This window comes from Neopsephotus bourkii, unplaced genomic scaffold (assembly GCF_033783945.1).
Source record: "Neopsephotus bourkii isolate Nb327-2 ecotype Australia unplaced genomic scaffold, CSIRO-AGI_Nbou_v1 NB_1765, whole genome shotgun sequence".
In the NCBI taxonomy this organism is placed as follows: Eukaryota; Metazoa; Chordata; class Aves; order Psittaciformes; family Psittacidae; genus Neopsephotus; species Neopsephotus bourkii.
The window spans coordinates 6922129-7066307 of record NW_026902239.1 but is presented as its reverse complement, the minus strand read 5'-3'; the positions used below and the strand labels follow the sequence as shown (position 1 = coordinate 7066307).

The window sequence follows — 144179 nt, the reverse complement described above, 5'->3', positions numbered from 1 at the left end:
TACATATATAGACATAATATGCATACACACACACACAACTGGGAGGTTGTCAAAACTGAAGAGAGAACCTGGATCTGCTGAAGTTATGGACTATGTTCTGCTCAGAACTGCTCTTGAATAAATCCAAATTTACTCCACCTAACTAAATGGGACTATTTTGGATTCCGATGAACCTAATTCAAAATCCAAACAGCTGAAATTACTTTATCCATATTAACGTTCCAGGGGAGAGCATGGTCTGAACAGCAGATTATTTGTAGCTCTAGTAAGAAAGTACTGGCAAGCACCCTTGTGAATATAATTCCCTAAATCTTGGTTTGACAGTAAAATGTTCTGCAAAATGTAAAAAATATGCTTCTGTATCAGTAAAAATACTACTTGAAAGTCTAACAGTTTCTCCAGTTAAACTATTAAGGTGCGTTTAAATACCACATATACTACAAGAAAATAATTTCATACCATGCTCGGACAGAGTAAAACTATTATTATTAATGTGGAAAGAATGCCTGAACTGGTTCATGGTAACAGAAAGTTGACAGAAACCTTGAAAGTACCTTAAAAGCCTGGCTAATCACCCTTTAGAGTCTATTTGGTTCAGAAATTAGATTGGTCTGCTATATGGTCTAATTTACCGGTAAATAACACTTTATCTCACATTCTATTATTTTTCAATTTTTCTTTTTTTCCCACAACTTTAAAAAAATTATATAGGCATCCTTGACCTCAGTTATGATGCAATTTGCATTAATGTATTAAGCCTAATGCATAGGCTTGGCACAGGAACCTACTTTTAAATGTGATGCGTGAATATTGCTTTTGTTTTGAAGTTCTTGAGTACAACATGTTTGCCGCAAGAGAAATTCTAAGATCAAGAAGTATCTTTTCACTGTTTTAATCAAGCTGTGAAAGAACCAGAATTATAGTAATTGAAGATTATTATAGTGGACACAAAGGGACTAATTAAAATTCCATGGACATCTTCACTCCTGCACACTGGATTTTGTAACTTTTACACTTTACATGTTGGTTATATATTCATGTGGGGCACCTAAATGTTATTCCCAACTTTGAAAAATCATCTGAATCATGGAGCTGCAATCAAACATCCAAGTGGCCACTGTATGGTCAGGTTACCACACACAGAACTCTTTCTGTTACTGGAGCTAATGAGAAGTCTAATGACAAGAAACATTTAGCCTGAGGGATATTAAGCCAGGTCATGGCTCAAATAGCTGCGACTGAGAATATCAGGTTTCATTCCAGCTGTGTAAGAGGGCAGCTCAAGTGTACAGAGGTTCTTCTACTCCATCCTCGGAAGTCCAGCTCTTGCTGCCTGGCTCTCTCCAGACCTCTTGAAGATTTTTATTCTCTCCATATTCTATTCCATTTCAGACTGACATCTATGGCCAAAATCATTTCATGTTTGTGACGGTTAAGCAAGTGAAAACAGGGGCTGTGCAATGGCAAGGGATGTTAGCACTGAAGAGTAGCATCAGCCTGTTAAAACTTATCATGGAAACAGATTACAAATACCTGCACTGAATTTCTAAGCATATCCAGTATAAAATTAATCTTCCCAGAAGGCAGAGACAAATCAGAATGAACAAAGCCTCTGTGCTGCTAATGAAAGTGCTGTGTCTTCTGGCAAACCCAACCTCACTACTTATTAATCATTACACATGATTTATTGTATCTATTATCATAAACATACAATTTTAAATGTTTTTATAACACATTTACAAACAAGCACTTCAGTCATTTGAGAGATTATGGGGACTGGAGTTCTTTGCCAGCAGTTTTTAGGCACACAGTCCATGCAAAAACATGTCCTTTCTGATTGTTTTAATTCTAGTGCACATGGAAGTAACTAAAATTGGGTTTTTTTCAGTGCAAGTGGGAGTGAAAAAGAGGAACCAGAGTGACTTTCACCAAAACCAGCCAGATCAAATCATATTGGGATTTGCAAGTTAATTTGTTCATTTCATGTTATCTTTCATTTTTGTCCGTCTTAGTGCTTGCTTCTAACTGGAATTTAAAATACAGAAACATATTGAAAAGAAAGTTCTTTTGAAACATCTATTTTGCAGGCTCAGAAGAGTCAGAGTTTGAGTTAGGTTGAGATAAGCATTCAGAAGAATTAATGCTTATCTGAACTAAACTTTTCAAGGTTTTTCATGTTATACACAAGCATCTTGGCTGCAATCAGGGATGTAAGAGAACAGGGCTGGTCCTGGGACTAAGTGCTCCATCCACCATGCTTCTATTTCTGACCTTATCAAAGTCCATCTATCTGACCTTTGGCCAGTCTTAGCCTCCCTCCACCAGTCCACTGCATGTAAAATGGAGATAGCAATACTTCGTTTTTCTTCAAATACTGGTCTCTGCTGTCTGTTCTTAATGCAGCCAGAATGGGAACAGCAGTTAACAGCTCAATACAGAGGATTCCTTAACTGCGTTGGAGCCCAAGGCATTGTTGTTAACATTAAAAACATCATTAGTTACTAACATAGGATACTGCAAACTCATTCCCTTCCTTGGGAATTTCCCTCATTTTCTTTCCAAGTTTGTTTACAAAATTCTTTAAAGTGACAAACCATATTTAATAAAGTCATTCAGTGACTTTAAAAGATGTATTTAATTAGAAAGCTTTGGTGGAAATAAATGGTTGGAAATTTTACCCACCAACGTTTTCAAAAGGAAAATATAAATTATGCAACAGGAAAGTGGTACTAGATTGTATAATATCTTTTCAGTTCATCTGATCATTTCATATGGGCCAGCTTATGTCTCAACTCAGGTTGCAAAACATTAGACAAGTCCAGAGATTGGCCTGAAAGCCTGACCTGTGAGAGCACCAATTAGAAGAGATGTGAGCTGAATTTCCTTCTCTCAGTGAATTCCTACCAAGGTTTACTGAAATTTTTCTCTTCTAGATATTTTAAGTGCTTTGGAAGCCAACACAAAGGAAGTAGCAGTTTAAGCTAAATGGAGCTTAACAGCAAGTTTTCACACTGCCTCTTAATTTGACAGATATTACAATACTCATTACAGGGGAGACTGACATTAAGTCCTTTAAGACTGATGCGACAGTGATGGGAGTAGCTGCTGGTCCAATACATGTACTCAAGAGTCTGGTACAAGGATCCCACAAGGTAAGGAATTTCAGCTCCTAACACCTTTATCCAGGTCAGTAAGCTGAGACCGGATATCCATTCAAAAATGCTTACCTAGAAAAACTAAGTCAATGCAGATCTTCAAAGGGGTGTTTATTTTAAAGCCAAGACCTTAAAGAAGCAAAATAATCAGGTAAAAAAAATTCCAAACCCACCACCAACAACAAAAGGCAGCTCTTTTTCCCAATTACGTGCATCAATAGGAATTTCTCTATTAACTGTGGTGCATTTTCCACTTTGAGGCAGTAAAGTAGGTTGATGCCACTGGGATAGAACAGAAAAACACAGTTTCAGAGAAGCATAATTTAATTTACTGCCAGCTTCTTTACACAGCAATAGACAGCTCTGCTGGTGGCTGAAAGCAATGTGCACATCATGTGGGAGCTGGCAAAATTACCCAAATGAAAACAATAAAACAAGAATTTAAATAGAAGTTCTATTTAATGTCAAATTTCCTTTAATTCTCAGGTTTTCATTCCCAAAGCATTTTAAAGAGATGTTTTGTTTCCACTGACTGGGCAGTTTCAATGAGGAGACAGTGAGGGAGGTCTCTCTTCCTTCCTACGTTACAGAGCTGTAGTTGGTGAATTTTCATGGGACAAGTACAATGAGGAATTAACCCTTCTCCTTCCAGGGAGGGGGGAAAACCTATCTTGTCACTATATTTCATCCAGAAAACTTTGGACCTTCTGGGGAAAACTAAGTCTATAACACAGAAAGCTACCGTAAACTTTGGAGCTCGCTTTGCATGGTGCTTCTGCCATATGCTATGTGTACATACACACACACACACACACATATATATATATAAAGTTACTTCTTTACTCTTCCAAGGTATGCTGTATTCTGTCCCACCTCACTGACCTGTTTTTCTGAACAATACCAAGAGACTGATATGAACATGGTGCCAGTTTGAAACACATATCCATGGAGCTTCAAGTTAATATGCGTTTACATCTGGAAGGTAACCCAGGAAGTAGCACCCTATAAATTGCCTTAGTAACTACATTCAGATTATTTCTTATAACTTCCCTTACTGTGATGACTAACAGAAGTCATGTTTACTATGCTAAGTAAGTCTGTTACTTATTACACTGACCAATGTAGTCCTTTGTCTCTTTGTTGGTTGTCTTGTTGTCTACAGTGTCTAAGGTGGGCTCTTTATTTAGCTCTGTTTAAAGCTTCCAGAACAATGTATGTATGCTCCATGCTGGACAGTAAATTAATGCCATACAGTAAAATGTTTTCAACTACCATTGCATGCTGTGCTATAGGTGTTGGTGTAAAAAAAGCAGCATGACCCACCTATGAAGTTTTTTAAAAGTAAAGCTTTGCTATGTTTTGATACTGCTTCTCTTTCCAATACTAGAGAGCGGAACTAAAACATTCCAATTGCCAATGCAGGTATTTCAAGAAGAAATGAAAATAAGACTTAAGAAGGGAATCACTCCATGCACAGAAAACAACCCAATAAAAAATTTCAAAAATAAAAAGTGACTACGTTATTACTCACAATTTTACAGATGTTGGATGTCATGACCATGATAAGCTCACAATTGTCTCATATTTGGTTTTTAGTAGAAGACAACCATCTATCTATATGGAATTACTTAACTGATATTTTTTTATTTACAAGGGAAGGCAGGTTTCCATTCCAAGATTAAAATTCACTGAACTTTGCAAGCTACACCATGTAGTTCCGTTACTATACTTTCAGGTTCCATTTTTCATGCCTACGGTATTAGGAAAAAAAACCTGCCAACATTCTGATGATACAATTAAATGAATAAAGGGATCCATGGGGAATAGCTGGAGGCCTAAAAACTAGAGCACACTCTATGCTTTTGTGAATACTTACATTTAATTAAAGAGCACCATATGCCATCAAGAGTATTGTTGGCTGGGTAACGTCCCTTCTAACAGATGTGATTACAGACAAAGGGTAAATATTATGCAGAAAGAAATAATAATAGCACAGCCCATTGGGATAGAAGAAACCTAGTAGTGCAAAAGCTACTCTGAGCAGCAATGTGCTATTTGGCAGGAATAGAGGCTTGCTCTGGAACATACCTACCTTTCAGACTCACATCGAAAAATTCATGAGCTATCCAAACTTATCCTCAGACTTATCTTGAAAATACACATTGTTCCAAAAGCACACAAAAATGATGACAGCTTTGTATTTTACCTCGAAATCAAGTTGGGTAGAAATACAATTGTCTTTTAGTGCAAAATGACCTGCATCAGGTACTTCCAGTCCAGTCACTCACCCCTGCAGTGCGGACCCCTGTCTAGATGTCTCCCACGGCCATCAGCAATTAGAAAGCCCCTGCTAGGAGCCAGGCTCTGCACCAAGCACAGGGAGACAAAGTTGCACCAGACAGTCATTGGCTTCTTCAGAGCTGTCCACACCCCAGCAGCACACAGAAGAGCATTTGGGCTCTTCTATGCTCTTCAGAGTGTAGTATGAAACCTGCTACCTTACTGTCTGGCAAGCCATTCTTCCAGTCCTGGTATGTCCTTTCTTCCACTGTGCCAGACTGGGAATGGACCACAGTCAAACTATTTAACTCAAACACAGGAGAATGAGAAAATAGTAGAAGGGAAGTGAAACAAAAACAAACCTAAAACCAACCAAACAAAAAAAAAGGTCAATGCAAAAGAACTGAAAAAGGAAATATACTGCAAAATTATTTAGAATTTGCCTGACTTATAGTGTTACATCTTGCCACGCACACCGGACAGCAAGTGCATGCTGTGTGTATGTGCTAATGGAAAACAGGAAAAGCATCTAAAGATGCTTTAATTCCTTGCATACTTGTTTTTACTGCCAGAATACCTGCATTATCAAAAAAAAAAAAAAAAAAGTCTTATTTGTATTATCTATGCAGGTTAATATCAAGGACAAAATAGCCTTATAGCTACCTGTAAGACAAAATAACTGTGAACTGAATTAATATAGGCTAAAATAGACCTGAGCTACAGGGTTCAGAGATTGTCAGCTGCAACTGCCAGGATGCAGTATTTGCTGAGCATAATTATTCTTTCCTGCTGGCATGAAAACATGCTTTCAGCTGCTTTTGGCTGCAGTCAGCTAGGGTTCTGACCAATTAAGGCAATAGAAAATTCCCCATTAATGTCAACGGTCCCACTAACATATTCAGAAAATGGTTGTAGTTCATCTGGTATGCATGTTTGACAAGATACTAAGCTGAAAGATGATGTCAAAACCTCTTCTGTCCAAAATTATGAGTGTAAAAACCTACTAATTTTTTATCAAGAAAGCTGATGCTCCATCATTTTGACTGATGTCATTGCAGACTTTCCAACCCTGAAAGCAGGTCCTTCCTCAGGAGCACTGTATTTGTCAGGATTAAGCTGTAAGAAATCTTTTCACCTCTTTCTCTGAAAAGATAACTAGTCTCATGTAGGGGAAGAAACTACTGATGCAGCACATCTTAATGTTAGCAAGCCTTTGATATAGTCCCATTTCTGTTCTCAGAAAAGAGCTTGAAAGAAAGCCTATAGGTAAATCCGCATTAGTATGTTAGCCTTCCTGCTTCAAATGAAAAGGTCATTCAAGTTAGGTCACACAGCCTGTCCCAAGACTAACCTGCTTCATATCTTTTTCAATGACTTGAGTGATGGGTTAGCATGCAGGTCATGCCAAGACGAGATGATTAGCATATAAGCTGAATTTGAGAAATTGGAGGAATAGTCTGAAAATGATAAAATTCAATGTACAAAGGACCATACTGGAACCAAAACTGAAAGTCATACGTACAAAATGGGTGATAGTCAAGATATGTTTCATCATTGTTTTGTTTTTTTTTGTGGATCAAAAATTGAAAGTGATCTTGCTGCTGCTGTTGCAAAAAAAAAAAAAAGATCTACTGAAATTCACCACCATCTTTGTTTCCCCCAGTCAGTGACAATGTGCTTGGCTCTTCTTCTGTGCTTTTCCACCTCTTATTTCCTCTGCAACCCATCCTTTAGTTACAACTCTATGAGCTTCCCCCCAGGAAACAGTTCTTCAATTTTTGCTCTGCATTAGAGGAGCTCCTTCTTCAAGGATTGTAGGAAAACCCAGAGCTACTAATCCCAGCAAGACTCCTCCCAGGAATTCATACAAGTCTGTCTTTTTTGTAAGACTCCCACCACTTTATTAGGCTTTCTCCTATTTGACCTCTTCTTGAAGATGCTTGTCTTTCCATTTTGTAGAGGATGATCCCAGTTACTGAGACATTTCCCCTTTGTGTGCCTTCAAGATCAATTTGTTTGAAGACAGAGACACCATTTTTTGTTGTGCCGTGACTTGGTTCCCAGAAAGTTTAAGGCTCTCTAGCAGTTCCTTAGTATTCAGGCCACTTCCCATTTCTAGGGTTCCTCTTGATCTCCCCCTTGGCCAGTTTTTTACTATCAGGCTTGTTCTTTTTGGTGTCCAACAATTACTAGACATGGCAGGAGCACCTAAGTGAACAGTTCTGGCCAGACTAAGGCCTTTATGAGCAAAAAATATTGCAGGACATTTGCAATAGAAATACTTATGATACAGACAGAGACATTTTCACTATCTAAGATAGAGAAAATTATACTCTGGAAAGTACTTGAGACCTCCAGTTGGAGTTTAAGCAGCTCATTTTCAAAAGAGTATAGAAAGGCTAGGCATAATTCAGAGAAGAATAGCCATAAAGTTTTCAAAAAATGAGGTATACAAATAGACAATAAAACCCCACAAGGCTTTCTCTATAACTGGAATGGAAAGATGCATAAAGCAGACTGCAAAGTTATGTACTGCATCAAAAAAGGATGCAGTAAGAGACATTCAGGCTAGACAGTATGGAGGTCTCAGCATCTATATATCACATGATAAACCAGTGAGGCAATACCTCAGGAGATTGGTCTTAGAGGGTTTTAATGACATTTAAGAATAGGTTACTTTGACATGTTCAAGAAACACAGATACTCCTGTCCCTGTCTCAGAGGAGAGGTATTAGTTAGATAGCTTCCCAAAAGCTTTTCCAGTATTGTTTCTTTGATTTTTAACATAACTCTCAAACACCAGCAGTAAATACCGTCAGCAAACATCAGTGAGAATTAGAGCTGCCCAGAGATTGCACCTAAGTGACATAGGGCATAAGGTCTTGGGTGGAGGAAGCTAAAGGAAGAAATATTTTTAGACAGAAAAAAGCTCACCAAGCTCAAGTAGACCTTAAAATGTTTGCCAGAGAAACTGAATGTTCATCTCAGCCTCCCTTCAGCAGTTACCTGCAGAAAATGGTCAATGCAATAGGGGAAGGAGTTCTTCCATTTCATTTGAGCACAAAGAATTTATAAACAGAGAGGAGTATTTCATATTATAGACTCATAGAATCATAGAACAGTTAGGGTTGGAAAGGACCTTAAGATCATCCAGTTCCACCCCCCCTGCCATGGGCAGGGACACCTTACACTAAACCATATCACCCAAGGCTCTGTCCATATTCACTCCGACAAGCCAGCAAGAAGGTCATAGCATCACCTTATAAGACTTTTAAAAATAAGCCTAACTTTTATGATTAAAATTTTCCTATAAGGTACACTTCTACCCTGGAGACTTCTCAATACACTGTGAAATTTTATACAGGTACAGTAAATTACTTCAATTAAGTCATTTTTTAGCCTGATGATGCTAACTCAGATTTCATTAAGTACAATCAACTGTGACAGAAGACTTGGCATTTAGGTAAATACCCCTAAATTGTACTGAAATACTGCTAACACCTGAGATAGAGTAGTCCCCCTGCATTATTTTTAATGTTACTTCTCCCAGTAACGTCAAATATGTCTAGAGCGGCAAGCTGGCCACTTAAGATTTGCTTTAACAATTAACTCTTTGTAATTTTGGCTACTAGTGCTTAAGCTTTGTTTTCTTCCTCCCAGCAAGTAGAAAGTTAGTTTAATGGAAGCAGCACATACGCTCCTCATTCTCTTACTTTAGGTTATAGAAATTGTTCTTTTACTCCCTTTCCATCAGCTGATAGTGAACATATCCAATTACATTATTACTTAGAGATTGGAAATAGGGAGAGGAATGTTTATTGACTTCTGAGAAACATGACTGTTTAAAAAAACAGGACTTCTATTTATTTTTCCAACTTCTCAGTAACCAACAATGCCATTAATACAATTGCTCTTAGGCCTGAGCCACCAAGACTACTTCTACTCCATCTCCTTAGACTTCTGTCTTTTGCCTTTTCTTCTCCCTTACTCAAGAGACAGGCCCATTAAACTACAGCCATTGCTTTCTCTTACATTCAGAGCCCAGAGAAAGCCCGTTAACTTCTGTCAATGTGCCATCCCGCCTTTTCCTCACCAGTTACTGACGTGGGAAACGTTTCTTAGTTCTTTGATTAGGACCAATAAAGATACGCTTAGTCACATTGCCAATCTGATTCAATGAGATTCATCTCTGCTTCCAAACAGCTCCAGGGAAGTCTGCCAGCTACAGGTGCCCTGTGTGTCCTCCATCAAGCGAGTCTCAGGGAATGCCTAGAAGATAAGCAGTTTTCTTACTATAAATTTGTTAAGACAAGGTAAAATCCTAGTTTTGTTTTGTTTGCTTACAACACCAAGCTCTGTGGCTCAGCTGATAAGTCTGGAGGTAAGGGATGCCTCCCAGAGGGACCTTGACACACTTTGAAGATGGGCCAATGCCAACCTCATGAAGTTCAACCAAGCCAAGTGCAAGGTCCTGCACTCTGAGGTCTGCTCTCGTGACACCTCACTTGGAGTACTGTGTGCAGTTCTGGTGTCCTCAACATAAAAAGGACATGGAACTGTTGGAACAAGTCCAGAGGAGGGCCACAAAATGAACAGGAGACAGGAGCACCTCCTGTATGAAGACAGGCTGAGAAAGTTGGGGCTGTTCAGCCTGGAGAATAGAAGGCTGCATGGAAACCTCGTAACAGCCTTCCAGTATCTGAAGGGGGCCTAAAAGGATGCTGGAGAGGGACTCTTCATTAGGGACTGTAGCAGTAGGACAAGGATTAATGGTCTGAAACTTAAACAGGGGAAGTTCAGGTTAGATATAAGGAAGAAGTTCTTCACTGTGAGGTTGGTGAGGCACTGGAACAGGCTGCCCAGAGAAGCGGTAAATGCTGCATCCCTGGCAGTGTTCAAGGCCAGGTTGGACAGAGTCTTGGGCAACATGGTCTAAGGTGAGGGATCCCTGCCCATAGCAGGGGGGGTGCAATTACATGATCTTAAGGTCCTTTCCAACCCTAACTATTCTATGATTCTACAAAAACAGGAATCACTAACCCCAGCATTCCCAGGAGGTGCCGAATTCCCCATCACATCTAAGAAAGCAAATCTATCAGTGCTTTGCACAGCTCTTGGGCACCCTTAGATAGAAACTTCAAATGCTGGTATTATGACTGTCTGCCAAATGCACAAATAAACACTACAGAAAGACAGGAGAACATATTTCTGTAATGTCATTGATTGTAACTCACCGTCTGACTATCCCTGAGTGCACTGTGCTTCTGCAATCCACTGATTGAAGAAGAGTGCTAGATAATAAAAGGTGTTGGAAGCCATGGAAAAATCAGCAGGTTGCTATCACATGACTAACTATAAGTGAAAACAGATAATGCTACCAAGATAAAAACAGCATGAATAGAAGAAACAGTGAGTGGGAGAGAATCTGTACAGGTGATGAGGGAAGAAAATTAATCAGAAAGCTTAAAAATGTGTATTTTTGCTAATTTCTTTCAATCCTTTCAATCTACCAGAGAAAACACATGCTGAAATGATAATTATAGATGACTGTAGCTCTGCAGATGCCATGTTGCTTCTGTTTCTGTAAACAATAAAACTGCCCAGACACTCATGACTGATAAATCCTAGTCTTCAGATGCATGCATACACACATACACAAACAGATGTCACCAGGTAGAGTAAGCTATGAATCCATAGCAAGTCTCTGATGACTACCCAGGCATTTGCTCACCAGAAGAGTGGTAAGCCACCACATGTTGAGAGGATAGGTAAAAATTTGCCTAGGGGTACATACTGAATAGCCTCAGTGCTACTCTGCATTCGCATCCTTTTCAATCCATATGAACTAAAGTTTGCTTGACAGCACACTGTGAGTTAGAGTCCTCGGTGCACTTAGTACATTAAACATACCTGCAGCGCTTCCTGCCTATCCATTTTGCTTGATCTTCTTGACATTTGTGACTTCTATTCCTCTGAGGAGTCAAAGTACTTAAGGTACTTTCAAAATAAAGATCAGAGACCACTAAGAGGGCAGCCCCTGGCCAAACCACTACAGGGAAGATAAATGAACTCCTTTTGCAAGTATCCACTTTGGAAGAAACTGGGGAGAGCCATGCTGTAACTCCTTGGTAGAGAATAAAGGGGCAGCACACATCTGAAATTTTAGGTGGATGCAGAAGAAGTTACTGAACAAGCTGTGAAAATGAACGCTAACACACCCCCATTGTTCCCTGAGAGGTTCTAAGAGAAATCTAGGATCAAATAGGTGAGGAAGTTGTGAAAGCTCCATCTCTGGCAGTGCTCAAGGCCAGGCTGGACAGAACCTTGGGTGACATGGTTTAGTGTGAGGTGTCCCTGCCCATGGCAGGGGGGTTGGAACTTGATGATCTTAAGGTCCTTTCCAACCCTAACTCTTCTATGATTCTATGATAGGTACCAGCAGTGGTGGGTTAAAAATGCCTTGGTATCTTAGCATTAGGTGATGCAAAAGAGACACTAAATTGTAAGAGAGACCTTGGGAACTCTAGGGTAAAAGAACTGGTAAAGTTAATGTCTGTACTAGGCAAATTAGTAGAATCACTAATAAAGGAATAAAAGGACAGGATTACTCAATTCCTACAAACTTCTGAAGTGAGCTGCAAGTCAGTGTTTCTGAGCATCTGGCTTAGCAACAGGAATATGTCATGAAAGGAATGAAGAAGCACTGAAATAGGGGTGGACCACAAGTTTTTACTCAAAATACTATTTCATGGAAAACGTTTATTTGCCGAAGCCAATTGCAATTCAATAGAAGGTTTTTACAATAAGTTCTGAAGCCCGATATGTTGAGTTTCTGGTCAAACCAAAATGCCTCATCATTTTATCACAAATTAATACTTTTATCACCATTAGGTTATCGCTTAGTTCTAATCTGAAATTATCATTACAGAGGGGAAAAGAGCATTTATGAGCTTCAGATTTTACAAGATAAAAACACTGTCCTCACCATGCCCTAATCCTGAGTCATTTAGCATTTTATTGCAGTTTAATGCAAAAGTGATCTCATTTCCCCTCACTCTCATCCTTCAGGATCAACTATTCAATCAGTGTCTTGAAGTACCTGTAAGAATCAGGTAAATAGTCTTTCCCCCCGCCCATTACAGATTTGCTACCATATCAGTCAGGTCTTACAGAGGCTATCAGCTTTTTCCATACAAACTGGGTCCACAATCTGAAGAGTCAGCAGCCTGGGGCAATAGACGCTGTACTTTTCTCAAACAAAGCAGCTGTACGTTTTCTCAAACAGGGAGTATTTGTCTCAATTATTTCCCGTTTTTTTCCGTTTTATCTGTTTGCAGCTCCTTTATCCTGCTGCCACTGCTCTGTGTCGTGTAACATTCATGCTAGAGAAGATGCTGCCTACGGGGCAGTTGTCTGATGAGGATGGAGTATATTTACACTTTCACTCTAATGAGTAAAAGAGTGCATTCCTCATTCAGGGAAAAAATGCAGATGTTGCTCTCTTAAAACACTACATAAAGCTCCCCAGGACAAAACATTCACAGTAACTATTTTAAATCATCGAACAAGGTAGGGTTAAAAACTCTTCCCTTGGTCTTACACAGTTGCATGCATAAATTAGCATTTGTTGATGCCAGTGTCAGGGTTAAGCATAAGGTTTCCTGGATATGTTACAGTATAAGGAAAAAACATGAAGGGCTGTCTGCCTTTCTCCTTTCTGTGGAGAGAAAAAAGAAAAGGGGAAAAAAAAAGATCATTTCATGCCAGCAGATGGCTACAACTCATTACTGTGCAAATGTACAGCCTGGGAAGTGCAATGAGAAATTAATTAGCATTCACCAGGAATCTATAACAGAGACTGATACATGCTCATGCCATTTTATTCCATGTCATGTTAATCAAGTACTAGATAACTGACAAAACACATTAAACTAACCATAGCTTTTGCAAGCAGTAGCAGTTTTCTCTCACACAGAGATTTTTATTTCCTTACAGACACTGTGGCAGAGGAGGTAGCTGTGCACACACATGCACCTCTCACCATTACTTACTTACTTACCTTTCTATTCATTCCATTGTGGGTTATTCTCACCAATGGTCACATTAGTCCTTAGCCCACCAAGTGTCTGATGGAACCATAGCTCAGCCCTGTTTAGCCAGCTGCCTGTCTCCCTGGCCTTTGGCTGCACAGAGAAGCCCTCTTCCTCTAAGGAGGCAGTCCCTGCTACAGGAGGGGTCAGGGTTCACCTTGCTATGAGGAAATCTCACTGGGAAAACCAACATAAAATGTCTGCCAGACCTTTAATGAGTAACTTTAGGATATTGGCAACAGTGACACAGACACTTTTAATGTGGAGTTTTCTACAGCTCTGTGAAAACCTAGGCCTTTTTTCAAGTATGTCTGATATAGACTTGGAGATACTGCAAAATCCTCAGCCATCCTAAAAGGCAGCTGAGGCATCAAGGCTCAAGTCACTTTTATGGCACATAAGCAAGCACAAATAAGCTAACACATTGTAAAAAGCACTCTGATTTGGAAGATGCCTCAATGTAATGCAGCTACACAACTGCACACATTTAGCCACCGAACAGAATGCAGCTGAGGCATTAGTGCCTCCCAGTGTATAGCCTGTTCACAGGGGCTAAAAACTACCCGTGGTGCTGGGCAGCCTTCCTTGCTATCTGTGCCGTGGCTGCCCCAGCCAGCTGTTATTGTCACTGCAGCATCTCAGCCCCATGCAGGATTAGCCAGGGATGGGATCAGGCTGGCCAAGGCGGGGCACAGGAGACCCACAGGCATATCCAGTTGAGCCTCCTGAACTAGCAGGCCACAGCTGTAAACCTTGCCCCTGTGGCCTGCTCTCTGCCCTCTTTTGCTGCTGGAAAGTGAGAAAAGATACATTGCCCCACAGTTATATGGTGACTCAGAACTGTCTGACGCATGGTAGGCTAGCGACACTCAGATAGCAGTGATGTTGCAAAGTAGTATCAAGAAATATTAGCAAGCAAAGAGGCAATAAATGGCATAATTCATTTGAAATCAGGTCAGCTAAAAGAATCAGCATACTTTTCACAATCTGATCACTTTTACGGACATTTACATGGCGGCTTCAGGGTCAGCTGCAAATTGGGACACCAGATGAACATTGAATCTGTTCTGTTTTCTAAAAGCACATCTTGTTGTTTTGATTGTTGCTAGGTGAAAAATGACTTTAAGTGAGCAAACGTTAGTACAGCGAACTGCCATCATATCTGGGGCCATGGGTTACAGGTAAGACAGACAGCATTGTGCTACACAACTATTCCCAGTGCCTTTTTGGGATGTTGAAGCACCAAGTTTTTCCACCACTCACTTATCTACAATGTCTATATATTACATTGATTTCCTCTTTACTAATAGAGGAGAAGAGCACTCTGGGAGGCAGCTGAGGCATCCAAGAGATGAGATGGAAAGAGAATGGGTTTGTTTTGCAGCATTTATTTAAAGAGAAAAAGGTACCCTTTTGTTTAACACACTGCTCTTGAAATCTCATGCAGAGAACATTCATCATATGGATTCTAAATATCTATGATATTCTGACAAAAATTGGATTCAGTCGTGGGGAGGAACCATGAAGGACTGGGTTATGCCATGTACAGGTGAAATAATCCTGGTGCTGGGGCTGGTGAAGGGCAGCTGTTTTCAGAGCAGTCATTGGGAAACTATTTGTGTTAGGAAACCATTTATATTAGGGATAGGCTGGAGAGTATGGAACTCTGTCTGGGGACAGGTGAGCAGTTAACAGAGAGTTTGTGGGTCAGGGTTAAACGGAGAACAGTGATGGGAGACATTACTGTGGGGATCTGTTACAGACCGCCTGATCAAGAGGAATCTGTGGATGAAGCACTCCATAGACATATACCAACAGCCTCACACTTGCAGGCCCTTGTCCTCATGGGGGACTTCAACCACCCTGACATCTGTTGGAATGATGGTACAGCCCGGCACAAGCAAACCAGGAGGTTCCTCGATTGTGTGGAAGACAATTTCCTTCTGCAAGTAATAGAGGAACCGACAAGGAGAGGTGCCATGCTTGACCTCGTGCTCACCAGCAGGGAAGGGCTCGTTGGAAATGTGGCGCTCCAGAGCAGCCTTGGATACAGCGACCACAAGATGGTTGAATTTGAGATCCTCAGGACAGTGAGAAGAGCATGCAGCAAGATCACTGCCCTAGACTTCAAGAGAGCAGACTTTGGCCTCTTCAGGAACCTGCTTAGTAAGGTTCCATGGGATATAGCCCTAGAGGGCAGGGGGGCCCAAGACTCTTGGTTGATCTTCAAGGATCACCTGCTACAAGCTCAGGAGTGTTGCATCCCAACCAGAAGGAAGTGCAGCAGGAGGGCCAGGAGACCTCCTTGGATGGATAAGGAGCTGCTGAGGAAAATTAAAAAAAAAAAAAAAAGAGTCTTATAAAAGGTGGAAGCAAGGACAGGCGGCCTGGGAAGAGTACAGGGATGTTGTCCGGGAAGCTAGGGACCAGGTTAGGAAAGCTAAGGCCCAGTTAGAATTAAACTTGGCTAGGGATGTTAAGGATAACAGGAAGGGATTCTACAGGTACATAGCAAATAAAAAACAGACTAGGGAGAATGTAGCCCCCCTCCGGAAGCTATCGGGTGAACTAGCTACACAGGATTTGGAGAAGGCTGAGGTTCTGAATGACTTCTTTGCCTCGGTCTTCACTGGCAAAGGCTCTGACCGCACCACCCAAGCCTTGGAAGGCAGATGCAGGGATTGTGAGAATGAAGACCCTAGACCCACTGTAGGAGAGGAATTGGTTTGAGACCATTTTAAGAACCTGAACATGCACAAGTCCATGGGTCCTGATGAAATCCATCCTTGGGTCCTGAAGGAGCTGGCAAATGAAGTTGCTAAGCCACTGGCCATCATATTTGTAAAATCATGGCAGTCAGGTGAAGTTCCCGATGACTGGAAGGGAAATATAACCCCCATTTTCAAGAAGGGGAAAATGGATGACCCGGGGAATTACAGACCAGTCAGTCTCACCTCTGTGCCTGGCAAAATCTTGGAGCAGATTCTCCTGGAAGGCATGCTAAGGCACATGAAAATCAACAAGGTGCTTGGTGACAGCCAGCATGGCTTCACTAAGGGGAAATCCTGCCTGACCAATTTGGTGGCCTTCTATGATGGGGCTACAGAACTGATGGACAGGGGTAGAGCAGTTGATGTCATCTACCTGGATTGTGCAAAGCGTTCGACACTGTCCCACATGACATCCTTGTCTCTAAATTGGAGAGACATCAATTTGATGAATGGACCACTCGGTGGATAAAGAACTGGCTGGATGGCCACACACAAAGAGTTGTGGTCAATGGCTCAATGTCCAGCTGGAGACCAGTAACGAGTGGTGTCCCTCAGGGATCGGTGTTGGGACCGGTCTTGTTCAACATCTTTGTCGCTGACATGGACAGTGGGATTGAGTGCGCCCTCAGCAAGTTTGCCGATGACACCAAGCTGTGTGGTTCGGTTGATACGCTGGAGGGAAGGAATGCCATCCAGAGGGACCTTGACACAGCTTGTGTGGGCTGATGCCAACCTCATGAAGTTTAACCATGCCAAGTGCAAGGTCCTACACCTGGGTCGGAGCAATCCCAGGCACAGCTACAGGCTGGGCAGAGAAGAGATTCAGAGCAGCCCTGCGGAGAAGGACTTGGAGCTGCTGGTTGATGAGAAAATAAACATGATCCAGCTTCAGTGTGCGCTTACAGCCCAGAAAGCCAACCGTATCCTGGGCTGCATCAAAAGGAACGTGGCCAGCAGGTCGAAAGAGGTGATCCTGCCCCTTTATTCTGCTCTCGTGAGACCTCACTTGCAGTACTGTGTGCAGTTCTGGTTTCCTCAACATAAAAAGGACATGGATCTGTTGGAACAAGTCCAGAGGAGGGCCATGAGAATGATCAGGGGACTGGAGCACCTCCCATATGAAGATTGGTTGAGAAATTTGGGGCTGTTCAGCCTGAAGAAGGCTGCATGGAGACCTCATAGCAGCCTTCCAGTATCTGAAGGGGCCCATAGGGATGCTGGGGAAGGACTCTTCATGGGGGACTGTAGTGATAGGACAAGGGGTAATGGGTTGAAACTTAAACAGGGGAAGTTTAGGTTGGATATAAGGAGGAAATTCTTTCCTGTTAGGGTGGTGAGGCACTGGAATGGGTTGCCTAGGAAAGCTGTGAATGCTCCATCCCTGACAGTGTTCAAGGCCAGGTTGGACAGAGCCTTGGGTGATATGGTTTAGTGTGAGATGTCCCTGCTCATGGCAGGGGGGTGGAACTACATGATCTTAAGGTCTTTTCCTAACTATTCTATGATTCGATGATTTTAAAACTAGTCTGATTAGGTAGAGGTGAACTGTGAGCAACTCAACAAGAAACTATGCATGCACACTAAAATGAGTATTAGAAATAAACCTACTTCCAGAATTTTTAGCAGAGTTGCTTAATGGAAAAGAAAAATATTTACTAACTTAATAAAACATCCAACATACTTAACAAATTTGCATTTAAGAGAAATAAAAGTAAGACCTCTTAAAGAAACATTTACTGACTCTCTGTAGCATCATATCTTTCAGCCAAGAAGAAAAATCAGTTTGAATAAAATTCCCTATTGGTTACATAAGAAAGGCAGCATCTAGAAATAATCTTTTCCCACAAGCAAAGTAGTAGCAAAGCCTCGTTTTCTCTGAGTTTGCACCCTTTGCTACTATACACCTTGTCACTGCAATAACTATATTGTTGGACCCATAATCCTGTGATACTGTTATGCGGTGACAGGGTTTTATTTCACATATGATATTTTTTCATAAATCTTAAGCAGAATATTAAGGAGGGAGACTAGAAACCTGGTTTTTTGTGCCAAGGCTCAAATGGTCTGGCCTAGTTATAGGTAAGAAAAATAAACCGAAGGCAGGAAGAATGGAAAGATTGTTCAAAAAGAGAATTGGAATACAAATAAGCTACTTAGCATGGTTTATGCAAAATAGCTGTTACTTTGTTAATGAGATTACAAGTTTGTTTGATAAAGGCAACAACAGCTTCAATACACTTAGATGTCCTAAGGCATTTGAATTAGTAGCATGCAATGTGCTCATTAAAAAGTAATCACTCTTCTCTGTCAATAAAGCACACAAGTAACAAATTAGGAATTGCTGCAGGGATCTTAAAAGCCACATCCACAGGGGAGTACCTGCAGTGCTTCTGGTGTGGTGATACTTTGCCATTTGCAACAGAGCCATTTCCCTTTGCTGCCTCGCCTTGGGGAAGGGGCTCTTTCCTAAACAGCTGCTCATCGTCACCTCTGTACAACTTACATGCTGTGCCAGCATCTCCCTGTGGGTGCTCACACAATAAACTCAACCAGAAAACATATCCAGTTTAAAAGTAATCTAGCGATACCTTACCCTGAAAGCCCAGACACAGTTTATGAGGCTTTTCAATCAAGGCCATGTTGGATGGGGCTTTGATCAGCCTGGTCTAGTAGAAGGTGTCCCTGCCCATGACAGAAAGGTCACAACTGGATAATCCTTAAGGGCCCTTCCAACCCAAATCATTCTATAATTCTATGTCAGTAACTTGAACCACTTTGCCATGTGAATACACAAGAGCTTGAACTAAAGAAGTAACAAGTAGAAAAAAAGCAAAGGAGGAGATGGGGAAAAAAAAAACAAACAACTAAACAAAACCAAAAAAAACCCACCAAAAAAACCTCAGTGTAGAAATTGATATAAAATCAGCATTCCTAAAAAGTGCAGGTGATCAAAGGCTTTATGCTAATTACTAAGGATTGAACATATCATTTAGGCTGTGTGATCTGCATCATTTGTGCGAGGCCGGGTTTATTGCAAGAAAAAGCATTCCAACATTTCCATAGCAAGGTTTGCATCTAGAAACAAGATTAAGAGGCCATCCCTAGGGACTGCCCTGGGAAACCACAAGCCTAAAGAGGACTGAGACCCAGAGCAGGTGTGCAATGCAGCAAGTGCCTCTGAATGATCCAGCAATCATGGCTAATCAGCCCTTCTGATGAGTGAACAGCAGAGCAGAAAGTGGGAATAAAGAGAGACATGGTTTTACTTTTAGGAGTGTCACAGGTGACACTGTTACGAGATTGCAACCTTTGGTATGCCCATGTTTCAAAAGATATCCTTTAAAAATTAGAGAACACACAGAAAACCTTCAAGGACATTTTAAAGATGGGTGAAAAATGAAATCTTACTATAAGGAATTAAAAGGCTGGTGTGTTAGTTTAACAGCAAAGAGATTCAGAAACATCAGTACTTTCATAGGGGAAAAAAATACCAGGTCCCCAAAGTCTCCTTGACCCCCTGAGGAGGGAAAGGACATGGAGAACAAGTGGCTAGAAGCAGAAACATGACAAGCTGTAAATCAGACACAAGTTGGTTCACATAATGAACAGCCATAGAAAGGGACAGGTGATTCTCCATCTCCTTATGTATTCAAACCAGGGTTAAATGCTTTTGGGGAAAACAAGACTTAAACAATCAATATATTGGATTCTACAAAGGACAAGGAAGGAAATTAAATTGCTTGTAATAATAAAGATACCAAACTACCTAATCTAATAACCTTTATCAAATTGAGGTTGAACAGGAGAATAAACGATGTTGGTGTTCTATCAGAACATCCAGAAGAGAGATGAGATCTAAATGCTCATTTAGCATTTAAATTTAATAACATTAAAACACTTTTTGGGAAGCTTTTTAGCCTGATAGCACAGGAAACTAAAGCCCTTTTTCCATTCAAAATGTACCTCCTGAGCAGTGGGTCCAGCTTGCTGCCACCCCTCCAGGGCCAGAGAACACTTGTGGGAATATCCAGCCCTATAGGGCCAGTTTCAACCCTGGCTCAGAGAAAAACAGGAGCCTGTGCCCAATCCACTGTCTGTGATGGAAAGCTCTGTCCAGACCAACTGCCTCCCCTTTCCACCATACTTACATAAATACTGAGTTTTTAATAACCATTTCAGTCTCACAGCAACCTTTTTAGTGTTTTCCCTGAGAAAGAGCAACCTCGGCACTGCCAGTTCAGCTGCCATGCACATTGGCAATTTGCCTTTACGTGCATCTTGGTTATTGGCCAAAAGGCTTTTAAATATCTGCAAAAATGAGGGCTCTTTTGTTTATGGTGGCTGAGTCTTTGCAGGCAGATCTTACTCCTTCCCCTCAGCTCCAGTATTTCTTTGGCTTTTTTTTATCCTCTACTAAAGTAATCTAGAAATTTTAAGAGAAAGTTTTCATTTGGAAACTGTGATTGAATCAAAACATTCAACAAGAATGTGTTGCTTAACACACACACACACACACACACACACACACACACACAAAGCTGAGCAGTTACAGTAATTCCTTCCAACAAGGTAGGCGTGATGTGCACCATTTCTAATGTTAGCTGGCAGGTTTTGGAAACAGAACTCATTTAAAATTTGAATGAATTCCTGTGTGTTCATATTTTATGTAAATAATCAAAATGATACAGCTGAAATAAGAGTTTTAGTGGCTCTAAAATTAATGTCCCTTAGATTCCATTTCACAGGAAATGAAGTTTCTGATTCAAGCCAAAAAGAAAACTTTGAAATGGCCGGATTTCCCGTGAGCCTGAAAGTGAGCTTTTGGCAGGTCTGCCCTTTACTGAAGCAATGAGCAATCATGACATTCTCACAGAGCTCGTGAATCCATCTATTTTCCCCAATACACCCAAGGTTCACACATCATCCAAGAAAACGTATGTTCCTATGTTACTAATCCATGCCTGGCCCACATTTCCCAGTTTTCCTTTGACTGTGGTAGATGTGTCCACACCACATGACCAGGTCTTGCTGGAATGCAGAAGCCCAGCTCTGCCCAAGTCTGCTCCCCATGTGGCAGCAGAGCTCCTGTCAGCCTCACACACACACTGGCTGCCATCCCAACCAACTCAGGTAGCAAATGAACTGCCTTCATGGTAAAAATATGTTTAACTTTCTTCACCCTGCTTTGATACAGAAACTTGCTTTGCATGTCTGTCCTGCTGAACAGCCATGAGGTTTGCCCCTCGCTGTGATCGGAGCTGACACCTGCCGTTTCACAAGGAGGTTGTACAAACGCGGAGGGTTGGGAATTTTCTTATTCTTCCCAGGCAGAATCTAACCACTTCCGAGCTGCCTGCTCTGTGTCCACCAGCTGTCTGCCCCCATGACAGTCAGTTGTGACAAGCAAGGCAGATATGCACTTCATTGTCTCCCCTGACTCACATTTGACAGAAAGAACTAATATCTCAGGTGCACAAGGAAAACCAATTAAAAAATCCAAGTGACTGGTTTGCCTTTGTTTGCAGGTATTTAGCTGCCATTAATATCACCATGAGCCATGCACATGTACCAAAGAGAAATACCGCCCCCCATCCTCATTTCTTAATGCTACAACACTTGGAATTCAGTCACAACCTTCACTCTTAGACTGAGCTCTCTGATGGCTCAAGATATCTTTTTAAGAACATCAGTTAGGAAGGAATTTTAACAGGGATCCTGAAGAGGGTTCATCAAAATATTGCAACAGTTCTGCAGACCGGAATACTGACATTCATGATAGCCTAAAGAAAAATCGACTTTTCATGTGCAAAAAAAAAAAGAAGTTAAAGGAATTTATTGATCACAGCTGACAGGTATCTATGCAAGGAAGGAATTATCTGGCAACAGATGGGCCTATAATAATAATACCCTGACAACTTGCCTTTTAGTCCATGCTTTTCATGAGTAAATCATAAAGCACTTTATGAATGAGGTCAAACACCTAGGCAGAAAACGCAGAATAAGATGTAATGGTTAGAAGCCAAAGCCAAAGAAATATAAAGCAAGAAGTAAGTCACACTCCATTTGTTCTTTTATCAGTCATAACAGTGGATGATTAACAAATCCAGGAATTTGCCTGCAAACACAATATTCTACATCATTTGTAGTGCTAAAGGAAGGATCTCAAATATGTTAGCAGTCAAAAAGAATATTATAAAATTAAGAAAATTATTAGCTGAGGTTGTTTACCTCAGGTGAAGGAAATGAGGTAAACACAGAAATAACTTTTCCCCCTGAAAAATCTACAAATCTACTGCATTTCCCATTGGCTCCAGCATGCCTACCTACCCACTTGTCCATGTTCTAACACGGTGGTGAAGCCACAAATCCCGCAATGTTTAATGTTACCTGGTGCCTTTATTAGGCATCAGATTTGATAAGCCAGAGACTGAATGTCCAGGTAGACTAACCCGATGTCCAAAAACCTGAAGCACATCTCTGCTGGAATTCAACCACACAGGCAGGTCAAACAGTGAGATTCTTCATTGCTTCCAAGTGAAGTCAATGCAACCTGGGCACAATAGCACTTCCAAGATGTCAGGTCTACATCTTTTTACAAACCTGAAGGGCTATAAAATGACTAATCATCTCTTTAAATCAACCAGTGTATCCTAGACCCACTTCTGCCATAGGCTGGTGACCAGATGGGAAAAACTGAATATACTGCACATCTCAAATCCAGTTACTTCAGTGTTTAAAAGTTTCCTGAACTCTTTGGCACACCTCAAACACACACACACACACAATCACATATTTTCCACTTTGCTAAGAAAGAAACCTTCCTGAGTTTCACTTTTCTGCAGCTGCTCTTCAGAAAAATGTTGTTGGTACAGCATCCACTCCATCATTTGATGCTGGCCTCAGTGGTCAGGTCTGAAAACCCTCCAGAGCAGAGAAGCCTGTGTGGTGTTCATAACAAGGTCTTCACCATGAGTGAGCATTTGAGATCTATTGTAAAATTAATACTTTTAGAAATAGAGGGCTTATTGTTCAGTATGGCCTGTGCAAAGTTAGCAGATGACAGAACCTGTATTGCTCAAAAGGCAGCAGCCTTGCATATTGAGCCCTTCCCAGACAAATCCCAAAGGTTTCAAAGACCCACATTACCACAACATGCACTTTTAAATGTTGTGGTTGAGTAATTTTGCAAGTGAACTCCGGTCCCACTGGGAATCACCGGCTTATACAAACAAGCCAAAGTCCAAAAAGAGATAATGGATTGAGCAAAGGGCAGAATGTGGATGCAGGGAGGAAAGGAAGAAAGCAGGATAAATAAGCTCCACACTTGAAGATCTGAAGGATCTTGCTCACTTCATCTGTTGCAGAGGAAAATGCACACGAGTTACTTACTTTCGGTGTTTGTGAAGGAGCTGCCTGGCTATATTCTCTTTGCTGGGGTCTTTATGCCCATGGCTTTACTCCTGCTGCTAATTGCCTTCTTCAGGCTCAAACTAACAGAAGGTGAGTCAGGACTTGGGGGCACTGAATGGGTAGGCAGAGAGAACTTCTCAATTCAACAGGCTTTTAGGCTTGTACCATTAACTAAACTGAAGTATGATATTTTACGAAGTTGTACTGCATTTTAGATCATTTCCTCTTTGAAAAATGTTACGGGAATTTGCTCACAACTTGGACTGGAATCTCACTCAAAACTCTGTAGATTTAGGTACCATACTGTAGATTTTACTACACTACACTATAGAAAGGACAACCAAAATGGAGAAAAATAATGAGGTAGTTAAAGTACAGATAATTTTCCTCTGTGCTTTCACGATGCAAGTGTTCAGTGAGGCAGGTTAGAGAAGCTACATCCTGTAAGTAGCTGGTTATTGAGTGCACATCTTTGTTCTTTGAAAGGTACATATTTGCTTTTACTTTGTGCCTGAATCCATGTTTGCCATGTTGCCTCTTCTATTTTAAAATCAGCTTATACTCACTTCAAACTTCTATCTTCAGAGAAAAAACAAGAAACATCCCCACGCAAGTAAATGCAGCATGAGTGTAACACACCCGGGTACTGCAAACCAAGGCTGCTCGCAAAAAAAGACACCGAGCTACCACCACAGCAGGAGGGGAGTTTTAGATGGAAACCCCTGTACATCAGATCATACAGTTTTAATGGGATGACCCTCATACCTTCAGCCTTGGGTCCCAGCTGCAGCAGCAGATTCACACATGCTCTGCTTTTGTTTTAGGCTTCCAGCTGCTAAGGTCAGGCCCAGGGCACGTTCAGATCAGAGTCCTCATCCTTTCTTTCCTTCAGCCCTGCCAAAACATGTTGTTGCAGGCACTTGGCTAAGCTTGTTCCTCAAACTGGCTGCCTTTTGAACCTTTTCTCCATAGGGAGCACTAGGGAAGCTAAGATGACATCCTAGTTTTCCTCTCTGAAATTCATATGCTTCCTGGTACAGCTTAGTGAGAACCCTGCTCACGACAATGGTCCACAATGCACGCACTGTAGGTTTCAGCTCTAGCAGCTCATCTGTGATCTCAAAAGCAGCCTTGTCTAGAGCAGGCAGGACAATCCTGGCCACAGAGCTCTGCAGATAAACCCTGAGCTGGCCCAAGATGCATCGGCCCCACAGGAGAAGGCTAAGTGTACCCATCAGCACAAGGCTAGGGAAGGACCCTTATCTAGATGCCAGATCAAGTACTGCGATTGCACATTAATTGTTTGCTCTATCCTGCAGCTTCTGAAATCCTAAAAATTGGGCAATTTAACACAGTACTAAAAGTAAAAAGGTCACACCTTGAAACACAGAATGAATTAACTTTAGATCCTACCCTTTACAGAGAGGGAAAGGTGTTTGTTTGCATACAGGCATACACCACAAGTTACCTTCAGGCTGCTAAAACTCAGACATTTCCTGTTCAAGATGTGCTTTCAGATGCTGAATTGATCAACTAGGGAAGCCTGTGCTGTATACCTAACCCAGCTCTGACTTCAGTTATGTATTATCCTTACAGCAAGGTGCTGACAGTTTTTCCCACACTAATAAACAACCACCAAAAAGTAGTTTGGTGCCAAGAACATCAAGCAATTCAGTACCTGAGGGAATAGGAAGGCTAAATGTTGAGAGCTCTTTCATTAAAATGGTTGAAATGGAAACTAATTCAACTATTGCATTAGACTTTGGATACAAGCGCGGATTTTCCCTTGTAGCAATTAAACACCTGTGTCCGTCTGCTATGGACATTACTTATTACAAAATAATACTGAGACACTCATTTGTCCCTGGTGATGCTCTTGCTTTTCTGTTCCAGCTGGGATCAAGCAAGACAGGAAAAGCAGGTGGGTTACAGATCTCATCAGTCCAGGTACTTTGCTGAGGCTCAGACTATACTTTCATTAAGCCAAAAGAGCCCATCTGAAAAGACACATACAAACATTCACATTCATGCTGAGCAAACAACTACTGAAACAAACTGGCCTGTCTCCTTTTCACAGAGTCCACATCCTCCGTAGCTGCACTTTCTGCAGGTCTGTAAATAATCAGCAGAACCCAGTGTCAAATCCTGCTTTCTTCAAGCACAGAATTTTTAGCTTTGCACTTGCAGCGAGTTAAAGTAAGCAAGAATTTCCTAAACTTTCTTAAAGCAATCAAGGCTTTAAGAGAGAAAGGTGAATAAAGTAATTGACAGACTAATTTGCCAAAGGAATATTGCTTCTGTGCTTCTCACATGTCTGAATGCTTGCAGGGAATTACATCTGGCTGTTCAGTACCTCAGGGAAGGAGATTCTCAGCTTGCAGATCTCAGGTGTTATGGGTGGGATTCTCAAAAGGATGCAGGATGAATTCATGTCTATTTAATAGTTTGAGTACCACAGTCCCAAGTCTACCTCCAAGCCCTTCTTTTGCTTAATCTGAGATAGGCAGAGTCTAACCTACCATGTAGGCCTCCAGCTAATTCACACAGCCAATCCCAAGCAGCATTCCCTATACAGGCAAAAGAGCCAGCTTCACCTTATCAGGTGAGCAAAATGCCTAATCACAGAGAAACCTGAGAACAGAGTCCTGTAAATACCAACGCTTCCTCTCTTTGACAAAACCTCAGAAATTCAGCAGGCTTAGGTGCCTATTTCCTTAGATCTCAAAAACAAAGAAAAAAAATCAAATTTGCATTATTAAAAGCAAGGTTCATTTTCCTCTGTGCATCAAGAGAGAGGCTTCACGTAAATAAACTCCACCTTAGCATCAAAACAGCACACAATTCTCCAAGCTAATGCACCCTGAAAAAGTGTTTTATGCTAACTGGATTTTTCTTATTATTTTCTTCATTTTGTTTTTTCGCCATCCCACTCCAAATACTCCCCAAGCTCTCATGACAGTCTCTGATGACACAGTCCTTTTGTGAAGATTCCAGGTTACAGGGGCAGAGTTCATTTTTCTGTTCTGTATGTACCATGGGCAGCATCAGGACCAGGCCAATTTGAGGCTCTCATGGCACTGCCACAGTAAAGCAGAATGCGAATTGCCAGTACAAGCTAACTGCTCACCTTGCTGTTACTTAGAGATTTTATTCTGATTGGAAGCAAATGAGAATAGTGTATTTCTGTTGATGTCAATCTTCACTGGTCATAGAAGCACAGTCCCATTCTCAAAACTCGGACGACTTCCTTCTAGGAGAATGGGCAAACTGTACAAACATGCTACTTAGGTACCTTCCATCTCATAACATTAGCTTCTACTAATATACACCAGCTCCTTTTCTTTATAAAAATTCACCACAGCAAATTAGCCCATCTTCATGGAATTTTGTGTTGTTGGTTTATTTTTCAGTGGATGAGGAACCAGCCATGGCAGAAGACCTCATAAATGTCCTCCTAAATTACCAGGGCCAGCGGCAGAAATCCAGGAGATCTGGACAAAACCAGAACAAATACAAGAACCAAAGGAAATTTCAGGGAGTCTCACATCTCAGGAAGCAAGCTTAAATCCAGTATGCAGCTCTGAAGGTTTAAAAATAACTAGCTGGAGATAAATACCATGGAGGAAAACAAATCAGCAAGGAAGAAAAAAATAATCAGTGCTGTGCTGTACAAATGAAAGAGCTGCTGCTGTACAGGTTTTGTAACAGGTTTTGCTTTCTCACATGAGGCCAAGCAAAGTACTTTATGGAACTCATCAGGCACCAGAGACCTCCTACAACATTCTGTGTCAGTTAGGATCTGGGGAGAGGGAAAGCACCTTGCTTGCTAGCCCCTGCCTAGTCTACTAAGAAAGCTGTATAACAAGCTCCTGAGAGAGCTGAGCTGGCGCATACAAGGAAGGCAGTCTTATTAAACTGAAGATGCAGAAATAGCAAGTTCATTACAAGAACTGATGTCTAAGGAATTGAGAAGGGTAATGAAGGGGAACTGACTTTTTCATTAGTTTGAACACTTTGGGGAAGATCGTAAGTTTTTGTTAAGTATGCAAAATATAATAGTGACGGGAAACAAAAGGACTTCTCTCTGCTGAATGACCATGCCAGTTTTTGAAACCATGAAAAGATGCAGTCAGTATTCTGTAAACCAGCTAATTATTATTCTAGTTTAAAGACAAATGGATGATTTTTAAAATAAACACCCTCATTGAGTTTTCTTTCTTTGCATTTCATACCTCAGACAAAAAAAATCTGCCTCTCCCCCCTTTGCTGTAGATGTATAATTTTTAGTACACCCTAGATTAGCTGTGGCAGATGGCCCACAAAAACATAACCCGGACTGTTTGAAAGCACTATTGCCTTTTAGTTTCTGTTTCTTAAGTTTAACCCAAGCTGATAAAGAATGAGAAGTGACTCTTCTGTCCATGACACTCAATATCCCTATCTGCTAGCAACTGTTGTCTGCAATTACCTTCCATTACAGCTGTTTGTCATTACCCACCCTGCAAAAACAAGGGGATAATGCCTTGTCTGAGATTATGTGTGGTTTTGCACAATTTTGGTTCTCATAGACTCAAGAACTCCTCTGAATTATTTGATTAAAAAGATTAATGAGACCATGACCACAGATTTAAGAAACACTGCAATTTATCAAAGTCTGCAAGAAAACAGGAGTTAAACAGCATGTACATTTACTATATGTACCTGTCCCCTATCACATTCTATCTTATTTTTTTAAATATTTAAGTCATCACACTGGTTTACATCTGTGCAAGTAATACATTTCATCGAACAGGCGAAGATCCAACTGTTACTTCAAAAAAGGTACCTGTACATTTGTATAATAAAGATAAAAGTTAGGATGCTTAAATGCAAGTACCTCTAATTAAATCTAGTAGTCTCTTTTTAGGTTCCCAAAAGAATTACCTGTTTGAAAGTGCGAAGTGCTTTGTGGTTCCATTTGAAATCAACAGAAGGTGCTGGGTGGAAAAAGCCTTTATTCAGAAGTCACAGCATTGACTTGAACATCAAAAGTTATAAACACAAGATAGATGTATGGAATTTGACTTCAAACGAAGCGACCCTGTAAGACAACCACAGCCAAACCCAGAAGAGTAAAAACAGAAAAAACAAGTTTATCTCAGTCAGCTGGCATAGGAATCTCCAGTTCAGCCGCAGCGCTCCTCACCTCCAGCTGGCAATTCACTTGGATGCACATTAAGAGGTTCTCCATGTGTTTCAGGATGCCCCACCTGTGATTATGCCAGAAGTCTTTACCCAATATTTTGCAATCAAAAGAATAAAGACACTGTTCTCATTTTACTTTTCATATATACTTGTTCTTCCCACTAAGAGAAAAGCACGCAGTCCTTTGGTTCTTAAACTTCACACCAATAATTTCACTTGACTAGCAACAAACATGATCTGTTTCAGACAGCAAAAGGAAAAAGGCATTCCAAAGGCAGCTCTCAAATAGAAAAATCACAGTAGCTCCCTATCACCCAGCTGTTGAGTGGATATTACATGCATAGCTACTCAGGACATCTGGGAGCACCTCCTTCCTGAGCTCCTCTCTTACCTGGACTTTTACATTGCCTGGCAGGCCTAATACACCACAGCTCAAAGCAGCACACACTTTCTTTACAACTAGTACATCCAGACACGAATGTAAAGGTAGAGGTCTGTTCTCCTGTTTCCAGTTTCTTCAGCATCGATTTTCCTTCCTGTTCAGCTGTGATTTTGAAGATCAAACAGACCACAGATAGTAGAGAGCCAAAAGCTAAAACTAGGTATAACATGGTGTCTAAGGAGAGAGACCTGAGACAGTGATTCTAATGATCCACCTCTGCTTACAGCTGTCTCAGCTAGAAAACCCATGGTACAGAATCGATGAGTCTGACCTGCTGGCCTCCTGCCATGTCTGTGTTCTGTACCTCTCAAGAGGTATGTTATTTCATCATTTGCTATTTAAGAGTCCAACATATTCCTCAGAAGGAATATGTTCTTAGAAGGAATATGTCCCTAGAAGGAATTCCTAGAAGGAATATTCCCTACAACGAATATGTTCCTCAGCTAGTATAGGTCCTTGCAACACAGTCATACTGTCAAATGATTTAATATCCTGTGCTGTGGAACAGTTCATGTTTTCCTACATAATCCTTAGATAACAAATTTTTGCTTTAAGTAAACCCACAGCTTTTAAAAGGAGCAAATTCTTCAGCCACAGCAGAGAAACTACTGCTTACCTGAGTACATAAACTTCAATGATATTGGTATCTTTAAATAAAAGCTTTCAAAATGCTGTAATATATCATTTCCTCTGGTTTTATTAATTACAGTCTACACAGTCCTTTGCAGGTAATTTGAGATAGCTACTGCAAAGAACTGACATTTTACATTTAAGAAAGACGCTGCCAACAGAGAAATCGGTCAGCTTGGACACTGAATATGAAAGGAAATGTTAAAGGAAATGTAACACCCCCACCCATCCCACCCTCCTATCCCACACACCCATTTGCCAAGCAAATACTGACCTGGACCACATGTAAAGATACAGAATTGAAGTTTAGCAAGCCTCACCACAATATAAAATTGATTTTGTTGATCAAAATGACTGCTAATAGAGAAATTTAACATGTTGAAAAGTGATACTACTCTTCAATAGCACTTTACTGTAAAATAGTGGTATGGATACTGATTACTGTAAAATAGTGGTATGGATACTGATTACTGTATAGATACAATGGATGCCTTTGATACAACTGCTTCCAGAGCAGTAATCGCTAACATGTAGAAGGATCTAACATTCAAGACTCAGTAACCTGTCATGAAAGCCCTCAGGCCTTGCTGTTTTCAGTTCCATTACTTCAGTAAAGAAATATCTCAATTCTTTACGCTACTGGCATAAAACTCATCATAGTACCTTACATAATTTCTTCAAAAAGGAAAAATATATTTAATTAACACCACAGAACGAAGTCTTTGTCTAAATAAATTATAAAAGCATTCTCTAAATCTATATGAAAACAGTGATTGTAAGAAAATAATTTGCCTTCAATTTTTGTTATCACTGAGAAGACCTCTGTCTTCTTGTCACTAGCAATAATGTAAAAATCTGATTCCACTCAACCTACAACATGTAAGCATGTTTAAAACCTTATTGTCTATCTGTGATTGCTTCCTCTCCAGTTCCCAGAACAGAATATAAAGTCTCCATATTCAAGTAGGAAATGTACAGAGGAAGGTGCTAAGAACAATAAAGAATTGTGGAATAGCTTCTGGCTGGGGAATGCCTGAAGAGTGCTAGGTGTGTTTTCTAGCACCTGCAGTGGTGAAGTGAAGCCACCAGGTGCAGGTTTAAGAGAAATGAAAGGTGGTTGGTTTTTCTTTCTTAAGGCATACGGTATGGTGAAAATGCCTGACAGAGGAATTTTTTTAAAAGCAATTACACAAAAATCCAGAGAGGCAGGTAAGTATGAAAGACTGACAGACCAGTTAGTCTTTGACAATTGCTGAACGCTGGAAGAATATTTGGGAAAGCAGTACTTGTTAGTACAGTACTTAATTTTTACACATACCCCTAGGCAACTACCAATAGGAATTCCTCTCTCTACCCTCAGAGATAGGAATCTGGGAGTGATAAGTCATTTAGCCTAGCCCAGTACAGCCATTCCTATAAACTCTGTCTCCAAAACCTCTTGTATTATTTGCTACATGCCAAACAGAGTAGCTTTAAGCTACAAGTATGAGCATAATTTGTAATGCTTATAATTTGTACTAATATCACTAATCAAGTATCTTTTTTCAAGTGTAGTATACAAACCCCAAACAACTAAGCAGCCTAAAAAAAATCAAAATGGTTTCCAGAGGTGTAGTCAGGTCAACAGCACAGGATAGCAGCTGTTCCAAACAGTCTACTTCCAGGTCAAATGTGCCTAAAAGCTGAGAAGCTCCCACTGCATCCCGGCCAAAAGTAGTTAGTTGTCATTCTGATCACTATCACATCTCAAACTCTGACCTGTGTCAAAGTATTTCATTTATTTTATTCCACCTAGTCAATTTAAAATAAAGATTGCCATTCAGCTTGAGTTGTCAAATAAAAGAACACTTTGAGACACTTTGTATTGCAGTTGCTCAGTGCTTTGAACAATAAAGCTTTTTTTTTCCTAGCAGTCTGTCACCAAAGTTGCTTACTTGTTCTTTATGAAATCTTAATCTAGAAAACAATCTGTAGAGCAATTCCAACATTTATCATGAACCCTTAGGTCATCATGATTAAAAAGAAGATTTATTAGGTATCTGTGTAGGACCTACATGACTCATTATTCTAAATAAAATCCAGAATTACTGGAGTATCTTCTCATTAAATTGGCCTGTAACTATATTTGAAATTACCTATGTATTAAAAAGTCAGCTTGTAAAATGCCTTGAAAACAATTTCAGTTGTTGCCTATTGCAGTTTTTGCTATAGATAGATAAAAAAGTAATGATGAAAACTCAGAATAGCACAATATTCCACAACAACTGAATAATTACATACAACCAGAATCTATAAAACTTGACTATTTTTAGGTTAGATCACACTTGGGGCTTATGTCTTTCTGTGTGACAATGGTTGCTTAATTAGTGCATGTTTAATCAATGGAAGCAATAGCTATGCACAAGATATGCTGACCTGAAAGCCCTATTAATTTTTCTCTGACAAAAAAGGTTCTGACTACTTTTTGAAGAAATGAAGCTCTTAGTGAAATATTGCTTTCAAGAATATAGTATTTGCACTTTTAAGAATTAAATACAATTGCAATAAACCCCAATACTGATCTAGTGTCTAACAACCCAGAAAGATTCAAATCAATAATTTTAAGTGACAAGCTTTCCTACCATTCAACCGAGTTCTGCAACTAACATAATGATGTATCAAAAATACCTGAAAATAGAGCTTTTTCTTGCATACTTTTGTATGAAAAATCCATTAAGACATCCCCTTAAATCCATGTATTTCCATTTTGACCTCCACTTACATATCCCAAACTTACAACTTCCTTGGCAACCAACCTGCTCATGTTCAGTGTATGAGTTCTTGTTTTCACAGGTGTCAGTATTCTTATGTCATTAGGCTGGGGGGAGTTCTCTTCCCCTTGTTGAAGGAAGAATGTTTCTGACGAAAGGCAAGTAAGATTGTTATTTGCTATTTTTCTGGGTAGTGTGTGATGTAACTGAGAACACCTATATGAATACAGAAATCAATATCTTGGTTACTGCTGTTTTTTGTTATCCAAATTATACAAAGCCAAAACTAATAGGAATTTCTGTTAAGCAAGCATACTGGCACATGGCAGCAATCTAAACTGAAAATGGCACCAAAAAAATGCATTGCTCAAAAGTGAAAAAGAACATAGTGAGAAGTATTATGATTTATTTTGTTACCTGAAGCTCACAGTACATCCTAATTCAATGAACTCGGTAGAACCATCTGCAGACTAAGAGGCATTTGAACTTGCACTGTGCTGTCCAAACCTCGTCTGTTTTGGCATGTGAGTATTTTCTCTCTGAACCACAGAAACCAGGGTGCTTTTTGGAAGATGTTTAAACAACACTGATACTTCAGTATCAGTATGAGGAGCCAGATAATAGTGCCACTCATCTAGAAACCCTGGAGACTACTCGTACTAATCCTTGCTTTTCAAGGTTTTGTGACCTCTAGAATTCCAGTTCTTGTAATTGACTTGCTCACTTTAAGTAGGTTCGAAGTTTATGTCTGAGTGCCAAATGTCATACAGAGAATAAACAACTTTATTTTATAACAGAATTACAGAAAGCAAAATATCACTTAATACAACTTCAAGCTGCTATAAATCTAATTTGGCATTTTAACTATACACAGAGTGGACAGAAAAAAAAAACAACAAAAAAACCCCACCAAAACAAAACCAAACCAAATAACCCCCCTGCAAGAACAACATAAAAATAAAATCCAAAATAATTAACAGGTTTTCTCAATGGCAGTCTCAAATGATGGTACTGTCTTACTGCTTTATGGATGGAGCCCATTGTACGCCTTTACTCAGTATCCTAAAAACCTTCATTAACCATTAGATGAAGCATCTGAAATGTATACCTTCTCTATAGCAGAAATGTCAGTTCTAATATGGAGACAGTGAGGTTTAATAGAAAGCGAGCATTCTACACATGTATTCAAATAATGGAAATGCTGAAGTTGGGACAGTAAGGAAAAAGCACTAAGGTTTTAAGCTGCCTAGATCATCTCTTGTTGGAAAAAGAAAAAGATTTTGTCTTCCTTCTTTCCTTATCTGGAATGCTGCAGACAACAAAATGGCTGCAAAAAGTTTGAGCATTGGCACCAAAGTGCAAAAAGAACACAGTGCTCAGTCAGAAGCAATGTGTCTGCAACTCTTTCTCCTCTACAGATTGCCACACCATCTCTGCTCCACACAGAGAACCTTAGAACAGAAAGAGTTACAGAGATATCAGTGTAACATTTATCCAAAGAAATATATTTTTTCAAATTTTAGGAAATGTTGTATTTTTATAAAAATCTTTGTTATTTGATACCATATATTTACCTGAATAATCTGAAAGAAAAAAAAAATCTGTAAATTACTCCAGTAAAGACTTCACTTGAAGTATTTGGAAAAAACTATCTCTAAATTAGTAGTTCCCTCTTCCTGCACAATTACCACCTACTCCAGTGAACAATGCTTGCCGGACTTTTTTGTTCACTTTCATATAATTAAGAATCAGCTTCAAAAATACAAGTATTTGTGCAAAAGAAGATCATACCCTATAAAATTTCATAAAAAAAATAATCTAAGATTGTTAAGAAGTGGTTATAAAAATAAACACGAAAGATTTTAAGGGAATATAGACCAAAGATGTTAAAATGGAGTTTGGTATGGTATTGGCATTTAAGTCTTGAGCATCTGGTCATCATTGCTAGGCTTGTTGAATTCAGTAGAGTAGTGGTGACTTGGAATGGTTACAGTTCTTCATGGTCATGATCATGGTCAGTATCATTTTTACTTCTGGAAGAAAAAGGAGGGGGTTGATTACATAAGCATTTGTAACAGATACGATGTGAGTGTCACATTATCTGAATCAAAAAGTCATTGTTTCCACATAGGTTATTTGGGAAGAAGGTTATTTCATGAAAAAAAAAAAAAAAAAAATTGGTGGTGGGGGGGCTCCAGTTAATGCCACATGAGACAAACAGCAATTCAGTTTCAGTGCATTTCTTGCTTTACTGTATTTTTTCCCCTCACCAGAATTGTTACGGTATTTTAATAGTTGCCTATTGCACAATTTACACAAAATTCTAATCCACAATCTAGTGTATAAATAAAAAAATAAGATATTTGTTCAACTAATAATCCCTCAGAATCAGGGGCAGTTTCTTTCACTTTTATTAGAGAAAACAGGTCTACAAAAACAATACTGCTGTAGTCATGGGGGCAGAGCTTAGAAACAACTAATCAAAGTTCATGGTATGGCTCCATTGACTAAACACAATTGTCCAGAGCTGTTTCTACAATCCCACCTGCCTACAGTTGCTGCTACAGGAGGGCAATATGGGTCTTGCTGGTCCAAGACACAGAACATTCAAAGCACTTCAGTTGCCTGTGTTTAGACAGATTTTTTTTTTTTCCTTAGTAAGTGAAAGCCATCATCAGTCTAACAAGTCACCAGGTCTCAAATATAAGAGCAGCATGGAGAAATGTCTTCACTAGGCCTCTTATACTCTCTCACAAGCATTTCAGACCAAGAGCTGTAAGGCAACTGGCAAACTCAGACATGAGCATCTGACACTCTCAGATACACCGCAAACACCATTCTACAATACATATATTTCTTAAAAAAAAACAACACACCACCACAACCAAACCTCCCAAAACACCCTCAGCAGATGGAAGGAATTCTTTTAATTCTTTTTCACCCCAAATACAAAGTAGTTAAACATTTGATGAAGGCACGGAATCAACTTTGCAGCTGGTCGCTAATGTAAAAATGTGGGGCAAACCTGCCAAAATGGTTTCTTCCTCCCATGATTCAGTCCCTTCAAGAAAGGCATTGTTATAGGATATATATGGGATAGATTATGTTGGACACCTATTTGAAAGACATTTTTCTGGACTAAGGTAGCATGAAGAAACTGGCACATTCTGCATAAATAAAAAAGAAGAGGCAATCCCTACTCCCAAGACCTTTAAATTCACACCGATTAATTATAAATTAAGAATGTCATGATAGCACATACTACAACTGCAAATGCTTGCAAATCCAAATTATCACTTCTGGTGTTTTAGTGTATCTTTCTACCTTAGACTGTGCTATGTAAATGCTGAAACTGTGAGATGGATGGTTTAAGTGTGAACGTTTTAATGTTACTGTGTATCAAGGGACCAGTGAAACAACCCAAACCCCGGGCAAAAAAAAACAGATCTCCCCAGTACCACACAACATACAAGTCTCTAACTGGTCATATACATGTCAACAGTTGGCAATGTGTATTAGCTCTCCTTTCCTCAGCCACATAGACCCTCCATTCATATCCGGCTGCTAAAAAAACCACAAAACACTTGTGGGTAGATGAAATAAATCTAGGCTTTAGCCTGTGTCTTTCAGCGGAAAAAAAAACCCATCTATGATCAATAACCAGAGTTCAAGAAGAATCAGATTCCTTTTAATGATCACGTTTCACAGAGTAGGATTCACGAAGTGTGCTTTATATCCTCTCAACCTGATGCTTGCCTCTTTTCTCCTCTGGATTGCAGAACTGATACTCAACAGTGAAATCATCAGCCCTTTGGAAACCTGGGCACAGGAATAAAACTGATCTTCTCAACATGAGAAATTACCAGGATAATGAATACATCCTCCTCTCTTTATAGTAGCTTACATAAAACTTGGAATCGAGTTAGTGTCTCTTTTTTCATATATTTGTGGCTGTTCATGAATAGCACTAATAATATCTAGAAGTCTCCTGAAGCTGCAGGTTGAAGTTTATGACAGGTAAAACCCCTGCCCTTTTTAGCTAAATATACAGACTCATCGGTAAAAACCATCTCCCAGTGAAAACTTAGAACACTGCTTTTTAAACGTTATTTATTTTTAAATCTCTCCCATTCTCATGTAATCCTTTCAAACGAACCCTTCTCCTTGAATCCAAGTCTACAATTAAAAAACACCAAGTCTGAAAAATCTGAAGCTGCAGCTTCTTAACATCAACCACTGCAAAAAGCAAAGGAAATCTGATGCTCTATATTTTTTTCAGGCCTTTTATCACAGAACACAACAGAAAACTGATGCTGCATTTTAATATGCTCATTACATACATAAGCTTACCTGAAGTATTTGCTTTACTCTTCATCTTCCTCAGCGAGTTCAGTTTCTTTGTGCACCACTACTCTTGTGACAGACATGTCAGGGTGCTGTTCTTTGGCTTCTTTGATTGCCTGTGCCAGGGCCTGCAAATGTATTTGAAATATGTAACGGCAGCAGCAAAAGGTCATTCATGTGGGAACAGAGAATGGGAGAGTAGCATAAGAAATTCTGGTTATAATGGTTGTAATTGTTGAGAATTCTAAAGTCCTAACTTCAGAGGTCTCAGGGATAAAAAAAAGAAACAAACCAAAACCAAAAAACCCAACAAAAACCAAACAAGCGAAAAACAAAACCACAAAAAAACCCAAACCAACCCCCAAAACACGAAATCCAACCAAAAATGCCAAAATACTATGCTAAAAATTCACCAGAATTTCAAGGCAGTAACAAATAACTGTATCCTGTAACTTTTCTTGCTTATCTATCATCTTAAAGAGATGTACCAATATACAGAACTGGCAGTTGGATTAGATGATTGTTGTAGGTCCCTTTGAACTGATCTATGCTATGCTATATAAAGTTTTACAGCCAACCACATAAGAGCACCCCCGGAAGCAGAACAGGCAAAAGAGCACTTGGGACCTCCTATTCTTTCCCCTGATCTAAAACCTATTTCAGTGAGCTGTATTACTGCTGGAACACAACACGAAACAAAAAAGAAGAAACTGGAAGGCATTCCAGAGCAACAGTAAGCTCACTCTTCACCTTAGTATCGACCACAACTGGAAGAAAACCTGAATATACTAAAAGCAGCAAGAAAAAGATAATGTAACAAAAAGGTTTATCTTGAAGGTTTATCTTGATTTTTAAAAGTGACAATTTCCTGAGCCACAGGTGGTAAGAGGGAGAAGAAATTCCTAACTCTGAAAAGAGATTGGAAACACCAGAATTAGCCACCTTAACTATTATATGATAATGAATCTGAAGTCCTATTAAGGAAATATGTACAGAAGAACAGTGTCCATTTGGAACAATACTGATGTTTGCTGATGTATTCATCCTAACAGTTTTTTATTAGTTCACCTATGTCAAGTGTAATCCCTGTAGTACAAATGAAGACTGAAAAGAAAGCGAGTATTGAGACTTAAGAATCAGTGTCTATAATCAAACAATAAACAGTGAAAAAGCCTTAAATCTCTAATTGTTAAATTACAATAATGCAAGCATTCATATTCAGAAACTTCAAATTAAAATATTATTTTTCTATTGAAAATTGCTTTAATGATGTAGAGAAGTAAAAGACAAAAGAATAAACATCCAGCATGTAATTTGTGCATTTAAAGAATTCCATATGCACTGAAGAAAAAGTGATATATTTCTTAAATCTGTTAAAAGTTACAGCTGCTTTCAACTTCAGTGACTGTACTTTATACTTCTTTTCTCATTATTTTTTTACTTCATTACCCACTTAAAACAAAGAGGGGCTTAGAGAATTGTCTGGTATATTAAAGATATTGTGTGACCTTTCTGGACGTCTGAAGAGCATGTGCAAGGCAAACAAGAGCCATGCCCAAGGCCTGTCATATAATTATGAGCTTCAAGAAAAGATTCAGCTTGTCAAGAGCCACTTTCTGGAGGCAAATCAAAATGTGAAATTAAATTCCCCAAGAGCTCTCAGTATATTACAATCAAGAAGTTAAATTAAATCCTATTATGTTGATTTGTGTAGCTTTCATGAAGTTAGATTTTGTGTAGCTTTCATGAAGTTAGAATTGAATTCACTGCAACTTTAGGTAGAAGGTATTCACAAAACATTATCATTTCGACAACTTTGCCACAATTAACAGCCTCAGGGTCTTTATATGCCCTCTTATTCAGCTTCTGTACCTTGCCCAATTTTCAGGTTCTGAAATACTGTGTAGATCTCACTGGACTACACAAAGCACACTGTAAGTGTTAACAGCTTACATACTTACCTCATCATGGTCAATATCTGCATCTCCAGTAATGACAATGCGCTTCTCAATTCTTGTTTCTGACACCCCACCTTTTACCATCTACAGATGGCACACACACACACACACAAAAAAAAAAGGAAGAAACCATCCGTGTAATTATTCCATATTGCCACAAAGCACTCATTTATACTGCACTGAAGCAAATATATTTCTGTCACTGAGTTACAATTAGTAGTATTATTGGTGCTAAAATATCTTTTCTTTTTTCGGTTACACAGTAAGTCACATTCCAGCTACTGCTACACTTGTCAATGAAAAAGCAATAGAGAATTCCTTCTGTTACAGGAGCCCAAGTCTGAACAGATGTAGATACGCAGACAATCTGGAATTCCAGATTCTTCCACCATATAAATCTAGCAACCAGGAAATTCCACTAGTCTTTCATTTGATTTCAACAATGGTCCATTTCTCAGCCTCTGAAGAAACCTATGCCATTAAATACAAAGATGATCTCATTTTCAGGTCTGCCACTCATGGACCTTAGTGAGATATTTTCAACATATTTCACACTGATGGAAATAATATTATGCTATGTTTCTTACACCAAGGATCAAATTTTAGCTTACAGAAAAAAATCTCACAGAAATAGCATTATATGCTGTTGTTTTTTCATTAATAAGCCTGTATTAGAGAAAAGAACTAGTACTTAAGATACACTGACCATATTAGAAAAGGTCTAAGATGACTTTAAGAACATCATTATAATATTAAAACTATTTTGGCAGGTCCCTTTATCAATAGTGAACAGTTTGGATGTAAAATACAAAGTTAGAGGAGAAAATTCAGTCTGTTGAATTGGTGATAAGCAGTCAGTAAGAAAAGATAAGTATCTGCTGCATTATGGCAATCCCAGTCATTTTTTAGTAGAAGACTAAACCAGAACCATTTTCTTTAATAGTTCCTTCCAAAAAGCAGCATTATTTGACATCTGAGCTTGACAAGCAAATGTACACTTCCCCAAAAGGGAAGCAAGAGACTGAAAAGGACCTGTTGTCTCATCTGTATAAAAACCCATACATTTTGAATTCTGAGCTTACTTTATTTCATGTGATTTTATCTGATAACTTTCCAACATCCCCTTTCCGCTGTCATTCTGTGAGTACAATTTTCAATCTTAAAAATATTTAAAATTGAATACATATCAAGTAAGCAGTGAATTACTGTTCCACTTTCTGATGAAGTGAAAATTCTTGTCTTGAGGGGGGAAAAAAAAGCCCACCTTAGATTTCCTTCTTCCCTTTTGCTTTACCCTAACAATGCTTTCTGTAATTTTCTTCGAAAGCTATGTTAAGAATTCAAAGACAAGAATTCAAAACTGTGTTGTTGTTGGGGCACACCTAAAATGTGATAAATATTTGCATAAATAATTACAATAACCATCATCATCACTATCACACTTTGTTAACATACTCTGGCATAAACACTACACAAGACTGTTCTATTAAGATCAAGTTTTTCTTTCCTTTTCAAGCATGGAATGCAGAGCATATAATTCAGCACCAAAATATGTTTGCAGCTTAACCTAGTGGTGTGATCTGTTTTTAAATATGCTCTAAACCTAGCAGGACAAGGATCAACACAAAGGCTGAGAAAACATTGTTTCAGTTCATTCTAATAACTGATGCCATTAGCAGAACCGCTGTGGACCGCAGGCAAATCAGTTACATTAACAAACATTCTGTAAGATATCAGTTACTGATGACAGGACTGGAACCATAAAAATTTAGGTACATACTCATCTGTCAAACACACAAATAAGACCTATATTAAATACTAAAAAACCTAATCGCATCTTTCTCCCTTTCCCTGCCCTGTTCCCAGACACCCCTGCTTGTGTATTAGGGCTCTTCTGTTAATAATCTTTGCACAGGAAGATTAACTCAACACATGCCTGGAATGACTCCAATCCGTTTCAATTCAACTTTCTTCAATAAATTAGCAGAGTGTGCTTGTTTTGGCTTACTTCATGTAAGACTCTATTTTGAGGGTTTGTTGTTTGGGTTTATTTTAGTTCAGAAAGACATTATTGTATTTTACCTTTGTGATGTGTGTGGTTGTTGTAGTAGAAATTGACTCTGATGTAATTGTCTGTGCACTCAGCAGCACACCAGCATTGCCACCAGCACTGCCATCAAACTGTAAAGAGGAAAGAAAAAAAGAAAAAACTGGTTTACTTATGAAACACATTCTTCAGTTCCGTCAGAACTGAAATCTAAATAGAAGCCATCCAAGTTTACCAAGTCATAGGTTACCGTTCATTCTTGCCAAAAATTTAGGAGCAAAGTTACAGGTTCCTTTCAGGAGCAAGAAGGTATTTTAACAAAGTTTCCATAAATTATACATTTCCAAATTTATACATTTATAATTTCCAAAATGACATATTTACAGGCAGCAATAAAATCCTTTTATTAAAAAAAATTGCCAAACCCAACAAAACAACCACTTAGAACTTCAGAAGTAATACTGCGTCTACAAACATTTCACTTACCTAAATCATAGTCAAAGTACAATTTTAGCTGTTAGAAAAAAAGTAGAGGCTTTTGAAAAGCTTTTTTTGGACAATATCTATTCTGATCTATAAGTAACTGGAATTAAAACCAGCCTGCAAGCGATGCAATAACCCAGCCACCATACCTGTGGAGATTCATATGTGATAGTTTTAGTTTCTGTCTGAACAATTGGAACTTCTTTAGTGGAGATTTCAGTTCTCTGTGCAGCATCTGAAATGGTTACCATCTCTGTTTTCACTACTGGAGGCTGTGGTGTGAGAAATAGCCAGTCAATTCAAGAGACAGAAGAAGGTTTGTAAAGTGGACCAGGAAAACACAACCATAAATTCAAAGAAATTATAACAGTAAGATAAATATTTGACTGTCTTCAGAATGAAAAAAGCATGCAATAAGTAAGCAAAGTGAAATGAAGACTAATAAACCAGCCCTGTTACTTCTACACAACATGATAGTAAATTCTAATGTCCTAGTAACCTTGGCAATGTTCTGTTTTAGCCAATAGTACATATCACAGAAGGCAACTGCTAAAAGCAAGCTGCAACACAGGCACGGGAAAATGTTTAAAAGTGTATGACTAGCAAAAAAAAATTAAAAACCTCAGTTTGCATAAAGAAGCTGATAGCTAGCTCAGATGGATAACTTTCATACTACACCTCATCTGAAAAAAAAATCTATCATTACTCCTTCACCGTAGATAAGGACTAGGAATTCCAAGTTTAACTTTTAAACATGTACTACTTCTGACAACTGGATTTTAAGCAGTCTCTATTCAACGTAATAATTCTGGAAATCAAATGCTTCTATTTACAACAATCCTAAAAAGCCATTTTAACCACTGGTGTTCTCTGCAGTATCACAAAGAGAGCATTAACCTGGGGCCTACAAGCCAGTGAGCTTGTGACTTATTGGAGCAGATTTTCAATATATTTAAGAACTTTTAAAAAATCTAGTAAAGCCTTCTGCTATTTTTCTAGATGCATGGGTTGCTATCTCCCATTGATTTGGGATGCACAGGGGAGAAATCCCAGGGAAAAAAAGTATCCCTTTTGTTCCCTCACACATATATGCACACACAGCAGCCCTTTCCCTTTTTTCTTTAAGCTAGCTATGGTTTTGGGAAGCACGAATGCCTGCAACTTCACGAGGTCTTATAAACCAATTCTTTCTCATCATTGATCAGAACACTTGTATGTGCTTAAGACTACAAAAGAAACAAGGTAAGCAGTTTGGAAATTAAGTGTAAAGAAAAAAAATACTTGCCACCATTACAACAACAAGCAAGTCAATAACCATGAAAAAACCCACCCAGCTGTTGAAGAACTCAGCAGAGTATCATGCCAACTTTAGAAAGAAATCATCTCCATGCTTCATTTTCTTCCCCTTCTGCTTCTTTATACAATTTTCTCAGTAACAAACCCTTGTTTGGCTTAAAACAACTGATTTTGAGACTGGAACCCATGCATGCTTCCCTAAGTATCTACTGCACCAGAACACTTCATCATAAGATTGTGATATATGCCTTATCGCTTTACAAAGTGGTGGTCTCACCTATGCAGTTTCTAACTGTACTTACTCTAGTCTATAAATCTGTGACATATTTTAAAAGGGAAAAAAAAAAGGGGGTGGGGGGAGGGGCGTGCAAGAAGAGCGTTGAGTAATGAGGGGGAAAAAGGAATAAAAATTTTTGTCAGGTGCTTTCTAATTTCAATTGCTTTCCAATCACAATTACATGTCACGGACGTGTCAAAACCAACTGACAAATAGACAAGACGAGACGTAAAACATTGGAAACACGTAAGTAATACAGTATGTTTGTGCGTATAAAATAAGGGGGGGAGGCATAAAAAAGGAGATATCAGTCTTCAGAAGGTTTGCCTTACTGGTGGTTCTCACTCAGTTCTAGCAAAAAGTCAGAAACCATAACAAAAGGAGACAGAATTTCACTGCCCATCAATGGTTTCCCCTTCCAAATGATCTAAATCTTGTTGGATGCCTGAAGAGCTGGAGGAATAGGAGAAGAAGAAAGGCAGGTATATTTTCACCCCAAGAAATATCTCTGCTTAATCTAGTTGTCAAACTGTTCTACCATTTACCTCAGAACAACAAATTATTTGTGGTGCAACATCAATGTCAACATGAGACACATCTCCATTGAGTTTGAGCTGTTCTTCCTCTTTTTCTTCACCTAAATCTTGCTTAATTTCCTCTGACAAAATCTTCTCTGTAGCTACGGCAACTGCATTTTCCTGGACCAAATCTTCAGCTGTAACTTGTGAATGCTCAACTGGTACACGTAGATTACTGCTTTCTGGTGTGGCCTCCACATGCTGTATTTTTTCTTCACCTTCTTTCCTCTTCATGTCTTCCTCTTCTTCCTGTTCTTCCCTGATGACTTCCTCAATTGCCCTGTGATGTGGCTGGTATTCTCCCACCTCTTCATCCTCACTCTCACTACTACTGCTGCTGCTGCTACTATCTGATGGCAATGAGGAAGAGTCCTTTTTTGACAGATGATCCACCTTACATGTTTCCCCAGCATCAGTGGCAACTTGTATTTTCCCATTGTCGGTTTCATCTATGAGTATTACTTCTTCTATCCCAACCTCTGCCTGCTTCTTCTCCTCCACTATGTCAAGAGTCTCATGTGAACTCTGCACAAAAAACATGGATGAGGAAAAACAAAAGTAGGGTATATGAATAAATTAAAATGGTGGAAAAAAAATTAGCTGATGGCTGTTTCGTGTCATGTAGAAGACAAAAGATGGTTGTGATGGTTAACTGAAAAAGGAAGGAAAGAAAGAATGAAGATGGATTGGAAGAATTAGAGCCAAACTTAACCGTGGAAAAAAAAAAATCAGTAGAACCTTATCAGCATCGCTGATTCCAGTACACGGCCCTTCTGCTCTGGAAGCATGCCTCTGTGAAACAAAAAAGCAATCAGAGGAGAAAAATCAATGCATAACCCCTTTCAACAGTGCAATAGCCTCCAAGCAAGCTTTTAAGAATGTATATACGTGATACTAGACAGATAATGCATATTCACTGCAAGTTTCACATAGAACTATGCTCATTTCCTTCTTTGTTGAAACATTCCACTCAAAAGTACAAATTACAGATATTACTAACTTGCATAAGAATTTAATTATGAAAAATTGAAAATAAAAGCATGAATGCACTGGCCAGTGATGCTACTGAGGCAGTTATTTCTATCAGTTAAAAGAATAATTAAGAATAAAGAATAAGTAAAAAAACCCAAACAACCAAACAAATCATCAACCCAAGCATATTTAGTGTTCTACTATCTATTTATCATCACACAAAATACAAAAATACTTTATTTAAGATTTTATTAGTTGTTCATCTTTGGTCTGTTACTTTATGAAAGCTAATAGATAGCAAGGAGGGAACTATTTAGGCTTGTATGCTATCAGAATAGCCGTAGCTAATTACTGAGCTGATCTCATTAGGATTCAGTTTGGAACCAAAATGATGAGATTAAAGCAGTTATATTAGTATGTGCTCTGTAATAGAATGCTATGTGGTGGTTACTCCAGAAAGCCCATGATAAACTATGCATTAGGTAGTATTTTTGATGCAAGGTATGTTTAGTGAACAGTTTGCAGCAAAAGTTGAATTCAAATGAAAAATCGACACCATCTGTGACTTAATCCTAGTGAAGCACCTACCAAGTGTAAGGCAGCACTGCTGGTGATGCTTAACCAAGCATCAAGTGGTACTTCCTGAGTGCTGCAGATACAGAATTAAGATCTCTAGCCGGATCTCTCTCCCCTCTAACACCAGCCCAGTGTCTTGACAGACAAGTGAGCTGCGGGCACCCTTTCCGGCATTTTAATGCTTTGGGTCTGAGAGGAGGACGGGGGGATGCACCTGGGGCGGCGGCGCGGCCGAGGCGGTAGTCTCTTCCCCCGCAGCGCCCTCTGCTGGCCCAACGCTGGCGGCGGCGAAGGGCCCTCTGGTGCCAGCGCAAAAGCCCTCCTTACTAAATAAAATGGACGTAATCTCCTCTTCTAGGCTCTAGATGAGTCAGAGAAGGGAAAGGAAAGAATTAAACAGTGACAGACGGAGCGGCAGCGACCTACAAATGAAAGGTTTCGCAAGACAGACACGTAACAGAGCAAAGGATTCGGCTGGGAGAACACTGAAGGAGCACTGCAGGGCACAGAGTCCCAGGCGGTCGAAGAACAGACAGGACAGGAACAGTTACCACCAACCACAGCACACAACTGTACTCTAATGCTGCATCTCTCCACCATGCAACTCATACCATAAGCATTAAAAATATTAACCCTTCCATGGACTTCCCAAACGGAACACTTAGCCAGCAATTCCATATTTACTAGTGGCATTTTGCTTTTTTTAAAATTCATTTTTAACAACCTTCTGATGCCCAGCTGGCTCAGAGCTTTAGGATATTCAGCTATATATACTCTGAATAATACACACCCACAACACTGAAACGAGGTTTCCTTTATATGTTATATATATGAGGTTTTTTTTCAAATGCTTACATCACATAAGCAAATTTGTTTCTGTTAAAGAATCTGGTTTCAAAAAGCCTTCCCCATTCTACTGGGAAAAAGTGTTTAATCAAACACATGAAAAGGGTATGTTGCTCTAAAGCACAAATTATTTTCATTGTCTGGTCTATTTTCTGTAGTGTTACAAATCCATGTAACAAAGCAAACTTTTAAAATTCATGTGGGTACAAGCCTGTGAAAAGGCTAAAATTATTCATTCCAGTTTTTCTTCCACAAGGTCTTCTATTAAGTTAGAAGTAAAACCAGTTAAAATTAAAAGCCAGTAATGTAAAATAATAGCCAACATGGTCATAACATACATCTTGACAACATTCAAGAAGATAGATTTTTGTCTTAAAAAATGGTACTACAGAGAATCACAGCAGAAGCACATGCCAGAAGAAAGCCAAGGTGCCATGCAAACAACTGTGGTCCATGTGGACTCAGTGTGTGAGTAGCAATGTAGAATCTGAACTGACATAAGCTGCAACGTGCTACTGTGCGTATCCTATAACACATATGGCATGCAGAAGAATAGAGAGGGAAAAGAAAAAGAATCCCTATATTTTTTTCCCTACAATAAAGCTTAAAGTGTATTTCAAAGGTGGCTAAGAAGAGTTAACTGGAATGCAATTTACTGAACTCTGCCCTCCTGCTGCATTCAAAATCCATCCGTGCAATGTGTTCCTCAGCCCCACTTTCTTTGCCTAGTTTAATGTGTCCAATGTTCATTTATTAAGAGATTACACCAAAAGACAAAAATGTTCATGATACTCCTACTGTACTCCAGTACCTCAGGTTTTCTAACCACTCAAAACAATGAAAAAAAGGGGTGGTGTGGGGGGAAATTATCAAAGTGGTATGTGGTCAGACTGCATGCATTTATTTGTCTCTCCACACATATAAATACATATATAATTAAGAGAAGCACATACCGCCCATTGTTTTTGCATTTTACCACATTCATATTTTTAGGTCTTATAATCTTTTAAAAGGAAAACCCCAATCATGCAATTTGTTTGATAACGTAACTCCCATTCCCTAAGAGGGCATATACTAAAAATTATTAAAATGTATAGATAGAATTGGCACTTTTCCTCAAATTACTGTAGCTGCAATACTGTATCAGTCTGTGAAGATGTTTAAATTCCTGGCAAATTCCTTCTGGTACATAGTCATAAACACTAACATGAAATACTGTTTACAAGCAGTGGGCAGAAGAGGATATATTACAAGAAAGTAAAATATCGTGGGCACCTATAACATAACATTTCACACATTTGTGACATACATATCAATGGGTCACAAGTTCTCTTCTAATTAAGTCACAGATGTTGTGCATTTGTGGGAGTACAGCAATACAGAAGTATAGTGGCACTAACAAGATGTACCCAAAATAACATTTCTCATATGCAAAAATATACTTATTTGCAAGCATTTTCACTGGAGCAAAAGACGGAAAAACAGAAAGAATATTAGCAGTGGTATGTATCCCTGCTTTATTCTGGTATATTGTCTAGCTATCCTAAAAGACAGGAAACACAGTCCAGCAATAGGACTGAGCAATGTAGTTTTGTCTACTAATGCCAGCAAGTTTATAAACCAGGAATAACAAAAGCACTTGAACACAACCTTCTCTATAGCCATCAAAAATATTTCAGGCTAGAAATACTGTGTTTCACAAACCTCTTATCTATATATGTTACTGGAACAGCTTCACATTAACATACTTTTGTCCCAGTTCATAAGTGATAGAAAACAGTCCAAAGGTGATTTAAAAAAGTAACATCACAATTGCCACCCATCATCACTATACACTGGTAGTAGCCCCCCATTGGTTATCTAGTGTTTTTCACCACATAGATGTTAAACCAGCTTATGTGGAGGAAACCTCCCTCTTTTCCCAAATGAGGAGAGAGGTACAGAAGTGTGGAGATACTCACAACCAGGTTGCCTTTGAAATTAAGCTGCTTCTACAGCATTATTCATTTGAATAATGATTACATAGTGTACAAGTAAAACAAAATCTCTTGTGTGAAGCTGTCAAATAACTCCAATTATTTCCATATAGAATGGAAATAACATGTTTTGTTGTCATCCTAGCCCCATCAAATACAGTAATTTTCCAGCAAAAAATCGGTTTTCTTTTCAATAGTATCCATTCAGAACTTCATGGTGTTTAAGCAAAATGTTGCTGGCTTTCATGTATGTGTGTATACACAGAGATCCTGCTTTACAACTCAACCTTCGCTTTCAGTACTAGCTTAAAAAAAAAGTTGTCTCCATCAGGCAGAAAAGAAAAAGAAAGAAGTGCCCAAGCTAGCCCAGAGCAGATACAGCAAAAAGCCAGTAGGTTTCAGGGCAGCCACCTTATCAGTTTCCTCTGGTTTTGCTCCAGCAATCCATGGCATTGCACTCCATTGCATCTCCTTCCCAGGCAGCGTTTTCACTTGGAAAATGTGGTCTCCTTTTTTCTATTTGGTTTCCAGTTCATAAAACCAGTGTAAATCAACAAGCAATGAGACAGACATACACTGTACATAAGCATAAAACCAAACCATCTGAAACTGACAGAACATACTAGATAAACAAAAATACTGAGATAAAGTAACTTGGAGGGGCTCCAACTTCAATACAAAGAAATCAACACAGGAAATACATACAACCATATAATAAAAATTAAGTTATGTTTTTACATAAATGGCTATAAAGATTTTTTTGTTAAATAGACAATAAATGAATCAATGTATTGTAGCCAATTGAAAATTAGACCAACTTTTGTACCTATGTATATACCACTATATGAAGAACTATTTGGGAGCTATTCAGAAATTTGAGGGGTAATTTCCTGGCAGTAACCATAAATAAACAAAATACTCATTAAAGAAGTGATCCATACAGTTATCTGTAGGCACATATTCACAGTTCAGATTCCTTAAATCTCTTATTGAAATAATGTCTTATTAACAAAAATAATTTGGTAACAGCAAGCAAGCTTAACTGAGGCAAAAGTTCACCTCTCTAGGAACTGAAGAGAATACACCTAAGAATTTAATGGGATAGGTCAACATTACATTTAGGAGGGAAGGGTAAGAACAGTGGTGAAAATAAAGGGTAACAACAGAAGATAAAGTGATTATTTTTGAAGACTGATTCGCTCTTTTACTTTATGAAAGAAGCAACAAATAACTCCACATAAACCTAGAAGTTTCACAACAGCAAGAGAAATTTGGGTAATTTTCTTGCCACAGGCATTCCGGGTGATAGCTGTTAAGAAAACTGTTTTTCAAACTGATGTTTTAAGGTTCAGGAAGGAAGGAGGTATACAGAAAAGTAGATAAATTCATTTTACAGACTTTTGGAGATTGAGTAGATTTTTAACAAGTACATTAAATACATCTCAAAGAAGTCATCAGTGTAAATTAACTGATCGTATAAGGTCCTTCTGAAACAACACACAGGCTGTGTGTTTGTTTATGCATATGCTGTGTATGAAGAGTCAAAGAGTAGGAAAGTTCTACTGTCACTGAAATATTATCTCCATGAATGTGTGTAAGGAAGAGTAAAATTTCAGCTGTCCTTAACACACAAAAAAATACTGCCATTGCCTCAATTTTTTTTCCAGTGATGCGAATTAAGTTGCTCTTGTAGAACAATAAAATCCCACACATTATTTAAAGTCAGGCTCAATGGTAAGTAAGTGCTAAAAAGTTAACGTATACTTAGTATATACAAATATCACATTAGCCAAACAAAGTGTTAATCCAAAGGACAAACTGCATTACTGTATTACATACAGGGTTGTATGAAACGCATGTGGACAAGTGTCAGCAGTGACATACCCCTTGTGTCTGTAGGGACAGAGGTGTGATACGCCGCTTTTCCCACTCATTTGGGCGTGGTTCAGGTGTGGATTCCATGAAATTGCGCTTGAGCTCACTAATGCTAGCCTGGTGTTTCAATAAGTCGTCCTGGGTCTTATCCAGGTCCTAGCAACCCGCAACGTAAAACAAGGTAGGACAAAACGTAACGACAAAAGCAAACTTAACTGGGAAAAAAAAAAAAAAGGGGAAAAAGAAACCAAACCAAGGAAAGTGCCTTGTGTCTGAAGAGTTTCACTTCTCTGGAGTGCCTTGAAATAAAAAAGTTTAAGGCTATGAGGGAGCCAAGATTTATTTGGGTTTGTTTTTGTAATGAAGGGCCACTCACACACTGTTTCTTCCGTATTTTAGGGCAAAGGAAAAATAATGCTGTGCATGGTTATTTAACAGAGGGCTATTTTCACATAAAACGTGAAACTACCAAGCCTCTGACTCAACCATAACTTCCAGTAGTTACTGGTTTTCACCTAAAATTTGTAAGTCCAGAAGCAAACACTTTGGGATATTGTACCACAAACATTACTGAAGGTAGCTGTAAGAAACAACAGTCTAACCCAAGAAGCATTATAAAAACGCATCTTTCTTGATATTACAAACTCCATGAAAAATACTACTGCAAAGGCAATGCTACAGGGCCAAACACGTAAGTAACTAACATTTGCTCAGCTTCAGAAGGACTACTCATTGTACCTGTCATATATGCTTAAACTTACTGGAAGGATGAGATTTAGAGACTTAAAGCCTGGTATCTACCAATTTGAGAACCTGACAGCAGACACACCATTCAAGTAGGGACAGTTTTTGTGCACACTGATATCAAAGGGGTGTTCTCTCTAAATTGCACCTACATAGGCAAGTGCCAAAGGGGACACCACAGCATGAATACTGAATTATATTTTGCAATGATTGAGGCCAAGCTGCAGCACCTTGGATCAAATAACTACAAGCTAGTCTTTCACTTTGTACCAGATACAGGAGCAGACACAAGGATCAGGAGCTGTGCAGGAACATAACTGTTCTGGTAGGCACTTTTAACCTAGGACTAACGAACGAGACAATAGATATGTGCCCCTAAAGTATGTACTTTCTGAGTGAAGTAAATCCTTATGCCAAAGGCATTATATTACAAAACTGAAGCTCGTAACAATCATGTCATTATTTTAAGACCTGACACAAGGCACATTTCTTGGATTTGATTAAAGCACAATTATGCAACACACACTCAGTGCTTTAGTAAGTTACATACAAGCAAAGTTTCAATAGCAATCAGAAGCTGCATAAAGCCAGAAAACATATTAGTTGGGTTATTGCAATCCATACATCTCCTTATTACAGAACAAACCCAATGATTTTTTTAAAAACCTAATTTTTGTGACAAAGGGAATTACTTATAGCCCATCTGCATGAATAAAATAAATGAATGACGTTTAGACAAAGGATTTTCCGAAATTTCTTCCGTTTCTATCTTATGTTAATAACCACAAGTTAAATGATAATGATTATAAGTACAGTCTTTGATAAAATAATCCAGACTAACAAACTATATGGAAATCCAGTGACAAAGCAGTATGCATTAACATACTGTCCAAAGCTCTTTTGTTGTTGCTCATCTTCAATGAAAACCAACCTTTAGGAAGATTACTTCCATTTGAAAAGTGAAAAAAATATTTCAGAAGCATATCTAAACATTCTCTTTAAAAATCTGATGCTCACATACATTTCTGAAAACTCCTACAATCAATCAACATCAGGACCACAGTTAGTTTTTCCATACTTCTACCACTGCTTGTGTCTCGCTAACTCCGTTTATTCACATAATGTATATGATAAAGGTTGATTAAACTGGCAAAAACTAGATACCCCGTTTACCAGAAGATGCCCACATTGAGAAGCAATGTACAAAAAAAAACATTTAGGATTATGAGCTGGACCCAAGTGTTTGCTTTATCTAAACAGGGCTAGTATTCCCAGTTGCCACCTTGAAAGCACCTATCAAAAATACTAAAAATGTACACTGAACTTTCAAGCTGAAGTTTTTTTTGTTTGTTTGGATATTTTTGGTGGTTTTGTTTGTTTTGAATATAAACTCAGAAACTAGAAAAGTGACATGCAACATTTCCAAGCTGTTTTTCCCCCATGCACTTCATGCACTGTGTCTGTACAGCCTGCAAGTGACCTCCCATCCCGTGCAGCCTGGCAGCCCGTGAGAAGGAAAAGTGTTGCTTAAATTATATACAAACCTCCAACATTAAATTGCTATGTCTGACATAAATATTTTCCCCGTCTACTCTCAAGGAACTGCTCTGTAAAATTAAGCCACAAAAAAAAAAAAAAAAAAAAAGATAACATAAAATGTACCAGCAAATAAATAAAGAAGACCCTTAGAATTACAGTTAAATAAAGGAAAAAAAAAAAAAAGGCAAGGTGAAAAGGCACTATTCAGACTAAAACCACAGAAAGCTCAGGGTGCTATCAAAGCAGGCAGCTACAGCCAGATTTAACTGTAAAAAAACACAACCATGCACCTTCTGCTGTGCTTCCTCCTCTTCATATTCCACCTGTGTGTGCACATGGCAAAATCAGCAAGAAAAGGAACTGTTAACACATGCTTCCAGCCCAACACAGAGGTTTCATCTCTTTATAAATGCTGCAAAGCGTGCTGTATTTACAGACCTTTACTGTTTCGGCCCCAGATGTTGAAATTATTAAGCGGCTTTGGTCTTCCTTCACCTACATGTAGTAGAATGGCTGAAGCAATATTTGGCATAAGTGGCATGAAAAATGGAAGTTTCACACTGTGTCCCTTTCTTGCTGTACTTTACAGTGTTTTCCCAGATGGAAAGTTAAGAATGAGTAAAGAAAAAAGAATAATGATATGCGTAATTTCTGTGGGAAGCGCTTTCAACTCCGCAACAAGTTGATGTGAAAATGGAACCTAATGGAAGAGTTTGGTAAGAGAGTCTAGGATTCAAGTCAAACACCTATATATCTAGATGTATATACAGAAAGTATTTACAAAGTGCCTTAATTATTTTAAGGATATTGCAGTCTTGGGATACTTATTTGCACACTCCCCATTTTTAGGTGAATATATTCTTCCTCAAACTGCAATGCACTCATCAGAAATGATAGATGATCTTATCTGACCTACAAGTATTCTGAAATGCCTGATGGAACACAACTGTTTAAAAAGCAAACAGCTTCACAGTTTTTCCACAGGTATCACTATCAACTGCTAGTCTTAGGAAAACAAGTATTTAGAATTCAAAACTGTTCAAGTTCATAAATTTGAAGAGGGGTTCACTTACTGCATATCACATTTTAATTTATTTCTTGCTTATCTGGGGTTCTATTTTCTGCAACTTTATGTTACAAATGATGCAAAGCCTTTAAAGTAATTTTCCATTATTTTAAACTTAGACCAGTGGTTTTAATGGCATGTTGTGTTTAATACGGTTTTAATGTGTATATTGTATTGATTTCATCAGTTTAACAAACTCTGTTAAATGTAACATTGAGCACACTCTCCCCCTTTTTGTTTCTGTAATATTTGGATTCATATTTCCTTTGAAGATCAAAATAAACCACTTTTTTTCTAGTGGTATTGCTGTAACATGCACAGTAGACATAAAGGAGGCTTTTTTTTCAACCCCTCCAGATGATCAGAGCAACGTATTGGTGTGGCTGAGGCTTCTGTACAGCAATATTAACAGAGTATTTCAAAGAATGTTCAGACTCCAGTGACTAAAATCTGACAAAATCTGCAATCCCAGCTCATGAACGACATCAGTCTCCACCTAACTGCTCCTAGAGATTAATCAAAGCACTTAAAAACAATAAAGTGCCCTGAACAGACTCAAATTTACACACACCCTCATAGACGAGAAATATCTGAAATCTAGATTAATAAAAGCATTTAAAGTGTTCAGAGCTTTCTGAATTTAGCTTTTAGGAATTTCACTTTTTGGTTCTAACTAGAATTTTGGAGATGTGCGTTCTGGTCAATGCACACAGAAGACATGTTTTAAACACAAGCTGATAATGCAAGCAGCACAACTTGCAAATAGCATCAAGTAATAATGTATTTATTATTGCACAGCACTTTCGGTATTCAGATTTATGTGCCTGTAAACATTTTGAACTACAAAGCAACTCTTTTTGTGCCTGCAGCTCAGTATCTGTAGAATTATGCATGCTGCAGGATTTCAGGCAGGAAGAAAAACCCCCACCAGCTATCTATTCACTAAATACCACAATGGCAATTTTTCACAAATGGGAAAAGTTAGAAAGATACAGATACACACGTATGTGTGTGCATATTTATGTGTGTGTGCGTATTTTTATATATATATATAAATATATATATATATGTACAGACATCTACATAGACATATCCCTATACTTGGAAGTGTGCAAAACCGAGCAAGCTTCTGGGAGAATAAAGCTATGTGGAAGTGTCAACATTCAAGGAACAAAATTACACACCTCCTCTTCCTCTGCTTTGTCATTGAGGTCATTGTCATTAGAGCCACTAAAGGAAGTTGCCTTAGGCTCCAGGTAGCAGAGGGACAGAGCGAGAGGAAAGGAAAATGTGAGTGAAAAATAAATAGACTGGAAAGCAGACAGAAGCAGCAGGAAGACAAGGAGAAAAGAGGGGATGAAAGAAGGAGAGGTAATAGGAATGTAGTGCTGAAGCCCGGGTGGGAGGAAAGAGACGCAAACATCAGGAAGGCTAGGAAAAGTAATATAACCATTCTCATCAAGCAGCGAATGGAAACTAAAAGAAAAGCATCTCATAAAGTTTAATGAGACACACAAGTCAGTGGGTTTGTAATCCTTTGTATAGATTTTTCCCTCAACAGCTGGGGAGCCTTGACTAGCTACAGGTGCCATAGATTCAAAGGTATTATTCAGCAAAGCTATTTTATTTTTATTATGATCTGGTGTTTCTTTCATGGAATTGCACTCTGAGTCATCTGGGATGGTCAGGAGGGGCTCCCCAAAGGGATCTTCCTCAGAAATATCTGAAAGCATGTCCATCTCAGGGACAGGTGACAGGTTTCTGGATGACACAGAATGGATGGGTAGTGATGATGGGTGTACATGAGTGAGCTGAGGAAAAAAATTCTGTGCACAGTGGAAAATGAAAACACAACAAAATATGAATTTGAAGGCATAAGAAAAGGGGGAAAAAAGAAATTATTAGTTAGTGAAAATTTTCACTTGGAAGCAGGGATAGCTCTACTAACACAATAGAAATGCCAAATAAAAATAGAACTCCCCTTGCATTTTAGAAGAAGCCAACTTGTTTACTTCCGTGGATTATAAAAGGAACCCATTATGAATGCTTTGTTCTCAGGCTATAGAGAACTGTGTACTTTTGAACTGTAATAGTCACTTACAACAGATGGAAGCAGACAGACATCCAAAGGCAGAAAGGTCAGGGGACAGTGCAGTACACAAAAGACAAGCTAGCACTTTGATTCTTGGGTTTATAGCAATTTCCTTTAAGACTTAAAGAGAGCCAGAAACTTAAGGAAGTATCTGCATTAGAAGGAAAAGAAAGCTGTTCACAGAACTGGCACGTGTAACAAAAAACCTTACTGAACAGCTTCCTGAAACAGCTTCCCAAAATACTGCTTTTTTCTCTTCTACTTTTGGCTATAATATTGAAAGATACCGCCGCTTCGAAAACAAGGGGGTACCATTATTTTACCAAGCCCACAGTCAAAATATAGCAAATTATTTTACCATTTTTCTCCCATAAAGAAACTCTGTGGTAATTCAAAATTATTTCAAATTAGCAGCAAACAACCAAACAAAAACAACCAAAACCAAAACAAAACAAAAACATGAAACATGAAACACCACAAAAAACAAAGCAAAACACCACAAAAACCAACCAACAACAACAAAAAAAAAAAGTGTGAAACCAAAACTACTTTAAAATACGACAAAGTTCTGGATAACTGGCTGAAAAAGAAAGGCTCTCCAGGAGATAGGAGCAGCAGATTTTAGCAGAAGGAAATTTTTACATCAAATCATACAAGATCTAAATTTAATTTTTTTACCTATTCCCCCAGTAGCTCAAACAAACAAGACAAGTAAATGGTTGTTTGTAACAGGCACAGACCAAAGTACTCAGCTTCTCACAGCAATCTACTCTTCAGTCAACATACAAGGTCTTGAAGGATGAAATAATTTTGCAATGGCTACTAAAACAGTACTGTTACCTACAGTAATTAAACAGTTATAAACCCAACTTTGTAGAATGTTCACAACTGTGGATATACTAACTTTAAAGTCTAATGAACGAAGGAAATTAATAAAACATTATCTAACCTTTGAAACATTTTTTCAAGAACTCATGCAAGCTTATTGAGAAATCAAATTAAATTTCTACCAATAAAAGAAACACTAAGCCAATGCAATTCAGAAATCTATATTCTCTTTTGCCTACATACATTTACATTAAGTTAAATCTATAGAAAGCACTTGACAATTTTCCTTTAATATTTTAATATGGTGTTCTGTACAATGCCCAGAAGTGACAGGCCACAGACACATACCACATGAACAAATGAGTTTGGTGTGAAAGTCAGCCATACCTTTCCATCCTGAGTCAGCTCTAACTGTGGAGTTTTGAGTGGGCTTCCATCTTCTCCGCCATCTTCATTTAATTTGGCCAGACCAGCACCTTCACTCTCAATTCCTTTACCTCCAGCAGTCTGCACTCCAGTAGCATGGAAGTCTCTCAGCAGAGTTAGGTCTGAAATACCCATGGGAGCTATTAGAGAGCAAAATAATTTTGGTTAATTTAGGTAAGATGGAACATTTTGGTTTTAGGACTTCTTAACAATAACCATTTTATGGTGATGTTAGGAATGAGCAATACAGGCTACTTACTGAATAATACACTTTCCAGCTTCTTGCCTTTGCAGGAAGTCTATGGTTCTCATCATAAACAGCAACGCACCCTTGTAATATAATGTGCACTTACTATGCAAGGGAGAAAAATCTCACAGTATTGGGTAGGTATTTGATAATCAACTTTGATTAGTCTTGGAAGACAAACTGAAAGTACTGTTCTTGTGACAATGTAAATCAGCATAACAAAAGAAAGAAATAGGCCACAGAGTTTTGTGGAAATTCACTATTTTGAGAGGACTGGTTTAATGCAATACAGAAATAGCATACCTCTATGCATATAACTGTCACAGTATTTTTATTCTTAGCAAAACTCCAGAAACAACAGCTCAGTGAATGTTAAGACTTTTCCTGCTGACATGCTTGCAAAAAAGTTGGGAAATACTGCATATGTATACTTGAATAGAGTCAAAGCATAAGAGAGTGAAAAGCCTTAAATTATTTTTCTCTGGTTTGATTTGATATACTGTAATATACATATGAGTAGTGAACACAGATGCTATATGTCCGATATAGAATTCTCCATATATTCACAGCAGTGCCATAAAATTTAGGCAATGACTAAACTTTTACTGTTTAGGCTACCTAAAACTGATAACTGAAGTGGCTACTCCTCAGATCACCCATCAGAAATTCACATATTTGGCAGTAGACATTCTGGCCATCTATAATGTCAACATTTTGAGTGCTGGTTAGATCAGAACCAGAACACATAACGTAATCATTACACTGAAGAAATAAGACAAACTTCATACCTCCATCAAGGCTTCTGGAAACACGCTTGCTTGAAGTGCGTTCAAAGTGTGGAGCTGGTCTGTCTATGAGATTGCTAGCCTGTCGCGTCTGTGCTTGTGTACGGCCACTGTAGCGGAACTTGGAACCCAGGGTTAGAAACTTTGCTTTTGGAGGCTGCTCTGGTGATAAAAGCCTAAAAAGGAAGTCAGTTAAAAAGACCTTATTTTATGTATTTAATAAGGTACTTTGAAGCTCCTTATTAAACTTCAGTTCACCATGCATGATATGCACACTCCAAGAAAGGATTATACAATAAGCTCTAAGAATTTAATAAACAAATGCATGTTATTTATTAATTGAAGTTGAGTTGAAGTGATGCTGATAACCATCATATTTTCCACAGTATGATTAAGCATCTGGGATCCTTATCTTTTGGTGCTAATGTAGTTAAGTTATATTTTTTGTAGAAAGCTGAGGCCACTGTAAGTAAAATACCTCTCAAATCTCTCTCCTTAGAATGTTACAGTAAAATCTATACATCCCACCTCCACTGTGTCTTCTATATTCTGACATATCAGTAAAGCAGTTGCTATTCCTCAAGTTAGGGAATAGCATCTCAAAGTTGCATAGAAGGCTGTATCAATTGAAGAAAAAAAAAAAACCACGGCTGGAGAGGTGTGACCCAACAATAAGAAGTTTAACAAGCCAGATTCAGATTCCACTTTCTTTACAATGTCATTTACAGGTTTATGTAAGTTGATGTTTGCTGGATATAGGGACAAGAAAAAGGCATATTCTGGAAAGGGCGAAAAAACAGATTCAGTTAGGAGTACTATTAATGTTGGATTCTGTGTGTTTGTACCTAAGCATCAGAGTCAATGTCAGAAGTCTAAGCAGCAACGTGGCAGAATTTGCCATGATTAATTCTGGTTTGTTCCATCAGTTTTTTACAGTGATGCGTGAATTCCCTTTAGTATGAGGACTTAAAGTTCATATTCATCTAACCCTCATTGCTTGTACTTTTGTTGTTGAAATATGAGCCATCAGCTTCAACACTGATGGAACTGTTTGATCCATTGCTACCCCTGCTGATAGAACAGAACAGTCATCACTGCAGGAACTCTTCCCAGTCTCTGTTCCTCTAGAAAGGCCTCTCATGTTGCCTCCTGATCAGTGTAGTAGTTCAAATACATGCTCACCCAGCCTGCCTGCCTCCATGGCCTATTCTGTCTCTGTATAAAACCATCAGAATAGATAAAGCTTTCTGATTTGAGGATCTGCAAAGAATGAGAAGCACACAGAACATCAGTGTCTTTCAAGCAGAACCAGCAGCTACTGTGCCCTGAGCATTTAGGATAGCACAGACTGGCAAGCGAGACTTAAAAAGTATGCTTTGTTGTCTTCTTTTGAAGCATTTGCACAGGGAATATTTGTCAGTGGGATCCAATCCAAGATACGTTAAGACAGTATCTAATGGTGGGTTGTGAAAACTGATAGCCACTCTAAAGATACTTCAGCAAGTTTCTGAAATTCTGAAGAATTTTCAGATACTTAGCAAACAGAATGGTGAGCTGGTGTGGTGGACTGACCTTGGCTGGATGCCAGGGTACCATCATCACAAAGCTGTTCTATCAGTGCACTTCCTCAACTGGACATGGGAGGGAGAAAAAATGTAATGAAAAGCTGGTGGGCTGAGATAAGCACAGGGAGAGATCATTCACCAGTTGCTGTCATGGGCAAAACAGACTTGACTGGGGAAAAAATTATTTATTATAAACCAAATCAGATTATGATAATGAGAAAAAACACCTTTTCTCCACCATTCCCTTCTTCCTGGGCTTAACTGTACTCCCAAATTCTCTATCTGCTTCCCCCTCAGCAGTACAGGGGTATGGGAAATGGAGGTTGAGGTCAGTTTGTTACAGGTTATTTCTGCCTCTCCTTTTTCCTCAAGGGGAGGAGACTCCTCACACTCTTCCCCTGGTCCTGCATGGGGTCCCTCACACAGGAGACATTTGTCTATGAACTGCTCCACTGTGAGTCCTTCCCACAGGGTGCAGTTAATGAACTACTCCAGTGTGGGTCCCTTCCACAGGGTCATAAGTCCTGCCAGCAAACTTGCTCCAGCGTGGGTTCCTCTCTCCATGGGCCACAGCTCCTGCCAGGAGCCTGCTCCAGCATGGGCTTTCCACAGGGCCACAGCCTTCTTCAGACATCCCACTGCTGTGAAATGGGGTCCTCCATGGGCTGCAGCTAGATAAGTGCTCCACTGTAAAACCTCCATGGGCTGCAGGGGCACAGCCTGCCTCCCCACAGTCTGCACCAGAGGCTGCCGGGGAAGTCTCTGCTCTGGGGCTTGGAGCACCTCTGCTTCTCCTTCTGCAGAAGGTTTCTGGGGTCTTCAGAAGTGTTTCTCTCACATATGCTCAACTCTTCTCCTTGGCTGTGGTTCTCCCCCCTTTTTCTTAAATGTGTTATGCCACAGGCACTGCCATCATTGCTGATAGCTCAGCCTTGGCCAGCAGCAGGTCTGTCTTGGAGCTGGCTGACACTGGCTGTATTGGACAGAAGCCTCTAGCAGCTTCTCACAGAAACCACCCCTCCCTATAACCCTCTTGCTACCAAAACCTTGCCATGCAAACAAACCAAAGAACACTACATAGAAGGTTACCATCTTCTCTAGGAGAGGATGTCATCTGTGACCATTCTATGATTCTGTGTTTATGGTTTTGTCAAGAGTGCTAGCCAGAAAGATCTAATCCTGCATGCCTAAGATTCAGATACGCAAGCATCTGAATCCTAGTATGTTTCAACAGATTTTTAAAAGAAAACAAAATTCAAGACAATCTAATCCAACCTTCTGCACAAAGGACACTAATGAAATAAAATCACTAGTATCTGCAGCTTCATTTTCATTGCTTCTATAAAACAACCTTATGCGACCTTTGCGACAATTTTTTTTCTCCGCATGATTTTCAAGGTAGAGTGCATTATGCATTAAGAGGAAGAAGGCTAAAAGGGTTTTACCAAGGTTATTCCTCTTCTTTATTTTCTAGTCTTGGCAAAGCTACAGCATTAACTGCCTGTTTTTATCCTTCACCCTGCTGAGATAAACTTTTAATCTTTTAATGTGGAAAAAACAAGAGAACTTATTACTTCCTGATTAAGGGCATCTGAATGGATTTTTTTGTATTACAAGCATAATTACATAAAATAACTGAAGACTACCTTTTAACATTTTAAGACATTCTGGGGAGACACTGAAACGATCACTAAAGTTTCAAATAAAACATGGTAAAGCAGAATTCTAAGCAGATGTCTGCAGCTATTGCTTGAATTGGAAGCTGCAGACTAAACTTAGCTCAAAAGATTATTGTAGATACATAGTCTAACTGTATTTCTTAAAGTAGATTGTTGCTCTTGGAAAATGGTACTGGAATCCTATAAGGCTGTATCACAAATTAATCCAATGCCTTCTGGTTGTCATTTCAATATAGTTCATTAGAAAATTTCATTAATACCTTCATATGCTGGTTGAATTTCCCATCCATTAGAAGAAGATGAATCTTAATGCAATTATTTGAGAAAAACTGAAACATTGCAAAAGACAACACAAGGAGTCTCACAGTGTTACACAGGGCATGTTGAGAGCTCTGGAAGCTAAAAATGCACACCTAGATTCAGTAACATTTACTGTGGTATCATACACAAGCTTTACACATAGAATCATAGAATTATGGAAGAGTTAGGGTTGGAAAGGACCTTAAGATCATCTAGTTCCAACCCCCCTGCCATGGGCAGGGACACCTCACACTAAACACATGCTCTGAAAGAGCTATAATCTCTTGGACTGCAGTTGTATTCTGCCTTTTATCTTTAAAGAAAAATAGAGCTGCATTTATTTTACTTTTTTTAAACCACGATGACAGGTTATGAGGATTTTCTGTCAGTGACATCACTGAAGTATATGGGTTTTACAGAATTATTCAAGTATTTGTTACATAAGTTTCATTATAATGTCAATTTCTAGTAAGTAAAAGCCACTTCTGATCAGAATAAAATCCAATTATTTTTATTATGTCAGTTTCTGTAGCAAGATTATCCTAAGAACTTACATATTTTCAAATGGTAGTTGTCAGTTTAGGATATTTGACTTCCACAGGATTTGTTTTTTCCTATTCAGGTCCATTTTATTCCTATATAATTAGGAAATACAGTTTCCCACCAAAGCAAATCATGGCATGAATTATTTGAAGAATGTTGATAAACTTCCCACTGCAGACAGAACTGCATGCTATTTGTGGTAACACACATCACCAGTCAAAAAAAGATTTTAAAGAATAGAATGTATCTTAATAAACTTAGTAATGAACTCTATCAAATATGAAAAAAAAAGTCTTTGATCAGGGTTTAAAAAAAGTACTTCCAAATTAAGCATTTTGAGACTGATTGCCAATCTTGGCACAAATTCTAACACTGCATTCAAGAATACATTTAATGAAAATCTGAATACTGAAAACCATCTGACAGTTCCAGTAATGAACTGCTTAGATCTCATGGCCCCAGGTTCTCTGTCTAGCAAGTATATTCAGCTTACACTAGTACTCAGCATCAGGATTGTATTTACCTTAAAACACAATTGCTTTCTTAAAATAAAAACACAGGGTACTGAACGGAAAGCTTACCTCTTAAATACCTCACTTACTGTGCTCATCTGAAGCAAGAAACTCAGATTCAGTGCCCATTCAGTGCTTAAGAGGGTCAACCTAAATCTGTGACTCCTAGGCTGCATGGGGCATGTGCACTCCCTCATGGAGTTTGTGCTATTATAAAAATGAAATCAGGATTTTTCAAATTCCTTTTCAATGGAGGAAGTAAAAAGAGAAACTACTCTGTGCCTTATTGTTAAAGTGCTCATTTACAAATAGACCATAATTTTAATGACCAGTACAGAATATTTAATGACCAGTAAACACTTATACTCAGCAGAATATTCTAAGAAGTGAATAAAGATTACTGTCAAGCCCTGAGAACTTCTTTATAAGGCGTACAGTGGCTTTCTAGATGGTCACTTAAGAGTCAATCTCTCAGGAAGCCTTAACATATGGTAACTAGTTTAGCCCCATCCTGTTAGCACTCGAAAGTTTAAATACAGCAGTTAAATTCAGACTTTCAGAACTGTCAGTTGGGGGTGATTGTTGGACTGTCTTCTCTCTAAGAGGTGTTACGGGACTGGGAAATAAGGGGCAAAAAAGGGGGGAAATTTCTACTTTCCTCCTATCCTTTAAAGGGAAGATATGCTCATACCTGGTAAAGTGGGAGAAGCAGAGAATTATCATTTACCTGAAAAAAGTATGGTGCTCCACACAAACCTTCCATAACCTTTTAGCAGCCCGATGGTTGGGCAGTTTGAACCCAATAGTACTCTCAAACTGTTCCGTCTGGAAAGAATCCACAAATAAATTAACCCATTTCCTTAAGCTGGCTTTTAACTAGCAGTAGAGTTCAGATAGCTCCATTACTGTAACAAGCTCTAATTCTCCTTTCGTAAGACTTCGCGAGATTTAGAAATAATAAAAAAATAATCAGAATTTCCAGCCTTTATTAAAATTAGACTTGGGGAGTTAGCCATGATAGGTAATCACATTACAACTTCCTAACTGAACTAATGACTCTGTTGAAAATCCCAGTAATGCTTTACTGCTCCTTGCTCATTTTCTGACTAGATGCTTCATATATTTATTTTTAAACTGCATGAAGTAATTGTACTGCAGGTTGTGCTGCACATTTCCCTTGGATTTAATAAATGTCTGAAATCCATAGTGCAGTGTTAAGCTCACCTAAGCCATTTCACTATGTAACAGTTTCTTAGCAAAACTATTGCATCTATGTACTACAGCGAGTGCAAGAACAATACATCTGTGTTCCAAAACTTACAAAACTACAATGTTACTATTGTATTACTGGTATTTAGACTTCTCTTTTGTTTTATTTATTCACACAGTAAAAGCTACTTTAACCATTTTATAATATAATCTAAAAAAGCATTTGTTTTTGACATTTTGTTCAATATCCAGTTACAATGCGTTCAAAACTTATCCCCCTGCCCTCCCTTCAGCAACTCTCATAAACTTAGAAGGCTATCTGAAAAGAAAGTTGAATCCACTATTTCCATAGTAGCCAGCAGAAAAAGTTATAACCTCCTACAGAAAACTCAGCCCTTTGGTTACAGCCATAAACTAGATGCACTGACATTTAGCAAACAATTATACCCAAAGAGGAAGAGAAGATGGCTCTCTCCCAGGACTGCAAGTTTGTATAAACACTCAGAACATGGCCAGCATAACTAGCTTTTGCTGTAAAAAAATTAAAAATTTCAAGATGGCATCTATTAACCAAAGAAAATTGATTTTCTTCTCAGTTTGCATTTAGTGATCCAGACAAGTGTTTAATACAATCAGTGGAATACAAGAAGGAAAATAAAATGCTCTTAAGCTCTGCTCAAATGCAACAAAAGCCTCTGAGAACATCTGGGAAAAAAATTAGGATGTTTTCTTGTTACCAGATAAGAAATGATCTCACAAAGGAAACAGGATAGAAAGGTGCTACTTACTTCTGCTGGCCTAACTTTGATGTAGAAATTACTTCTTTTATAAGAAATCTTAAGAATTTTTGGCCAAGCAAAGCGGTTGATCCGGAGTCTATCTTTGTAGATGAGCAGGCCGTTAGCACATACACCCAGCATGATATCCACGCCTTCAGAATCCTACCACATATGAGACAATTTCATAAAAATCAGTTTAATAACATTCCAAACAAGTAATGATTGCTACCATACCTTGAGGGAATAATGTAACTGGAATTTACTTCATATTTAAACCTGAAAGACCTCAACAGTGAGATTCTTAAAGCAGAAACTGCCAAGTATATATATTTTATAGGAAAGGCTTTGGACTCTAAGTAACAGCTTTGCATATGTCACATTTCTGGGAATTTCTTCAATATTCTGACAAAAGGAATTAAAAGTTAACAATTTAAAAGCAAGGAAATGTACGATGGATGTGCTACCAGTAATTCCAACAAATATTAAAAGAAGACTTAAACCAACTTAAAACAGGGAGTAAAAGTCTGAAAAAGTTGATGAACATGGTGATAGTCACCTACTATTCTAGTGAGCATATGGGGAAGTAATGGATAGGTGGCTGAAAATATCAACATAATAATTTCAAAGTGCTGGTGGTACACAACACAGCAGAATCTCATGTCCTCCCTAATAACAAATCAACTACATCAAATGCCAGCACTGTCATTAAGAAGTTACTTCACTGGCATAACTAATGCTGCAAGTGGTTCCTGGAAAACCGCAGTTCTAATGCTTGTAGGTAACTTCACTCTAGCAAAAGAAAGCTCCAATAAGACTCTAAAAATCTAAGTTCCTTAGAACACTACAGACCAACCGAACTGCCCGCTGCACTCATATTAAAAAAAAAAAAAGAATAAATAGTTAATTGTACAGGAATAAAAATGTATGTGTATTTGCTTCAAGTGCTTCTAATGAGAACACAGGAAAAAAAGTCTATGGAAAATCTGCAAAAACAAGTCCACATTGTTTCCATATGAAACCGAATAAAAAAGCGTTTTGCCAGTACTTAAAAGTCTTTTCTTCTCTCTTTTTTTTTTTTTTTTTTTTGTTTGTTTGTTGTTGTTTTTTAATATAGGAGCGTTATGCTTAGAACGCATCAATTTTCCTAATGATTTGAGGCTCTGGATTTGCGCACGGCAGTGGGAAGGGGTTGGTTATTTGGATTTTTAACACATAAAAAAAAAAAAAAATCCCCCTAGAAATGTAAATTTCATTTGACCTTCCCAGAAGAGTGGAAAACACCAAAAACCACACTCCTCCCCCCACCCTGATTTTAACTCTCATGGCATTACTAAAACAATTACATGTTCTTTTAGGCTTTATTTTACAGCCCTATGTACCCTTGGCATGAAAAATCTGACATTTTAAATATATTTAGCCACTTTTATAAATAAAATATTTCTAAGCTGCACATACATCATGCATTAAGTGAGCTTAGATTTAAAATAAATTCTAAGTATGTTGAAGCTGTAAACTGTGAATTATCATGACAAATAGATAAAAGGCTTATACCTAAAAACTGAGAGTATGCCATTTTTTAGAATATATATATATATACTATGTTCTTTAATCCTAAACATGTCTATCAAAAAACAGAACAAACCCATACCAATCCAAGTACCTTGGCATGATGTAAATCCACTCCATACATGGAGAGTCTCTTTGCATTTTCTAGGAACTGGGAATCCGCTTGTGCTGGAGTTAAGCCCCTAAAACCATTGAATAAGCCTTCAGTTTATTGACAAAAGAACAGAGAATCAAAACTGAGTGGAATCCTGGAATTCAGACACATCAGAAAACCTCATTTTGTAAGGTATCAATAGCATTTTTGCCCTAATGGGAAAGTGTTCTTCTAAAGCATATTAAATTTCTTGAAATGAGATATCCACCTTCACTCTTTCAAAATAGTCTAGGCTCTATGTTGCTTAAACTAATTCATATGGCTCAGATAAAAATATTTTCTCTAAAAGTTCTCTTCAGAGATCTTACTGAAGCTACTACTTTTAAAACCAAACATTTTAAACATGTGGAAGAGGCTCTAGTAACATAGAAAAAGATTTCCAAAGTAAGAGTAACTTCAGCTTAGCAGTTTTACACATACTTTTAACAGGATTGACATAAACATGACAAAGCATAATGATTTAATTTAATCAAACTGTATCCAACACACCTGTGTGTTTTGTGTAACTCAGCTACTTTCTCTTCCATTTCTTGAGTCTGATTGGGTGCAAATTGGAATTCACTGATATAGTCACTGCGGTGCTCCTCTGGGTCATGATCACCCAGCTCAGCCTGCAGGGTATATGAACCAAGGAGGGTGTGAGTCACAAAAGAACATGGCAGTCGACCAGAAGCTATATCCTGCCGAAGCTGTAGGCACAAGAAATACCTGCAAGATAAAAGAAAGGGGGGGGAGAGAAAAAACCAAAACCAGGAACAGACAGTGTTACTAACGGCAGGCTTATGAGATATGACAGAATTTATTGAGATGCATGTAATCATATATTTTAAATTAAATCAATGCATTAATGATTCATTATACCTTACATTATTTGAGTACTACTACCACACAGTAATTTTCACTTCCATTTTTAACAGTTGATATTACTTTCATAAATAATGTGAAAAGCAGGAAAGATTCTGATTTTCAGTACAAATGGATGAAAAACTGGATCTAGCTTGTAACAAAAGCCAGCTTAGAACTCCTTCATTTCACATTGTAGCCTGCAGGTATCTAACGTTTAAAAATAAAACCTATTTGACATTTCCCTTCGGCTTTAAAATTTTAACTTTTATATCCCTTGCAGTTCATAAACTAATCAAGTCATGTAATACAGAAAAGAAATCTGGTTTAGTACTGAAATCATAATTACCTGCCTTAAACGTATGTATTAGAATTTAATATTTCAGGTACCGCATACAGACTTTTACCAAATTTACCAAGTTAACAATCAGCAGACATCCTACCCAACACAGGGGTTGTAGTGATATGACAAAGGGGAATGGCTTTAAACTGAAAGAGGGCAGATTCAGTTTAGATATTAGGAAGAAATTCTTCACTGTGAGGATTGTGAGGCACTGGAACAGTTTGCTCAGAGAAGTTGTGGATGTCCCATCCCTGGCAGTGTTGAAGGCCAGATTGGATGGGGCTTTGAGCAACCTGCTCTAGTGGAAGGTGTCCCTGCCTGTGGCAGGGGGCTGGAACTAGAAGATCTTTAAGGTCCTTCTAACCCTAACAATTTTATTATTCTAATGCTTCTATTTAATGCGTATGTATAAAACTAGCTTTTCACCAGCCTAGTCTAGGTTATTGCTGAAGTACCTTGGATCCCTTGAGCTTTGCTCTTAATATCAATACCTTTATTGATATTAAGATATTACTTTATAATAAAGCAGCAGCTGGACAATAAAACACTAGCTTCTTTCATAAAAGATCATTTGCATCTTATCTCCTGCCCAAATCATATTCCCATTTACCATTAAATTCTTTCTTGGGTTTCTTTCTGAAGTTTTCATTTTGCCTTTTTCAACCTTGTTCAAAAGAAGTTGATGTAAAAACATCTATAGCATTCTAAAGTAACAGCCAAAACTCTTATGGCATCTGGAAACTGAAGAAATTTTATATGGCCTTCAAAATAGACTAACAGGCATTTTTTAGTTTGAAATTAGGAACTATACATACCTAGTGATGTCTTCAATCAACTGTGAAGGATCAGGGGGATAAAACTTCACATTAAAGGTGAATATCCAAGGTAAACCTAAACATGGGAAATGCTGGATTGTTAATCTCAAACAAGATGAACAAAGCAAAAAAAACCTTACAAAAAAAATTTAGGCAGTCATATAGATCTTAGATCACTGAATCCTGAGTAAAGTTTTTTCCTCCTTTTACAACATACTAGTAAGAAGCACAGAATATTTTCATTCTCCTGTAGTAACTCATATAGAGAGACAGTGAATGATTAGCACATTAAAAGAATTTTTAAATAAAGTTTTAAAGTAAGTTATGTAAATATCCGAAGACATTTTTATTTTGAAAATTACCATAATATATTTAACACTTTGAAGATATTCTGTGTTCAGAGGCACTTGCACTGAATTAGTGCTTAGTTCCAACTCCTCAAAGGCTAACACTCTCCTCCTGTTTTAACTGACTTTTAGTTTGAGAGACTGTAAATAACTACAAATTTGAGATGTCAAAATGAGGTCTGCATTGTATACACAAAGATAAATATTCATATTCATACAGTATGGATGCAGGACAAAAAATATTAGCCATTCCTCCTTTAAAATATTTTTTCAGAAACTGTACCTTTAGCAACTATAATTATTATATTCTTAGTTTAAATTCTCATGGATTAGAATTGGTAAGACCCCATGCAATTTTTAAGCAAAAGCATTCTTAAAACTAGATTAATAATTTGACAAATTATAAAACTTTACGTCGAGTCACAGCTCTAATTTTAAATAAAACTTTACGATTTGCAAGCTTAAGTCACTCATCAATAATTAAAATACATTCTCAGAATGTTGCTTTACCAGTACTGTAACATTATGTACAAGAGGAATACATTCACTGGAAAGTACTAAAAGCTTGACAAAATGTAGAACTTTGCTAATTCAAATAGATTTTAACTACAATGCAGACACAGATGTAATAGAAAATCACAAAATAGGAGTCTAGGAGAAGAATTTAATAGGTGGTTTTGCACACTGCTTGAAAGCAAATGCAGTTGAGCTTTATTGTATCTTACCAAAGTTACACCAAAATGTAGGGCTGCTAAAAACTGTGAAGAAATACTAAGAAAAACAAACCAGAGAAAGGCCACAAAGATGATCAGAGGGCTGGAGCACCTCTCCTGTGAAGACAGGCTGAGAGAGCTGGGGTTGTTCATGCTGAAGAAGAGAAAGCTCAGGGAAGACCTTACAGCAGCCTTCCAGTAACTAAAGGGGGCCTACAAGAAAGCTGGAGATGGACTTTTTACACAGGCTTGTAGTGATAGGACAAGGGGAATGGCTATAAACCAAAAAAGGGAAGATTTTGGTTAGATATTAGGAGGAAGGTCTTTATGCACTATGGGATTTTTGAGGCAGTGGCACAGGTTGCCCAGAGAAGCTGTGGTTGCCTCATCCCTGGCAGTGTTCAAGGCCAGGTTGGATGGCGCTTTGAGAAACCTGGTCTAGTGGAAGGTGTCCCTGCTTACACATGAACCTCTTTCTCAACTTAGCCCCTAAATCACTACTTCCTGTAGAGAGTTTAGGGTTTTAGAGCATCTTAACGATCCCAGATATCAATTATTTGTTAGAATATTGATTACTTTGCTTACGAAACAAGCCAGGACTCCTTAAATGGAAAAGCCTAATTTACTGGATGATCATATAGTGCCGAATTAGGTAAAATATGCCTCGTTGCATCATCTACTGCAATGTGGTGTAAAACAGAATTAGGATAAAGGTACCTTTAAAAAAAAGGCTAACACTAGTTAATACACCTAGCATCACAAACAGAATTAAATCTGGAATAGATTAGTTTATTTCAATCATTTATCTCCCAGGGAATTTTCGTCATTTAATGAAAAGCTGCTGCTAAGGAACAAGCCAAACTGATGAAGGTACGCAACTGGGCCAAAACGTCTAAGCAAAACAGTTCAGGAAGTGTTGTCATCTTAACAGGACAGCGGGATGGGGAAAAATGGATGAAGAATGTGTCCTTCTATATAATACTAAACCAGTCATCAAGTTTTCCTGGAATGAAAGAGTTTTTCCTGTTTGGAAGCAATTTTTCCTGGTCTAAAACTTGCAATGAAACTAGTCACAGATGAATTCCTGATTAACATATTCCTCTATCTTGTCAGCATTTCTACAGTTACCTTTCAGAAAGCACTGTAGCCAGGAGATCTAGAAACCATTTGAAGGAGAAAAAAAAATAAAGCTGTATTCTCTACAAGTAGCTAAAATGAGTGTAAATACTCAATGTATAGGCTATGTGAGAAATTTCATATGTCTTTAAATACTTGTTCCATAGCTAATCCACTGAAAAATGTAGTTGGCTTTGTACTAAATATTTTCTGGACAGTTGGTGACCTTATATTTTGCCTGATTACTGAAAGCCCATCTATCCCCTGAATACACACTAGCAAATATACTACAATGGAAGCAGTCTATACTTACACTTCTCACTACAGCGTACTGTTCATAGCCACATAACTGAGGCATACAAATGGAATTGTCTTCACACAATGATGCACACTATTACTGGCTCTTTGAATTGGTGGCCAAGACAAAAAAAAGTAAATAAAACTGGTATTTAAAATAGTACGTAGCATTCTGTCCTTGATAAGGCTCTCTGTTTTGATGGTTAATAATATGGGCTACAGAAATGTCAAAAATTTTTCTAACCAGCTTGTTACCTCAAAAATGCTTCTGTGGCAACTTTAGGCACATTCTGAGAGAAAAAGAATGCAATACAACCAACCAGCAAGCAGCATACAAATAACATGATTCATCCCATTTAAACTGGAAAATCAGTGAGGTCTTTTTTCCAGTAAAGGCTTTTTTTGGCTTTTACTCATGATGTCTCTTTTGGCCAAATTAAGATTTTTAGGGTACTGTGTGACCAGGACAGATACATTACTCACAGACAGATGCAAAAAATGTCCAATAAAATTAAGAAAATGTTTTCTAACATTTTTCTTAAAATTATCATTAAGAGAACTAAATAAATAAGGAAAATACATGTGCAGCCCACATTTGCAAAAATACATGAAAAGCAGCATACAGACAGTCCTGGTTGGACTGACAAGATTCAACTCCCAAACTCAGACATTTCCAAACTGCAAAATCATCCTTTATAATTAGCAGGCATACAGAAGTACCTCTGCAGGAAAACTCTTCCCTTGACACAGGTAGTTCAGTCTCTTTGGAAACTCTAAGCTAGACTCCAGTGTAATTAGCTAGGATCAAAATTAGCTACAACTTTAACAGATACATAGTTATTTACAGAAAATATATGGATCTAAAAATAAAGTGACCCCCATATTTTGGTGCCTAAGCATGATCATACATTTTGTTAGCATTAAAGTCAGACAGCCACAGATGTACATTTAAAATGCAAGCATTTTTGTTAATTCTAACTTACTGTAGCACTTTAAATGCAAACTTTAGATTTCTTAAATATTTTAGAACACTGTGCTGCAGAATTCTAAACTCATGTTTGCATTATTCTCATGGAATTTTAGTTATGAATTTATCACCATTTGGTCCACTGCATTATTTGAAAATATACCTACTTAACCATATAATTATTTTTCTGTATCATCCTCTTTCCTCAGCAGTTGTTTAGGCTGTGTTGCAGAATACATTATAGAACCACAAATGTAAAAAAAAGAGAAGAAAAAAAAAATAAATCCATTTCAACTCCATGACAAGCCCCAGAACTACATAAGTTGTTGGCAAAGTATGTCTCAGAATAGGCCAGTATTGCATTTTGCTGGTTTCAAGTTCCCGAATCAGAACAACTGGTTTCCCATTAACCAAAGGATGTTGAGAACATGAGCCTTGACCATGAGCTAAGAGAACATGAATACTGAGCATGAGCTAAAAGAAAGGTTTCAACTCGTAACCCAAGATTTGTCACAAGCTGCCTTACCTATTATACTGTTTCATCTCTTCTAATCCACTTCCATTAAATAATACAAACAATTTCCCTTATTCCCCTCAATAATTAAACTGAATGAAGTAACAAGCAAAGTAAGTTTTCTGTCTTCAGTCCTTCAGTTAATCACTCCTTTTTCTAAAAAGAAAATGTCTTTTCTATCACTGTAGTCATCTCTTTTGATGCTAGTGGACACAGCTTCTTTTGACCCTAGACTGCTGAGATGTAATTATGTATGTACTGACTTCCTTCATAGCCAATGGAAGAAAAGAGGCATTTAGTTCGGTTCCCCTCTCAGACATCTATTTCAGAATGAACTCAGTCACCTCCTAGAAGTGCCTGTTCCTTATAAAAAACAAGTGCATTTACCTTAGGTGGACACAGCCAACCTATATTAGGTCCCGTAAGTCATATCCCAGATACAATGACGAGTTCTAGAATTGCTCAAGCTAAGTAAGTGTTCTCTTGACAGAAGACATTAAGACAATTTTAGAGTTAACTTCAAGAGCAAAAAGGTTAAATGTATCGTTTATTGGGAGAAAATGCACAAAAACCTCCCTATACTAGTCTTTTCTGACCTCAGAATATCCAAATCCTCTCCAATTTTTGTAAGAGACACACACCGGATAAGCAATATGGAAGTATTTTTTGTAATAAAACCACTAATTGTGCTGTTGGCTAGATTTACCTGACATAAAGTTACCTTGGATTTAAACCATTTCACACAGCATACAAATCTAATTTCCATTTGGAAGAGAATTAAATACATCCACACTAAAACCAGGATATGCCTAAAAAAAAATAGCTCCAAAATGTGTGTGAAGAGAAAGATAAAGAGGTCTGCAACCCAGTTCCATTTACTTCAATTATACAAACAATAAAAGCAAATAATTAGACCTTTATAGGTCTAGATGCTTTATAACATTCACATCTCTAATCTTAATCCACAATTATAATTAATTCACAATGCTTTATAACATTCACATCTCTAATCTTAAGCCATAACTGAACACCTAAATTGCAGACAGAAGATTGATCTTCAACTGCAATAAACACTATGATATCAGGTTTATGAAGTTTACTCATCCAATTCTGTTATACTGAGAATGAGTTATGAAAATACCTATAGAAAACAAATGAGTGTAATAGCGTGTTCTACACTAGCTGCATGTACATCTCACACAAATAAATTCTCAAACTGCCTATACATAAGGCTGAACTACACACTCCTGTGAAGTCTGAGATTTGGCTAGTCCAAAGTCAGTTGCTACTGCTTGTACCATCACAATACTCAAGCTGAACTTGGCAGTTTTGCAAAAGCCTCAATCCACTTTTGATGTGGCAAATTTCAAGAAGATCGTGACAGAAGTGGAATTACCCTACCTATCCCTAATTGAATTTAATAGAGGTTTTAACACATGCTGGTGGATATCCAATTACATGAGTCAAAAAAAGAATTAATTTTCCTGAAGAGATCAGGCTAGCTGAACGCAAACAAGCTTCTTGCCATCTTTGCAGCCCTAAGAACAGAGCCAGTAATTTGCACATCACGTTCATTAGCCAAAGTAACATCAGTAGTTGCTGAGATCCAACATAACTGCCTAGCCAAAGGCCAGCCTGAATAAATAACATCACATAGAAAGCCTGAGGTCACCAGCTGAGGAAGAGGCAGCCTGTTGTAGAACATGACTTGGGAGAGACTAAAAGATTGTATTTTACCTTCTCCAGCAACAGGTGATACATATATGGACAATGTGCAGAGTATTGGTATTGCTCACATATAAGAGAGAGCAGAGATTATTATAAAGTTGCAGACTGACATGCTGAACTCCACTTCTGAATTTATCACCTTTCTGTGTTCAGGTCAATGTACTTTTCTAGATTCTTATATAGCATACTAGTGCTTCAGTTTGTGCTGTACAAGACAGAAAGAAATTAGTTTCTTCATTTCAAATGTTCAAATTGACTAGTATATTTTGGAGGCACCTTCAATATATTATGAATATTTTTGTATGCAAGATTTCCTGATTCAAAGACAAATACTTAGAACAAAACCTAAAACAAAGGAAAGCCTCACTACTTGGTAAGTAGCTGGAGGATAAAATTCATCTGCAGTACATTCCAATATCTGGAAATGCTAACGAACTGATTATGAGGAACAGAAGTGACAGTATAGCTGATTACCTGCAAATAAGTGTAAGGAAGTTTGTTTTTAAAATCCTTAAAAAGTGTCCTCTACTTGCATATTAGTACATTTACCATTTTAATAAGTCTAGTTTTCTTACATAAGAGCATGTTGGATCAAAAAAAATAGGTTCCAAGGAAGCTTCTGTAACTTTAATTTCTTTTCTGAAAATACAAACCACATCTGCCTAGTAAGGATTTCATCAACTGGGAAAGGCCTGAAGAAAACCCAATTAACAGCACTATGATTTCACATGGATCCAGTCTGAAAATCGAGACATTCCAAGATTATGCCCTACTTCATTTCCACAGCAGAAAAGATGGAAACATCAAAAAAGACTATGCTGGACTGAGCAGTACTAAGGAATATACATTTTCTGTAAGACGTATTGATTCTCTTTTTATAATTTCATATTTTGGTGAGTCTTTTAAATAAGAAAGTCCCATCGCCACAACCGGGACCGTCATTTGCAAGATTATATTCTCCATCCCATAACACAAATATCAACAAAAGTTGAAAAAAAAAAATATCTACTGTTTCAGGATGCAAAAAGACCAACCATTAGTCGCATATGACCGGAAAATTTTGAGGCAGCAGACAGTATAATGATTAACTTCTGCAACACAAGGCTGAATAGACAGTGGATGGAAATAGCTTCTACTCTTCACTTTCTGTTCTAGCACTGAATATGTCATTATCAGATACACATTATTTTAATGCTGCAAGTATACAGTGTAGTCAACATTGAGGTTACTAAGTTTATGAAGAATATTTCTGTGAGGAAATAAATGGAGCATAATATCTGAATACAGAAGTACTTACTTCGAATTTGTCTCTTAATTTCCTTTGCAGAATCTAGCCAGTTCTGGAAAAAAAAAACCGACCCATAAACAACATTTAAAATCACCACAGATGGAAGATGTTGAAGTAATTTCATTCAGTGCAATTAAAGTTTGTATTGTTCAGACACCTGTTCTATTTTAAAGTAACCCAGAGAACACTAAAACTGAACTTGAAATTTGCTAGCAAGTCTCCCCATCCGTGCACATAAATGAAACTGTGCAATGACACTCCCTTCATGGTTGTCTTACTGCTTTAAAATATTTATGCCCTGTATTACTAAAAACTGGAGAGTCCAGTGGAGGTGGTCTAGCAAATGACATTTGACAAACACAATTTTCTCTCACAGTCCTTTTATGAACATAAGCAGACTTTCCAAGAATGGCTACGTAATCTCTACGTGCCTGTGCTTATAACACCCAAATAAGAGTTACCTAAGGTAACATTTCTCTTGAACTCCAGAGACTTAGTATTTGTATCATCCTTCTCAAGGCATACACCTTTCAGTTCTGGCAACATTCAATCAAAGGTACTTGGAAAAACCTAATGAAATTTCATGCATTTTTCTAACCTCCCCCAAAACAAAGTTCTTTACGAACATGTATTATGTTAACAGTGATACACTGGCAAGGTTCAAATCTGGGTACTCAGCTCTATTTTAGGAAATGCAAATAAAGTCAGATTTTTGTATTTTAGATGCCTTTTTTAAATGTTTTATCCTCAATACCAAAAATATTTTCCCATTATCTGTGCAACCTATTAAAGAGCTCATAGCATTTCAGTTACTACTGATATTTACAAAGACACCTTTTTGTGACTGATCATCCAAAAATGTAACTTTGAGAAGACTAATAAATCAGTAACATATATTCATCATTAACTCAGACAATCCTGTTTACTAATTTTAGCTATTGATGTTAAAAATAGATTGAATGAGAGATTAGGAACATAAGCCTTTTAACTGCAGTTACTGAGAATTTACTTTATACAGTGTTTGAACCTTTATTTCACATGGCCAGACACACATACACATGCATATATATGGAAGAAACAAGCATGCACACAGTCAGCTGGCTAGCAGGACTTGGCGCACATCACAGGGTTGGGCAGAGTAGGGAAGAAAACTTGTGAGGTCAAAGACAACGTGCATTTCCACAAACCACTACACGTACCAGCAGCTTTAAAGTCAGAGGGGACCTCAATGCCAGCACAAATGTTGCTAAACCTTTATCTCAAAAACGTTTCTCGCCTTACCTAGCCAGCAGCAGACACTGGGTATAATTTGACTCAACTTTCAGTCCATGGTACCAAATTTCTGATGTAACAACTGTATTCCAGTACCATATCCCTCAGTCATTATTACAGGCTTTTCCACCAAAAGTCAGATTTATTTCAAGGAGACAAAACATGAGGCTACAGTTTTAGGGGTCTGCATGGATTAAAAGAATATGGAACTGTGTGGCTTTGCACTGCTGCACACCTTTCATGCTGTTAAAGGATGTGGTGTCTATAAATATGACCTAAAATACTAAGCTCCCTGTTGTAAATGATCTTGGTCAAAGTTGATTTAATCACAAATGCAGCATGTATATATTAGACAACTACTCTCCAAATTAAATGCAAAACCTCCTTTCTATATTTTTACATATGTAATTAAAAATAAAAAAGAAAAAAAAAGGAATAATTTCACTCTACTTGCTTTAAGAAGTCTGTGACATCCACATTTCACAGCTATTATAACTCTTCCAGAGATTCACAGTCCATAGCATCATTACAAAGGAAGAGACACAAACCACCCTTCCAAAAAATCTGGATACTCTTTATTCTGCTTAAGTCAGAAAAACTACCATCTGTTGGAAAAGCCTTTACATGGAAAGGCCTTGGAAGACAACAGAAGTCCTCAAATACTTTTAGCAGAAACTCACTTCAGCAGCAGTTACCCTAGGTTTTCAGTTTTGGCATGAGTTCTATTCCAAAATGATAGACAGCCATATTCTTCCAATTGCAAAGACAACCACAAGTAGCTTAAAGATAACTGCAAGTAGCTTAAACTCTTAAACTGTAGTACAAGTATAAAATAAATAAATATAGAATATAGCATGGCATAACTACAGCAGAAAACTAGGATTTCTGAGCATGCTACTTTCAATGCTTTATCACTATCAAGTAGAACATATATAATACAGAATATGCTGCAAGATAAGAATAACCTTTTCTTTCCAGAAGTTACACAGTTCATTTTCTGATTTTCTGAACCTTAGAGTGAACTCATTGTACAGTAGCAGACTTTTTCACCAACTTCCATTACTACTAGGTCAAATAAAGTCAGATGCTTATACCCCATTTATATACATAATTACAGAGGTGGGCTTTTTGCATCTGTGCCCTTTGTTATGGACAAAACAAACCCTATTGAAAGAGTCTACCCTGAAACAGACCTCTTGATGCAAAATAGACAGGTCTGTCTTTCAAATCAAAAGACAGTGTATATACACAACTTTGCTCCAGTAGGCAATAATTATTGGTTTAATCTGTGATTCATAAGGTTATAGAGCAGAAAGTAATTAATTGTTAAAAAACAACAAAATGTTCTCTACCAGTACGAAAGTATTTTGTACAAATCCAGAAATGCAGTATTTCCAGCTGCTGCCCAGAACGTAAGAGCAGAAGCTTTCTAACACTTCTGCAGACAAGTTAGTGTGAATGGCTCATTTGTGAACTTCTGAGGGTGTAATACAGTGAAATCACTACCTAAACTTTAGGCCAATAAATTTAACATTTGTAAAACAATGAAGGAAATCATTAATGAGTAATTTGACCTAAAGAGTTTTAAAATGTGTATTGAAGCTAACAAAAATCTGTCTGATTTAAAGACATGACATCTCTGTCAGCTGCACAGAACACCATAGAGAAAAGTTAATGGGACTGCTCCTCCAATGGTACCCTGATAGTGCATTAGGGAGCAGCTCTAATTCAAAAGAGAGCCAGGCATTCAGTTTCCACACCCCACAGCTGCCGTTGAGCTCAACAGCTGGCTTATGAATGGGTGGCTGTGATGTGTGCACAAGAATGAGAAAAACACATAATTCAGCATTTAGCACTGACCAGCCTAGAGGTCAGAGATTTGTGGCATTTTAATCTGAAGAGGCAGTCATAACAGGAGAAAAAAAAAAGGGTTAGAAAGAACTGGTAGTGAGATTAAAAAATTGTCAAAAACTAAGAGATGAACAAAATAGAAGGCCCTAAAACCAGCAAAAGTTCCAAGTCCCTAAGCTTTCATAAGACACCACAGTAGCTACCCTTCACATTATCAGGATATGTTTATACCATAACCTGCGTAAGAAATTACAAACACAGTGTTGTACAAAAACAGTAGCTTGAATTAGGTAATTTGAGTGACAGTAGCAGTAAAAGCAAGCCTATATCAATGTGTACGTTACTGTACACCGTGCAACCTGTAAAAGAATGTAAGCACTTAGCTAAGTGACTAGTTCATGCCAAAGCCCACATTTTAAAACTCTTCTTTGAAAACCTGGATATTCACACTTACCTGGTAATCACAACGTATAGCTGCACCAAGTGTACACTACCATCTACATAGCGGTACTTTGGGTAAAACCTAGAGCATATGGGCTATCCAGTCAGGAAATACCCAAAATAAACCCCTCCTTCTCTGCTACTCACGGGCATTCAAAATCTTGTAGTTCCTGCAGTTCACCATAAATTAAGCTTAGTCTTGCAATAGAAAGTAGGAGGTAGGAAATGCAAATCTGCTAGAAGACTCCTTTTTAAGTTTGTTCAAATAATACTTGTATGAAGAAGACAAAAATCCAACAACTGTGTTTTTTTTAAGTCTTCGTAACAAATCAGACCAGCTTTCTCCAGTTCTTAAACAAAAGCCTGCTGCTGTCCATAATTATGGTGATGAGTGGTCTACTCCTTGAATAGAGTGCTAGAATTAGCCTGAGTATATGAATAATGGAACCACAGGGACCTCACTATCAGGATATTTTTTACTGAATTTATGTAAATACCTCATTTATGAGTCTTGCTACAATAGTACCTCCATAGTCAATGGACAGGGAGCTCAGGGGCTCACTCAGGCTGAAAGGGACCTCTGGAGATAACTGATCTAATTGTGATTCATGGCAGAGCCAGCTTTGGAACAGCTGAGACTGCCCAGGCTCATATACAGTCAAGTATGAAAAAACAGATGGGATCTTTTTCAGGTGTGATGAGCTGTTTGTCCACTGGCATGACTGAGGAACAGCAAGAAATATTAGTCCAACCACAAGCACATAAAAAATAAAATAAAAAAAAACAAGCCCTACACCAATCCAGACTTTCCTGCTGCACTTTCAAAAGTCAAAGGCTCCCTATTCCACCTTGCATAATCTGCTCCAGTGGGCTATGTCCTGGTTCAGCTCAAGGATCCCAGGTCTGCTATTAGACTTTTCCTTTCTTGTTAGAGGTCAGACTGCTCTTTTATGTTATTTTGCTGTGTGCATACAGTATAGATTTTCAATAATGAGCAGCACTAATAAAGGGACAACATGTGATAATAACAAATAATAATTATGATATTTAAACCACAACAATTACTTTGAAGATCAACTGACATGCTTTTCATTGTTACATCAAAGAAGTTCAAATTTCTATAAATGGTTTACAAATCAAGACAAAAAATAAAATACCCAGGTAAAAAGAATGCATCAAGCCCATTTTATATATGGGTATCTTTAACACAGAGGAATTGAGTATTTTGCTTAATGCTTGCAGCAAAGCAAGTCTGGAAAACTACTGTATTTGAATGGAAGTTGTCAGAGATTCAGATCTATTCAGACCACTAAATTAGACTGCATTTGAAACACAACGGTGGGATGACAAAGATGGCAGAAAAAAAGCAAAACGTTCCAGACCAAGCGTAGTACTCATGTAATGATTTTCCTGCTACAGTATGGAGACTAAAAATATACAATTTTTTCCACTTCAAAATTATTAGTCCATTTATGAGGGAAAATATAATCTCTGGTATATTTTTACTTCACAGACAAAGTGGCAGCTAGCCCATAGCTAACTGTAAATGTCCAGATGCTGAGAAAATCTAAATTGGCTTTTGGTAATCAATGGAATGCATGCCACTGACTGATTTAAGATTTTTCTCAGCTCAACAATCTATGTGTGCTCGACCTTTCAACATGTAAGCAAGTGCAAAGAAAACTGAAAATAAGTTACCAAATGGTATTTAAGAGAACCTTTTGAATGAAGTCATATCAACACACTATTCATTTGTAAAATTAGCAGACTAGCACTTGCATTTTACAACAGTTTACTCCCATGTTTGTAATTTAATACCTCACTAAACTACTGAACTCAGTGGCAATTTAGAAAAACAAAAACACAAGCAAACCCCTAGTACGGACTTACCTTCTGCTCTGAATTCTCATAAAACAGCAGCCCAAAATAGTCCTTTTCCAGTAAATTGAGATGTTCACATACTTTGTCAAACAGCACTTGGCCTTTTGCTCTTTTCTGAAAGAACAAAAAGAAAAGGAAAAAGTTACTATCAGTAAATCCGTAAAATTCTTAATTACAGGTACTGTTATTTGATGGTATTAGGAAAATTCAAAATAACAATAAAATAGATTACACAGCTGCAGCTTTCTTACAATATTTTTTCACCATATTTTGAAAGGTATATATATCACTGACAAATATAAAGACATTGCAAACTTTTAAATTAATAAAAATAAATTAGAAAACAACAACAACAAAAAAACAAACAGCTTGAATGCACAAGGAAAATTCGGTAACTACACTGATTCAAATATTTTGTACCATAAAGTGTGCACCATAAATAACTTTCAGTTTTTCTGGATCTCTTTTTTTAAATAATGTAAGATTCCTTCATGTGAGCCAACTTTTTCTATACTGTTATCTTTTAAAAATTAATGTACTTCCTATGGTGCTAATTTCTGTTAAATTTTGCATTTATAGCATTTCGGCATTCATCTCGATGACTTTTATGAATCACATGATGTGAGCTCCCAAGGAAAATAAAGCATGTTATCACCTTCAAGAAACAAACAGAACAATCAAACCACTAAAAGTCAGTGATCAGACTAGTCAAAGAAGCATGCAAGTGCCAGAAGAACATAAGCAACATGTTCTGCCCCTCAAAACCTCTGCAATATGGGCAGCTAGACATGAGGGTTGCCTTCTACCTGCAGATTTATGGATTCTCTCAGTACTCAATAAATTCATTAGGTACTCAAAAATAAAAACTAGCCTTCAGGAAGTTTATTCTTCCTAAAAATACCTGTGGCAGTCAATAGCAAAAGAATTAAAAAAATCATTTTTTTGTTTGAGGTTAGCTTCAGTATTGTAGTCTGCCACTTTATAACAGTAATTGAAAAGTAATCATCATTTTAACATGCTCTTAAAAAGCTGCTTGCTGTAGCTTAGTATTAATACAGCTTAAGCAAATGGCAATTAGTCCTGAAGCTTTACCTGCTCTTATCCTTGGAACTGGGAATGTAAGTAAGGGCATCCCATAACTCCCTAGTGCTGTTAACGAAAAACAGGCTCAAGCCTGAGTTCTGTGGGCCAGGTGTGAGGGAAAAGATTTGTTGTACTGCAAACGGAAGGTGATAGGAGATGAAGTTTTAGAGCAGATGGCCCACAGCACACACTGATGGGGAAGATGAGAATTTCTTTCCTAGTTAAAATTTGAGCATCTATGGCATGCAGTCTCCCAGTTTGAACCAACTCCTTCATGACTGTTCTGCTATTCGGGGCATTTATCAATGAGGCCTCAACATGGCATTTTCAGAGGCCTGCCAGCTTAAAGGAATTTTTGCATTTGCTCATCCTACAGATTTCAGTAAATACCAAGCACCATTGTAATTCCACAGAAACGCCATCAACTGCCCCTGTGTAGGCTTTGGTGACACTGCAGCCATTGTCCCCCACAGACAGTGGCATCACGCTCACAATATGCCCCAGCTCTGCCCTGGCCTGCAGCTCAGCTCCACTGCACAAAGCAGTAAGGCCAGGAGGGGAGGAAGGGAGAGAAAAGGAGGCATGCACTGAGCAAATACTGAAAGCATTGTTGGCTTATTCCCCAAGAAACTAAGCCCTTATTTATTCAAAATTGCATTGTTCAGCAAACATTACAGTCCTGGAGATCAGAAAATTTTCAAAGACACAAACTGTTGTGGTTTAAACCCAGCCAGACAACTCGTTCACTCACTCCCCGCTTCTTTCCCTCCCCCTATTCCTGGAGGGCCAGAGAGGAGAATCGAAAAGAATGCAACTCCCACGGGTTGAGATAAGAACAGTTTAGTAACTAAGGTATAACATAAATCACTACTGCTACCACCAATAATAATAATGATAAAGGAAATAACAAGGGAAGAGAATACAACACCTCAGCACCAGCTGACCGATAACTTCCCCCCCCCCCCAACCTGACCAAGCACCAACCGATATCTCATCCAACCCTGCAGTCTCCTAGCCCTTCCAGGTAACCCTCCGTTACATCCTGGGCATGACGTGCTGTGGTATGGAATACCTCTTTGGCTAGTTTGGGTCAGGTGTCCTGTCTCTGCTTCCTCCCAGCCTCCCTCCTCCCTGGCAAAGCATGAGGCTCACAAAGTCCTTGGTCAGACTAAAACATCGGTGTTATCAGCTCTGTTCCCAGGCCTAAAGTCAAAACACAGCACTGCACCAGCTACCAAGAAAGAGAAAAATTGACTGCTACTGCTGAACCCAGGACACAAACTCATAAAATGAACACACTTAGCAGCACAAGCATCAAAATATAGCAGTGGAAGTTAGAAGTCAGTCACTTTTGAAAGGGGGAGCGAGGAATCTTAAGTCTGTTTGGTACTCTCAAAAAATTTTACTCTTCAAAGAGACATGGCTATTTCCCACAAGAGTCTGAAGCAACCACTTTGTTTTCTTTCAGCTTAATAAAAAAAAATCAGAAATATAAAGAACTGATCTGAAAGCAGAAAAAGTTTGAGAGGGATTAAAGAATCTTAGCCTGCTCAGATGCACGTATCATTTTTCTTCCTAAATCACTGTGCACATCAGTTATCACACCTTGCAAAGGCAAATTCCAGGTATACATATTTCAGTAAAGGAAATGTAGAGATTAGTGCAGAAATAATGTATGCTATCAAGTCCATATATGGAGCCAGTTGCTAATTATGTAGCTTTATATGAAGTTCATAAACTAAAACCCATAGCTAATATAAAATCTTTTGGCATACAGAAACAAACTAGCCAAATTTACAGGAAATACATTTCAAATGTAACAGCAAAATACTGCAGTTTCTTATGTAGTTATAGTCAACACAACTTTGATACACTGGCAATAAACACTGTACCTTTAAAGGTTTTTATAGCTTCTAAGTCCATGTAAGGAAAGACATCACCATGTCATGAAGGCCAAGTTATGTTAGTCTACATTATAAACAACAGTATGATACAAAGAAGTTACAGCATCAGAAAATAACATTTATAGAACTGTTGCGAATTCAAAAGCATAAGAAGCCTATCAGTATCAGCAACAGTTCTCATTATAAAGTCCTTCTTATAAAATTAAAAGACTCCTAGTTTGTTTTTTATATATAGCTATATAGTTTTAAAAATCTGCACGGGTATTTAATTTGAAAAAACAGTCTTTTCAAGTGAAATTTCTTTGCAATCCCTTTGCGAAACAGGCATTGCTACATAGTTTAAAATAGATGGTAACATACAATTTTTCTGGAAAAAAACATGCTCCTAGGAGAGTGTCTCTAAAGAACTGAAGTTTCGTAGAGAAGACAACCGCTGTGATCCAGTCATTTCAGAAGTTAGAAACTTTTTCATAGAAGAGCAGGGAACTTTAAGAAGTCAACATCGTGGTTTGCACAGCTTAATGATACTCTTTCAGCGGGATTCTCTTTCTGTTTCTACTAGCTCTTTGATATGTCAAGTGGTAGTCACAACAGCGTAAAATGATAATTGCTAACCTTATATATATATGTATAGATAAGCCTTTATGCATAGGTATACACACATATATATATGCTTGTGGATACAGCACAGCAGACATAAGCACTGAAAATAAGGAAATCTCCTTAGCCCTGATTCTAACAATAAAATGGCAGTAAAAGCATACGCCTATTCCCAGGTCCTGCAAGAACGTGAGCATATTCAGCCTAGCTATACAAACAGTCCAAGCAGTGAGGACAGGCTTCCAGAGCCAGTAGTTTAAAAGATGACAAAGTTATTCCAGTACCCATTCCAAGTCTATTTAGACATTGCAGTTGCCACCACTTCATAAAACCGGGAGTAACAAAGTTTGTTATTTACTTCCTTCTCACAAGAGCAGCAAACAAGATCAAAGCAATTGATTGCAGCAGACATACAGAATCCAAATTGTTACCCAACTGGGAACTGGAATAAGGTATCATGGATCTGTTTGGCTACAAAAGAGTTGCCAGCTACAAATACAAAATAAACACAGCTACCAGTCCTGTTCAATGCATTTATCAATGATCTGTATGCAGAAGCTGAATGCTTCATTAGCAAGTTTGCTGATGATACCAAACTGGGTGGTGCTGCTGACTCCCTCAAAGGACAAGAGGTATCTAGATACATTGGAGCACTGGGCTACGATTTAACGGGATGAATTTTAATGAGAACAGGTGCTGAATTCTGCACCTTTGAAAGAGTAATGCCAGAAGTATATGTAAGAATACAAGTATAAACAGGAAGAGGAGTGCCTGGAGTCCTGGAGGTCATAGACCTCAATGGCTGAGAGCAGCCTACCCTGGAACACCCACCCTAAGGGCCCAGAAGACATGTCTCAATCCATGCCTGAGCAATGTTGTAGGTATGCTTATCTCTGACCCTGTCTCCTGGAAGGCTTGGGACCTGCACTGTAGAGCTGCCTTCCTGGATAGACCTTACTCCTCATCCCACAGGCTGGTCATGTTTCGCAGGAGATAACCAGTTCCAATTCTCCTTCAACCTGGAGTCTCTCAGAGATGTTTCCAAGAGCAGCAAAACTCCCCCAGCCTGATCTAACTTGAGGGCAAGAAACCTTCCCTTGCCTGGCAGGACACCAGTGGGTGTTCCAAAGCACTGTGATCCCCTAAGCAACATCTATGCATCCCATTTCTTACAGCTGTTGCTCCTGGCTCTGCAGGGGATGACAACAGCAAACTCTTTAACGTTCCTCAAAAAGGCATTCCATTGGTCTTTCCACTGCTACACCGCTAAAAAGGCCTTTTAGCTTCTGACGCTTCTAGGTGTTGGTGTCTTTTCTCATCTGAGGAGATGGCATCTGTTCCCCAACAGCTGAGGTAGGATTTCAGTCCATCAAATGAGCTTTAAATACACGCCAAGTAGGAGCTGTCCTTGCAGTGGGAAACTTCTTGTGCCATTCAGCTTCCAAGGACAAACTTAGTGCTGATACTCTTCTCTCAGGCCACAGCAGAAACCAACCCTGTATTTCATTCGTACTTTCCTTAATTCAGGGTTAAACACTGATCATTGTACACTATGGAAGCATATTTTTACTTTGTATTAGCAAACTGTAAGTAACCACAGAAACTATGTCAACTCCAATTCATTTCACTTGTTCATACGTGCATAAAATGTGGTCAATGCTGGCAACCTTTAAATGCCTTTTGTTATAAATATTTAATTAGACCACTGACTGAATGCAGTAAACAAACCCAACAGGATCTTCATTTGCTTCTAACTAATAATCATTATGCAGTTAGCACTCTTTTGTTTGCTTAAACTGTGTTATCTACTAAACCCCATACTATGCTTAAAGCAGAAAATCTGAACAAATCTTTACCTCAGATTCCAAATAAGACAAAATTTCCTCTCAACTACCTAAGAAACCACAGAAAAAGAAGAAAAAGCAAGCTGATTCTCCTATCATGAAAGCAAGAGGCACATGTGGATCACCCTGAAACAACTTACATGTGCTCCCACAGATGCCAGTTATCAGGAAAGCAGTCGGTCAAAATTATGTCACTTGCACTGTGCACTGTCTTTCATAAGGAAGTTAAAAACTGCTTCTAGAAATCTCAAACATTCCAACAGTCTACTCACTCAAACTATTAAAACTCAACTGCCATTACACCTCACAAATACTACACTACTGAATCATGAAGTTATTTTATCCTTTAATATAAAGGTTCTCACAGAATCTTTCATATAAATGTTCTGTAATTTCAAGTAAGCACAAAGATTCAGTCTTCCACTATTTTTGACAACCACCACTCACTGTCTTTCATAGTCACATACTTTGACAGATCTGATACACTTGTATATTATTATTCCTGTAAGTGAACTGAACTGTCCTTAAAGAAAGTAGTAAAATATAACTGAAATTTCTTAACAGTTAACAGCCTGTGAAAGTTGTTTCAAGTCATGCTCCTCCAGAACTATTTAAACAATAGTTTTTGACTCCTTCCTCCTCTCCCAGCATTCACACATTACTCTGAAGACTCTGATCTCTAAGACTTACAATTATAGTGCTGAAATAATTTATTTAATTGCTTATGTTCTATGTATGCATATGTTGTGTACCTGTAACTCATCTACTTTAACAGAATACTTCAATACTATTTTTGTGATGTACTTCAGAAGTTTTATAAAGAGAAAGAACTTCGGACATTTTTACCTTAAAGCTACAGAACAGAGAAAATAAAACCATTTTGTTGATATGTAACCTGTGGAGTTAAGGAACTTTATATATTTTAGAGTAAAAGCTACAGAACTTAAATATAACAATCCAATTGAGGTTATTTTGCTTCCTTACAAAACTTGCAGGTTCCTAACCCCCAAAATAAAGCATGTTTGAAGAGTGGCTGGCATGTAAGTACATAACACAACTTCCACTTCAAATTTTTAATTCTTCAGAGCAAGTAGCCAAGATAGAAAGTAATCATTTACAGGCCAGAGAGACCTATTTTATTAACTATCCCAATATACCAATGCAGAGATGCTGATGATAGAACTGACCGAGAAATCAAAGACCATGAAACACTGCAAGAATTTCAAATTACAATGAACCGAGGAATAGGTTTCACCTGGTACAAGGCTTAGTTTCATTACACTGACAGTTCATGGACTTTTCTTGGCAAGAGTGGAGTACTGTATGGGGAGAAGCTACACTGAAGAAAAATACTACAAACCAGGTCCTTCAAATTGGTACTACAAAAGCAAAGTGAAAGTATGAAGATAGATGAGAGAGGAGAAAAAAAAAAAAAAACTTAAGGAAATCATCACAACAGAGACTGAAATATTTGCTTAAACAGTTCTGCAGAAAAAAACCTAAACTATCGACTTAAAATTCAAACTAGCAAGTTGATACCAGTCAGAAAACCTAATAAGCCAAAATAAAGAGTTCTAAGGGCAAGAGAACAAACAGATTACTCTCAGAAGTAATAAATCAATTTACAAAGTAACCCTCAAAATGGAGGAACATCTGAGATGCACTTTATGTTGGAAGCCAAACATCAACCGCGTTAGGCATGCCCTGGGCAACACGAAAGACACGCAAAAACAAGCCAGAAGAAATAATTCTGTTTTCAAACAAGACTAGGTTGCTGCAAAAAAGAATTCTGTAATCATCAATATACAAAACATACATGAATTTTCTCTCATATTCCTTCAGTTAAAAACAAAGCCACTGCCACACATGGTATCACACAGCTCTCAAGTGCTGTGTGCCAACACTAAAAAGATTCTTGAGCAATATGAGAACTATTACAAAAACCGATCTGTGGTAGCCACAACAGAAAACAAGTAACTCCACATACACAACCTGGCTTCAGTCATATCACAACCACAGGACTTCACCTATTCACTTATATTATTCCCTTTACTTATCTCAGCTTCGTAGTACAGAATTCAAGTGATAAGGACTACAGCTGAACTCAGTTTTCAACAAATTAGTATTCTATGATATCAGGTTGTCTCTTGATAAATACTAAATTTCTAAAAAACATCTAGAGAGGCATAGGGAACCTGGTCCAGACCAACTTCTATATAGCTTTTGCTGCTAAATCTAAATCTCAGAGATTACACACTTTTAAAAACTAATCCCAGCTAAACTTCTGTTAAACAAAACCTTAACTAAAACCTGTAACTTCTTTTCCAATACAATCATTTAATGCATTCTATAGAAGCTCACTAGTGTTTTGTTGATCAGATTATTATTTTTTTCTTAAGTTTGAATAATATACTTTCTACAACCAATCAACTTTGAAAAATCAGCCCAATTCAATTTGTACCAAACATGCCACTTCGCAAAATGAAGAACAAAACCAGCTTCAACTGGGAGGGATGGGGAAGCTGTTTTTTGTATAAGATGCTGTAATGAAAAAAGGTCCAATTATTTCCATATCCAACATTCAAAACTCATGTTATCAAAAAATTAAGTATGTTGGAGTGTTTTAAAGCACTGGAGCTAAAGAAATGCAGCCACAAATATGTCTAGAACTATATTAAGCCCAAAAAGCAAAAGGGAAGATAAGCAGGATAGAAATCTAACTATCACGTGGATAGAAGCTTAGAGAGCAATTTCTGGTCTACTGAAATTGCATTTCTTCCTAAGCACACACACTATTGTCAGAGATTATTTTGTTCTTTCAGGAAAAATGAAAAACAAGATAGACAGGAAAAAGAATGGAAATTAAAGTTTAGGAGAAGAAAAAAAAAAAAAAAGCCTGAACTGAGACACAGGAAGACAGCTACTACCTGAATCTATACTAAAATTACTTTTTTTTAAATGAAGGAAAACAGAGGGAAATAAAAAGATAGGTGTCAGACCAAAGAACTGGCCTAGATCACAAAATTCAATGAGCAGTTACAGAAGAGAGCTGCCATTTTAGAAACTGTTGAATAGGGACTGTTAGGGTTAATATGTCTGAATTAATCTGTAGTCCCCAAAAGTATAAAATACCAAACTGCAGTCTTCCAATTGGACAAGTGTGACAAGCCTAAGGAAGTTTTTTGTTATTCAGAAATGTACTGTCTTACTCAAAAAAGCTAAAGAAAAATGGGCATTTGGACAATAGTGATAAACAGATGAGACTCTATGGAATTGCTTTTTCCTGCAAGCAAAACAAAGTCAGAATTTATCACCTTGCCAGAAGGACCACATATAAAACTACTGAGAACCTAAGCACACAAAAAAGTTTCCCCTCAAAAATACAAGTATTTTATACTGAATCATGTTGTTTCTCCATTTGCACTTTTTCAGTTTTCCTTAATAATTTAATGTTAATACCATGGACACTGCCAGCAGATTTTGACAGAGTATGTGTGCAATGCGTGTTATATAACTGTTAATAATTTAGACTAACATGCTTAGAAGTAATTCTTGAATTATATTTCTACAATGGCAAAATACAGCTATAATTACCTACATTATTTGAGATTTGAAGGGACCTCTCAAGGTCACCTAATCTAACAACCCTGCGCACAACAGGTTAGTGAAGGTCTTGTCTAGTCACCCTTGCAAAGGGTGGTGACTCCACAACCTATCTAGTCAAACTGTTCTAGTGTTTTATCACCCTCAATTGATATACCTTCACATTCATGTTTTAATGCATTCAATTTAATAAATTCCCTGTATTTTGTGTTGGTGCTCATTTCTTCTCATTCTATCATTGGGCACCACTGAGAAAAGCTTGGCTTCATCCTCTTTACTCATCCCCCTGCCAAATAATTATACACACTGCTAGACTCCTCCTCTCCAGGCTGAACAGTTCCACCTCTGTCAGTCCCTCATATGCCAGATGCTTAAGGCCTTTAAACAATGCTACAGTCTTTGTTGGACTCCCTCCAGTATGTCAAGTCTCTCTTGTACTGGACAGCTAAGAATTCGACCAAGCATTTCAGGTACTGAGCAGAGAGGAAGGACCATCTTCCTTGACCTGCTGCCAACATTCTTTCTTCTGCAGTTCAGAAAGCTGTTGGCCCTCTTTTCTGCAAGGGCCCATTGATGGCCCATGGTCACCCTGTCCTTTAGGACACCCCTCAGTTCTTTCTGTGGAAAACCATTTTTCAGCCAATCAGTCCAACCTGTCCAGGGTTGTTCCTCTCCAGGTGCAGGACTTCATATTTCTCTTTGGGGAGCTTTACGAGATTGTCTGACCATTTCTCCAGCCTGCTGAAGTCGCTCTGATTTATATCAGCCACTCTTTCCAGTTTTATCATCAACATACAGGCTGAGGACACACTTCGTGACATCATCCAGGTCATTAATCACCTTTTGAATCAATGCCTTTAATATAGCATTACTGACCAGCCTCCAGCTGGACCTCAGGCTGCTGACTGCAACCTTCTGAACCCAACAGTTTAGCCAGATTCCAGTCCTCATCATTTTCCACTTACCTATCCCATAATTCATTTGTCTAGAACAATTATGGGAAAGTGTCAAAAGCCTTGCTAAAGCTGAGACTTTCCAATTGTTTCCAACCTAGTTGATTCTATGATTCTAAGCTGGAAAAAGTAAAGTTTTTCTTACTAAAACAGCTTGTGGACTAAGAGTAGTATATCCGTATTCTTTTTTTTCTTTAAAAACAAAACATTACTATCCACTTTATCTATTAAGGTCCACCAGAATCTAAGGTATATAATACCTCAATTCAAATATCAAGTCCTCTTACATTACAATTACACCACTGTCACAAATTAATTGTATAGTATTGGATCTACTAATTGACCACAAAAGTTTCAGTATTTAGTTACTGCTGACAATCCTATCACCTTGTACTAACTACAGCATTAATCTATATGCTGATACTGAAGACACTCTACCATGGATTTATCTCCTTTTATGCCCTTTCCCTGTCTTATCTATGCAGTAAGAATGAACAATGACAAAATACAACAAATTGTTTTCTTTCACGCTCCTTATAGGTTAAGTTTAGGTTAGAGAAGAGATTCAGCGCAGCCCTCCATAGAAGGACTTGGGGGTGCTGGTCGATGAGAAAATGAACATGAGCCAGCAGTGTGTGCTTGCAGCCCAGAAAGCCAACCGTATCCTGGACAGCATCAAAAGGAATGTGACCAGCAGGTCGAAGGAGGTGATCCTGCCCCTTTATTCTGCTCTCGTGAGACCTCACTTGGAGTATTGTGTGCAGTTCTGGTGTCCTCAACATAAAAAGGACATGAATATGTTGGAACAAGTCCAGAGGAGGGCCACGAGAATGATCAGGGGACTGGAGCACCTCCCATATGAAGATAGGCTGAGAAAGTTGGGACTGTTCAGCCTGGAGAAGAGAAGGCTGCGTGGAGACCTCATAGCAGCCTTCCAGTATCTGAAGGGGGGCCTACAGGGATGCTGGGGATGGACTCTAATGAGAGACTGTAGTGACAGGACAAGGGGTAATGGGTTAAAACTCAAACAGGGGAAGTTTAGATTGGATATAAGGAGGAAATTCTTTCCTGTTAGGGTGGTGAGGCACTGGAATGGGTTGCCCAAGGAGGTTGTGAATGCTCCATCCCTGGCAGTGTTCAAGGCCAGGCTGGACAAGGCCTTCGGTGATATGGTTTAGAGCTAGGTGTCCCTGCCCATGGCAGAGGGGTTGGAACTTGATGATCTTAAGGCCCTTTCCAGCCCTAAGTATTCTATGATTCTAAGTAGAAACTGATGGGGTTCTCTACAAGAAAAAAAAAAAAAAAAAAGGGATTGTAACTCAAACAGAAAAGACCCCTAGAAATCTCAGATTTTATTACTTGATTTATCATGAAAGTTTAAGATGGCAGTTAGAAAAACACAGGGTCCTACCAAAACCAGTCTGTAAAATAACAGCAATGCAAACAATGTATTTTTCAGTTTTACTTCCTTATTAACAAGTATATTTAAAGAATTGCCTCTAACATAAATAAAATATAATGAAGTTCATCTACAGTGCACAGAAAAGACTGGAAGAGGCATCAGAAATGTCTCAGCCACGGAAATTGCTCCAAACTAAAAACTGTATTACTAGAAAGTCAACCAAGGTAAACTGGGCTTTGAGCTTTGTGCTTAGACTGCAGAGGTTTTGTTAATTTTATTTTTAAATCTTGTATAATTTCTGTTACTTTGTAAAAGCAGAACTAAAACATTTACCCAAACTCTAATATTACTAAAGGGAGACTAAAGAAAAGATCAGCATCAGAAAGTGATCTACTAGGATCCACTGAAGAAATCATGGGCTGATATTTCAATTACCAGTTGAAGCAGCTTTCTGAGACTTTATTATTTTGGTAAAGTAACAGAGTATAAAGAGTTCTCCATGTATTTAATAATATGAATGAATCTATAAAATTGCAGTCAGCACTGCTCATGTTCCATAAATTATTCCAATGAATATATAAAACAAGCTGTGTCTATTCAACTTTCTCCCCCTCCTTAGTTAATTTTGCTTCTGTTCTTACAGAAAATTCTCATTTATTACAAATAATCAAACTTATTTCTTGCCAACCAACTTAACTGAATCATGGTAATTAAATACTGCAAAATAGAATTTTTCAGTTGTAAATGTAAAGTGGTATCAGGTAGTGAGCAATTGCATCATGAATCACTTTTTTTTATATTCAAAGTCTTTTATCAATATTATTATTTCCCTTTCCTTTTCTGTCCTATTAAACTGTCTTTACCTCAACCCATGACTATTACTCTTTTTATTTCTGACTCTCTCCCCCATTCTGCTGAGGGCAAGGGGGAGTGAATGGCTGACTCATGTATAGCTGCCTGCGTGGTTAAGCCATGACACATAGCAATATAACACTGTAATGAGCTCTCTTGATATACAAAAATGTATTTGTTAAATTATCAGTGCAATGAAAGCAAATTTTCTTTTTCTCTCTAAAAAAAAAGAGCTCTCCTTACACAAACTTGATCTCTTACCTCAAGGTCACAGCTGTACTCTGTGCCATCCAGAAGCATCACTTTACACTGCACAGTTTTAATTTTCTTGGGAGACTTCTGAGGAATGTTTTCTGGTTTAGTTTCAGCTGTCTGCACTTCTTTTGTCTCCTTTTTTTCTTTTCCTTCGGGTTTTTCTTCCTTTTCCTCTGCAACTTGCTCTACTTTTGTTTCTTTACCATCTTCTTTGGCAGGCTATACAAAAACCAATTAAAAAAATAACAAACTCAGGAAGGTGGGTATTTATAATTTGTTCATAAAGCTTTCATTAAAGTTACACACATACGGGAAGCACAATAACCAGTGTAAGCATTAAGGTCTTCCTTTGGGGACCAGATATTCCTGCTCTCAAACCACAGAAGGTCCTTTCCTGGTTTAGGGGTTTGGTTTTGTTTGTTTTATTTAAAATGAGATAACATTTTTAATGTTTTACTGTCTTTTTCCCCCTAACAGAAACAAATCTAAGCTCCAGGAATTACACAAAACTAAAAACCAGGCGATTATGAAAGTCAGGTTGCACCAAATGACAGGATGATTGAGGTTGGAAGGAATCTCTTGAGATGATCTAGTCTAATAGCCCTAGGACCTCTTGAGGTCCACCTGCAGCAGTCTGCCCAGGACCACACCCAGTTGGGTTTTGAATATCTTCACAGATGGAGACTCTCTGGGCAACCTGTTTCAGTGTTTGCCTCATCATCAGGGTAAACGAGACTTTTTTGTGATTTGAGATGGAATTTCATGGTTTTCGCTTATATCCCTTGCCTTTTGTCACTGAACTGCATACCACTGAGAAAAGCCTGGCTCCTTTTCATTCCCTCACTTCAAGTATTTATATACACTGATAAGATTCTCCTTGGCCCTTCTATTCTCCAGGCTGAAGAGTATCAGTTCTCTCAGCCCCTCCTCATGTGAAAGATTCTTTATGCCCTTAATCACCTTCACCTCCATAGAATGTGAGATTTGAGTGTTAAGAACTGGCATGCAACTTCTTAAAAAAGCAAGACTCTGGAGCACTGCAGTAGGTGGCATTTGGCTTGGAACTCGTCACCAACCTCTTAGAATGAATCAGTAAGGACAGTGACCACAAGCACAGTTTCTAGGTATAGGATAACAAAAATGGAGATTATAAGGACTCAGAGATCATCTGCTATTTGTTGTGGTTAAGTCACTAAGGAAGTATTTATGTGATCCAATAGCTTCAGAGGCAAAGCTGACTTTAAGAAGCTTCTACTCTGATCCCTGATCATTTCTTCCACAATGATGCAGTTTAAAAGTTCCTTTGCCAAAGCGTGAAGTTTTGTTTTTTTTTCATTTACTTGTGTGAAAAAAGATCTGCCACAGAGTAGGAACCTTTAAAACCAGGTATGCTTCTCATACCAACCCAACTGCATTAAAGAAGGCAGATAGTAGCTGTCATTTTTTTCCCTGATACGATCCAATAAAACTTTACATGAATTACAGAAATCATGAATCAGGTTTTAGTAAAATTGCTCCAAATCATCTCTTAGCCTTTCCACACGTACCTGTGTTTCAGCACTACTAACAGAGTGATTTTCTTCTTTGTCATCTGCTTTAGCCTTTTGCTGATTTTCAGCCACTAATACTTCTAAGCTCTTTTTTGGCTGAGACACCCCCTCTGGTGTCTGGCATTCACTTTCTTCAGCTATTTGTTCCCCTGTCCTCTTCTTGGTCTCATCTTTGGGGTCTGCCAAGGTGTAAGATTTTTGTTTCTTAAGCCAGGGTGGAAGGAAACGAGAAATACCCTTGCTTTCAGGTGAAGTTTTTTCCTTCTTCTGGCTACTTGGACTACTTTGGCTGGTTGGTGCCGGGACAGAGGAAGAATCTTTAGCTTCTTCAGAGGATGTTTCCTTGGACTTTTGATTTTCTACAGTCTCTGATGCTTCTTCAGGCTTGTCCTTGGCTTTCTCTGGTCCCAGCCGATCAGAATCCTTCTTTACTTCAGTCTCTGAGCCAACTTCAGTTGTCATTGTCACAACTAATACTAAAAGAAGCAACAATAAAAATAATTCTGTTATGTAACATCACTACTTTTACTGACTCTTAAATTATTTGCAGTAACTTGTAGTAATAGTCTACAGGAGTTTCTTAAGTAAAACTATTTGGTTAAAGAAATACTTTTTAAATTCTCTACTCAAGTAAAAGCAGTAAGCTAAAACTTAGTGCTCTGCACATAAAGATTCCCAAAAGTACTGCTCTAGACAGACCTACCAACACTTTCCTTCCCCTTTAATCTTAACATTACTGGTATGTCTTGAAAAAAATAAAATAAAATTCACTAGAATAAACAAATTTTGTTAGCTGTGTGGCACTGTATTTTGCTGCATTACTTTGAAAACTCAGTAATTATTTTTTCCAATTTACTGCAGTGAGCCAACAAAAATAAGCATCCCAGGATCCAACAAAGGTTAAAGTGGTTAGATTCCATTATCTGTTTTAAGAAGGTTGTAAATAAACACCAGTGACAATTAGATTTTAAACTGATAGTCTCTCTGGCCTGAAGGTTAGCAGGTTAGTAGTTACAATCACATAACTAAAACATTGGATCCTCTCTATTATAATCGATTGTCATCAATGCCTGCCATTAGAATCAGGAGGCTATTAGTTCAGGACTCCTGCTGAGAACACAAAAGCTGCTGCCCTTACCCCTGCCAAAAAAAGTCAAGGAGCGAGTAACCTAATTCAGGCTTGATGCAGTTAACTTGCACAACACTTTAAACTGCACTTCATGCCAACTGGAAACTAGTTCAGATTACGAGGCGGCAGCAACACGTTGCCTCCAGGTTTCCAAAGCATATTTATAAGTAGTCAGACAAAGTTAGACTAAACAATTAGGAAGCTAACAGATGCGTAAATATACAAGAGTTATGCCCTTCTGGCAAAAGGGATGAACAATACTAAGCCAAAGGAACAGTAACAAAGGACAGTTACCTTAGTAAGAAGCTTAGACATGGGAACTTCGAACCATCTACAGGCAAACTCACATTAAGCAAACATCTTGAGACCAAAAGTAACTACAAGTTGTGGGTATTTCTTTTTTTTTTTTCTTTAAACTTCACTGTCTAAAACAAAACATTTGTCAATTGGGGAAACTGAAGGAAAAGTTAGTATCTTTATTACTACATTACACATGTCAAGCTTAAATATTAGTTATGCGGCCATTTCTTTCACTTTTTATAAAACCCTTCAAGTTTTAATACTATTACTAAAGCTAGTTGTGATAAAGTATTAATATTTAAGTCCTTATCTCAGATGTAATAGGCCTCTGAAAAACAGGTTTCTGTTGAATTTGCTATTTAAAGCCACATATTAGTATGCTAGTTTTAAAGCTGTTACCAATCAAATTCCATTTTGCTGTCACCTTCACATACACAGAATTGTTGCTGTTCTTTCCTAATGGTAGGTATCAATCTTAATGATGTAAAAAAATATTATCAAAATGAACAATATATAGAGAGCTATAATCTACTTTCCCTAAGAGAAAAATCCAAACTTCTGCTGATCAGAGATTAGCAATCCACTCCACTTAATAAAGTCAAATTGAGATTTCGTTATTAACAGACATGGTGGTGATTTTTTTTCTCATGCACCTCTAAGAATGAACCAATTTCCTCCCAAAAAAGTAGCTTGAAGTGACAAACAAATCTTAAAAGAAGCTACAGGAAAGAAAAATCACTGCATTCCCTGCACAATTTTTTTACTTTCCAAAATATGCACAAATGCATTTACACACTAATAAAAAGTCATTATACCCCACTCTCAAAATTAAGATCATATTTTGTTTATACAGTAAATAGGAGACACCTCCAAAGAATTCCTTAGAACTAAGAGAAATAAACCACCCTGTAAACATGTCCCTATGGTATTGTTCTAACAATAAAAGAAACTGAGGATACCAAGTTACACATCTTAACTGATTAAATCTAGACAGGACAGCAGTGGGTGATACAAACTTGCTCAGTATGAAAAAAAAGAAAGTTTCTGCATCTCCAAGTGTCCAGGTTTCATAATCGAAGGTGTAGTTAAAAGGAGAACTTGGCATTATACTACAGAAGCAAGGGAAACTTGTTACAGCTCCTGTATGAACAGGTCTGTCCACGTTCATTTAATGCCTTTATTTGATGCTCACAGCAGTAGGTGATTTCTTTCAAGAGCTCTATTTCCTGTAAGCTTGCAACTTCAGTGCTTTTACAGGGGAAAAAAATGTTAAGAATAGGGAGGGAAAATGTACAAAACACACCTCTTTGCTAAGCCTGTAGGTTTCTGTATACTCCCAGTAGTCTACAAATGAACTTTTAAGCGATGGATGAATTTATTGCACAAGGGCAATGATCAGGAGTGTAAGAGATAGTCTTCCCAGACTTCCCAAACTATGTATCTTCTTTATCACAAGCTTGGCATTATTGTTTTTTTTCTAGAGTTTCATTTTGGCGCAAGAACTATGCACCCCTTGAGAAACGGAATATCAGGTCTACGTGCCCTTCCCTGCACTGACCAACTGCAGACTCAGCTTTTTTGCGAGTCTCAGCAGTAGCCACAGGGCAGAAGCCTGCCAGAGTCCACCCGTTTCCCACACTGTGACAATACCACCGAAGCTGGGGCCTGAACTGATCTCATGCCATTACAGCTCTTCTCTGGAGGCTTAGAAGGTAATGCATTGACCAAGAGACTACCAGGAACAATCCTATGCCACATACTGTCAAAGACACCCAAAAGTTATTTCTTATAAAGCTCCACAGTTCACAGAGGAGCCTGATGCAATAATGCAGCTGATGAGAGAACTAAAGGTATAATTCAAACTGTTGGCACTGTAACAGTATTTCCTGCTAAAAATATTTTTCCCAAACATAAAGACAACTAAAAAAAAAAAAAAAAAAATAAAAAATCACCCTTTCGCCTTATAATTCTGGTCCAACTGCCTCCTAAACTGGAAACTTATTTGCAAGGAGGTAACCAGGCGAGCAAACTGCCATTGCCAGTCTGTACACTGGTCAGCAGATGGTGCCATAATAGTTCTAAAAATCAGAACCACGTTTCAAAGGTCAAACTTTTAACAGCACCAATACTCCAATTTCAAGTGCAATTCCCAAATTATGACAAATAATTGAATGCTTTCACAGGAGTATTAACGTAACATATTGTAATAAATATAACTTCAAACAGTGAATTACTACTCCATGACAAAAAAAAAAATTAGTTGCATGTGTACATGAACATGTGTGTGCCTAAGTATATACACACATATTCACGTAGCATCTAAGCATATCTCCAAGAGCAGAAATGGCACAAAATGGTGTTTCCCCTAAGGGTCCTATGTCTATCAAATACAGTTTCCAGAGAATTCCAGGTGCATCACAGTGGCTAACAGCCTCAGAGTTAATGGCAACTACACTGATAATCATCCTTTTACCTAGATAGTGAAGTCACTATTCAAAACAACAGGTATTTTGTTAGCCCTCACATTTACATCCATGACAAGCATTACACAACTGGATGTTTGCAAACATACTTCTCCCTCCCAAATACTGCAGCCTACCTGAGAGCCTAGGAAAACATTTTTACCCTTATATAAATACTGAAATATCATTAAGACTCTAATTTTTGTAGTGCTAGAAAATTACTTCAGATGTCTCATCATTCCTTGCAATACACAGAACATGCAGGGACTCTCCAGAAAAACTCTGATAACTCCCTACATAGGATGGTGTGAACTTGAAAGATACTTCTGAAACAGCAATATAAGACAAGTACTAGAGTAATTCTGAAGATCACTGTGAAAACAAAACAAACTAAAATCAAGGCTATAGACAGCAAACAAAAGAAGACAAAGCTATTTTCTCTAAAATTGCCAAGTGAGTATCAGCAGCCTAGATAGCTTTATTGTGAAAATGTTCAATTATGGTGACAAATTCTTATAAAGACATCTCTAGAGAAGCGACCTCAACTCTTTACCAAATGAAAGCAGAATCCAGAAACACTACTATTTCTCAGAATCTTTTTCACGCTAAAGCAGCAGCACAACACCATTGTGTCTATATCCTATCCCTCAAGTGCTCTGAACTTTTCAGAAAACACCTGCTGCAGGGCATCTTTGTTTTGTCTGGTGAATAACATAGTTACCACAATCCATATACAACTTAAAAGGATTTGTTTTAAAGGAAAATTCAGTGGAAGAGATACAACACTCCAGAAAGCAAAGATAACACTGTGAGACACAAAGCCATGTGAGAATTCTTTAAAAAGATGAACAGTTCTTCAAACAGCTTTGCTACAGTGGGTAGCAGCCTAAAAACATGTAAAAAAACCCACAGATTAATATTAGAAAGTGCTGCATCCCAAACTAAATGAAATGCATTGAGAAACTGCATCATCTGTGTAATAGCACTCATGCAACATGAAAAGCTCATCATAAAAATAAACCACAAAACCAACCCCAAAACTTTCAGTAAAACCAGAACATAAATACCTTTCAAGTTCTATATGTAGCCAAGTTGCGATGCCCACATCAACATTTCTTTGAGATTACATTTAAGCAAATATACATCCTGCAGCTCTCTCAGTGCTAGCTGTATCATACCCAGAGGTAAGAGGAAACTGTTTCTTCTGTATTTTCAATCTACAAATACTCTGATAGGAAAAAAGGGGGGGAAAAAAAGAAAAATAGAAAAAAATCTCAAACAGCAACTTCAAATTCAAGTTAAGAAATCTCTCTCTGCCAGAGTACACACGCACATATACAATCTGTTGTTTATCAAACTGGTTTTGTGCTGTTCCCCAGCACTGAAAAAAATGTTGTAAGCTGATGAGAATCCGACAGCCTTTTTGAAAAAGGCTCTATTGAACAAGAGTGAGTGACCCCACCCAGGCCTTGACACTGCTAAAGGACATGCTCAGTGGAAAAATTGGGATTAAGTTCCAAATTCATTCCAGCAGCCAGAAAATGAACATGGGTCAAGAGACAGCTCTGTTTTCCTGTTATCTGTCCAACAAACGAAGAACAACACAGTCTGAGAAAAATCTCTGCCCTATCTTTAAAACCAACATTGCAAGTTTACAGTGGGTTTTCACTGTTCACATTAAACCCTCACAATAACCACAGTTTTAGAGATTAAAACCAGCACTGAACATTTGCTTTTAGCAATTTTGCCCCTCCAAACTCCATTCCTATTCTTCCACCCCATCTCACCTCTCCAAATGGCTGTTTCTATAAGTGCCACTATTCCACTGAAGCACAGGCAAACATGTAATTTTTTTCCATTTCCTTTTAAAGGGGAGTGGGGAGGGGGGAAGGAATCTGTGCTCTGTAAATTATTTAGCTTGTTCTGATTTAGAGGTAATTGATTTTTAGATGCCACAGCAAATTTCTCATTTCCAACATTCATTCTTTCTGTTTATAATCTCTTGGGAAGATTAAAACCAGTTTCTTTTCATACTTACAACATTAAGTTTACTCTTGCATAAGGTATGCTTCCAAGGCACTTATAATAGCATGGGTAATCAAAGCACTTTCCAACTCAGGTTGAAAAATCATGTACTATTACATGAGAATTTTTTTTTTTAACAGCAAACTGAAAGGCCCCAATGAAATAAATCTCTGCATGCTGGAAGCCCAGATGCATATCATTGTTTTGACAAGCATACATTTCCTCTTCAGCGGGAGTCATATAGAAAATTATTACCATCTCGCATGTTTAGGAAATGTACAACAGCATGCAAAAGAGGGAAATAATCACAATACCAGGGCTGAAGGTCAGGAAGAGAAATGAGAAGCAACTAATCTGTGCTTTTGGTAGAACACTGGTGATAGTACTGACAGTCCCCTACAAGCAGAAGACATCTGTAAGTAATTTTCATAAGCAGATACAACCATTAGCTTTATTTCACCAGTATGCCATGGCTGAATGTCATACAGATGCAAACACTATTGAGATCACATTCAAAACTCCTGTTAGCTTTTTATTTCAGCTAATCCAACGTAGGAACAATGGCCAGAAAACAAATGAAAAATGCATTAAGACAGTTTGCTCTGTCATGTACAAGAATAGAGTTCAATAGACAAACATTGTTTACAAAACTTCAGGGTGTAAACAGACACAGAAGTGCCTTTTTTGGCAGCAACATCAGTTCTGTATTTCAACTTCAAAGTGCACTTCATCTTTGCTATTGTCAAAGATAAGCACTATAGAGAGAGCAGTTCTCTTTGGCAACCCAGTTTAACAATACTGGTAGATGTTTGCACATTACTGAGGGAAACAAAAACTTGGATGAAAAGTGACATTAAAATAATAAATTATTTTATACAGGTGACAGATGTAGGATCTTCTCATGCTACTATTTTTTTAATACCAATTTTCCTGCATTAGGATGCCAGCTGAAATACAGTAATTGATACGACACCACTTCCTACAAATAACGAAGTCTGTTTTCAAATACTTGATTAAATGGCATCCCTGGCAATTAATCTTAAACAAGCTTAATCCAAATTCCAAATAAGTGCAAATTTTCAAGCTATACAGTGAAGTATTTCAGGATTTTTACAGCTACCTTGCAGCACTCTCTTTGCTGGGTATGTCAGTACCGGTATGTGAATCAACTGCTGAAGAACCCACAGAGATCATGAAACACATGCAAGTAAGCAAACCCAGGCTGCTAACGGTATAGCATTATTTTATAGAATATAAATGAAAAAAACAATGGTTAAAAGCATGGTAATTTACAACTGCTGCTACAAAGAATAAATGGTATTTCATATTCCTTGCCAGCCACCTTACACTCCACAAACCTCAGAGGTTAACCATCTGAGATGTCTTGTGTTGACGTTTTCATTTTTATGTTTGCAGCTAGCACAACCTAGCAGAGTCTTTCATATGCTACTGGAACAGAAGTACTCCACTGAAACAGAAGAACCAATTTGCCCAGTGTCATGCCCCCCCCCTTCCCTCCCCAATAATTATAATGCATGTCAAGTGATTTATGTAAAGCAAAACAATGCAAACATCTCCCTACATATTTATGTTTACTGGAATATATAATGAAGTACTGAAACTACAGATAATACTGCTCTTCAGGAAAGTATGCATGCGGTGTTCCTATGGGAGCATAACATTGCCAATCCCAAGCAACAAAAAACAGTGAAGGGAAGATGCCTCTTAGCTGAGCGAATAAAATTGGCACCCAAACGTTCATCACTCCCATAGGCTCTTCTGAATGCTGGTATCTGATTAGAAGAATAAAAATATCACCAACTTTCTAAAAGCTTCCCACTTTTCATAGCAATGATTTTGCCACTAACAAGGTTTAGGCCATGGCAACATCTTCAGGCTAGACAAAGTGAAATGATTCCACAGAGGTCAGAAACAAGTCTAATAATACAAAGAGGGGGGAAAAAGCAAAATAATTTTATGCTAATAATGCTGGGTTTGTGCCTTGACTGCAGCAGTTAGCATGTTTGTTAGTCATCTAAGTGCTTTAGCTGTTTTGTGCTTTTTGGAAGGACATTCCCAGCATGAAAGACTGTAATATAAAACAGATAACAGGATATGCATGAAAATCCCAAGGGAGTCACTATTTAAACAAAGTTTTCTTTGGAGAGTTAGGGAAAGACAACAGATAAGAGAGACTTAGAATAATTCATTTGTGAACACCAAGAACAAGGTGGTGAGGAGTATTAAGAACTGGCCTGTAGACAAAGAAAAAAAGATGTCGACTTGCCAAACCACAACTGCAATGACATTCCCATGTAAATATACATCAAAACTTCAGTTTACTGAAGCAGCCTCACCCATTGCAGAAAAATCTTTCAATGACCACATACAAATGGAGATGCTGTATTATTACAGTAACCTTTCAGGCCGATTTAACTAGAGGCTTCATTCTGCCTTCTTGGGCTATATTTTCAGTTTTCGTTCTATATATCCAGAAAAATTTCAAAGCTTTGAAACAGTCCAAGGCAAACACAAATCCAAGCTGACAGCAGTTCATCATCTACCTGTTTTATTACACAAACCACACAGCACAGCATTATGAACACCGTATCAAAAATACTTCTTGTTTGAATGAAACTCCCCATCTGCATTGGTATGGGGGTTTATTTGCCTTATTTTGGGCTCATCAGTTTCGGGCTGACCGACCAAATGTTTGAGAGCATATTTACCACACTGCTCTCTGTGGGTATGCTTCTCTCACATTTAATCTTAGATCCAACACCACGATAGAGCTCACAGAATCATAGAATAGTTAGGGTTGGAAAGGACCTTAAGATCATCAAGTTCCAACCCCCCTGCCATGGGCAGGGACACCTCACACTAAACCATGTCATTCAAGGCTCTGTCCAACCTGGCCTTGAACATCGTCAGGGACGGAGCATTCACAGCTTCCCTGGGCAACCCATTCCAGTGCCTCACCACCCTCACAGTAAAGAACTTCTTCCTTATATCCAATCTATAGTCATGCATTTCCTCCATCCTAAATACCTAATTTTTCCTTGACTCTGACATACTTCAGAATATAAAGCAACAAAAAAGTGAAAGCTGGTAATTCCTTTAAAATTTTTCTTGTCCATAGTATACTGGTGAACAAATTTTTCTGAAAGAACATATTCTTGTGTGGAAGCAATGGAAAGTATAAATTAACAAAAAGAACACCTGACTCAGACTTTTGTTTAAAATTGCATCACATTCTCTCAGAAATCAAGATCACTTGAACAACAGCTCCCAAAGTGAGATGTCAGAGACCAACAACTGAAGAGAGACACCAACAACTGAAGAGACCAGATGAAGTCTGGGATGTGCTAGTCTAAAATGTCTGCCTTAACAAATGAGCTTCTACATGTACGACTGAAAAATTCTAGCCCTTGGAAAATGTGTACATCCGTGTATCTGTGTTAAGATGGAAGAAATATCCATATAATATACTTGAGTTTTGGGAAACAGGAGGAATACCATGCGAATTCATGTTTAATAAATTCAGTAACAAGTGTCAATACAGAAACACAGCAAAAAGGAAGGGCGATTTTCCTCGATTTTCTCTGCAATTTATTATGAAAAAAAAAAAAAAACTTTGGAAAAATAAGCTAACAAACAAGCTAAAGAACGTAAAGACATCAGTGGAGAGAAAGTCAGAAGTAAAATATGGGATGGGGGAGGGAAGGAGAAAACAGGAAACAGACACTGAAGACAAAACAGGAAAAAAAAAGGTCATGATTTGTGTAATAGCCAAAAAAATGCAGTGAGGCCCAAAAGGGGAGCGTGGTGAGAAGACACCAGTATTCCACTATGGGCTAAGTTATACTGCAGAAGGCCCCGGAGAGACCACAGAGTCTCCAAGCACTGGTGTCCCTTCAAGTGCTTGACTGGAGGAGATCCAGCAACTGTCATTTCACCCTCACATATAAAATCCTACCCAGCAAAGTCATTTAACTACAAAAGAATTTATGCAAGAAAGGTCAAATACCCACCTACAGGACTAGGAGAAGCAAACCCCTTAAATCTGCTGCCTTTATGCCATACTGTTTCCACAGAAGAATTTATTTTAAGAACCTAAAAATCTCTTTTCTATGTAATCAAATGCCTCAAAAAGGGCAATACTTTCAACCCTTTTCCAGTAGCCTCTTCATTTTTGAATAATTTCATGACAAGTTTCAAGACCTGTTCTCCTGTTGTCAGATTTAAACAGAATTCTCCTTCCTTTGCATTTCTTATTATTTATGTATTTATTTTTAAGCAGCAAATGCTTGCTTTGGATTGCCTGAATTAAGCAAAAAGTTGTTCTTCTGGAAAAACTTGGTTAATGTATCGCCAAATCCCTAAATGACAGGATTCTCATTAGTTCATTTCTCAGGCATATCCACATGCTCCTAAGTGTTTTGGTTACATTCAACAGGAAGATTTGAGGCTAATGATTCAACAACTGAACAACATCTTTGGCTCACCAGTTCCTACACAGTAAGCCTCTTCTTGGTTTTAAAACACATCATGAATTACACCCCATTTACTTTTGTTGAGGAGCTCAAAGATCAACCACCTGTCTAAAATAACTATCTGAAGACATGAGCTTGAGTGCTTCGTGGTAGTTACAAAATTGTCTCTCTATACATCTATAAAAGTATTTCTGATTTTAGCAAAAAGTTAATTTACAAATAAAGAAACTCAGGGCACTACATAGAGGAAGTGATATACAAGACATGTTCACTGGGATAGTAGTAGAACTAAAACACAAACAGGTCTCAAGGCCTCCTCTCGTGACATCAAATACTTCTAGATATTCCATGTAAGAAGACAACATCGTAGTTTTTTCATTTGTTTTCACTCAAAACCTAGAGGTCACTTCTCTCCAAAAAGAAAAGGGTGATGGACCACAGGAAGAGTTTAATGCTGCTAAGACAACAGCAATACTTCAATAGCAATACAGAAAAGACAAAGTTGTGATAAGTCTTTTTGATCTGTTTTCATTATTAGATCCTCTACACATGCACAAAAATTGCATTACATTAAAGAGTGCCAGTACTGGGTTATGTGGGAGTTACAAAACCTACAGAAAGTTATGAAATGAGCTTTTTTGCTTTTAAAACTATAACCCCGAAACACACGTATTCCCAGCTCAATTTCCATTGAAATAACTATCCAAGAAGCTAAAAGTTTGCTCTTGTCAAGTGATGTAACATTTTCCTGTTGAACAACCCAAGCTAATTAATGCTTGTATGATATCACTAAAATTCTGAGGTCAAATTCAAGTCTGGAGGAGACAGACACCACTAACTATACATTCCAATTCAACTGAATTAGAATTCACCACAGTTACGCACAAACAAACCAAATTCTCAGCCACATCAGGTGAAGAATTTTAAGTTGGCAGATTCCTCTTATGAGGTAATGCTGCCATCACATTACTCCCTGCAACTTCATTAATCTCCATGAGCACATTTACAGAGAAACGACTCAATACTTGAAGCAAAACTAATATGCTGTCCTTTTTCTGCAAAGAAAAGTTGCAGCATTTCTCATGCATTTCTTATGCCAATTAAAACAACATTTCATTGTCCTCTTTTAACAAAGGAGAATGGATTTTAGACAGCACATGTATAAAATACACTGCAACACTTGAAAGTTGCAAACATCATAGCAATCTTAACAGAAAAGGGAAAGAAATGAAACTGAAGACATTCCTTTTAAGATATACAGACAAGTAATACAGCATGCTCAGGGTGGCTTCCAAAGAAGAGTTTCAAATTGCTGAAAAGACAAAATAACTTTTCATCACACAAGGTTATATGAATCAAGATATTACACCATATTTCACATAAAATGTCAATATGCTATCAAAAGACTTCCAAAAAGCTGAGAAGTCACATCAATAATTCTTATTCTGAAAATACATTACCAGCTAGTGTTATATCCCATACTCAGATGCACAGATAAGCCTTTTAAATATATATAGCCATGCAATAAAGACATTTAGATGGAAATGGTGAAAAAAAAATTATGTTGGCGTATAATGTTCCATAATGGGACACAGCTTCCCTAAAATTCCCAGGAACATTGCAACAAGGCTGTTTTAAGCTGTGATGTGTGGGCTTCGCCATCTGCAATAGACATACTCTTTAGTTTGATGTATAAACCCCTCTTTTCATTCTCTTTTCTTCTCCCTTCCCTCTTGTACCTTTGCTTAAGCTTATTTGCCTTTTTTTAGAACCTTCCTGATTATTGATTAAGTCATATACCTTCCACTCAACTCCATAACCACTGTTAGAAATCCAAGGTGCCAAACTTTGTCAAAAGCCTGACTGACATCCAGACAGTTTAGGATCTCACCTGACGAAAAACAATGTAAGCCATTCAAAAAGCAAGCTGGAATTTTCTTTCAATCATATCCACAGGAAAACAAGCAAAATAAGCTGTTTGTGAAATTATGTGAATGCTTTTATCTGTCAACTGATCATAACAAAACAAACAAAAAAAGAAAAAATCAAACGTACTTAAAAGCTGTTCTACTAATCAGATTATGCCACAGGCAAAATATATAATACGAAACAACTTCAGAAATAGAGAATGCATTTCTGCAGCTAATTTCTTAAGTGACAACTATACTACCTAAGATTGGGCATTTATTTCTGCCCAAAGCAACTGAAAACCAGTATAGCCAATATATCAAAAAGATGTGCTGAGAGGCTGAAACAAAGGCAATTCAGTTCTTTCTTTCCTGCAGATCACACCATATGTTCCAGTTAGTATTTTCAACATCCCAAATAATTGCAAAAGTGACAGAAATCCTCTTAAAACAAAGAAATAATAAAATCTGAGAATGGTATTAATCACCAGATTTTTCTGCTATCTCCCAAGATACCTTGTTCTGAAAAACACAGACTGACTATGTTCTTGATCCACAGTCTATGAAGACCTCGGCATTCTCTAACTGAAGAACAGTTACATTCTCTAACAGGCACAAGAAAAGCAACACTAGGTCTCCTTTCACAGGGAATCTCTTCCAGAACAACCCCTGATTAACGGTTATGAAAGTGGAAGGCCTGAATACTTCTGAGAGAATCTGCCTGACAAAAAAACCAAGGCAAAGCCTATCTAGAAGAAAAGGATTGTATGCTCTGTTGACGTTGTCAGTGACCTCCTTTAAACTGTCGTGGCTGGGATGAATAGCCTAAGTCATCAATCCATTTTATGACTGCTCAATCTGAGCCAGGGTTTAAGCAGCATGCTGTGCTGCACAAGGCCACGTTAATCTGTCTACAGGTTAAGATACTTGGAGAGCTGCAATCTGCCCATGCCCAGCAGACAAATAATATTCCTTATCTCTGTTCTAGTCAAGCACTGTATTTATTTAAGGAGTAAATTTTCCATTTCAATGTATATACAAGTTTCAGGAAAAATACATACTCTGCATTACTCAGAGTAGGTTTTAGTGTTTGCAGAAGTCATGGAGAGGTGGTGGAAATACCACCTTTTTCTTCTCAATTTTGACCATGCCACTATCTTAAGAACTGGCTCTAACTAATCCTTAGTATATCCTTTAGTAAATGAAAATAAACCCAACAGGAACAAAAATCAATTCTCAAAAGAAAAACTGTAAGAGGGAGAGATGCAATTTGTCTTTTCAGTGATTCCTAGCATTATGGGGCTTTGAAAAAAGAAAGAATATTGAAGCCATTTGGAAGTTGTGAAATATTTCTTCTACTCAGTGTTTAATCCCTTCAGAAAACACAGCAAGAATAAGAGGAATGCAAATACATTTTAAGAAGTGGAGTTGGAGCAAGTTTTTTTTCTGAGCACTTTGCTGAGAGTGAATCAAGAAAAGCCCTTAATATTTAAAAAGTAAGCTGATGGAAAAAAGCTAGTATTTGTAAATGTTGTTTAGAAAAAAAAATAGGTAATTTGGTTAAGAAATGGCTCTGTTAATATTGCTGTGTTCTTAAAATTCTTTTAGGTTGCCTTAGTCACAGGTGCTCAAACAGTTCTGAAGGCTAGTTTTAAAATGTTAAAATCTCCACATTTGTTAATGAAGTGACCATAAGACTCTGTAAAGCCACTTTCTAGAAATGTTCAGTGTTGTCATTTGAGAAATCTGTGAAGTCCTTCTACAGTATTCAGTTCTAACCTTCAGGAATAAAGAACAGATCCCCTGATTTCAATTGACTGACTGTAATGCTCTATCAAACTGTGTACATATGCCTGCATGTAGATGTTTTTATGTTTTTTCTCAAGAAACTTCCATTTCTTTTTGTTCAGTAGTTGTTGAAATTCAGTTATTTAAGTAGAATGCAACGTTAATGTTACGTTTAGCACTGCTCTTGTGATAATCAATTACCCACACATTCAAGGTATTTTTTACCTTGATTTATATACACTTACTTTTATTAACTTCACTTTACAATGTTAAATGAAAATGATTATTCTGTATTTGTGATTAATACATCACAGTACTTAGAATGAAGTTGAAATCCATTTGAAACTGTAACTATATTATTGAGATGAAAATTTTCAGAGATACCCAGTTTGATTAGAGACCTGGTATGTAGAGAATGCATTTCCATCCTCAAATCTGATTTCAAAATTAATTATGCTTGCTAAGAAGTATTGACCAGCTTTTCATTTAAGTGTGTCAGGCCCAGCTTCTACCCGGACTCTGAAAACAACATTCCCTTTCTGGAACTAGGCAGCCCCTAGGTTCTCAATGTACTTCCCATGTTAACGTACTTCCATATTAAATCATCCCACTCCAATCTCTTTGGTAAAACAGTTTTGATAAACTCAACAGGCAAAAAAATAAAAACTATTATGCAAGAGCTTTAAAATTAAGTTTTCTCCTCTCTGCTTTCCAGAATGCTTTTAAAAATTGCCAACAGTATTTTAATACATGATCACTTACAGTTTACAAACCATCAAGGTCTTTTCTCCACTCCTACTCCCTAGTGCCTAGCACAACTATCAGATAATTCCAGTGATTCTTTACAGCTATGGCACTGCACTAATGGTCTGTCACCCTACTGTGAAGGGAAAGAAGATGTATTATGGATTCTACTAGGCTTTGCAGGAGCTTGACATGGGTTAGTTTATTAGTACAGATGTATCCAACAGAACTTTGAGCTATCCCCATTCTGAGTATCTATATTCATGTCATACTTAGCAGGCAGCATTTGGTTCCCAAACAAAACCACCAGAGCTTAAAACAGAATACGCTATTATCACAATTTACAGTGCTATTCTGAACACACACATCAAGCACATGAACTTGTATTTTATTGGTACCTAGTGAACAGCATGAATAGTTGACATGCTTTTTTGCTGATCTACCCATATTAAAAAAAAATAAAAAAGCTACTGCTGAAAATAAGTTAAAGCCATGGATTTCTTACTTAAAATTTCCCTTTTTAAAATCACATAGCTCTAGAACACGTATGTTACTATAGCAGTTCTAGTGCTCTATGCAGTGCAGAAAACCATTCAGATTAGTCCTTACTAGCAATATGCAGCACAAATTTAGCATTTCCCAACAGTTACATCAAAATATAACCACCAGACCTATTAACAATATCACACATTCCAGGCAAAAAAAGTTGATTGAGTGTTTCTTTCTCCTTACTGCACTCCCTCCATTCACGTCACCTCAGTACCTTGAGGTACTGACTTCAGCACAACCCTCCACAAGGCTGACAGCCCCTCTCCACCCAACAGAGCTTGGCTCCAGCACTTTGCCAAATGGCACCCATGCTGTGGCTCACAAAAGTGAGAAAGTAGAAAGGCAAGGTGCTGGACAGCACAGTCCGCCTCTTGCTTCATCATTTTTGCTGCAGGAACTGAAAGGTGAAGTCTCAGGATGGGATGGAGACTGACATGTAACAAAGCAGCCTGTGGAGTGCTGTGCCAGGCCTAGCAGGTTCACGCCAAGCAGCAACCACCATTCATGTTCTGACCCATGTCATTTGCTTAAGTCTGAACTGAATTTATGCCCATATACTGGAAAAGACATTTTAGGAAGGACATCTTTATCAGTCTGCTCAAGATCCAGAACATGAAAAAAAGTAACATACAAAGTTCACTGAATACATCAAGCCTGACACTTCTACAGCATCTACCAAATAGCAAGCAAGTTAGAAAGAGAGTTGCACATAACACATGCCAAGTTGCTATGACAGGAAATACACTGGAAAAGTAATTCCCCATGAAAAAAGTGCTTTTCATGCTTTACTCTATATTTGCAACATTTTTACCTAGAAATGCATGCAAGCTCTGCTCTATTTCTTCCCATTGCTTAGGTTGAATTAAAAAAAAATAAATAAAAATAATAGACATGACAGGAGAAGAAAATGATTTACAAATGTGTACCAAGACAAATTAAGTCACATCTGTGACAGTAATATCTAGGTATACCACACCAACCAACTATAGATATCTATTCCCTAGCTCATGTAATACTCTCTACTAACAGACTACAGTATTTTCCCACTTTATGCAGAACTCCATTTGCCCTGCTTCTGTAAGTTTCACAGGAAAAGAAACTACAAAAACACATAAAGGTTCATAAAGCATGAATGCTAATTGTCATGATATTTTTCCACTAGTGACCACAACAACAATCAGCATTACTCAGCAGATCAAATACTGTAGTACCCAAAATAAAATAAAATTGTATTTGTGCAAAGAAGATAAAATACCAAAACAGCTCAAGAAATTTAAGGTCATTAATGTTAATTCTCAAGTCTTTAAATACGTTTGACTTGCAGAATATTCTTTATCACATTACTTCTGAATAAAAATGATAAAATTAATCACTAAATAAAGTGTTTTTTCATACAAATGAATGGGATTTTGGGGCCACCTTCCCTAAAAGGTAGCCAAGATAAACAAACCAAAGCAATTCTTAATGGCACTTGCAAAGGTCTTGGAACAGGTGATGTTTACTTTGTTCTTGATGACCCAGGGAACCTATTCTAAGTCTTTAACAGCTAATAATTCAAATGTCCTAACACTCACCAAAACTCAAACTAGGATTTTGTTGACACACTGCTGTCACAGTGCTCAGCATCTCCTCTATGCACCACTTTACTGTCAAATAAGAACACAGAAACACAATGTACTTTCTCTGTCGCTTTGAGCAGACAGCTCTCTTTGTAGCCACCCAAAGAATGTGCTCTGCAATCTCTCATAATTTAATCACTGTCAGTCATAACAGTCTATTGTGAAAAATAATCCCCTCATTTATTTTACCATCAGTGCACTCAAGCATGGTCAATTTACAAGCAGCATAGTCACATGCGTCAGCCACAGGAGGTACATTACAGAGCTGCTGGAAAGTCTGCAAACAAACAAGTTGCTCTCCTCTGATTATCTATAGGCTAAATCTAGAAGTCTTACAGCCTTTCATGCTACTTTCATAATAGAAACAAATTAAAGCCTTCAAGCTACAGCTCTAGTGCTTCAACACATGCTCGCAACAGACAATGTGAGGCATGACAAATTACAACTTCAAATTTTAATACTAAATTACAAAAATAGTATCTCATTGAAGTCAGGTGCTCATGGATGGAAATGGCATCTTAATGTCATCATAGTAGCTCACAAAACATACAAGATAAGCAGCACAGCTGTTTGTGCCAAGAGACCAGAAACATAGCTGACATTGTAAGTGTAGGAGTTGTTGTGGCTGCAGGAGGTACACTAAGGCTTAGGAGCTATCACACAGTAAAACATTCAGGAAGTGCAAAATAGCAATTCAGCTATTCAAGTACACCTGCATGCATTTAACAAGCCCTATTCACATTGAGGTCAATGAAGTCATGCAAGTAATAGCTGTAATAGCTGCAAGCACCCAGAAATGCAGGCATTGCCAGTCCAAAACCATCATTATGTATTAGTAGTCACTAATAGACAGGAGTTCCACAGAAGCTACACACAAAAAAACACACGTGTACACACTTTTTTTAATGTTTGCACACACACATGTATGTATCCTATAGTCTTGTCTCTCTTGATCAGCTAAGGATTCCTCAGGAAATATCCTCCTACATGAGAAGTTATACAAATTTACCTTATAATAAAGACTGGTCAGAAAAATCATTCACATTATTATAAATACTAAAGCTTTGTAAGAATTTTTAACTGGTAACTGTTGAAATTGAATGGTTGACAAAAAAAAAAAATCATTTTACATAGAGTAATTCATCACTGTCCCACACGACATCCTTGTCTCTAAATTGGAGAGACATCAATTTGATGGATGGACACTAGCGGATAAAGAACTGGCTGGATGGCCACACACAAAGAGTTGTGGTCAATGGCTCAATGTCCAGCTGGAGACCACTAACGAGTGGTGTCCCTCAGGGATCAGTGTTGGGACCGGTCTTGTTCAACATCTTTGTCACTGACATGGACAGTGGGATTGAGTGCGCCCACAGCAAGTTTGCCAATGACACCAAGCTGTGTGGTGCCATCCAGAGGGACCTTGACATGCTTGTGAGGTGGGCTGATGCCAACCTCATGAAGTTTAACCATGACAAGTGCAAGGTCCTACGCCTGGGTCAGAGCAATCCCAGGCACAGCTACAGGCTGGGCAGAGAAGAGATTCAGAGCAGCCCTGCAGAGAAGGACTTGGGGGTGCTGGTCGATGAGAAAATGAATGTGAGCCGGCTTCAGTGTGCGCTCGCAGCCCAGAAAGCCAACTGTATCCTGGACAGCATCAAAAGGAGTGTGACCAGCAGGTCAAAGGAGGTGATCCTGCCCCTTTATTCTGCTCTCGTGAGACCTCACTTGGAGTACTGTGTGCAGTTCTGGTGTCCTCAACATAAAAAGGACATGGAACTGTTGGAACAAGTCCAGAGAGGGCCACAAGGATGATCAGGGGACTGGTGCACCTCCTGTATGAAGATAGACTGAGAAAGTTGGGGCTGTTCAGCCTGGAGAAGAGAAGGCTGCGTGGAGACCTCATAGCAGCCTTCCACTACCTGAAGGGGGCCTATAGCGATGCTGGGGAGGGACCCTTCATTAGGGACTGTAGTGATAGGACAAGGGGTAATGGGTTAGAACTTAAACAGGGGAAGTTTAGATTGGATATAAGGAGAAAATTCTTTCCTGTAAGGGTGGTGAGGCACTGGAATGGGTTGCCCAAGGAGGTTGTGAATGCTCCATCCCTGGCAGTGTTCAAGGCCAGGTTGGACGAGGCCTTCGGTGATATGGTTTAGTGCGAGGTGTCCCTGCCCATGGCAGGGGGGTTGGAACTTGATGATCTTAAGGTCCTTTCTAACCCTAACTATTCTATGAATCTTGCCTTCTTGTGTGCCATATGCAGAACACCTGCACAACTCCTTGTTCCTTAAAGTCCTGTTATCTCTTCCACTTGAGTATAAATAAAAACATAGTCGTGAAATAAAGCCCAGATTTACAGAATTAGTATTTTCAATCAGGATGTACAGATAAATCTAGAAGTGGTCTACCACTAGATTTAAAAAAGAAACCCAACTAAAGCAGCATCATTGTGAACACTCAGCCATTAAAGACCCTTGGCAAACTAGAGAAGCCTCACCCACCAGTAGGATCATGCTACGAGCTAAACTACACAGAATACATAACAGACACCACTGGACATCCTGCCAAAGCCCCACATATTTATCTGAAGAAAAATTGCAATAGTACTGCAGATGCTGACAATTTGTTTTACGCTGTGTTCTGCAATGCACCTGACCAAACCAGCAGTGCAATTGTCACAATGTGGAAACATTAGGTATTTCTTGAACTTTGCCAGCAAAGATTCCCAGACAAACCTGCAGAAGTTTCTTTTTATTGCAGTAAGATTTGACTATGAGTCAGAGTGTAATTAATCATCCATGCAGACACTCAATCACTTAATACAATGCACCCCAGTTAATTAATAGAACCAATGTACTAGGCAGCTGCTTCGGTATTTCTTACCATCAAGTGAATTTTTGGCTGCTATTGAAACAAACCTGCTTTGAATGCAACTGCTTTCACAATGAAAATTAGTGACTTGCATAAGAAATCCACAGCATATCAGAGATGTCTAAGCAAATATACATCAAAATTGGTATCAAGAGCATCATGCCTATTTCCTCATTAAAAGATACTTAATTTAACCTCTAGAAGTGTTTGGTACCATGAAATATGACTTTTCCCAGTGAATTAAAAAAAAAAAAAAAGAAAAAAACAAAGAGGCAAATAGTAAAACTTCTGCTTACTTTCTCACTAAGCTACAAATCACAATACCATTCACCTTTTAGCTGTCAAAACTGCAAAGCAGTAAAGTACAACTACCTAAAGGAACTGAAGTACTTTTAAATGAAGCCAACACTTTAGGTGAATCTTTTTAAGGCTCCAAAGGTTACTACTCTTGAATTTTCCAAAGGAGTCAATGAGAAGTAAATTTTCATGCAGTCTTTAAGTCTGCCAAATCCTCAGAAAATGGCTGAGAACCAAATCTGGAATTTTCTACCCAATTAGGTCAGGCACACTACCACCTCAAGCAGCAAAAACCAGCAAATACACCAACTCTTTGCCATGGTTAGCATCTCAAACTCAGGAATGCTCATGTTTGGAACTCATGCACTGAAAATGTAATTCTGCCACTTGTCAATTGATGTAAATTCTGAACAAGACAAAGCAACACAAAAATCCACCCCAGTAACCTCATCCACAAAATCAGGCTTCTCTACAAAAAAAGGTGGGGTTTGTTTGCTTGCTTACCTTTAACTTCGTACCCCTGCTACTTCCCTGATTTGCAAGTTTGTAATGAGAAAACATTGATGGCAACCAGACTGTGTACCTCACTATATATACACCTTACAGAGAAATTTAATAAGATTATCTATAAACTCCCAGAAACGTCAAGTCTTGAGTTTCAAAATGAAATCTGAAATGTAATGTTGTTTTCAGAAATGCCTCTACAGACTTAAGCGTAAGGCAAACATATTTATACAAGACTTATAGAAGACTTATAAAAAGTATAATTAACTCCACTTTACCCCTTGAGCAACAATGTGGTCCTAGCCAGTCCACAACTACAGTAAATGTAGCTTCTCGCAGTTTAGAAATGGCTCCCCTTCCAAGTCAGTTATCAGTGCTGGGCTATCACAGAGGCAAACACAGTCACCTGAATCCCCACTAGTTACAGGGACATACATCACAGCATCATCCTGAGACTCTGCAATGGCACAGTGGGTCCACGTGGATCCACTGTACTCAGCACTCCCATCCATTAACTACTGCTGATGCTTCCCTCCCCTTCTGTTAAATCAGATCTGTTTCAGTGCCTATCAATGTCTATTTAAAATGATGGGTGTTTCTGAAATTTTCAAAATAAAGGAATACTTAACTAAAGGGAAGAAAAAAAAAGTGACTAGACCTGAACTGAAGAGATCCCTAATCTACTTTTCAAAATTTTAACAGATTGACACAATACAACTGTTTGCATCAGACTCCATGGGACAATAAGAAAATTATTCCACAGAAATAAAATTTTCAAGGAAAAATTATTTTATCCTGGAACACACAGCACCCTACTTTGTAATGACTTGACTTTTCAGTATCTCTAACCCAAGGCTGCCTTTGGAATATAGTGTAATTAGATAATCTGTTCATTTGAGGTACACTGTATTGCTGAATCTGAGAAATATCCTTCTATGGCACTACAGGCATTGAAAGTTACAGTGGATACATCATTTCAGAACTCATTGTCAGGGCAGCCTTAAGGCTGACTTCCAAGTAGTATGTCAGGCATAACAAATACTAATTCTCATCAAATGGTTGTACTACAGAACAAGTAGAAAACTTTTTTAAAGGTGAACATTTAGTACCTCCAGAAATATAAGGAAGTAAATGACAAGTGAAAATTTCTAGTGGTAAGTTTTTTATTGTCATCATGAAACCACCTTTATTCCATTATTAAACTAGTTATTCTGCATTGACTTTTTTAAAGAAACTAAAGACTTCTATGCTAGTTAACATACTTGATTTATTTGTTGAAGGAGGCCTTTTTTCAGACTACTGTTTTCTACACAGTGGATTTACTGGTTTGGCTAGTTCATTTGATTACAACAGCAAGCTACAGCAGTATCACAGGTCAAGCACCACATTTCTCAAATTACCTTAAAGTTTTGTACATGTTGTTGAAACACTAAAGCTTTTCAAGTTTCCTTCAACATTTTATCCTATGTCTAGCATCTCGATAAGCCAAGGAATTAAAAGGAAATTTATTTTAACGAAAAGCAAAGCTATCAGAGGAGATGTATGATATCACTTATTATGAATGCATTTTCAAAAGCAAACTGCACAGACACTTAAACATAGCTGGTATTCAGTTTTTCCAAGATCTGTCTATTCTGTTAAAAGTCACCAGTCATGTGAGTGAACAAGACTATTTACCATTTAATTAATTTGAAAGTTTAGGGACAGAGCAGTGCAAATTCAAGGCTTCTGAGCAGCACTGACAGGACTAACTTTTCAGTCCAATTCCATTTTCTGCAGCAACAGTACTAGCTTCCACTTCCATCCCTCCTCCCATAGTTTAGGAAGCCTAATGCCCAGCCTCACTGCATAGTGACTTCAGTCCTACTGCTGTCACACCGTGCTCCTGCCTTCTCTCTGTCCACATTTCTGACCTTTGACAGCTTCCCAGAAATCTGCCCAGTTTACACCAGAACACAAACAGAGCTAAGGATACTACAAGAATCAAGCTTCCCACTCGCCTGCCTCTGCCTCTCAACAACCAAGAGCTGTTGCAAAGACACACTGTTATCTTACCCCCTGTTACCATAATAAATGCCAGTACAGGATGGAGCAAGATGCAGATGAGTGGGCTGCAGGCTTCGCTTAGTGTCAGCTCCCTGAGCCATTCAAGCAGCCCTTGTGGCAAAGCAGGCCAAACACAGAGTCCTTACCCAGAGAATCTCATCTTTTGGTTTTATGCTGAGGTTTTGCTGCCCTTATCAGCTCCCCATGCAACATAGCAGTTCTGTGACAAAAGACAGTTAAGCAAAGCACATAACAAAGGCAATCCTGGTCTATACTTTCTTCCTCCAAAAACATTAAAACTATTTCTTTGTCACCAACATTAACTTTTGATTCAAACCAAGCAGCTGTTTGGCAAACCTGTATAATCATTCCTACCAGCTCTTACAGGGGTTTACTTTAAGCATTTCAGTTGAACATTTTTCAGATGGTGACAGTAGGTAGACAAGGCAATCAGGTTAATACTACTACTGAAATAAAACCAAAAAGAAATTAGTATGTTTCCCGCTCTAGCTAAATTCACTGTGAATTATTTCACTCGAACCTCCTGAAGTGCCTCAGGAGACATTCTTCTGTGTTAAGCTTGCAATTACTCTACAAAGCTATACACTATAAATTCTTCATCCCACTACAGCTGTCCCTCAGTTTACAGCTACACTTAACTGAACTGCTGCCATCAGCTACCTGCATTTTACACAGGCTCAGGCTATACATATACTTTAAAAACTATTGTCTGACATCTACATTTCCCCTTCAATACTGCTCTTGATACCCGCACTATCTGCAACTTGCCAGCACTTCTCAACCATAGACTCATTCTTAAGTGTTTAAAAACTCTTCTCCACAATGTGTCATTAAGAGCTTTGCAGTTTAGTCAGAATTTTGTCAAAGGCATAAAGTATTTTCAATAGCAATTTCAAAGAGTTCTTTTTGTGTCTTACTAAAGAAAGCAGCATTGCTACTTTCATTCAAGAATACCAAACAGATATACAACTGCACTGGTACATACAATAGCACCATTTTTTTAACCATAATGTTCATCCAGTTAAATCTTGTGCTATCTGCAACCTTGAAAAAAGAAGTAAATTTACAATACTCTTTCATTCAACTTTTCACTGCAATGAAGTGTGCCCATTCCTAAGCAAGCTGGATTATAACACATTGAATAAAAAGCAGTTCCATAACTGGAAGAAGGATGCCAGGTACCATCTAGTAAGGCTACAGGTACAATTTTGGTTTAAGATGCGTCTCCCCAGCTGATGTCTGAAATCAAATATTTCACATCCTTGGTTTAGGGAGAAGCTACCTAAACAGCTAGCTAAATAAACAAGGGACAATAACTCTGTCTTTGTAGGATGTATAGGAAAAGTTGAAGCAGCAGTCTCTTCTGTGGTAAAGGGGGGATACCAGGAAACTGTACAGTGGCAGAAGTTTCCTAAATAAGAACTGCTGTCAAAGTGATTATAGCAAGTAATCAAACCTTTCTGTTTGTTTTTATGCTACAGAAACAATAGAGACTTCGTTGCAATCTGAAAAAAATCAACAATAACCCTTTTCTGCTAATTAATACCAACCTAACGAATGATATAATCTATAGGATATGATCAAAACTAGCAGTAATAGCAATGTAGTTTTTGTTTTGCCTATGGCTTGTGAAATACAAAGTCCTCAAAAAAGAAATTCAGGATCTTTGACTCAAGACAAATACCTAGAGGTAAAGATCAAGCTTTACAAGCTGTAGTACTGGCTTTGGGAATCCACTTTTTGTATCTCTGCAGAGAGAAATCTAGTCTTCTGACTATCTTCAGGAAACAGCACAGACATTACAGAAGTTATGAACTCAATTTTCACATTTCATACTAGATAAAAAAAACCAACCCTCTTTTATCTCCAGAACTACATCTCATTCAATTCCTTGATTCCAGTAAGATACTAAACACTTTGCATGTGGCAATATAAATGAAACTATGGAAGACTATGCAGCTATTTCAACATTTCTTTTATTGGCAGGACTTCAGTGCTCCCTTGAGCAAGTATGTTGTTGTGTTAATTCGATTCCTTTGGATTATGGAGCACATATATGCACAGCAACAGAAGTTTTTAGTCTTTGTAGCTTCAGCTTTCTTTGTCGCAGTCTTAAAAAGCTGCATTTGAGACCAAACCACAGCCTAACAGATAAGTGATAAAATTGAGCTGAGCACTGACAATTTGTTATTAACACAGAATCACAGAATGGTTTGGGTTGGAAAGGACCTTAAGATCATCCAGTTCCAACCCCCTTGCCATGAGCAGGGACACCTCGCACTAGACCATATCAGTCAAAGCTCTTTCCAACCTGGCCTTGAATACTGCCAGGGATGGAGCATTATCAGACATTTCACACAACCAAATACACAGATAGGAAGTTCACATGCCACAAAGATATATCACCATCCATATCTTATATGACGTTAAAAAGAATGTCATTAGTTGAGTTTGTATTTTATGCTAAGATGCTATTCAGAACCTAAATAACTCCTTAGTATTTGAGAAAACTGACTGGCTTTAAAAACCTTTCTTAAAAAAAGAAAGCAAAACAAAACACACAAACCAAAAAACATCACTACATTTTGACCAAAACCAAAGTATGCAGTTAACTGCTCCATAAAAGCAGTTTACAGTCAAGTAAGTTATTCAAAATATTCCTTACACATCTGTCTCCAGTCCCCAGAAGAATTAACTTTAATATTACAGGGACCATCCTAGATGTTAAGATATAAGCTTTTTAAATTACAAAAAAAAAAAAAAAAAGTTTTAAATACAATAACATTTGCTTGAAGATGTAATTTAGAAAGACATACATGATTAAATGATTTGGTTCCCTTCATATTCATTCCACAGAATGAAGATAAATATATTTGTAGATGGAATGTTCACATAAACTGGACATCAGTCTTCCCCTCAGATTCTCTCCCATAGTAGTGCATCTACTCTCTTCATTTGCCTCTCCTTACACTTCAGAAAGTAAAGATAGTGCAAGATTTTTTTACTTCATTTAAAATACCTAAGATACTAAAACAGAACTGCCATCACTGTCACATGAAGTCTTAACAGAAAACGTAACTGTTGCTGGCCCCAGAGGAACTTTACAAAAGATTTAGCCATATATTTATGAATTTGAAATTACAATCAACTTTGCATTTGATAAGCAAGAAAAGACAGCATACAAAATTTCTGGAATGCCTGCGTGGGCAATGCCCTTTGTAATTCTGGCGGTTGGTGCACTCAAACAATGGTTTATAGAAGATCTTTCAGATACAATTAGATTGCAGACCACTGGTTCCATCACAACAAGCCTGGAACATCATCAAATTTAGGCAATATTCACAGGATATTTAACAAAGATGCAGAGGGGTTACTATCAGCATGACCATCTTCCCCTCATCAGATATCCCTTACCCTCTCTTTCTCCAAGTGCACTAAGGAAGGAAAAGGAGACAAGGAGACCAAATAGTACCCATCCCCATGGAGCTTTCTGCCCCACTGCAGGGACTGGGATTTATAATCAAAACTGTCTGGGACACAGACTGCTGCTAGTGTTGCTTGCAATGCTGGCAGGCTGTTAAAGTTACAAAGAGAGAAGCATGAGCCAAAATACGTACTCTTGCTTGCCAAGCATATAATCCTGGTGCATACTTCCTGATAGGAAAAGGATTTAATAAATATGAGACAATTTCCCTTTCCCTTTGCTTAGAAACTATCTTCTTTCCCACGTGCTTAAGGTCAGAGAAAAAGAAACAACACAGTTTCCGCATTTAAAAGAAGCCTAGTTAATTCTCTGCCTGGAATACTCGGCTTTATTTGATTAAGAATATTCCATATTTTCTTAGCAACTCAGGACAACGACCAGGACAAGTTTTGTAATTAAACACAGAGACTCTGTCTCCTGTTACTCATGAAACACTTCAAAACACATTGGAGAGTTAGATTTTTTAGATACGGCTTCAGCTGTTGCTGGGTCTGCTGTACTGGTCTACTAATAGGTTGCCTCCTGGTCTGAAACAGTAAAGGAATAAACGTGAAGGATTTGCACTTGAATCATGACATACCCTTGGTTAAAATCAGAAGGGAAGCTTGTTACAAACTTTCCACTGCCAGATGTTTTAATTTATATGTATCCTCTTATTTAATTAACGGATAACTTCTGATGCTTAAAAGGCAACAGAAGATAGTAAGTAGAAAAGAAAAATACAAAGGTCAGGGAATCAGCTAACAGACAGTATTACAGCACTGACCAATTGTTCTGGTAATTAGTTTAGCGTAACACCAAATGACTGATACTAGCAAAATACTACACAAACCCAGCCTACGATTTCAAAAGACTCCTCATTAAAGAAAAACTAAGGGTAGCTAACAGTAAATTCAAAAGATCTTGTTGGAGAACAAATGTGAAAGACATATTAATAACTACTCTAAAACTCTGCATCAAAGATAATCTTGAGGCACTTAAAATTCTTACTTTCACAATAAGGTTTCCAAAGAAGAATCAGGTGAAATTTAGGTCTAACTGACAAAGAGTTTTCCATGTACTAAAAGGTGCCCAGCAAATGACTTAAGTGTTGCTAATGTAACAATAATGACTGTATTTCCCCTAACTTGCAACATCCGTCTGCTAGTTACCATCTTTTCCTATTTGTAAGAGAGGAGGAAGTAAGACCTTTTACTCATGACAAGCTGTCAGAAATTTCAGTTGCTAAATATGATATTATTTAGCTGAATGAACTTAAAAGCTTACAGAGGATATAGCAAAAAAGTTGACATAGTTTTTGGAACAAACACTGTAGTGAGCAGGTGTCAGTCTCTTCTCCCAAGTAACAGAACAAGAGGAAATGGCCTCAAGTTGCACCAGGGGAGGTTTCGATTGGGTATTAGGAAAAATTTCTTCATCTGAAGGGTTGTCAGGCATTGGAACAGGCTGCACAGGGAAGTGGCTGAGTCACCATCCCTGGAGGTATTTAAAATACATGTAGATGTGGCACTTAGGGACATGGCTTAGTTGGGGACTTTGCAGTGCTGGGCTAATGCTTGGACTTGATGATCTTAAAGGTCTTTTCCAACCTAAGTGATTCTATGATTCCAAGAACTCACGGATTAAGTTTGTATAGCAGCAAAATTTGCCTGACAGCAAAAGGCAGTCTAATTATTCATTTTTACCAGAAGTATTAACTATTCTTTAAGCAAAAAGCCTGCTGAAATATCAGAATTCTCAAATGAAATTGGAAACATTAACTTCTGTTTCCCAGTCATAAAATTTCCATAATTGCTCTCAATCTAACTACTGATCCTCACATACAGAGTTCAAATCCCACCTGACATCTCCTGAAGATATACCTGTACAGGTAATGATCAAAATGAAACAAAACAGAAGCTAAACCATGTAACTTTTTTTTTTTTAACCATTACATTACAAATCACAAGGCAAACTTCTTATGTATACATACACACATACTTAAAAGTAAGCCCCATTCTCTGTATTGACCATCTTTTCACTAATCCTATCGTATCCTATTACTACCATAACTTAGACAAGCCTGGAAGCTGGTCTTCAGAACCAAATATGAACCATATGTTCTTATAAGGAGTGCCAAGGTTATCACAGGCAAAACGTACGCAAACCATACATGACACAGCATTACAAGACAAACTGGTGGGACCCTCCCCTGTATCTAACTGATGCCTATAGATTCACAGTAGACTTATCTGCCACCATGCCCCAGTGCAAATTACGGTTTGAAGGTTTAGTTTTAGGTTCTCCCATACAAGAGAGCTGAGGATATACTGGAACAAGCCCAGCTAACATGATTCAAAGCTTGCAGCATCTGTCATATGATGAGAGGCTGAAAAAGCAGAGATTGTTTGGGAAAGAGAAGGCCTGGGATCAGGTGATCAGGTGATCTTATAACAGTGTATAAATGTAACTACTTCAGAAAAGTTACCCCCACACCTCAACTGTTGCAGCTCACAAATCTAAGAAAGCAAAACTTTAGACAGTCATTCTGGAATTTTTGCAGCAGCAATTCAGACTACAAATAAATTATGGCATCATTTCTTTACCCCCCATCACAAGGGCACAGAATTTGCTGCAGTTTAGTTTATTGGGCGTGGTGACCTCTTAGAGTGGAAGCAGAGAGCACTGCGCATGGAAACAAGTGTCATGGCCTCAATCAAAAGGTTACCTTTACTCACAGCTGGGCAGTCCAACTACCTCTGATCTGAGCACCAATGGACAGTTTCAAAACTGCAGTGATAGTTCACACAGACTCATCTTCACATACAGACAATTCATAGAGCACTTCAGTCTCATCCAGGGGACTGACTATACCAAGTTCCATATATTTTTCTTTTGAAGAAAATACAAAGTCCAGTACTCTATGTTAGAGGTAAAATACATCAGAAAAGTTCACTTGCAGCCTGTGTAGAGCTTAAGCTGCTTAAATAAATTTCCTGACTTGGAAGAAAACAATATAAATCAAGTTACAATACTCTTGAGACTCTATGGGGAAGAGAAAAAAAAGTGAAGGATCTTTGGCATCTTATTACAAAAACTCAACACATCTGATTTACAACTCTCATAATGGCATCTCAACCTTTTCTGAAAGGTCAGGAGATACCTCATATTTAGTAACACTCGGGTCTCCTAATGCTTATGTAAGCTTCAGAATGACATAGATACAATACTCGTAAGACCATCAAAAATAAAACCATTCAAAAGCATTCAGAAGTATCTTAATATGCAAGTCTTTGCATTTTGGCAGTAAAAGAAGCATAGTTTTCACCACAACAATTCCTTCCCAGAAACTTATTTTCTGTCTGCCTATCAGCTCTTATATTACAACACCTTCTTTTGTGTGAACTTACAGATTCATATATATGAGTGATAGATTATAAAAATCACTCTATATTTATAAATGTCGCTCTAAATAACAATTTTCATGCAAGAACTTTTTTTAACGGAGAAGTCACATTTATCACTCCCGAAGTTACACCCTCTTTAGTGCTGCAATCAGAAATCAAAAGCTAGTGGAAGTCAAAGTCCAGGACTGGTACCTATTCATTCCACACGCAGTAGTGGCTTTTCTCTTGCCATCACTTCTCCTTGTCCTGCAGCATGCTAAGAATTTAAACAAGGGTTCCTCAAAACTTTTACACTAAAATTTGCAAGTGTATTTTGAAGAACAGCAGCAAAACCATAAAGCATACAAATGATTCAAAAAAGTAATTCTAACCAAATCACTAGATGTTTGATGACAGATTTCCAGATCAAACTGGAAACCTGAATATAGTACACAAGTTCTCTTAGCTGAAAGCACTGAACTTCTGGCAAAACTCCTGCAAAATATTTTAGCCCTCTGCAGAATTACCAGCCCTTCAGGGTATCAGCATCAAAAGACAGCTTTGTCATGTGAATGACTGCATATTGTTGAAATGCAAGTATGCCTATGGCAGTGTTTCTCAAGCACAGAGACAAGTCAGTAAACTGAAAGATTTTTCATGCAAAGGAAGATATACCTGAGAAAATAATGAGGCATCTCCCTTAGTCTAGCCAGGTGAAAGGCACAACTGTTTTCAAAACAAAAGTTTACAAGTCCTGCATGAGAGGATATTCAACTTAGCCTGGTTTGCAGGAGAAGAATATATTCTAATCATGTTGATGTAAGGGTCTGTATTAGGTTCTCATTTGCAGCAATAGTTATGTTGCCTATTTTTAAACAAAGAATTCTGAGGCATCTGTTTCAATTTCAGCTAAAACCCTGAATGTGACTACCTTCATATAAAGCAACAAGAAACCTTCCATATTAGCGTACCATTTAAAAACGCAGCTGTAGATCATGTAACATTTTACTACTCACAGTAGAGACAAAGTTTTGCATACCTTTGCATCATATAATTATCAGACCACTCTCAACTCATGCCAAATGTCTCCTTAGCAATGACTAGCAGAGGAAAAGGCATCTTCAATTCTTCAGTAGTACACGACTTTGTAAACAACAGTAGTGTTTACTTCAGAGTTAATTCAAGGGGAGACCAAAAGAGACAAGAGAACAGAAGAAAATGAAGTGGGGAGGAAAGGTTACAAAGTGTTTGCTTGGAGCAGAAAGGATGAAGGGGAGAGAAAATACAGGGAACCATGCCTTTAGAGGATGAACTGAAGTGGAAGGGAGGGAAAGGAAATCACTCAGAACAGTACAACTATTGCTGAAAATGGAAGCCCAACTTCAGCTGTGTAACATAACCTCCATACAGACTACATACGCAGCCTCCTATTTTAAAGGCATCTCTAAGTACAGTGTTTTAAAGGTCCCATGATAGGAACAATAGTTCAAACGTACTGTCCTAGAAGGATCCATGGGCACAGAGCTTCTCACCAATATCATTACTTCAGTATGCTCAAATTAAGTATTGAAGAAAAAAAGTTACAATCTAATTAGCGGTCACATTTGTTGTTCTACTGTTTGTACCTACCAGATACACATGACCAAAGGTACAAAAGTCACAGTCTTCACTATAAACCAGGCAAACAAGTAAGTGTCATAGTCAGAAATGTCTCTAGTATCTCCAGTTCCAATTCACTCCTACACAGTGGCACATTTTCCCTCCATGCTGTCATAGTTTACATACCATTTGAGACTAATAATGCTCTGCAAAAATATGTTGAAAGAAAACAAATCTCTGTAATTTTACTTTATGATACTGTAGAAATAATTTGAAGTTTGCAAAAATCTACTGGCAAAACATGGTTTGTCATCTATAAAAAGGTTTGTTAATACCCTAACAACAGCAAACAAGCAACTTGAAAAATGGTACAAGTGTCATTCCCATGATACCAGAATCTTGCTGTTCTAATAAGAATATTTAGTAGTCATAAAACTTTGTTTTAACAGATGCAAAAGTTGCTATTTTATGATTGTTATTCTTTCATTTTATAACAGAAGCATATACTGTAAAACTTTCCAAGATTTGTTTCTGCGCAGAAAATTGTTCTGTCATGAGAGAAAGTTAAAGGAACTTCAGGAAGAGAATTTCCACATTCAAGTATCAGAATCATCAGAAACTATCAGAGATTACTACTACATATGAAACCATCTGAGAAAAAAAAAAAAAAAAAGACTTAACTGCACAAAATCAGACATTTTTGCATTTGCATAACAAAAATCAGACTAATCCGAGTCACAGTTGTCATGAAACACTGTTGCTTTCCATAAGCATACAGAAACCCTCTTCCTCAAATGAGGAAGAGATCATTTCAAGAATTAGTGCTGACAGCAGACAAATGCCATTATGACACAGTGCTGTCCCACAGATTCCCCACACATACATGTAGCAGCAGTAGACTAGGAGGTAAGTGACCAGCTCCAGCACACTGGTTGGAGGCAGAACTTGAAGCAGAGGCTGCTCTTCTCTTAAAGAAATTACAAACTCCATACCCCTGCAAAACAAACAAGCAAACTACTTTGTTTTCCCTCCCCCCAAAAAAGGGTTCATCTTTAATCCACTTTATACTAAAAAAAGAGGGTGGTGGAAGATCAAGATTTGACAAACTGTCACAGAAACTGTGGTTAACATGCAAGTACTACCTAAGTCAGTACAATTCAAAAATTTGATAAAGCTGGATATCCTTCCAGAAGCCCTAAGTGCCCACTGCACCACTAAGCTTCATCTCAAATAATTATATATTAAGTCACCTAACTTGACTAAAATTAAAAAAAAAAAAACAACCCACATACATAACAAACTACCTTTTCTACTAAAAAGTTACCTCAAAGACCGAAACTGCAAAATTTAATTAAAAATGAATTCAAGTTTAACAGAGAACAGCATCCAATAACAAATAGAAGGTAGACTGAAAGAAACCAGCACTCAAGAAAAATACAATTAACTCCTAGTAAAAAAGTCATAAGCCATTCCTAAATTTGGAAGAGACCAAAAAAAATCCCATGGCAATGTCAATGCATTTTATAATAACATCTTGCACTAGCTCCTGATGCTTAAAACTTCAAGCACTTTCCCTATTACAAGGACTAGAATAACTTACTCATACACCACATAATACAAATTCTAACGCATAAAAAAAACCCCACCAACCTAAAAACAACAAAAAACTTCACCAGGCAAATTAATCTTCCCACATCATTCAACAGTTTATGTAGACAAGATGTTTCTAGAAAATTAGGGCTCATGACAGTGACTAAACAGTTCATCCAATAAAAACTGTTTTCATGTGGTCCCATTCCAAAGGTTTAATGCTGCTATATATGGCATATGTCTCATCCTTTATCTAAAGCATATGACATACTCTAAACCAGTACCAACAGCTGGGGAATTTTATGGTAAACCAACCATCTTTCTTGTAGGTGCTCCACTGCAATGGAAGTTAAGAAAATGAAGAAAAAAATAAAAAAATAAAATAAAATAAATCAGGGGAACTGAACAAAAGTCTGAAAAAAAAAAAAAAAGCAAAGAAGCTGCATTTCTATAAAAGCAAAAAAAATGACTGAATCAACTCTGCTCCGATTATATGGGAAGCATGTTTTGGTTTTTCACATAGGCTTTTAAATATTCATTTGCAGGCAACAAATAAAACATTCTTAGCCAACTACTTCCAAGTCCCACGATTCCTCAAGATGAAGAGTTAAATTATTTCAACTTTTGAATAAGTCAGCATAGTAAAATACACTTCAGCTAACATATCAGTATTTTTATAGAGCTTCATTAGGCTTTCTTGAAACACAGAAAACAGAGTTGTGATACGTAACAGAGACAAGTAATGAAGCTTCAAGCATCATGCTTTTCTATCAAAGCCAAAATCGTACAAACTTTTCCTCCATAAGGAACTGTCTCACATTTAATACTTGATCTCTAGTTGTCATGGTTTAAGCCCAGCCACTAACTCAGTTAAGACTGCAAACACCCTACCAGGATTATTGATCTTGGAATGATTGACGGATGAAAGTAAAATGTAGGGTTCTGCGTTTTACTAAATTTGCCAAACAAGTCTGCATGAGTGTGGGGGGAGATGGAAGAAGGTGTGCCATGCTAAAAAAGTTTCTATCTTCAGCCCCTTCAGGTCTTCAAAAAGCAGGAATATCCAGTTAACTTTGTTATATGTGGTTTCTTAAAACTATTCTATTTGAATCAATCATGCTGGCACTCTCGCCAGGTCAGAACACTGTCATTCACTACCATGCTCTGTAGTAAGATTTCATTTTAGTTTTGGATGAGGATTTTAAACTAAATCTCTAGTAATACAAGTCACTTTATAGAACGCTCTTATGGAGAAGGCACCTTTTCCCCCCCCCAGCATTTTCTCACCTGCAATGCAGGACTGAAGTATTCCCAACTTCACTTACATACAGCATCCTTACTTTCTGAAATTACATTCTGACTAAATTCAACTGAGAAAAAAAAAATTGTTTTAATATGCTATCTGTTTCACCTTTTCTACTGAATGGAATTAAGAGATAAAGTCTGAGAATATGGATCTCGGTCTTCAGAAATGTGTCTTGCCCTTCTGAATGAAAATATTACAATGTACTGAGAAAAAGTTACAACGCTCTCACTGTAAGAGAATGTCATACTCAAGGACAGGAAGGGAAAGAAAAACTGTAAGTGCACATTAATTGCTTTCTATAAGACACATCCTTAAGTACACAAAGAGTAGAGGAAGCACACTGTGAAACTGAGTTCAAACATCTAACAACTTAAGTTAATTAACATGAGATAACTGCAGGTCAAAACAGGTTTAATACTAAATCACTTGCAATTGGGGTTTGTACAGAAGTAGTAGCATTGATATGTAGCAATCTCAGCCTTGATCCAAGCAGCTGCCTCTTACCATTAGGTAGGTGGCTTGTTGTCAAAGATCACTGCAATACAAAACCATTCACTACAGAGGGGACAAAGCAGCCTTAAGACCAAACATGGACTTAAGCATGAAGTTAATGCTGTGACATTCTTTGGGTTTTGATAGTGGCTTCTGCCCCACTTCCCCACCTCTTTTCCTCTAGACATTTGCTTCAGATTCATGGTCCAATAATACAATAACCTAAAAGGAAAAGTACCCAAAAAGCTATTCAAGGAAAAGGATCCAGTGCCCTAAGACAGTATCAGTGATGTACTGGCTTGCTCTTTCGCCAAATTTCTTTAACCAATTGATGATGGAACAACAGCAGTTACAGTATTATTTAAGTACAGCATTTAAGTACAACTTCATAAAGGAGTAAGCCAAACGGGATAAAGCAGCTTCTTCCAGCTTAGGAAACAGCAAACAGTTCATATATATGTATATATATATATATAGTGACTACAAAGTACAAAACTTGTTCAATTTGGAAATTGAACAAGAACTTGCAGTTCCAAAGTCAAAATGTTCAAATTCAAAGGAGTTTGACTCAGTGTACTCTAAAATATTTTATTAATGAATTCTTGCTTTGAACAAACATGAAAGCCAAGTATGTATTTTTATCATCAAATTCTAATTTTGGTTTGATTTTCAGAAGATGTACAATACATGCTGAGTCAATCAGAATTTAAAAGTTTGCCTAGTCCACATTCAAAAGCCTGCAACAAGAATATACATTTTAATTCCATATACAGGACAACTGAATCTTTCAAATTAGAAAAAGCTGTTTTAATTTTCCATTGTGGTAAGACAGCACATCATGAATTTTAAATATGTACTGAAGAATGTTATTAAAAATATAAAAACTATCTTCTTAAAACATTGTAGTCGAATTCTTATTCAGGCCACTAAAAAGAATACCACAGTTAAAGCCTATACTTCTCAAGCCACAGTAATGGGATAGCAGTAATTTACCGTAAAATCTGGTGTTACATTTAGCTGTACAACACTACTAATTATAGAGTAATTTCAACAATAAATATTTGGTTAAACTCTGCTTTGTCATCAGTGCAAGCAATTTAAGATGAAACTGATCTTTCAAAGAGTCCACACTTTTTTAGAGTCTATTTTTATTTTCTGGTAACTGAACATCTTCTCCTACAGAACATTTCTCCAGAACTACCACTTTGCAAAGAGAAAACCATATAGACAATGTAGAAGCAAAAAGGAGATTCAAATCTGGAGCACCAAGGCGATCCATAGTTCCCTTTAAACTGCCCTTGGCTAACCCTATTTTACTATTCAATATCAAAGTCTTCTAACAATGACCTCATAGAGCACACAGGCTGCATCACTTAACAGCAAGGTAAGTTAGAAGACAGGTCAGAAAGAATGCAGGGACAAGAAACCAAGACACAGATGAATATGAGCACTATGGTAGATGCAGTATCAAGTAAAACACACAGTTAACCCCCTAGACACTGACAAAGAAGTCTCCAGTTTTAAAGGGAGTATCTTCCTGTAATGCTCCTTCTCAATAAGGTCCCTGAAGAGCCACGGTACTATTAATGAAAGCACTACACAGATGAACAGCAGTAGGACTTTATCTCCATTAGAGAGACCAAAAAAAACAAACCAAAAACCAATAAAATATAACTACCTGCTTCTGAGAGCATTCAGAGCCAGCCAATCAGTTTTTATACAAGAGGCCACCCTAGCTGAAGTCAGGCCTTCAGAGAATCTCGTAAGTCCAGTCATGAAACATGTGATGTGCAGAGGAAAAGGTAGGCATCTGAAATTCTCCTTTATGAGACCTCATAAACGTTACCTACAACTCAGTAAAGAATTAAAGGAGATGCAGCCCAATTTTCCCCTAGAACTAGGAAGATAACACAGATTCAGGAATGTAGAAGGCAAGAAGGTGAAAAGAATTACTGGAAAAAGAAAGAATCTGTGTTTTGTTTGGGTTTCAAGTTTTACATAACTAGTCCATAGATTTCTCCTGATCGCTTCTATTTTCAAGGTAGTATGTCAGATGTAAGGAACTACATGAATAATATAAAACGGAGAAACCAAGCCAGGAGCTGGAAACTGAAATCAGACAGTGCTATTCAGCATTATTGTCAGCAACGCCTAGACAGCTTGCTGGGCAGACAACAGCGCTTGTATAGTTGCTGTAATGTAGTGTTTGCACAGTGCCACTAACCTATCAGACACTACTGCAATGGAAACAAACATTTTTTCCTCCATGCCAATTAAAATAAACAAGCCTGTATTCCCGTTGAGCTTGCCCCACTTGCATGACATGCAAGTCTATAATCTCATACCATACACAGAACATTCTTTTCTTGTTTGACTAGCCAAAAAGAATGGCTATTTCTGGATTACCCAATACTAATTAATCAATGACCTGTTGATGTGGCCTTCACTTAAGAGAGTAAATCTTCACAAAGCACTCAGTGATGTCTATGTAGGAAATAAGTTACCAGTAAAATTACCTTCACAGAAGAGCTTATATCACAAACATTTTAATTAATAAATAAGATTTGCTAAAAATCTAAATATTTACTGTATCACTAATATGTTCTTTCCTGTATAACATTACCAAACTGACAATTTAAACCATGTAAATTTATTGCAACAGCAGAAATACTGGACAAGTTGAAACAGAACGCAGAACTTCACCTATTTAGTAAATTCCTATAGTGAATCTTCTGACATTTAAAAAAAAAAAAGTTAATCACAAGTTACCTTTCACTCCAATAGAAGTCTTGAAGATTAGTAGAATCCAGTCAACTGTGACAACTGGGTAACAGCACAATATCTTCTTTGCCTGTCAGAAAGAGTTAAATTTGGAGTCAAATTACATCAAAAACTATCCCACCCAGTGAGCGAATTGGAAAACCAAAGTGAAATTGAACTGTGCTAAAATGAGAAATACCTTTTTAAAACGTGAACACCCTTTCACATAGGAAAAAAAAAAAAACACCAAGGCAGTCATTTAACTTGCTCTTTGATTTTATCTCCTTTTAAAGAAATGGCAGTGTGGCAGTTAATTGTAAAGTCTAACACTCTTAAGTCAAGATGAGTCTTTCAGTTTAGAAAACTGAAAATAACCCCTTACAATGTAGTTTGACTTCTTGTAAAACCTAGGCTATAACACAATCAGACACTTCCACATCTCCTTTTCTTGCTCCCATCCTCCTTTCTTGTGTCCCGCCATTGTTCAAGTACACAACAAATAGTTTTCCAACACTACTTTTCTTGGGTTAATTTTGAGTGCAATGAGGAGAAATCCCACCTTCCCTCCTCCTGATCCCCCCAGCTTATGATCAGTTCCAGAATGAAAACACCATTGGAATTAGTACATCTTTTGCAGGAAAGCATTTAATCTTGCTTTAAAGATATCTAATGGCTAATATGCTATACACAACCACCTTTGGTAAAACCATTTTGAGTCTACTGAAATTTACACACAGTAAACCAAAATGTAGAAAACTTGTCCTCCTTCAACAATTAGAGTAATGCACTAGAGACATAACTATTACTAATGTAAACCATTTAGATCCTTTTCCTGCCACTAAATCTTTTCATAGCCATGATTAATGGTTGTCATTCACATTACAGGCACAACTATCACCATTTTAGTTTGTTCCATCCCTTTTTAATCCTTAAATAGATGAGTCTTTGCATTGAAACATGCTTTCCAGTCCTTCATGTAACTTTTGCAATTCTTCCAGGTTATTACTCTCAACTTTCTAAAGTTTAATGCCCAAAGTGAATGCAGAATTCCAAAACAAATCATATAAGCACCAACTACAGGCAGGTTTTATTACCTTGTCATGTATTTTATATGTTGTTTATATGCCTAGTTTAATTTTAACAACAACTTATAGAGACCTTATGTTCAAATTATTATTATTCACAACCCACAATATGTCTTTCAAATGTATTTACTTCCCTGAACACTTTCTCATTCTCTATGACCCATGTTGTTCATCCTTAAGTGCATGCTTAGGAGATGGCCACATGAAAAATGCATATTTTGCCTATATCTGACCTCACTAAATTATTCAGATTATATTGAATACAATAAGAAATGCAATTATTCTTCAGGTTACCCTCTCTACATGAGATATATTCGGTGTTGCTGATAAAACTCCATTAACTCACATCAACAAGTCAGAATGGCTTCAGAGTGCTGCACTGGCTCCTACTTTTTAAGTTGTACCAAAAAGTGGTAATAAAATCTATTATGAATTGACTACAATTGCTGGAGATTTATCAAACTGGAAAGGGAACAACAGCTATATCTTCAAAGAACTGAAGCCTGGAAGTCCATTCCACATGGCCCTGACTGTTCAGTTTGAACTCTCCCTCTTCTTTACTGCAAGATGTGTGCGCACAGAATATGTACAATTTTTGAAAGCCTCGTCTGGACCATTCTAAATGATACTGCTAAAATATAAGCTCATCTGCCATGGGTACAGACTGTTGATACAAACTTTGAGATCCATAACCTCTGAAAACATGAAAGGGAAGGTCACAGTGTAAGCACAAAGTGAATCAAACTCATTAGAACTCTGCAATTTAAGCAAGAGAAAACAATTTAACTTCCCACCATAGAGGTTAAGACCAGACAGAAAACAGCATGACAAGCAGAAATGGAAACTTGTTGGAAAGGAGTAAAGTAGGAGTAGGCTGAAGCAGGATGCTTCAGCTGAACACCCTTTCAGGACTGCTTCTGTGTAACCCAGGATGTCACAGAATTGGTTCTGAACTAGGTCTGTTCTATAACTAAACAGCTCTGCAGCTTAGGAGCTGAATTTATCTAATGTTTGAAACTTAAAAATATCACACCACTTTTGATTTCAAACACTTCAGGTCTGGAAATATTTGTTTTTGTGAGAACTTGCTGAAGGCTAAGTTTTGCAGAACTATGTGCTTGTTGCATTTCACGAACACTCTGGAAGCACCCATGCTAGCAGACAGGAAAATGAGGCAGTAAAGCCAAGTAAAGCACTATCTGTCAATGAAAAAGCTATAAATTAGAATGGTTTAATTAAAAATGGGTCTTAGACAGCTTTACATGAAGAAAAAAGAAAAACAAACCAAAAACAACTAATTGATCTGCTTGCTAGTCGTTACTGGCATCAAAGCACCTTAACCTAAGTTTACTCCCCAGCTGGCTATTACCTCTTCCCTGCCAGTGATTTATTTCAGAAGCTGTTTCTGGAAATCCTAATCATTAAGATGACAAACCCTCAAACCAACTCCCTTTCTGTCAATCAGCTATCATTCATACAGTAACCTCCCCTGAGTCCATTCCAGCCATACACATGCATGCACAATACTATTAACATCAGAAGACATTATCTTCAACTCAGCGGTGTCTTTATCTGTGGAAAAATGATGCACTAAAAATGTTACCACAGAGTTAATAGCTCTTTTGAGAGTATTCAGACTTTACTGCCCTCTAATCAAAGCCTCCCAAAAGAACAATAATAGGAGATGAACTTTGGACCTAAATTTATAAATAACACCTCAGTTTTTTAAAGCTGTCAGTGCTTAATGTTCACACAGAGGCCAGGTCATCACATGTTGAAAGGTAGACCGTTTTCCTTTTTTTAATAGTAGATAAAGAACACACATAATAGGATTCTAAGCTGACTTTTAGCCTAACTCTTAAGAAAATTAGGAATGCGCAGTCTTCCTCAACTTCATCCCCTACCTAATTACTGAAAAACAGCTCTAGTGCAGAATCCTATTTAGCGCATTTTTCTGCAGTTGCTCACTTAGAGCTGAAACCAACTGCCCAAGATGCAAACAGATGAAGTTATCAGAATGAGGAGTGGTGCTCTAGCAGGAAAAGGAAAAAAAATTAAACACTCCTCTCGCATCATTCACACGACGGGTGCGAGAGAGTAACCAGCGGAAAACAGGACATATTTTCAGGGAAAAATCCTCCTCTCCTCCTTGGTTCTGACGAGGAAGTGGCGGACGCGACAGGGCAGCAGATGCGAGGCCGGACGGGACCGCGGGAGCACGCCCAGCCCTGACGGGCCGCGCCCGGCAGGCTCATAGGGCAGAGCGGCGGGCGGGCAGTGCCCGCCGGGGCAGCCCCGCGAGGGAGATTTGAACCTGAGCGGCCAGGAGCTGCTGCCCGAAGCGCGACTCGGTGGAAGTCGCGCCCAAACCCGTGGGGAGAGACGGGAGGGAGAAGCCGGCCTCTTCAGAGACCCCTGTCCGCCCAGGAGAGGGGAAAGGCCCCAGGGCGAGGAGGGGCTGCGGCACCGAGATGATCTCCCCCACCCGTGCCACCGCTCCGGACACGGTTCCTCAGGGCCGCTGCCGCCCCCTGCCGTCCCCGGCTCTGACAGCCCCCACCGACCGACCTCCCATCCGCCCAGCAGCCTTTCGGGGCCGGGAGAACGGGGGCAACTCGGCCCACAGGACGATCACCCGGCCCGGCCCCGCCCGCGGCCCCCGCATCCCGCATCGGACGACGGAAAGCGCTAACGGATGCAGGGCAAAGCGGCCCCTCGGCGCACAGCCGCCCCCCTTCTCCGCCGCAGCGCTGCGGCTGCCCGGCGCCCTCCTGCCGCCTCCCCCGCCAGCGGGGGGCAAGGCTGCGGGCCGCAGTGCTCGAGGACCCACTCCTTGCCGATACCTGCTGCCCGAATGCCAACCGCCGCTGATCCTCACACACGGTACCGAAGTTGCAACTGCAGCCGTCAGCGCACTACGGGAGAACACCCCGCCGGCACCGCCCCACAGCCAATCCGCGCCACGCCCGCCCCCGCGCCCCGCTGCCATTGGTTGGCGCTCCCGTCAATCGTGACAGCGGGCGCTTCGCCACCGCCCCCTCCTCCTGGGCCGCTTCCAGCCGCCGCTGCTTGTGAGGGGCGCGGTGGGGTTGGGCTTTTTGATGGGGAAGTTGCTCGGTGAGGTGGGCTTCGGGGGTGCCACCGGGGCAGCCTAGACACTTGCACCCAGAGGGACGGCTGCCTGGGAGCGCTGCAGGCGAGCCAGAGCACCGGGTGGGCTATGCGGTGTGCCGCAGGCGCCGCCTTCCCCCTCCCCTCTTCGTCTCGCCAGGCACGGCTGCGGGCGGCGGGATGCTGCTGTCCTGCAGTCCCTGTCGTGGCTGTGTCTCCACGCAGACTCGTAATCCGCTGGTATTAGGCGGAACGAGCTGTTGGCGGGCTGCGAAGGAGGCCAGTGGCACGGCGGGTTGGGCGGGCGGGAGTACTGAAGGGAAGAGGCGGTTACCCTTCCCGGCGGGGCCCTGCGCCGGGAGGACACGGGCACACCGGAGGGAGCTCAGCGGGGTCCCAAGGTGGCCGGGCCAGAGCACCCCTCCCGTGCTGGGACGCTGAGGGTCGGGACTGATTTAGTCTGGGGAAGAAGTAAGGCTGGAGGGCTCACAGCAGCACCCAGCACCCATGGGAAGGTGGTTGGAAAGACACAGCCAGTGCTGCGTGGTGGGAGGCTGAGGGTGAACAGTCGAGAGTTGAAATGAGAGGTTCAGGCCGGGTGTAAATAAGCTTAACTTGCTCCTGAGAGCAGCCGGGCAGTGGAGTGAGTTCCTCGGGGTTTTTACACTCCCAAAACGGGGACAGCCCTGAGCAACACCTCCTCTGACCACGCAGCTAGCTCTGATGTGAGCAGAAGATTGGAATATAGATCTCCTTTCAACCTGTATTTTATAGTGTTCTACAGTCTTGATAGGGATTGTCCTTCACTTAGCTAAAGATCTTTCATATGACTTTATGGATGGTGACTGCTGAGAGACCAGATATGAAAAACCTGATGTCGTGTAATGGCAGCTGCTGGGCCGCACAGGCTGCAGGCCCCAGGGGCCCCGTGGGCAGTTTGCCCTTGACACCACCTCTGCCTAAGGGCAGGTCTTTAAGCCTTTGGGCTCTCCTTTAAACCATGTATTAGCCTTTTCATTCTCTTTGTAACTTCCAGCATACAAAAGGTGTGTCAAATCGTGGACTGAGAGGTGATATTTTGGCCTGCAATTTGTGCATGTATGTACAAGAAAAAGAAAACGCTGGGAGAGAAATGTAGTACTAACAGGTGTAAAAAAAAAAAAAAAACCCACAATACCCAAACGACCAAAACCAACTAAACAACTAGCTGGTTAAGGAAATGAGGCCTCTCTTAGCTTTGATCTTTTTTTCTCATTACATGCAGTCATACTGAATTTACATAATCCAGCACACAGTATATGTTGCCTGTGCAACTTTATCCCTTTTATGAATTATAACCTAAAGTTAAGTTATAGACTTAGCACCTTACCCTCATGTACACACCAAGCCATGACTATTTTTTTTTCAGCGCACAGAAGAAATTTTTCTCCTTTGGATCAGAGCTGTGCAGTGAAATAAATTATATGTAATTCCTGTGTCATTTTTAGAAAAATTAGAAAGGGCAGGTGGGGGGAAGAGCAGGATCATGACAGGCTGCTGAGAGTTCTTTAACAATTCTGTAGAAATTGTAAGATGTCAGGTTTCCTTTATCAAAAATCTCTGTGTGATGCCATGTGCCACACTTGAATCTGATTTTGTGAAAGGGGTGAGGGATGTGTTTTCACAATGCCAATCTTAAGATGCTGGGGTCTCATTTAGAGTAGCTTACTACTGAAAATGAAGTCAACAGGCATTATACCATAAATATTCTGGGTATTTCATAAGATCAAGAAATCAAGTCCTGTTAGAAACTGATTAATACTTTTTCCTGGTGCTTCAGAGGTAAAAACAACCCTGCAGCTCATAGGAGTGCTGTTAAAGGAAATTAATGTAAGCATACAGAGAGGCAACGAGTTGGCAGTGAACAGAGTGAAAGCAGTTTTAGATACCTGCACTTAATTCCACATTGTTCAGTGAAAGAGGTTAGGAATCAATAATTAAAGAAGCAATTATAATGCATGTGCACAAGCAGTTTTAATTCTTACTAGCTATATTGCTTTACTTTGCAATCTTCATGTTTTATTTATTACAGTGTATAAATTAAGCTAATGAAATACTTCCAGTATCTGTTGCTCTGCGTTCAAAATTGCATTAAAAAAAGCCTTTGACTCTTTGAAAGAGGAGATGGAGTATCATTTGTATAATTTTTCAGGAAAACCAGTCACTGTGGTGGTGTTTTTTTTGTTGTTTTTTTTATTTGATATAGCAGATGCTAAAATTACCACAGCACCAGTTGGTTAGGATCTTACCTCTAGGTGCTTCTTATATGCAGAAAGGACTCTAAAACACTGTATGGGATCTTCCCTGGTTCATTCCTCAGATGCTTTGACATAAGGAATGATAGAATATGCTCAAGTTTCTCAAGAAATAATACAGCAGCTTCACATGCCTGCCTAGAACCAATAGCTACTACTACAAAAGGCTTAATTTACAGGCTCAGCTGTTGGTATCTGCGGCTTTCTGAGGCTACCTGAGTCTGCACCATCCAGACTGCTCTTTCTTAATGCTAGCACTTGTGTGACTGCCAGTATTTAATACCATTGGCCTGACAAAGTTTAATTGGCACAGTACTACGGACAGCTGCACCTGCAACAATCTGGTCTTCAGTAATGTCGCCAATGTTGGTAAAACTAGTGGAATCGCCTGTAATTAAATTTCCTTAGTTGCAAAAAGGAAGAGTCTGAAAGAAATTGGTTCAGACTTTTTTTTCTTCATCCCTCAGAGGGACTCGGACACCTCTGCTGAGAATCCCAGTTAGTTGTGCCTCCGCAAGAGCTTTAATTATGCTGATGTTTCTTCTCACACTCGTTTTGGGCCTTTTTTTTTTCTCTGAAAAGATCTGCTGCCTTATGACAAACTTTCCTTCTTTGATGTACAATTCTGAAAAAGTAAATAACCTGTGTCACTCAATTTAAAAGCTATGCTGCTTTTCTTTAAACAGTATAACATATAACACAATTTTTGTTGTATGCTTTTCCTTAACTCTTTTACTGTGGGACATACGTGGCCTAAAGTGTAGACAGATATAGACAATTTCATGAGCAAAGTAATGAAACATCTGGGTAGGCAGATAAAGTCTGTGTCATTCTTCCTACAGCATGTCAGGTGGCAATTTCCATAGTCTGCTTTTTTCTTTGGAAAAGGAAGTGCTGCTGCACTACTACTAGAGAAATGCCATTAATGCAGCTTCAAATATTATTCTCCATGCCCTTTTCACTCTTCTGAGTTTACATCTAATTTTGTGTAGGTGCCACAGTGATAAGAATGTTACTGATATGTTGTTGCACTCAATATGCAAAATCTCTTGAAAGTGCTGATACAACCAACACTTGTTTAGCAGATATAAAGACTGCAGCAATACAACTGAATGTAAACACTGTCAATTTTGAGCCTCATATTGGAGCTGTTGTTTCTATAGATTATAAATCTATAGTCAAAGTGGCTGCTTCCTCAGCTCTTGCACCAGTTGGCTTCTTGGCTTTACGTAAATAACAGTTGGGTAACTCCTCCTCCTGTACAGTGTTAAGCCTGCAGTCTATGCATTAACCTCATGGCACAGCCATCATCACTGTCTGTTATAAAAGAAAATGAGGAAAAAATATCCATTTTTAATTTAAAACTTTTATTTTAAAAGAAAACACAACATAGGGAAAAATAATGCCTTCTTGTTTATAAAAATATCTCCATTTTATAAATTTAGGAAAAAAAAACCAAAAAGCAAACAAAAAGAAAGAAATGGACAAGAAATGGACAAAGTAAACACAATAAAACTACATAATCTATTCCTAGTACAATCACAGAACTACTACAGATTTTGATACATCAGGTACAGCCCGAAACAAAAGACAAGTTACATTGCTGCAGTGTGAAGGCATGAGTTTTCTCACACCCCAGCTGTGGTGCTGACAGAGGGGACAAATGTAGCAATCCCATTCTGATAGCTCTTGCATGGTGATTATAAGATGATAAATGTAATTGTGAGGTTTTGGAATTACTGAGATTCCAATCTTGCAGACACTACAGGTTAAAAGACTCTTTCCTGTGAATGCACCTTCTGAATTGCTAAGTTGTTTCTTGGTTACTGCTATACTGGTTTGAGGGCTGTTCCTCCAGTTAGGACATGTTGCCTCTGTTGATTGTCAGACCATACCATTAAAGAAAAGAATCTTGCTTTTATTTCTGGAAGAAAAGGCACACCTTAAGGGGAGCATTTGCACCTTTGATAGCAATAGAAGTTGTAGAGTTAGGAATGTTAATGGCAAAACACAAAATAACAAAAACCCACAGAATATGAGCAGTATATGATGTAAGGTAAACACAATGAATTTAAACTCTATTCAGATGGAGATAACAGGGAGAGAATTGCATGGAAAGTACACCGTGTTGGTCATAAAATTGGGTGATATTTGTCTTTTATCTTTAGATTTGTTTGATTCTGTAGTGTTGTTAAGTATAAAAATCAATGCCATAACATAAATTCCCCTGAACAGCAAAAAACAACCAGTAGTTCAAAGTGACTGCTGAAGTGAAAAGCCTGTATTCTCTTGATGTTGCTGCTTGGCATTGCTACTGACTGGGTAGTGAAGCAGATAACAAATATTGGCATGGATAAGTGGGAAGTGTTGCTGAAGACCTAGATTTTGTTTGCAGAGCAAACATCCACAACAGATGGAAAGATCCAACCTGGCAGACCAGCCACAGCTTGAAATCAGTTAAGGCAAAAGAAATGTAGTTAAACATTATTGTGTGGTAATAAATTAGAGAATGAAAGTCATTATGAAAGAAAATAGTATACGTACTTCACAGCTGCACCATACCAACCAAGAGAGACTCCAAGGAAAAAACAATCTTAAGAAAAGCAAAGGATTCATTTTTTTAGTAACTTGGTGAAAACATGATTGATGGGCCTATGATATTTCGATTGCAAAGCTGATAATTCTTAATTCATATACACTCTGTTAACAACTCTAAAATATTTCTGATCCTAATTTATTTAAGTACTGATGAAAGCTTCAAGAGTCTGGTAGGAGAGAGCTTGTCTTCATCAAATCAAAAGCTGTGATGGATAAATTTGGCACAAATACACTAGCTACATCTTTTAGGTGTAAAGCCATAAAGTAAAAAGCATTTGGGATGAGAGAATGAACACCTTGTAAAAAGGCCAAAGCAGCTGGCTCAGTCATACAGTGTAAAAGAAAGAAGCTGAATATAAAAGAGAGAACTGGAAGAAAATGCTGTCTCTCTAAGATACAAGTGTTAGTATGGAAAGGATTAGATAAAATGGATACATGTGCATTAATAATAATAGTAATATCATCATTTAACTTGCAGAGGCACATCTTACTGCTGTCCCATTAAGATAATTCAAGGATGGAGCCTGCATGTTCTTTGTGCAGGGATGTGCATAGGTGCTATTGCAGGAACACAAGGTTTCTGTGTGCCTATATAATCTTTAATCTCTACTCCTTGAAGAATTGTTGTTACCAAAAAGCCTGTGGACTGCACTGATCACACTGATCTGTTTTCCTCCTGGGGGTAAAGATTTTCTTGTTTTGACTTTCAGTTTGCAATTTCAGAGTGAGCAGATGGGGTTGTGTGAGAGAGGGCTCTCACTTAGCTTAGAAAAGCTTTGGAGAATTATCACATTTGAAAGGCATTTTCATGCAGCTGATAAATAGAATCTTGGAAAAAATGTAGGCTGGGAGGGATGTTTTTTATTTATTTTGGAGTCCCATGAAAGCTGTGCCAGATAGGCTAAGGTCCCACTTTGGTCCCATTATCCTTGATGGCAAAATGGGTATTTATGTCACCAGCGTGGTATCTATCATACATATTGCTAGAATCATCCAGCTAAAAAACTTGAAACCAAGCTGTGGGCAACCTTACCACTTAGCAAAGTTCAAAGAAGCTGAGTCTGGTTATAACTCAGTATAAATCACTTAACACCTCATAGGAACAGACTCACCATTATTCTTTAAAGAAGGTCTTGTATCACAGTGGCCTATGGTAGGAAGCCAAACCATTCATCAAGAATGCTTTGGAAAGAACATACTGCAATGTGACAGACCACACAATGAGGAAAGATGATATTGGTTAATTAGATGAGTTACATATTAACCCCACAACTCTGCATGGGAGTCTTCTCCTCACTGCTCTCACAAAGACAAAATCAGAATATGTATCAGAATGCTTGTAAAGGAATAAAGTTAAATTCCTGCAAGAACTTTGAACAGAATATTTCTATACTTCCCCTATTGCTTTATGAAATGTTTCAAGTTTCTACCACTTGCTGACTTTATTTTCCTGCTAAGCTTTGAAACTTTCCAATGGCAAAAAGTTAATAACAGGAATTCACAACATAGGCACAAAATCAAATCAGCAACACCCCTCAAAAACAACCACCAAAACCAACCACCACCCAAGCATGGTAGTTACACATTTCTTCTCCTCACAGTTCCAGTAAAGAGAAACAAACCCACAGATTTGATACCATATCCAACCATTTTCCTGAAAGCTAAAACTTTTTCAAAATAAAAAACATATCCAGCATCCACTGCTTCTCTTTGGGATATGTGCTGAGGATCCTCTAAAGCAAGTTTTCTGAGCCTGTAATGAGGGACACAGGATACTGGTGGTGTGTGTCACCTCCTATTTCATTTGTGGAACAGGCATAACCACAGCAAATGCTCCAATGGAAAAATAATGTTAAGAAAATGTTTAGGTTCCAGCCTTCACTTTCTCTGTGAGGACACTGCATATAAGGATACAAGAGGTAGTTAAGATACTTCTGTGACATTCCAAGTTCTTAAATAAGATCCCTGACTTTTTTTTTCTTTTTTTTCTTTTTTTCCTGGCTACTCCTCTGAGTATCTGGAAAGAAGAAAGCAGTACTATGTACCATATCATCTACAGACCATTAGAAAATTGCCTGCTGATCCCATCTTGGAGATTGCTGCTATGGAAAAGACAAAAGTTGTGTGCCTGTAACTGTAATAATAAATCCATTTCATTTGATTGTGACATAAAGCTTCTCTAATAGTTCAAGCTTATCAATTGCTTGGTCCACTGCTACAAAGATCCAGATATTTACAGAATATCTTTCTCTCATACCAGTACTTGTGTGACAACCCAGCTCGTCCTCGTGATTGTGTTCCCACAACTGCGTAAGCCTTTCACAGAGCAAAGAAGATATGATTAATAGGGAATGTATTTGTAGCAGCTGAAGCAGAACAGAATACTCAGGTTGGTGTTAGTATGTGAAAATAAAGTTTCCTGATTAGCAAGGGGTCTATTCATAAAAATGTGTCACTGGACATGTAGCATGTCATGTGTATTTTGTGACACTTCATCACAACTAAGAGAGATTTTTTTCTTCCAAGTAACTGAGTTTTTTCTCAGTCCCAGTGTTCCTCTCTTAGTTTATCCACATACTTTTCTACAATTAGTGTGTTTTGTAAGCACACATTTCCAGTATCTCTGGACTTGCTTCCCAGGGTATGACCCAATCATTAAGGCTGAACTAGTCAAGTGATTTAACATACAAGGATTTCAGGTAGGGTGTAACCGGAGAAGGGAATGCAGCCCACCCAAGTCTGAGCCTGTGAATGCCAAGTTTAAGTAAATTTACTAGCAGGCTTCTTCCCTTTAACCCCCCTTCTCCCCCAACAAAACATAATCAAAAGGTGAAGAGTTCAGTTATGGAACAAACAGGACCTCTTTAAAAATATGTAGCTTGCTGTAGCCAAAGACAAACTATGATGTCATTGGGTGGGAACTTCCCCTCACTGTATGCGAGCAGCATTGGTGTGATGTGATGCAAGATGAGAATAAAATCACACGGGTGATTTTAACACATTCTGGGGTTTAGTTGTTACAAGTAATGTGCAATATCAGTGATTTTCTGTTTGATACCTTTGACCATTGTTGTTCATCTGCCATAAATTGGGGCCCGTGCAATTTTCTGTTCCTGGCCACACTACTATCATACACAGACTGAAAGCTAATCTGATTTGCAAAGTTGTCAATCACAGCATCGATTAGGTGGTAGATAATGCTGTTAATGCAATCATTAAATGGCAAGCAGCTTTTGCAATGTTTTCTTTGAATAGCTTGTGGAGCCCCATCTATATTGCAACCATGGCTGATTCAGGGGAC

General features: G+C 38.3%; 2 protein-coding genes across 15 annotated transcripts; one reads left to right on the top strand and one right to left on the bottom strand.

The window, feature by feature from the left end:
- Positions 1–23544: 23544 nt before the first annotated feature.
- Positions 23545–27911, top strand: SMLR1 (small leucine rich protein 1). The gene is made up of 2 exons (XM_061378391.1): positions 23545–23796; positions 27117–27911. Exons 1-2 carry the CDS (start codon positions 23667–23669, stop codon positions 27269–27271), a joined length of 285 nt encoding a protein of 94 aa, XP_061234375.1. The 5' UTR covers positions 23545–23666; the 3' UTR covers positions 27272–27911.
- A 5563-nt stretch (positions 27912–33474) lies between these two features.
- Positions 33475–135847, bottom strand: EPB41L2 (erythrocyte membrane protein band 4.1 like 2). 14 transcript variants are annotated; one of them, XM_061378367.1, is made up of 25 exons: positions 135719–135846; positions 131800–131881; positions 100667–100748; positions 94434–94912; positions 92893–93105; positions 80400–80504; positions 74955–74997; positions 67976–68051; positions 66464–66682; positions 65915–66002; positions 64264–64416; positions 62994–63091; positions 57671–57843; positions 56597–56775; positions 52229–52291; positions 49950–50096; positions 48477–48581; positions 45458–45604; positions 44434–44487; positions 43663–44220; positions 41694–41816; positions 41097–41195; positions 39018–39098; positions 37063–37184; positions 33475–34745 (listed from the first exon to the last, which is right to left on the bottom strand). In XM_061378367.1, the coding sequence occupies exons 4-24, from the start codon at positions 94896–94898 to the stop codon at positions 37077–37079; spliced, it is 3297 nt and encodes a 1098-aa protein (XP_061234351.1). In that variant the 5' UTR covers positions 94899–94912; positions 100667–100748; positions 131800–131881; positions 135719–135846; the 3' UTR covers positions 33475–34745; positions 37063–37076. The 14 variants fall into 14 exon arrangements, with proteins under 14 accessions (XP_061234351.1, XP_061234350.1, XP_061234361.1 ...); XM_061378366.1 differs by lacking the exon at positions 100667–100748; XM_061378377.1 differs by lacking the exons at positions 43663–44220; positions 100667–100748 and having other exon boundaries at positions 135719–135847.
- Positions 135848–144179: the final 8332 nt, after the last annotated feature.

Bases quoted from the DNA above. Each gene is read 5' to 3' on its own strand.
- SMLR1 (XM_061378391.1), top strand. From the start codon at position 23,667: ATGCACACGAGTTACTTACTTTCGGTGTTTGTGAAGGAGCTGCCTGGC. The intron at 23,797-27,116 runs GTGAGTCAGGAC...TTTATTTTTCAG, and splicing joins CAGGCTCAAACTAACAGAAG to TGGATGAGGAACCAGCCATG.
- EPB41L2 (XM_061378367.1), bottom strand. From the start codon at position 94,898: ATGACAACTGAAGTTGGCTCAGAGACTGAAGTAAAGAAGGATTCTGAT. The intron at 68,052-74,954 runs GTAAGTACTTCT...TCCCATGTTTAG, and splicing joins AATTAAGAGACAAATTCGAA to GTTTACCTTGGATATTCACC. The intron at 66,683-67,975 runs GTATGTATAGTT...TTTATCTTGCAG, and splicing joins TTGATTGAAGACATCACTAG to GTATTTCTTGTGCCTACAGC.